We start from the raw sequence: 144,179 nt of genomic DNA, 5'->3' as shown, positions 1-144,179 counted from the left end.
TAATGCATTCAGCTAAATATTCCAGTGCTTCATCTGGGAGCTGTTTGAGAACGATAGCTTGTATGCCGTCATTCCCAGGTGCTTTTCGTGGCTTCATTTTCCTAATAGCTTGCTTGATTTCCTGTGCCTGAGTTAATAGAGGCTCATAAATAGTGGGCTGGCGCAATTTTTCGCGTAATTCGCGGTAAATTTGCGCTGTGTATTGCCTATCGCAAGGCACCATGTTTGGTTGAAAGGCTGTTTCCAGCGTATTTGCGAATGCTTTGCTTTGTCGAGGGGTTTGAAGGCTAGGCTATTATTGGTTTGAAGGGGCGGAATTTTTTCAGATTTATTTAAAAATCGCTTCGTCATTGTCCAGGCACTCCGGTCCTGAATATTTAAACGAGCGATTTTTGCTTCCCACTGGCTGCTTCGCCACAGTGAAATTTCGTCTGAAATAATTATTTGTAATTTATTTATTCTTTTTTTTTTGTTTGGATAGTGCATCGTCGTGTGTATTCACGATGCAGTCTGTTTTTGCGCGATATCAAGTCGCGTATGTATACTGGCAGCTCGTCGTGTACTAACTTAACCTCCTTTTCTGGGATGCACTGGCTTATACCATCCTGGATTTCCGCAGTAAATTTAGTTATTGCGGTGTCTAGGCTTTCACTATTATTTATGTCCGCGATGTCTGACAAATTTTGCATGACTTGAGTTTTAAATCCTTCCCAGTCGGCGTGTTTGTAGTCCCGAATTTTACGTGGCGGGTTGGTTTCCGTGTTCGCATTGTCGAAATGTAAGTGAACAGGAAAATGGTCGGACGACATGTCGTGCACGACCTCGAATTCGAATCCCGAGGTGACACGCTTGTTAAGCACGATGTCTAGGATGTCTGGCAACTGGTTCAGTCTGCCTGAATCAAATGTGGGCTCAGTAGGAGCATGAACCTGATAGTTTTTATCAAGCTGATACGCATAGAGAAGCCCGCCATTTGCCATCGCACGCCTGCAATTCCACTCCAGGTGTTTCGCATTAATGTCACCTACAGCGAGGAAGTTCGGAACGGCCCTGTACAGGGCATCCAGATCCGCCACACTGAGGGACCTACCTGGTGGAGCATACATTGAAATGAGTTTAAAGTTTTGTTGGTTAATGTTTAAGCTTATTCCAACAGCTTCTAAATTTTGAAAAATGGGTAGTTGGCATACAGTATGTTTAATGCTACGGTGAACTACTAGAGCTACACCTCCCCATCTATTTGTCTCTCTATCGTGCCTATAAACTGTATAGTTTAGTATTGTCAGTCGGTCGGTCGGCTGCAAGTGTGTTTCGTTAATCGCAGCTATTTTGATTTTATATTTTTCCAGGTGGTGGATGAATTCCGGTAATTTATGTTTAATTCCACGTGCATTCCAGAAGAGGAGGGAGTGTAAGCTTAACCTATCGGCCGGGGTTGATACGCAACTCGGGGCCTGTCTAGTGGCTGCCATTGAGCTTGGCAGCCAGTGACTGGACGAAGCCCATCATCGCATGGACTTTTTCTGTTAGGGCAACAGATGGGTCGCACCATATAACCATAAGCTGGCACATGGGGACAATTGTGGCCGCCAGATTTGCATCCGTGTTGAAAGTGCGCGACTGTTCGAGGACTTTCTGGAAGTCTGCCAAGCCCAGTTTCGAGGCTGACTGCTGTTGGGGCGTGGGCGGTGCAGTTGGCAGCACTGGAGCTGCATCTACTGCCATGCTAGTCTCAGGTGCGGGGGCTACCTGCGGCCTGGAGAGCGTGGTCGCCGGAGCTGGCGCAGCCTTGGCTGCCACGAGCTTCTCCTGGGCAGGCTGTCGCGGCCTGTCCGGTCCAGGCTGTGGGGGCCTGTCCTGGGTGGGTCGCTGGGGCTTGCCTTGGCCATTTTTATGGCCCGTCGGATGCTTCTTATACCCCTTCCACTGCCAGGGGTTATTTGCCAGCACTGGGTAGTCCAGCTCGTTGTAGCCGGGCTCGCAGTGCTGCTCCAGGGGTGCAAATCGGTTGCCACCTGCCTGCTGCAGGTAGTCGCCGAAGCTCTGGGGAGGAGGGTACCTCGGTGTACCCCAGGAGTTTTGCCTCGGGGGGCCGAAGTAGCCCGGAGGGGGCCTTGGCATCGGTTGCGGCAGGGGCTGCATCGCAGCCCTCCTATTGTCGCGCAAGTCGCGGCGAGACTGTTGCTCGCGCTGCTTGCACACCTGGGGCAGGAGGTGTCTGCGGGTCTCTTTTTTGTAGACCTAACAGCCCTTGTAATTAGCGCAGTGTGCCTCCTTGCAGTGCGCGCACTTCTTATAATCTAGGTTGCCCCCATTAGGGCAGTCGGGAGCGCTGTGTGGCCCGCTGCACCACCGGCACACAGGGGCCGCATGGCAGGCCTTGCCAACGTGGTTGTAGCGCTGGCAGACACTACATTGAGAGGGGCCTGAGGGGCGACGGTAGCCGTCGACACGCACAAGCATGCCGGCGAACTCCTTGAGGCCGTAGATGCACTCAGAATCGCAGCTCTGAGGCACCTCTATCACGAGTGCATCGCACTTCTCGCTTCGCTGCCGGTTCTCCAGGAACCAGTGGTTCTGGACCGGCAGATTCAGGGCACTGAATTCCTCCTGGAGGAATTCGGATGGCGTGTGGCGGTGCACCCCGCGCAACACGAACTTCTTAGGTACTTCGTCCCTCTGAAGGAGGACGGAGTGTTGGGCACCGATGGCCTGCAGTGCTTTGACTGTTCTGTGGTAGTCGGGGACTGAGGCCACGTTTACCTGGATTTCATCACGGCCGCGGTTTTGGCACGTGAATTTTTCTGCCACTGCCTGTTTCAGGGCAGTGTACACCCGCGGGTACTGGTGTCCCTGATCCAGGAACACAAACAGGGGCTTTATGCGCGGCGCCCTCTTGGCGGCCTCGGTCGTGGTTGGTTGCTGAGGGCGGGGGGAGGGGCCCGCCTCGTCGTCACTGCCTGCACTGGACACCTCCATGTGAAGGCGCTTGGCGCGCTTGCCGGTGGCCATTGTCCACCCACTTGTATCGTCAGAGCTCGGCCCTGAAGGGGCCTCGCTCACTGCCATGTCGACAGTTTCGCTGGTCATTGTCCTGTTCTCTTGTCACCTATCGCTTGGGTACACCCACTGACCATCCCCCGGGGCTAGTTAGCCGGGTTCGGGCTAGGCTACGGGGGATCTAATGCCCCGGGTGTTTCCAAGGTCGTCGGTCGTCAAGTTTCACTTACACACTGGAACCTTTACCACCTGTGCGCATTTAGCACACAGGCACCTTTCTTTATTGCTGGGTAGCACTAAAAAGTGCTAACCACAGCTTGGGCAGTGAGCGCTGGGCCGTACTAGGTGCTAGCCACAGCTGAAGCGAAGATCTGGAGCCCTATTCTTGACGCTGCTGGAAGAATTCCACTAGCGGAATTACTTGATTCCACCAGAAATTTGCTAAACCCTATTCTTGAACACTCGTTAGCGGAATTTTGTATCGGAATTACGTCACAATCTACCGGATTAATTCCGCCACCTCGTGAGCTGGCGGAATCACTATTCCGGTAGAGATTTGAGCGTTTTTTGTTCTTTGAAACCATGATTTGTCCAAAATGGAGTCTCTGTTATGGTTCTGAAAAATATTTAAATCGTTTGTATGTTTGGTTAGTTTAGGTTAGCTACATATCTCGTTTAATAATTCGTGTGTTTATATACTTATATTAGATTACTTCATTTAAACCAGAAATAACTTATTCGCCTCATTATGTTATGTGATTATTCAGATAAAAATACGCCATGTGATGCTTTCAACCTTAAAATTCCTGTGTGCGTGGCGAGAAAACTTTTGTAACAATTTAACTAATATTTAATTTTTTAAGTATTATTACATTTGTTTGTGTGATTTGCAATGACAGGTATTTAAATATTACGTTACGAAAGTTATATTTAACATCTTCCATTAAGTACTTAAGGGCGCCGTCTGGACGATGGAAGGAAGCCACTGTAGACATTTACCTCTATATCTCTCCTTTAGAAAGTACTTGAGATTTTCAATTTTTGTTTGGGCAGGAAAGGAGTAAAAAGAACACTCGACGTCGGTCTGGTGGATTTAAGTTGTCTCATACCCACCTTGACACTTTTGCGACCCCGCCAATATCACGAAAATGGCTCTTTTCAACCTATGTTTTTGTGCAGTAAAAATCGTCAGAATTTAAGGAACTCACCAGTCAGACGCGCACTAGACCTTCTTGCATTGATTCCTGCATTTAAACAGGCATGTCACCGCGGAAAATTCTTAATGGCAATACTAGAGGTAAACGTATGCACGGGCGAAACTGCTAGCCACCTCGTGGCGCCCTCTGTAGCTGTACCGGCAGCCGGCTGCTATCTCTCCCGCCGCGGTGGCGCGGCGTGTAGCAGGGGGGTGGGGAGGTGGGTGCGGGCCGAGGCCTTGCCTGCTCAAGGCGATAGTGGCCCTTCTCCTCCTCTTCCCCCTGTCGATCATAAAATATTTACTTGATTATAGTTTTAATAAAAATACGCATTTACATTCTTGGTTCGAACCTGGTGAGGGCAAAAATAAATTGCGAAAAACCACTAGAAGACTTTCATACTCTGTTAGTTTACTTTTGAAGAATAGCTTACATGTTAGTTTTCTCTATTGTTCTTTCAGTTATTCCTTCATCAATTTAATTGTGATTAGAAAAAAATATCGTTGGTTTTATTACAAATGTGACTCTTGCGATTTTTCAAACGAGAGAAATTTTACACAGAATTTTTTCCATGTTTTTACATTTTGTTAAATTCTATAAGTACAAATGATCAGAGAAAACTGGTTGTTTATGAGGTAAAATTAAACACATTAGTACGATATTATTATACTGTAAGTTAGGACCATTAAAATATAAGGTAAAGCTTTGATCCGTGTGTAGTCGAGTGACCTTCAGAATATGCTTCTACTAAGTGATTACTGAGCTTGCCCGCAAGTGTTTACCATAAAACCTTAGGCCTATGTGTATCATCAAGTAGATTTGTAAAATTAAAAACAGTATTTTTTTTGTCAGAAAATCATTCGAGAATTACTGATGAAAGGTGCTGTTATTTGGCCTAAATTTCTTAAAGTTAATTTAAGAATGCAAAATATTTTTTAAAGGATAGAGCATGCAATTTCAATTCCAAGTTGAATTTTTAGAATTGACATAGTTGGTCTTATTTTCAGGACACAATTTGTACCACCTGAAATATATTTTACTCACACTACTACAGCAAACCTCTCTGAAACAAGGTAGGCCTGCGTTTTTGTGATTCATAGACATGTGTATAAAAATAATAAATAAATACACTGAACAATTAATTTTATTTCAGAACTAGAAATGGTAATGAATCAGAAGCTGAAAGTAATCGAGGAACATTCTAGAGAGAAGCAAACTATGGTTCTGTAGTTGTTCCAGTTTCAAGAGATCTTGTTGAAGGGTGAGAAACTAAATCAACACTACAGCTTAAAATAATTTTCAATATTTTCTTAATTATACTTATATTGGCATGTAGAACTGTGAACACACCGCATTTTAGGAAAACTCAGTCTTATGTCAGAAGTTGGCAAGAGGTAGCAAGAAATTTCGTTTAGGATATCTGGGCGAGTTGGTATTTTATCAATCAATTCAACAAGTGTGTAACATTATTTAGTTCAATATAAATATATGTATTTTATTCCATACGTCGTAATAAATATAACAAAATGGAAGTCATTTTATATGAAACTGTACATAATTCATTTTTCAAGTGTTAGCATATGGTATTTAAAGAAGAGACATTCTTAACAAACTTAATAGTATTGTATTACTTTTCTAAACGTAATTATGTATTTAAATGTTACTTTTGGAAATAATTTAATGGCATACATATCTTAGCCTTTTAATTAAGTTATTAATTTTATTTTCAGAGAAAACTTAGTTTCTCTTACAATTCTTCAACCAGTACTACCTGACAACAAAATTCCTCCAGAGAGTTCGTCAACACACCACCCAGACATAGGCCTATCACCCAATAGGTATGACGATCTTGTAATTTAGCTCGTTAAATTACTGCACAATTTTCTTACTAGTAATTTAATGAGGTATTATTGTACTCTTAAACAGGTCTTTCATTTACTTTTCAGAGTTACAGTCATTTCTGATCAAAGTGACTGTCACAAAAAATTTAAACAAGATAATATTATCATACAAACACAAGCAAGTTCATCGTGGAAGAACAGTTAATGAAATACCCTCAAGAAATCTCTCTGAGCTCTATGGCTGTGATTATTATGATGTAAGTGGTATTGAACCTCTTGACCAAATTTCTGTTGAAAATTATAAATTACAAATGAATTATGATTATTTTCCCAGTTCTTTTGTAAAAGAACATTCTCTGACTGGGTGAAGAATATTTGATGTCAACCATTTATTTAATGAAATAAGAAGAATGAGCAGGCATAACAAGGCATTATATTGTTCGTTTGAAAATATTAAATTGATTAACGAACAAAGAAAAGGTATGGAGAGTGTGTATCATTTCCAGTCCTCCATGTGTGGTGTGAAAGATAAATTAGTCTCGGACAATCCAAACAAGAAGTGTATGGGCATTAACAATGCTTGGGTCAGTAGTATGCTACTAACATGTCAATCTTTTACCCAAATGAAAGAAATTACATCATCGCTAGACATGCCTTGCTGTTCTAAAGATAAATATTACAAATGTGAAAGGCAACTACAGTCTGTTATACATGACGTAGCATGGCTTCAAATGGAAGAAGCAGCGAAAGAAGAAGCTCGCCTAGCAGTGGCTGCAGGCTCCGTAGATGCAGAAGGGATTCCCCTTATTTCTGTAATAACTGATGGAGCTTGGTGTAAACGATCATATGGAAATTACAATGCAATGTCGGGAGTGGTAAGTCTTTTGCATTATCAATCATTTATACTGTTTGCATATCATCAATAGTCAATCCACTAAATATTTGACTGTGTATATATTTTTTTCCAGGCTTGCATCATTGGTGCTCTAACAAACAAAGTAATTTTCATTAGTGTTAGAAATTCATACTGCTGCATCTGTACCCGTGCGGAGTCAAAGGATATACCTGTCAGTGATCATGTTTGCTATAAAAACTGGAACAAATCTGCTACAGCAATGGAATCAGATATAATTGTTGAGGGGTTTAAGTGTAGTGTTGCAATGCATGGCGTTAAATATCACCAGCTGATCGGTAAGAACCTACAAGAAACACTTCTTGATTATTTTTTGCTAACACATTTTCCTTTCAGATATTTTATTTTAAATTTGTGTGTGTGTTTAACTATTGCCACTACATACATCTTTAAAAGTAGATAACAAAAACAATTTTTTGGTAGTTATTGAAAGAGTTATAATACATAATGTATTTGTATTATAGAAGATGGTGATAGCAGCGTAATGCGCCAGCTGGAGAAAGCGAAACCTTACGAACATACGTTCGTAATACAAAAAATAGAGTGTGTAAATCACATTACCTCAGATGATTACGCGATATTGCTACGAAGACTAAAAATACATGTGGAAATGTTCCCATAGTGATTAGGAAAGCATTGTGAAACAGGCTACTACCGTACTACGTCTTCGTTATGCCATCACGTGTGCAATTAAATACAGAAAAGGTGAGAGAGGAATAACTGAACAAGAACGTGTAAAGGAATTACGGAGTGATATTCACAATGGACCATTTCATGTATTCGGGGACCATTCAAAGTGCAGTGAACGAGAATACTATTGTGATGGTTCTAGATACACAGAAGAGAATATAGTTACAAGCATGAAAAGTATGGACATGTGGGGTGAAATAATGTCAGCAAATAATCTGGTAGTTCATCATGCAGAAAGTCTCTTGAAAACATGACAACAAATAAAGCTGAGTCTTTTAATAATACAGTTGCAAAGTTTGTTATTGGTAAAAGAGTCAACTTTTCTCTCCGTGGTGGATACCTTACCAGAAGTGAACTTTCCGTGATTTCGTGCAATGCAGATGGTAACGAACAAGCCAAAATTCACAAAAAATTCACAAATCACAGTCCTTGTGAATATTCAAAAAAATATTTAAAAGCAAAAAAAAATTCTGCTGAAAAAAAAAGAGGCGATTGGAAAACCCCACAAAGAAGACTAAAAAGGAAATTAACTTTTCAGAAGACTCACATTATGGCAATGTTTCTCAGATACCAGACATGAATCCTGAAGAATACGAAAAGAAAAAAGAATAATTTTTGAGAGGACTTCAGTGTGACAGCAAAAAAATTCAGAATATCCAGTCCTGGACAAAGGCACTGTATCTTGTGAAAATGTGAAAGATCAAAGAGTTTGACGGCTTCAAATTTCGGAAAAAATATGTCGAATGAGAGAGACAACACCGCGCTCTAAAACAGTTCAATCTATTTTATAGTCAACCTTCTCTGGAAACAAAGCAACTAAATATGGAATTGAGAACGAACCTCATGCAGTCACTCAGCTGGAACAAGAGCTGGGCTTAGTCATAATTCCTTCAGGACTTTTCATTGACGAAAATATGCAATTTCTAGCAGCATCGCCGGATGGGCTCATTGGTAGTGATGGCATCATTGAAATCAAATTCCCTGCAACTGCCAAGACTATGCTTCCTGAAACGGCAATTCTGGAGAAAAAAAATTAATTTTTGTGAACTGAAGGATGGAAAAATGCATCTCAAGCTCGGTCATATGTACATGTACCAAATTCAGGGACAACTTCATATTGCAGGTCGCAAATTCTACCTTTTTGTCGTTTCGACTCCAAAAGGAATGCTTTTTCAGAAAATCACAAAAGATGACCATTTCTGGAAAAGTTTAATGGAAGAAAAACTTATACAGTTAGTTCTACATGAATCCATTACTGCCAGAGTTGGTGGACCCAAGATTAACCCGCAATCTTCCCATAAGAGAGAACCTAAGTAAATAATGGGTAGCAATTGTGTTCAGTATCGTCTGTGGACTATGTAAGAAGAACAATATTAAAAATTATATTAAAAGTATATTTATAAATAACATATATATATTTAAGAAGGAAACAAAAACAATATGGAATTTCTTTCCATAACGGTGACAGTGAGTTAACACATTCATAATCAGAGGAATTGTAATGGGTTGAAAGGATTTATGATATTTACAAACACGTTTTTGAAGATGTTATCAAGCTCGCTGCTCAATCTTACATTTTATTTGTCAGAACCACACTAACGTGTCATGATGTAGTCCTTCAATGAAGATATTTAGAAAACACGGCGGTTTAATTTCAACTTAAATATTGGGTTTTACAATGTACTTTTTATAGAACTAGTATTTATACAGGTAATATGCCAAGTGTCATTCTGATTGGGAAATGATGTTTAACAAGAAAACCAGTTTAAATGTGCTCGTGCATGTGTGTGTGGTGAGTTTGAGAAAACTGAATGCAGAAGGTGATTTCAAACAGAACATGTAAAATTGGTATCTGCATAAATAAGAAAGTAAAGGTGTGGACATTGTTGAAAAAAAATGTTTATTTTTGGATTGTATGTAAATACATTCAAAAATTTAATTAATCTTTAACACAGTTCTATATTTAAAAACAATTTTATTTTGTGGGTTATCTCTATGCATTATTTTCTTCTTCTATTTTGTTTGGTTTACGGATTCTTAGGTATATTTCGAAGAAAGACTACCTATTGTTATTGAAGCCGTTACCGAAGCCATCGTGAAATCAAACGTTTGTGTGTATATACATATACAATTTATGGACACGATACTGCCTTAATTGTGCACAAATCATTTCCAAACTGATAAATAAAATATAATACAATTTTGGTCGAATTCTTTAGTGGGCATAATCCCACCAAAGGGGTAAAATGGGGAAGGTTTTGATTAACTTAACAATCGCTTTAAATCCCATAGTATGTCAAATATTGCATCGTTTGAACGTATTATAACTCGTAGAAGTAATACCAAAAACCTTTGAATACATTTTTGATACGACCAACCATAAATGCAAGGGTCGGAAAAAACATGAGTTTTAGGACAGAAAAGTTCGTAACTTCCTTAGTAGACACATCATCAAATCTGTTAGTATAGTTTGTAAATGTTATAATTTTTAACCCATTTTTTTGTCTATAACAATTTTTGATAAGCCAAATGATTGCTCAAAGGGTTGTAAATAGCAAGGGTAGAAATATAAAAAACTCAATATATGGTAAAACCCTTAAAAATGAATTATATAACAATGTTAAATGTATATTTTAATTTTTTATCTAAAACTTTGGTCCAAAACAATTTTTGATTAGACCGCAAGAAGTTGAAAAAAAACTCATGTGGAGATAAAAAGAACTAAACAAAACTTCCGTACCAAGTACCTACACTATCAAAGTCATTCATATTTTTACTTAACTTTCTATATATTGTCAATAACGTTTATATGAAGTAAAATATTATGTAACCAGCCATTACTGCAAGCCGTGGGAATAAAAATGGTTTAAAGACAAAAAAATCATAACTTTTTAGTTGATATACATCAAAAATGAAATAATTTATTGAAAAATTCCTAAAAAATTATCCAAAACCTTTGTCTGAAACAATTGTCGATACGACGAACTATTTACAGTTATAATATAGGTTGAAAAAAGTTTTATATTTCCTATAAAATATGTTGAAATTTATTTTTAACTATCTTCATTTTATCATAAACAATGATCCAGAGCAAATTTTTTTGTGACCACTTATTAGTGCAAGGTATGAAAAGTAGTGTTAGAAGGTAATAAATGCGTAGGCGTAATATGAAATACGTTCTATGTTATTCAGTCCTGGATGAATTGAACTAAATATTTTAAAATAGTTTTGGGCCATGGAATAAGACAGTGTTCATTCGATCAATTTTGAATATTGTAGAACGTACAGGATGCTTAAAAAGTTTCAGAAGTTTATAGAAGTTTTTTGAACATTTCATGAAGCGATAGGTACTTCGAAATCTACCTAAACCTGTAGTCTGTGCCGAGAGGGATGGATTTCGATTATTCAATTTATCATACTGTGTAGTGCAGTGCTTATGAAGAAAGTTGAATGACAAACATTTATTTTGCAGCTGCCTTGAAGAAAAGGTTTTTTGCTGTAAGGTATATTTTTATTTTGTTACTTGAAGATTTAATATTATTGAATAAATATTTTTCTTTGGTGATTTAGATTCGTTTCATTTTTATCAAACTTTTTTAAAACTTATCTACTTTTTATTTCATAGTCTACCAAACATTCTTAAACTTAAAAAAAAAAGTCCACTATCAAAACTCAAAATGTAACAGCCGTTAGTAAAAATGTGTGTCTTTTAAATTATTTGTATTTAAAATATCCCTACTACTGATTTTAGTCTGGAAATTTGCCTGTTTGCCTACGTATTTTTGACAGCCTTGTGACTGAATAAAACTGCCGGCGCCCTTGGTGCAGAAATGCTGTTAATTTAGTAACCATCAAAATTAAGAAAAAGTTCAAAAGTTAAACATTTTTGGTATTAAATATATGTAAATTAAAATGCTCATTCACAGCGTGACTGTACTGGTGGCACCATAGAGGTTTTCAAGTAGTTTTGCAAATAACCGGGAAAACATCACATTTTAATCAACCATCAATGTAAAGTAGTGTCCAGACATGTATTTTTAAGTCAGTAATTCAGACAGAATTATTTTTTACTTATGCAGTCACATTTGTCTGTGTGACATACACAATAACTTATTGTTAACACGTTACTATCAACCACTAAAATAAGTATTTTGTTATATCGCTACACAAAACATATATGCAATTGGCACGCCGGCTACGGTAAACTACAGGACGCAGAGTGATACAGACACATGGCCGCTTGATCATCACTGGGGCGCAGCCCCTCAGCGCGGGGGAGGTACAAGCCTGTCAGGGCTCTTGTCCTCCCAAGTGGTCGTCATTATCGGATGGGAGGAAAGAGAGGGATAGCCCCTCCCCTCCCCCCTCGTCTTTGGTTATTGAGTGCTGATTCCCAGCTGAATGTGTGGAGAGGAGGACTGAGAGCCACAGTTTCAGCCCCCCTTCCTTTCCCTTTGGTTTCCCCCTCCTGTCCTGCCTACCAGGGAAGGAGGGGGAGGCAGGGTAAAACATCCCCTGCCCCGATGGTGGCTAATTAAAATTTGGAATACTGTAGGTCTGGCCTATTGGCATGTCTTAATTTTTGCCGAAAGTTTGGTGAGATTCTCGAATTTTCGAATTTACTTCTAATTATGAGGTAGGTGGCGCCAAGGCTGACAGTGAAGCTGCGTTACGTTATTAAGGTGAATTTAACGGTCGGTAATAGTTCATTAATTAATCAATTATAGATTTGTAGATTTAATTATATGATCCGCGCTGCAATGTAGGAGGAGCACGGAGTTTTTGTGTCTATTATATTTAATTAAATTTAATCAGGTGTCATTTTGGGGCGTTTTAAGCGGCGGTTTATATCGGGGTTGTAATCGCCTAGGCGTTTAATTTCTGGGTTAGCATGAAGTGCGAGTTTCTTGAAGAATTTATTATTTCGGAAGAGTAAGTAATCTTTTACAAGAGGAATTTTAAGTCGACTGTGTAAGTCTATTGTCCGTGTGAGTGGGGGCGCATCGCCGATTATCCTGAGAAATTTATTTTGAATTACCTGCAAAATTTGTTTTTGGTAGTTGGTAACATTGCCCCAGACTTCGTTACCGTACATAAACGCGGATCGGACAATAGACACGTAAAGGAGTAATTTTAAGTGGCGGGGTAGTTTATTACTCTTGAGGAGAGGGTACAGTAGGGATAGTTTGGCCATCGCTGCCCCCCGCACTTTGTGAATGTGTGTGGTCCAACGAAGTTTACTGTCTATAATTAAACCTAAATACGTGGCAGTTTCAGTAAAAGGAATTATTATATTATTTAGAGTTACGTTTTTAGAGGGTTTTAGTCTGCGAGAGGTGAGATTTAGAGCTTGAGACTTGGCTGGGTTAGTTTTAATTTTCCATTTAGTGAACCAGTGTTCTAAATCATTTAATTGGAGTTGAGTGCGGAGAACAGCGTAGGGAAGGTTAGGGTCGTGTGTGAAAATTACTGTGTCATCGGCGTACATTTGAATGGTGGAGTGAGTAACTGGGATGTCTGCAGTATATATATTGTACAGGAATGGCGAAATTGCCGAGCCCTGCGGTACACCTGCGGTGATTGGCCGGATAGAAGACTGACCTTTGTCTATTGATACGTAAAATTTTCTATCTTGAAAATAGCTGCTTAGTAAATGGATGTAGCAGTCCGGGAAATTAAATGATATTAACTTTTGTAGGAGCCCCGGGATCCAGACCTTGTCAAATGCTTTGGCAACATCTAAAAATACTGCGATGGTGAATTCTTTTTTCTGCATGGCAGCCATGGTTTCTGTAGTAAATTTAGTAAGTGCATGAACTGTGGAGTGAGCTGAGCGGAAACCAAATTGCGTATCCGGGATAATTTTGTGCATTGCCGCATGAGTTTGGAGCCTGGTTAAAAATAGTTTTTCAAAGATTTTACTGAGAGAGCTGAGCAGTGAAATAGGGCGTCTGTTTTCGGGCATTTTAGGATTTTTACCTGGTTTTGGTATAGTAATAATTTTAGCAGTCTTCCAGGAGCTGGGGAAGTGTTGAAACGTGAGTATAGCATTGGAAATATCTGTTATGGCGGATAGAGCATTAAATGGCAAATTTTTAAGAAGTTGATAAGAGTAGGTGTATTTGGTATGTATGGGGACACCGGTGGGTGGTGGGGGATCCGGGGATCAGCAGCGGCCATCTTGGATTATGTCACATCCGGTCGCCATCTTGGATTACGTCACTTCCGGCGGCCATCTTGGATTACGTCACTTCCGGCGGCCATCTTGGATTACGTCACTTCCGGCGGCCATCTTGGATTACGTCACTTCCGGCCGCCATCTTGAATTTGACTTTAACCTTTGACCCCGACGACCATTTTGTTTTCTAGAACATCCCGACATTTCGAGTTTCATCCGCCATCTTGAAAATCCTTATTTATTATCCGATTTTAATTTAAAAAAAATAAAAAATAAATAATTTAATTTTAATTAAATGTTACAATTATCTAGCACCACACTCCTATACATTACGTTTACATCATAGAGCGCCCCACTCTTCTACATTACGATTACATCATCGAACATCCCACTCATCCCTGTCGCAATTTTTCGTAACACCACCATCTTTAAAATAAATTTATTATAAAAACAATAATCTAACCCATTATCGTCTGCTGGAGGCAGCCATCCTGGATTCCGCCATATTGATTTCATCCGATGATGTCATCACCATCCTAAAGCACCTTAGTGTATGTAAGGCCGACTTTCTATCCCGTACCAATGTTGTTATGATCCTTATAGACCATAAAATCCTCAGTCATTTTGTTGTTGTGACAACCATTTATTCTTAAAGGCATAATCATTTACAGGTTTTAACTAACATATATGTTATTATTTCATTGCTGCGGATGCGATAGTTAAAGTAATTATAATTTTAAAAAAATATAAATTTATTACTCCATCTTAGCGGACCAGAAATTTTTCAGAGTCCGTGTTTGCGTACTTGTGTTTAAAAGCTGCACGGAAGCAGATAATTTAAATGTTTGGGTATATATCCATCCCACTCCCCTAAAAGTTTTAATGAAAGCAAAAACACAAGCAGCTTTAATCGTTCATGACAATGTTATGATACAAACAAAAATACCGATTGACATTTGTACAGTATTAGATGTTCCCCTATCTTCACGAGAGAGACCACATCCGTCACATAACATTTTACGTTTCAACTTAATGTCTGATCGCTATAGTGTATATGATGCAATTACAACACTCACCTCAGCCATTACCTACTGTCGCTACGAGCAAAGCTATTACCTACTGCCACTACGAGATGCACTTCATATAAAAATAAAATAGTATTTTTTTTAAGTCGTGTCAAGAAGTCGAAGTAAATAAAATATCAAAAAAAAATATTTAACACTATTAAATAAATAAACACACACTCCTTCACACCATCTTCCCCCCCACCCCCCTTTTGTTAACACAATACCATTCAGAAGGCGTTACCGACCCTCTTCACAACACCCCGCTCCGCAGTACTTTCCATACTAGCATCAAATACTTTGCCCACACAACTATACAAGCATCACGCAGCCCCAAAGCCGATATCCACCCTTCCCTTTACAACAGCGATATCCTCCACAGTCAGAGTGGAGGTGTTCACAGGTACATCTGCGATGTCTTCCCTGGAATCTTCGTCTTCATCCATCGCAAGAGCTTCTTCCTGGCCGCCAGCCTCCTGACAGCATGCGTATAACTCATCCTCAACAATCTTCTCATAGGTGGCCTGACACATCTTACTAGCTCTGTTGATAACTACGAATGATACATCCTAAGGCTGTTATTGTTCAACTGTCCCCACCCCTCTACCCTTTCCATTGCAGTCCTGTTCGTGCGTGCCAAGCACACACGTTACTGACGCACGGCCTTTGACGTCAGCACACCTACCCACTCCCCCCTCACCCTGAACCATCCACACCCCAAATAGCTGCGTCATTTAGACCTGTCGCCACGCGTCCCCAGCCTCTTAATACCATTTTAAGCACCTTCGACGAACATCCCGACCTCTGGTAACTAGTTAAAAGTTTCAAACAGTACATAAATAAATACATTTTTTATTTATTTTAGACTTGCATTTATTAATATAAAAATTTACAACATTTCAAAACATTAAAATTTATATGACATCAGTCGATTTTATTCAACTGATTTTCACATTTATCGAATCCTAGCCACTTCACAAACAAGGGATCATCTTTCTAATACATAAATTTTTCTACTTAATAATCGCTTGGGTACTTGGTAGGCTGAATTTCTTCCCCATAGAATCCGCCACGTATCGCCGAACCTCGTAAATCTTCCAAGTAGTAACATCTCGGATGGTAATTACGTATTTTAACAACACGGAATATTTATATCGACCATTTATAAATACACACAAAATATTCAATTTTAGCTCTAAGTTTTACTACGCCTAGTTTAATTGCATCAAAATAAACAGTTTCCAGGAGTGAGTTATCTTTTACATTAACAGACACCATGCCAGTTTTTCTGTATTTTCTGTAACATATAAATCCACATATAACTCCCTTTTGCTGCGAACTCCCTTCACATGACTTCCTTTAGAGCAGGAATAAATCAATCATCCGCCCATCCTTTATCTCGGTGAACATAGTTGAATTATTTATTTCAAACAAGGCTAGAAGACTTCTTGGCTACAAAGCTACAAGCTACAAGGTTCCAATCGGCTACGAGTCTACAATACTACCAGGCTACAAGACCACGAGGCTACAAGGATACATCAAACACATAGAAAAAAATCTGGGTATAAAAATACCAACTCAGCAAATTTAAAGCCTACTGTAGAGCCGAAACATCCCTGAAATATGTATTTTATGCTTCCTACAAGACCAAGGGGTTTTGAACCATTACATATTCAGCCCTGGCTACAGGCTTGACAACACACATTCAATTAAACGGGCACACATTTGGATAAAACATTCAACTCAGTAGGATACGATACCTAGGATACATTAACTAAAATACTAAAGGAAACGATAGGATCCAGCTCAATCCGGCTACAATGCCTCCAACCACATTTGGCTCCAAATGATTTTAGTTAAAATGTAGCACTTACCCGACACAATTGACGGAAAGACGTTATTATGACTCTCCATTTTGTTAGTCATTTATTACGAATTTTACATCTTTAAGTTAGAAGTTGTTCTACGAGAACCCAACCTTGGCTAGAAATAAGATTACAATAAATAAAACAAACTTTTTTATCCAAAGTATAATTTGGTTTTTCACTTTTATACACATGCAGACAAAACAAGTTATTATTGTATGTAGCATACATTTCTTATTTCACGAAGTATAGAGCATATTTGTTTGGCATTGATTAATTTTTCTTCATTTTTGCGAGGCAAGTAGAAGTCTTAACCTATCTACCAATAGGTTAGAATATTTCCATGTGGCATAATAAATATCTTCGGCTTCTAACATCTTACGTAAATTTTCATTACTAATACTTTTAAGACCCCTAAAGTTCCGTTTTTAATACCAGCCTCAAAGCCATTAAAATTGTAATCACCCCACTGACCATCATAAGCCTAATCTGAATAATTTAGTTTAATAAGTCGTTTCCATCATTTTGGTCTCAACACTTTATCACAGTATTCGATCTTGTGAGCTTCAAGTTCTTAATCATAGACTTAGTTCTTGTAAGCTTCAGGTGAATCATAGCAGTCTTCGACATTTTCAGCTTTAGGCTGTTCTAAAGTGCTCTCAATTTCATGAAGGCGACTAGAAATTGGTGTAAAATTTTTTCAATTACCCATGAAAATGCTACTTTCTTCGTTAACTTTTAAATCCAAATAATTAACAAGACCTGGGATAGTACTATTAGAATCATCATCTTCACATTTCTCGTGATCATTATAGTCGTCTAATATTTTGCTACCATTTCACTTCTTTGCTTTTATAGACACACAATTCTTAACATTAACCAGCCTTGTTTAACCAGACCTCAAGGGGGGAGAGAATCATGTTACAAACGAGTGTTTCTCGGCTGTACTTAGCCTATTTAACGAATGAGTAATGGATATTTTTATTCAAGTACCACCTGATTAAAATGCGGAAATTTCTTATTTGGTGTCAGGAATTGACAATACAAACGGATATCTCTCAATATATTCCAAGACCAATACAAAAAATAAAACTCAATAAAAGATATATGACTCAAGAAAATCTGGAAACACATTCCATTAAATTAATTTATTAACTCAGAATCATTCCTCTAAAAGAATACAGATGTGTTTTTTACTAATGTGAACACACATTTAAACACTAATACTCTAATTTCAAACACAATTAATCATATTTCAAACACATCTCAGCATATTTCAAACAATTATCCACACAATTCACAAAAACTGCATATTTCAAGACCAAGAACAGAAGTTTGAAAGATGTTCTTTTCTCTTCTAGAGCGACTCGTGATGTTACAATCATCTAGTTTTTGTCGATGCTATAGATGTTTATGCAGGCACGAGGATTCTGTTTCTCTAACAGAGGTATCTGGCGAAGTGGATTGGGAAACTCGTTGTTAGTGAAGTTGAACTTCCCCTCCAAGTCATTGTAGCACTGACTAACATGCTCAGATGCTCACCCGCTTTTAACTTGACCAGAATTTCACACTTAAAACATATGTGCTCATCTAAGTATTTACAGATTGACCACCGCATATGTTTCTTTGATGCAGGTAGGTATTTCGATGTAGGAGCTAGCTCGAAGTGGATCAAGCTTGTTAATGTGTAGTTGTAGTCGCCAGACAAAGACCATCCGGACCCCTTTCATAATTAGTATTCTTCCTCTTTACATATCTTAAATATGTATTCAGTAATGACATCCTCCACTTCACGAACTGCAAAGAGTGGAACATTCGTAGTTTTGAAGGCACTCTTGTCTTCACACGTACCCATTGGCTTTTCACAATTGCACTCAAGCACGATGTAATACTTGAGTGTACCATCCTCTACAATTTCCTCTAGAAGTTGGCTTATTAGTTTAACCTTGATAGAGTCCAAGTATGTACATGTGTCCTTGGCAGAACTGGTATTATTTTCTACCACACAAGTCTTCAAGTTACCCCAGATTCCCACTTCTGCAATGATGAAGTCATGGATGTTGGCCAAAACCCGCCTCTGTCATCAGCGATGTTCGGCTGGTGCTTGGCTTAGCTATGACTACAGGCTTAAGCGCGGCCATTCTCTGCTTCTTAGTTGATAGTGGATCAGGACCCTTACACACTTTGGTATGTGCTTTCAACTTACCAGCCCTGGCGAACACTTTAGCATAGTTCCCACACAAATACATTTTATGGCTAGGTTTGAGACCGCAAGCCGTCTTCTCATGATGTGTGACATGGCTGGAGTTTTCGAAGGTTTTGAAGCAGAAGCTACACCAGGTGACTGAAGTCGTGAGGGCAGCACCAGTACATGTTGTAAGATATTACCGCAATTTATCACTGCGAGCAACCATCTTTCCACACAGATGACACTGCTTGAGGTCATGCTGCTGGTTGTCAGCACACTGACGTTTATAACGGTAGCAGTTATTAGCTGATGTATAGGTAGCAGGGCAGAAACGTCATTTCTGCATGGTTGATGTCATCACAACAATCGTTAGTCTGTGCTCAATGCACGGAACACACGAAGGAAGCCCGACGTATGGAGAACTATTACAGAAGTCTTAAGAAAACAATGTAGCTACCCATTACATGAAAATGTTTGCATACATAACTTCAAACCTACAAACTACAACTTCAACAAACCAATCCTTAAGTTAGCAATACCTTACCCCGAAAAAATTCTAAAAATCACTAAAATGTTAAAGTACTGTAACTGACAAGTTACACAGAAGTAGTCAAAAAATATTCAAAGTCCTGGTAACTGGTAACTTTTACAAATTTTTAAGTACAGAGAAGCATTTAGCTGAAAAATATTCAAAGTCCACACAACCCACTCTCCACACAAATGTTTAAGTACAGTGAAGCATTACCTGAAAATATTCAAAGCCCTATATAGTTACATTTTCAAACAAAATATTAAGTACACAGCAGCATTTAGCTCGAAAATATTCAAAGTCCACACAACTCCCTCTCCACACAAATGTTTAAGTACAGAGAATCATTAAACTGAAAAATATTCAAAAGCCCGCACAGCTACATTTTCACACAATAGTTTTAAGTACTACACAGAAGAAGCTAAAAAAAAAAAAAATTTCAAAGTTCTGATAGCTAACAAAATTATTTAAAAGATCATATAGATAGCTATCTAAAAAAGGAAAAAAAAAATGAATACACAGCCTCAAATCCACTCATTTACACGAAATCCAAAAAATTAACCCACAAACTACAACTAATCATACTACCCTTCAATATAACAAAGAAGCCCCTTGCTTGAAACCAACCAAACATAAAAATTGTTACAATTTTAGCACAAAACGTAGCTCATGTGCAGGTTTTCATAACTCCTGAGTTTCGGTAGGTATGTGATATGTGCAGGGGTATGGGGTAAAAACATGTAGCAACCATGCAACAAGTATGATTAACCTGTATAGCTTGGACCAAGTACAACCACTTTTGGCTTTACCAATTAGAGATGAGGTCGCTAGGTACTTTCACAATCATGACTCATCTCTCAACAATGTCTGAGAGCCTGAGCTATCCACAACAGTCTCAAGCAATTCACGCATCGTGGACCCATGAGTCTGTCAGCACACAACCATTATCTACACACACAGTTAAACTTCTACATGTCAATACTTGACATGGTAAATGTTATAGTTGTGAAAGGAAATAGTTAGAAACATTGAAATCCAATACTTTTTTTGGATTCAGAACATACACATACATGTGTGAAACTAAGCATGGGACTTGAGCGAAAACACTAGTTGCTCACGAAACATTTTGTGTAAATAACTTCATACCTACAAACCCACATTAAATCCATAATTCATAGTGATAAATTATCAAACCAACCCACAACACCATCAAATTAATCCGCACATTAGCATATTGCAGCTACCCCCACCACCCTTTGAATTCAATCTAACATAAAAATCACTCAAATACCACCAATGTAAAAATTACAAGTCGAAAAATTATGCATGAGTTCAAGTATGGAGGTGATCTCATCCATATCAGTATAGGCTCCTACACAAAAAGAAACAATTAAATGTCCCACCCCGGCCACCAAATCATTTAGACCATCCCAAGACACATATAATATCTCTTATGCTGCCATTATTCTGAAAATCACAAGATTCTTTGTTTTTAACACCAGCTACATAGTCATTATCCTCATCATCTTCTCTGATATCATCGACACAACCATCATCATGATCAACATACTCATCCAGATTACTGTCATATTTCGTAATCTTAGGCGTCGAAGCTTCTTATTTGTATTGAAACATTCTTTATAAGTGTCCATCAATTCTCCAAGTTCGAAGGCTCCGGAGAAATGGGCTGAAACATATTCTCACTATTCGCAATAATGATACTTCCACCATCTTCGGTCTTCCTTAAACCTTCAACATCCTTAATTTCAAGTTCTTTGTCGAGATCAGAAGAGCTACGAACATTCATCCCAAGGAATAACATTCATCTTTACAAGTCTTACAATGTCTTTTTAAGCTCTCTTAGAACAAAATACCTGTCACACCGATCAAAACTTAACATTTTATATAGTTGGTTTTTGACATCATTCCTTCTCAATGTAAAACCCCTGTCACAATAACAACACCAGTGACCTTTTCATGACGTTAATAGCACCGATCCTGAATCCATATTAGTTTCTACGACAAATGTCAGAAGCAACCTGAAAGTTAAACGCAAACACTAAACTTAAATAGAACATTAAAATAAACTATCAGCGAGAGTTAATTCCGAATTTTAAATAATAAATGGTTAAGTAGTTCCGCTTATCACCAACCTATTTTGCAACATGCCAATTTAAAGTAACTAATTATTTATTTCTAATGAAGTAAACCTTATACAAAGTACATAATATTAGTTAAGTAAACATAAATGTTACCCACATATGACTACAAATGTAGTCAATTCGGCAGCAAATGTAACCAATTTTCTCCATCTGTCTACAAATGTAACCCTGCAGCCTATGTATTCCGATCTTCAACCCACTTCGTTTCAGAGTATGATGAGTGCATTCATACTGTTTATAAAGCTATGTTATTATGTAGCATGCAGGATGTATACTTGGTGTTCGCAAGAGAAGTAAGGATTCGATAGGTCTCAAGGGAAAGAATATCAAATTTGTGTTGTCCTCCTAACAAGCTACCTTTTGCTTATATGTAACAAAATAGTGAATTTTAATCAAGTGTCATCGTTATTTTCATTTGTTTAAACTAACTGAAATTCTCAGCACATAACCAGTCACATGTAGAAATAATCTGACTATGGTGGATTATTACCATAGAATTCACTGAAAAATGCTATGTGGGAATCAATTTTATTTCTAAATAAGGTCACATTCGCCAGTTCTAAGAGTGAACATTATGGAGGATGTATACTTGGTGTTCGCAAGAGAAGTAAGGATTCGATAGGTATCAAGAGAAAATCATCAAATTCTTGTCAGGTAAAAAAGCATAAGCACACGAAAAAAAAATTCTGACACAGTAAAGTTGAAGCAAACTTAGAAATACATCGAAATTTCACGTGAAAAAATAGGAGCACTCAGAGAAAACCATCAGGGAGAAGATGTCGTTTATAAACATCATATATTATCAATTTTTTTTAAAAAGTTCAAATTTAATCCTGCTTAAGCAAAGAGTTCTGTCACAAGATGACTTGTGCCAGAACTCTCATGTTGCTTAAGCAAAGAGTTCACAAGCTGACTTGTGCTAGAACTCTCATGTTGCTTAAACAAAGAGTTCACAAGCTGACTTGTGCTAGAACTCTCATGTTGCTTAAACAAAGAGTTCACAAGCTGACTTGTGCTAGAACTCTCATGTTGCTTAAACAAAGAGTTCACAAGCTGACTTGTGCTAGAACTCTCATGTTGCTTAAACAAAGAGTTCACAAGCTGACTTGTGCTAGAACTCTCATGTTGCTTAAACAAAGAGTTCACAAGCTGACTTGTGCCAGAACTCTCATGTTGCTTAAGCAAAGAGTTCACAAGTTGACTTGTGCTAGAACTCTTTGCTTAAGCAGGATTAAATTTGAACTTTTTAAAAAAATTGATAATATATGATGTTTATAAACGACATCTTCTCCCTGATGGTTTTCTCTGAGTGCTCCTATTTTTTCACGTGAAATTTCGATGTATTTCTAAGTTTGCTTCAACTTTACTGTGTCAGAATTTTTTTTTCGTGTGCTTATGCTTTTTTACCTGACAAGAATTTGATGATTTTCTCTTGATACCTATCGAATCCTTACTTCTCTTGCGAACACCAAGTATACATCCTCCATAATGTTCACTCTTAGAACTGGCGAATGTGACCTTATTTAGAAATAAAATTGATTCCCACATAGCATTTTTCAGTGAATTCTATGGTAATAATCCACCATAGTCAGATTATTTCTACATGTGACTGGTTATGTGCTGAGAATTTCAGTTAGTTTAAACAAATGAAAATAACGATGACACTTGATTAAAATTCACTATTTTGTTACATATAAGCAAAAGGTAGCTTGTTAGGAGGACAACACAAATTTGATATTCTTTCCCTTGAGACCTATCGAATCCTTACTTCTCTTGCGAACACCAAGTATACATCCTGCATGCTACATAATAACATAGCTTTATAAACAGTATGAATGCACTCATCATACTCTGAAACGAAGTGGGTTGAAGATCGGAATACATAGGCTGCAGGGTTACATTTGTAGACAGATGGAGAAAATTGGTTACATTTGCTGCCGAATTGACTACATTTGTAGTCATATGTGGGTAACATTTATGTTTACTTAACTAATATTATGTACTTTGTATAAGGTTTACTTCATTAGAAATAAATAATTAGTTACTTTAAATTGGCATGTTGCAAAATAGGTTGGTGATAAGCGGAACTACTTAACCATTTATTATTTAAAATTCGGAATTAACTCTCGCTGATAGTTTATTTTAATGTTCTATTTAAGTTTAGTGTTTGCGTTTAACTTTCAGGTTGCTTCTGACATTTGTCGTAGAAACTAATATGGATTCAGGATCGGTGCTATTAACGTCATGAAAAGGTCACTGGTGTTGTTATTGTGACAGGGGTTTTACATTGAGAAGGAATGATGTCAAAAACCAACTATATAAAATGTTAAGTTTTGATCGGTGTGACAGGTATTTTGTTCTAAGAGAGCTTAAAAAGACATTGTAAGACTTGTAAAGATGAATGTTATTCCTTGGGATGAATGTTCGTAGCTCTTCTGATCTCGACAAAGAACTTGAAATTAAGGATGTTGAAGGTTTAAGGAAGACCGAAGATGGTGGAAGTATCATTATTGCGAATAGTGAGAATATGTTTCAGCCCATTTCTCCGGAGCCTTCGAACTTGGAGAATTGATGGACACTTATAAAGAATGTTTCAATACAAATAAGAAGCTTCGACGCCTAAGATTACGAAATATGACAGTAATCTGGATGAGTATGTTGATCATGATGATGGTTGTGTCGATGATATCAGAGAAGATGATGAGGATAATGACTATGTAGCTGGTGTTAAAAACAAAGAATCTTGTGATTTTCAGAATAATGGCAGCATAAGAGATATTATATGTGTCTTGGGATGGTCTAAATGATTTGGTGGCCGGGGTGGGACATTTAATTGTTTCTTTTTGTGTAGGAGCCTATACTGATATGGATGAGATCACCTCCATACTTGAACTCATGCATAATTTTTCGACTTGTAATTTTTACATTGGTGGTATTTGAGTGATTTTTATGTTAGATTGAATTCAAAGGGTGGTGGGGGTAGCTGCAATATGCTAATGTGCGGATTAATTTGATGGTGTTGTGGGTTGGTTTGATAATTTATCACTATGAATTATGGATTTAATGTGGGTTTGTAGGTATGAAGTTATTTACACAAAATGTTTCGTGAGCAACTAGTGTTTTCGCTCAAGTCCCATGCTTAGTTTCACACATGTATGTGTATGTTCTGAATCCAAAAAAAGTATTGGATTTCAATGTTTCTAACTATTTCCTTTCACAACTATAACATTTACCATGTCAAGTATTGACATGTAGAAGTTTAACTGTGTGTGTAGATAATGGTTGTGTGCTGACAGACTCATGGGTCCACGATGCGTGAATTGCTTGAGACTGTTGTGGATAGCTCAGGCTCTCAGACATTGTTGAGAGATGAGTCATGATTGTGAAAGTACCTAGCGACCTCATCTCTAATTGGTAAAGCCAAAAGTGGTTGTACTTGGTCCAAGCTATACAGGTTAATCATACTTGTTGCATGGTTGCTACATGTTTTTACCCCATACCCCTGCACATATCACATACCTACCGAAACTCAGGAGTTATGAAAACCTGCACATGAGCTACGTTTTGTGCTAAAATTGTAACAATTTTTATGTTTGGTTGGTTTCAAGCAAGGGGCTTCTTTGTTATATTGAAGGGTAGTATGATTAGTTGTAGTTTGTGGGTTAATTTTTTGGATTTCGTGTAAATGAGTGGATTTGAGGCTGTGTATTCATTTTTTTTTCCTTTTTTAGATAGCTATCTATATGATCTTTTAAATAATTTTGTTAGCTATCAGAACTTTGAAATTTTTTTTTTTTTTAGCTTCTTCTGTGTAGTACTTAAAACTATTGTGTGAAAATGTAGCTGTGCGGGCTTTTGAATATTTTTCAGTTTAATGATTCTCTGTACTTAAACATTTGTGTGGAGAGGGAGTTGTGTGGACTTTGAATATTTTCGAGCTAAATGCTGCTGTGTACTTAATATTTTGTTTGAAAATGTAACTATATAGGGCTTTGAATATTTTCAGGTAATGCTTCACTGTACTTAAACATTTGTGTGGAGAGTGGGTTGTGTGGACTTTGAATATTTTTCAGCTAAATGCTTCTCTGTACTTAAAAATTTGTAAAAGTTACCAGTTACCAGGACTTTGAATATTTTTTGACTACTTCTGTGTAACTTGTCAGTTACAGTACTTTAACATTTTAGTGATTTTTAGAATTTTTTCGGGGTAAGGTATTGCTAACTTAAGGATTGGTTTGTTGAAGTTGTAGTTTGTAGGTTTGAAGTTATGTATGCAAACATTTTCATGTAATGGGTAGCTACATTGTTTTCTTAAGACTTCTGTAATAGTTCTCCATACGTCGGGCTTCCTTCGTGTGTTCCGTGCATTGAGCACAGACTAACGATTGTTGTGATGACATCAACCATGCAGAAATGACGTTTCTGCCCTGCTACCTATACATCAGCTAATAACTGCTACCGTTATAAACGTCAGTGTGCTGACAACCAGCAGCATGACCTCAAGCAGTGTCATCTGTGTGGAAAGATGGTTGCTCGCAGTGATAAATTGCGGTAATATCTTACAACATGTACTGGTGCTGCCCTCACGACTTCAGTCACCTGGTGTAGCTTCTGCTTCAAAACCTTCGAAAACTCCAGCCATGTCACACATCATGAGAAGACGGCTTGCGGTCTCAAACCTAGCCATAAAATGTATTTGTGTGGGAACTATGCTAAAGTGTTCGCCAGGGCTGGTAAGTTGAAAGCACATACCAAAGTGTGTAAGGGTCCTGATCCACTATCAACTAAGAAGCAGAGAATGGCCGCGCTTAAGCCTGTAGTCATAGCTAAGCCAAGCACCAGCCGAACATCGCTGATGACAGAGGCGGGTTTTGGCCAACATCCATGACTTCATCATTGCAGAAGTGGGAATCTGGGGTAACTTGAAGACTTGTGTGGTAGAAAATAATACCAGTTCTGCCAAGGACACATGTACATACTTGGACTCTATCAAGGTTAAACTAATAAGCCAACTTCTAGAGGAAATTGTAGAGGATGGTACACTCAAGTATTACATCGTGCTTGAGTGCAATTGTGAAAAGCCAATGGGTACGTGTGAAGACAAGAGTGCCTTCAAAACTACGAATGTTCCACTCTTTGCAGTTCGTGAAGTGGAGGATGTCATTACTGAATACATATTTAAGATATGTAAAGAGGAAGAATACTAATTATGAAAGGGGTCCGGATGGTCTTTGTCTGGCGACTACAACTACACATTAACAAGCTTGATCCACTTCGAGCTAGCTCCTACATCGAAATACCTACCTGCATCAAAGAAACATATGCGGTGGTCAATCTGTAAATACTTAGATGAGCACATATGTTTTAAGTGTGAAATTCTGGTCAAGTTAAAAGCGGGTGAGCATCTGAGCATGTTAGTCAGTGCTACAATGACTTGGAGGGGAAGTTCAACTTCACTAACAACGAGTTTCCCAATCCACTTCGCCAGATACCTCTGTTAGAGAAACAGAATCCTCGTGCCTGCATAAACATCTATAGCATCGACAAAAACTAGATGATTGTAACATCACGAGTCGCTCTAGAAGAGAAAAGAACATCTTTCAAACTTCTGTTCTTGGTCTTGAAATATGCAGTTTTTGTGAATTGTGTGGATAATTGTTTGAAATATGCTGAGATGTGTTTGAAATATGATTAATTGTGTTTGAAATTAGAGTATTAGTGTTTAAATGTGTGTTCACATTAGTAAAAAACACATCTGTATTCTTTTAGAGGAATGATTCTGAGTTAATAAATTAATTTAATGGAATGTGTTTCCAGATTTTCTTGAGTCATATATCTTTTATTGAGTTTTATTTTTTGTATTGGTCTTGGAATATATTGAGAGATATCCGTTTGTATTGTCAATTCCTGACACCAAATAAGAAATTTCCGCATTTTAATCAGGTGGTACTTGAATAAAAATATCCATTACTCATTCGTTAAATAGGCTAAGTACAGCCGAGAAACACTCGTTTGTAACATGATTCTCTCCCCCCTTGAGGTCTGGTTAAACAAGGCTGGTTAATGTTAAGAATTGTGTGTCTATAAAAGCAAAGAAGTGAAATGGTAGCAAAATATTAGACGACTATAATGATCACGAGAAATGTGAAGATGATGATTCTAATAGTACTATCCCAGGTCTTGTTAATTATTTGGATTTAAAAGTTAACGAAGAAAGTAGCATTTTCATGGGTAATTGAAAAAATTTTACACCAATTTCTAGTCGCCTTCATGAAATTGAGAGCACTTTAGAACAGCCTAAAGCTGAAAATGTCGAAGACTGCTATGATTCACCTGAAGCTTACAAGAACTAAGTCTATGATTAAGAACTTGAAGCTCACAAGATCGAATACTGTGATAAAGTGTTGAGACCAAAATGATGGAAACGACTTATTAAACTAAATTATTCAGATTAGGCTTATGATGGTCAGTGGGGTGATTACAATTTTAATGGCTTTGAGGCTGGTATTAAAAACGGAACTTTAGGGGTCTTAAAAGTATTAGTAATGAAAATTTACGTAAGATGTTAGAAGCCGAAGATATTTATTATGCCACATGGAAATATTCTAACCTATTGGTAGATAGGTTAAGACTTCTACTTGCCTCGCAAAAATGAAGAAAAATTAATCAATGCCAAACAAATATGCTCTATACTTCGTGAAATAAGAAATGTATGCTACATACAATAATAACTTGTTTTGTCTGCATGTGTATAAAAGTGAAAAACCAAATTATACTTTGGATAAAAAAGTTTGTTTTATTTATTGTAATCTTATTTCTAGCCAAGGTTGGGTTCTCGTAGAACAACTTCTAACTTAAAGATGTAAAATTCGTAATAAATGACTAACAAAATGGAGAGTCATAATAACGTCTTTCCGTCAATTGTGTCGGGTAAGTGCTACATTTTAACTAAAATCATTTGGAGCCAAATGTGGTTGGAGGCATTGTAGCCGGATTGAGCTGGATCCTATCGTTTCCTTTAGTATTTTAGTTAATGTATCCTAGGTATCGTATCCTACTGAGTTGAATGTTTTATCCAAATGTGTGCCCGTTTAATTGAATGTGTGTTGTCAAGCCTGTAGCCAGGGCTGAATATGTAATGGTTCAAAACCCCTTGGTCTTGTAGGAAGCATAAAATACATATTTCAGGGATGTTTCGGCTCTACAGTAGGCTTTAAATTTGCTGAGTTGGTATTTTTATACCCAGATTTTTTTCTATGTGTTTGATGTATCCTTGTAGCCTCGTGGTCTTGTAGCCTGGTAGTATTGTAGACTCGTAGCCGATTGGAACCTTGTAGCTTGTAGCTTTGTAGCCAAGAAGTCTTCTAGCCTTGTTTGAAATAAATAATTCAACTATGTTCACCGAGATAAAGGATGGGCGGATGATTGATTTATTCCTGCTCTAAAGGAAGTCATGTGAAGGGAGTTCGCAGCAAAAGGGAGTTATATGTGGATTTATATGTTACAGAAAATACAGAAAAACTGGCATGGTGTCTGTTAATGTAAAAGATAACTCACTCCTGGAAACTGTTTATTTTGATGCAATTAAACTAGGCGTAGTAAAACTTAGAGCTAAAATTGAATATTTTGTGTGTATTTATAAATGGTCGATATAAATATTCCGTGTTGTTAAAATACGTAATTACCATCCGAGATGTTACTACTTGGAAGATTTACGAGGTTCGGCGATACGTGGCGGATTCTATGGGGAAGAAATTCAGCCTACCAAGTACCCAAGCGATTATTAAGTAGAAAAATTTATGTATTAGAAAGATGATCCCTTGTTTGTGAAGTGGCTAGGATTCGATAAATGTGAAAATCAGTTGAATAAAATCGACTGATGTCATATAAATTTTAATGTTTTGAAATGTTGTAAATTTTTATATTAATAAATGCAAGTCTAAAATAAATAAAAAATGTATTTATTTATGTACTGTTTGAAACTTTTAACTAGTTACCAGAGGTCGGGATGTTCGTCGAAGGTGCTTAAAATGGTATTAAGAGGCTGGGGACGCGTGGCGACAGGTCTAAATGACGCAGCTATTTGGGGTGTGGATGGTTCAGGGTGAGGGGGGAGTGGGTAGGTGTGCTGACGTCAAAGGCCGTGCGTCAGTAACGTGTGTGCTTGGCACGCACGAACAGGACTGCAATGGAAAGGGTAGAGGGGTGGGGACAGTTGAACAATAACAGCCTTAGGATGTATCATTCGTAGTTATCAACAGAGCTAGTAAGATGTGTCAGGCCACCTATGAGAAGATTGTTGAGGATGAGTTATACGCATGCTGTCAGGAGGCTGGCGGCCAGGAAGAAGCTCTTGCGATGGATGAAGACGAAGATTCCAGGGAAGACATCGCAGATGTACCTGTGAACACCTCCACTCTGACTGTGGAGGATATCGCTGTTGTAAAGGGAAGGGTGGATATCGGCTTTGGGGCTGCGTGATGCTTGTATAGTTGTGTGGGCAAAGTATTTGATGCTAGTATGGAAAGTACTGCGGAGCGGGGTGTTGTGAAGAGGGTCGGTAACGCCTTCTGAATGGTATTGTGTTAACAAAAGGGGGGTGGGGGGGAAGATGGTGTGAAGGAGTGTGTGTTTATTTATTTAATAGTGTTAAATATTTTTTTTTGATATTTTATTTACTTCGACTTCTTGACACGACTTAAAAAAAATACTATTTTATTTTTATATGAAGTGCATCTCGTAGTGGCAATAGGTAATAGCTTTGCTCGTAGCGACAGTAGGTAATGGCTGAGGTGAGTGTTGTAATTGCATCATATACACTATAGCGATCAGACATTAATTTGAAACGAAAAATGTTATGTGACGGATGTGGTCTCTCTCGTGAAGATAGGGGAACATCTAATACTGTACAAATGTCAATCGGTATTTTTGTTTGTATCATAACATTGTCATGAACGATTAAAGCTGCTTGTGTTTTTGCTTTCATTAAAACTTTTAGGGGAGTGGGATGGATATATACCCAAACATTTAAATTATCTGCTTCCGTGCAGCTTTTAAACACAAGTACGCAAACACGGACTCTGAAAAATTTCTGGTCCGCTAAGATGGAGTAATAAATTTATATTTTTTTAAAATTATAATTACTTTAACTATCGCATCCGCAGCAATGAAATAATAACATATATGTTAGTTAAAACCTGTAAATGATTATGCCTTTAAGAATAAATGGTTGTCACAACAACAAAATGACTGAGGATTTTATGGTCTATAAGGATCATAACAACATTGGTACGGGATAGAAAGTCGGCCTTACATACACTAAGGTGCTTTAGGATGGTGATGACATCATCGGATGAAATCAATATGGCGGAATCCAGGATGGCTGCCTCCAGCAGACGATAATGGGTTAGATTATTGTTTTTATAATAAATTTATTTTAAAGATGGTGGTGTTACGAAAAATTGCGACAGGGATGAGTGGGATGTTCGATGATGTAATCGTAATGTAGAAGAGTGGGGCGCTCTATGATGTAAACGTAATGTATAGGAGTGTGGTGCTAGATAATTGTAACATTTAATTAAAATTAAATTATTTATTTTTTATTTTTTTTTAATTAAAATCGGATAATAAATAAGGATTTTCAAGATGGCGGATGAAACTCGAAATGTCGGGATGTTCTAGAAAACAAAATGGTCGTCGGGGTCAAAGGTTAAAGTCAAATTCAAGATGGCGGCCGGAAGTGACGTAATCCAAGATGGCCGCCGGAAGTGACGTAATCCAAGATGGCCGCCGGAAGTGACGTAATCCAAGATGGCGACCGGATGTGACATAATCCAAGATGGCCGCTGCTGATCCCCGGATCCCCCACCACCCACCGGTGTCCCCATACATACCAAATACACCTACTGATAAGTAATTTTTATCCTCACCCGGGGCTTTATTTAGTTTTACGTGTTTGATAATGCTGATTACTTCCGGGAGAGTGACTGGATCTGGAATGGAAGTGGGAGGGGAGTGATTGAAATTATTTATATTTTCTAAGAGCTCCTGCGTAAAAATCGGGTCTCCGATGTCGTTATTCGGTGTAAATTGCTGTTCGTAGCAATCGGCAATTGCGTTAGCTTTATCAGATGGTTCGTAAAGAAGTGTACCTGTCGGGGATTGAACCGGGTTAGAGTTTGTATTTTTAGTCGTGTTTCTTAATACTTTAGCTATTTTCCAGAATTTATTCATGCTATCAGAGAGTTCAGCTACAAAGTGTTCCCAGTTATGTATTTTTAATTTGAGAAGTTCGTGCCTAAGTTGATTTTTAAGTGCGTAATATTTATTTTTATTTTCAATTGTGCGGAATTTTTGGTATTTATGGCGTGCTTGTCTTTTATTTATTAGGAGGAGGTCGGCATCCGGAAATGCATGTTTTAAAAATTCGCGCCTATTTAAAAATGTGGTGTGCTTTTTAACTATGTTTAAAAACGTATTTTGAATTATTTCGGCCGCTGGGTCTATTTGTTCTTTAGAAGTTATTATTATATTATTATTTTCAAATATTTCCTCTAATTCTATTTTAAATGTCTCCCAGTTGATGACCGGGGTTCTACAAAGTACTGGATTTGGATGTGTTAGAACATGTGTTTCAATAACACAGTGTACCGGCAGATGGTCAGAATCAAGTTCTGGCAGAACTTTTAGTTGAATATTTATATTAGGAATATTAGTGAGAATTATATCTAAAACGTCTGGCTGATGGCTGACATTAGCATGGTAATGCGTGGGAGTGATCGGCGCATGGATTAAATATTTATTTTGTAGTGAGTGTTCGCTTAACACTGCACCTTTGCGATTATTATATCTACTGTTCCACTGTTTATGTTTTGCATTTAGATCACCAGCTATAATGAATGGGTGCGGTTGGTTTATTATTTCGTTGAGGTCTTTATTTAGCAGAGGTTTATTTGGCGAGCAGTAGGCTGCGACTAAAGTTATGTGGCCGGTATTTGTGCGAATATTTATAGACGTATTTTCTATGTGGCTGGTTTCTGAAGGTTTATTTATGTGGTGTTGAAGTCGGTTATGGACTAGAATTAGAGTTCCCCCTCCGGCAGTTACTCTGTCTGTGCGGTAAGTTATGTAATTTTTAATAGTGCAACGTTTTGTAGGTTTTAAAAATGTTTCGTTAATTAAGGCCACTTCCACTCCGTACTCCTCCAGAACTCTCTCAAGTTCGTAGAGTTGTGTAGTTATCCCATTGGCATTCCAGTACAGGATGGAAAGGGTACCTGGGTTCGGGGCAGGAAGATGTGTACCCATTAAACGGCCCCGGAGAAGGTTGTCAGGGCCTGCACCAGCAGGAGGGTCTTCATTGAAGGATCGGTGGCTGTGTTGGCAAGGAGCATGTAGGGCTTCATGTGTGCCATGAATGCGGCGAAGTTGGCATCACGCAGGAAATTCATCAGGTCCCGGAGGTCGGACATGGCGGATTGGATGCCAGCACAGTCGCCGAGGGAGCTTGGAGTTGCAGTAGGAGCTTGGGAGTGGGGGGGTGGGTGTTGGGAGGGGGTGGGGGGAGGAGGGGGGGTGGGAGCTGGTGTGTGTTGCGGTACGATGATGCGTTGTGTGTTGTTCGCCGCCTGTGCGAACGAGAAAGTTGGCACCACTGGCCTCGTGGGTGCGGGGGGTGGTAGCAGTGGGTAGTTCGTTGGTGTTGGCTGTGGCGCAAGAGGCTGCGCGAGTTCTGCGCGCGAAGACGCCTGATCCTGACGGAATTGCACATACTTCAGGTATTCGGGGCAAAGTTTGGAGTTCCCCTCGTGCATGCCATTGCCCTTGCAGTTCGCACAGTTGGGATTTTTGTTGAGGTTGGGACAGGCGGCGTATGTGTGTGGCCCGGCGCAGTGCTTGCATTTGGTGGCGAAGTTGCGAGTGTGCAAAAACTTCCAACAGTTCTGACACTGCGCAACGTCTCCGACACGTTTTCGGTATTGTGTCACTTCAACACGGGTCATGTTGATAGTTGTGAGTGACGTGAGGCGAGGGAGGGTATCATTCTTAGCGGCCGTGACGCTAAAGAGTGGCAGTGGCTCCTCCCAGGTGTTGGTGGGATCGGCAGGGTCCGCGCATTTTTTGTGAAATTGGTACACGTCCAGGATGGTGTACCCACGTGCCTCCAAGTCTTCTCTGATGGATTCGATGGGTGTGGCGCGCGGCATGCGGACAACAACTTTCTGAGGCAACTCAGAGGATGTACAGAAAGTGTAGTACGGAATGGGCACTGAATCAAGGTACTGTTTGAGAGAGTGGTACGCCTGCAAGTGTTCGCACGCAATCTGTAGGCCCTCGCGCACGAGAGAAATCTGCGCGGCCCCTGGGGCGAGAGATCGCATGCGAGCCACTAGCTGGCTGTAGAGAGACTGGTCTGGAACGACCAGCCTGAGCGCGTGTTTGCGCGGTCCTGAGACACGCGGGGTGCGGGTGGAGGGGGCGGCTGCGCCCTGATTGGCCGGAGCTGGAGCGGGTGGAGAGGGGGCGCTGGAGGGCCCTGCCGTGGGTCGGGACGCGTCTGCCTCCGCGAGCGTGGCGAAGCGATTTGTAATCGCGATTTCAGGTGGCCTGACTGCTGGCGCTGTTGTTCGCTGCCGTTTTCGCTGCGTGGTCCATTCAGCTTGTCGCTCCTGTTCCTCCTCTCGCTGCTCTGCCGCATTCTTTTCTTTTTCCTGGAAATGCAGCCAGGCCCTGAATTTCGCCATGTCGCTCGCGGGGACCATGAGCGGCGCGGAGTCGGTAGGAGGGACAGAGGTGGTCGTGTCCATGTTCGTGGGTTCCTGGGGGGGTGCGGTGTCTGAGATGGTGTGGTCAGGTACCTGTACCTGAAAAGTACCTCCCTCGTAGGAAATTAGGGCTGCGCCAGGCGGTAGGTTGTCCGGGATTGACAGGGACGGGATGTCCTGCTCCTGCATGCCACTGGCCCCTTCCCCAGCCGGCCCCAGGGCGCGGGTGTAGGAGGGGGGGGGGAGGTTGCTGGAATGCCTGTCTGATGCTTTAAGAGCGTGTGGTCTGACAAAAACGTATCCCTAATCGCTGTGAGGGGGCTCGCCGCTGACCCGAGCGGGCTAGGCTCGAGATGACCTGTCGAGTTGTCAAAAATTAACTCGCAGGTCGGCTGCCACCCTCGTGTCCACGAGCTATCGAAGCGGTGCGAAGCGAAGAAGGAGGCAGGGCCGCACTCCGACGATCCGAACAGCTCCGAGGTCGCGATGAATCTCGCAGACACATGGCGAGGCGGCAGGGCGGCTCTTATCTGGCCAGCAGTGTCGGCGGGGGAGGAGGGTGGGTACTAGTGGGGTGGGGCAGTGAGGAGGAGATGAGAGTAGTTTCGAATGTCGCCACTCAGCTCCGAGCAAGAACGACATGCTATGTACGCGGTCACGCGTTTACTCTCTAGCCAGACGGCGCCCTTAATATGGTACCTACTTAGTATTAAAAACATTGAAATTTTTGCTGTGTATAAATTTGTGGCTTATTTGACGTATATTGTGATAAATACAATACCGGTAACATAGTTTCCATATTACGTAATTCGTTTTTGACATCAAATATTGCAATCGTGTGTCATGTTTTGATGGAACAAAACTATAGTGGTAGTTAAATTATGCACATGTATTCGTTAAAAGTACACCCATCCCGGAATTGAAAAGTACTCGAAATGAGTCCATTTATATATGAATTTCCCACAATGATAAGTGATTGTGAAAATAAAGGTTATTCTATGTACCCTTCCCTATCTTGCAAACAGAGCCAACATTCCTACCCCGCAAATAATATGATTGAAAACAACACACACCGATGAAAACCCACACAAGTATTATTAAATAAACGATGAAAGAAGATATAGTTGAAAGATTTTGTTGATATATCCATAAGATTGTTTTAAAGAAGCCCCTACACCAAAAAATAACAAACTTTGGTAAACGTTCTGTAATGCTTATCCAGGTGTATCCAGATATACCTTTGATTCTAATGGCATAATCCTGTACACCTAATCCTGTTATATGATGCTTATTTTTTTTTTATCAGTGGGAAGGCGTGTAGCCCCGACTTGTTTCGCGCGACAGCGCGAAACCTGATGTAAAAAATAAATTACATATATGATAAATAACTTCACATTTCGCGCTGTCGCGCGAAATGCGTCGGCGCTACGCGCCTGCCCACTGCTAAAAAAATAAGCATCATGTACCACAGGATCAGGTGTACAGGATCACAGGTTAACTTGGATACGCAATACGGAACATTTACCCATTTCCCCCCGAACCATGAGATAATTGCCAGATGATGTTCATAAAATTTAATAATTTTGTATTGACTTGCAGTTATAAAAATCTTAATGTGCACATTCAGAATTGTTTGCTGAGTCAAGAAACACCGCATAAAATTTATTTTCACCTCAAATTTTACACTAACATAAAAAGTTGCGGCAAAGTAAGCAGAAACAAACTAAGAAACGATTACTTTTAAGTGATAAGAATTTTAAATTCTATCAAGTAAGCAGATACAATAAACTAAAAAACGAGTACTTTTAAGGGATAAGAATTGTAAATTTTAATTTAAAAAAAAACACATGAATTTGTAAATATTTTCGCAAATATTTGTATGTTTGTAGTACCTACTTTTTCTTACATTAAATAAAGTTGTTCATTTCATCACACAATATATTTCCCCGATTTTTTTTCCATATACCATTCATTTATAATTAATAGTTTTGTATTTATTATACATATTACATGTCCATCAACTAGAGAAAAAATACGAGTATACTGAAAACATTTAACTTTTAATAATAAATGGACCTTCCCTCGATGTGATTGAGCTTCTACCAGTGACGTCAAGGTCCACCGTTTCCTCATATGCTCGGCGGAGAGCATGTGACAGCGAAACCAGGAACTATTATGTACCCATAACTCGCTTAGATGGGTGACGTCAAGGTTATTTTTTTTTTCATAGCCTAAGTTAATCTAAGTGTGTAGGGGAGGGTCCAGGTTAGGGGAGGACCTAAGTGTGTCTCAGGCCGAAGCCTATACACTCTACCATGCGGGTTTTTAACCATGCAGGACAAGGGCGCGTGCATCGTGTGCTATTGGGGTTTACTGGCCAGCCATGGCTGCAATTGGCGCCATGACTGACGCCCCAATGGTCGCCTAGCTTAAAAGCTAGCTAATGTGACCCAGGTAAAACCTGCATAGACACAGGGAAATCCCTGCGGGGATCAAATAACATGCATTAAGCAAGCAGGTAACTACTGGACAAGAGGTAAGAAGGGTCCAGGTAAGAAGAGTTGGAGGGGCTGAAAAATCAACCATGCTGGAGCTGGGTGCTTGGGCCTTGCGGCCCGCATTTAAAGTTGGGAGCTCCTGGGTTATTATTAACCAGGGGCCCATGCGCCCCCAGGGGCGGGCGACTTCACGCGTCAGCCCAGCCACAGCTGCCCAGGCAGCCACAGTTAAAACAGAAGTGGGCAGACGAGCCAGTAAACCGGCTCGAACTGCTGGCTCTCGGATCGAAATGCAGTCTGACATTGTGCCATCTTCATCTTCCTTCTTCCAGTCAACAGCCAACGACCTTTCAAGCCAGGGTGGGGGTAAGTCGTTCAGGCGAAGGAAGTATCTTACGAGTCGGACCCTCTTGCCCTCCAAATTCCCGGGTCGGTTGAAGGTCGTGCCGCCCAGGCTACCACTGGCTCCAACAGGGCCCCAACTTGAAGGCGCCGCCATCTCTTCCTTCAGAATTCCGATGCTGTTCAGTTCCGTTGCGCGCGCGGCCGTCCACAGCTCCGCAAGTTCCAGCCCGCAGTTCGTCTACACTTCGCATCCAGGGCACATCGAGCTCCCCTGCGGTGCCTTCGCCGACAGAACTGCTTTCTGCCGCGGGCCGAGCTACATTCAGGCTACTTTTCTCCCCGACAGCCGTGATAACGACTCCACAGGCCAGCCATTAGTCCGCGGACTGCTATTGGTTATTCACAGCCACCCCAGCGAGATTGCAACTCTCGAGCTGGGCTCCCGTATCCGCCACCTGCGGGCCGCCCCTAGTATGCACACAAATCCCACATGCACCGTCAGCCTTCAGTTACCTAATAGGGCGCGGGGAACTCCCAGCCAACAGCCCGCGAGAGAGGTGCGCACGCCCCGAGAGACAACCACCGACTGATGTAAAGGTCGCCGTTTCCTGATATGCTCGGCTGGGAGCGTGTGACAGCGATACCGGGAACAAAGTTTATACATAGATTAAATGCAACTCCTCCATACAATGGTTACTGATACAAGCGATACACATTATAAAACAGGTCATCATTTGTCCCCCCAATAACCCGCAATTAAGAACACTATTTAGTTATTACGTTCACATAGCACTGAAAAGCATCTTACATTGTACATTAATTATAAAATACATACGTACTGTAATAAATGTCAAAAATGCTTCTTGCCATCTAGGTTTGGGTTGCGGTACCACTCATCGCCTATAACCCAAGGCTTGCGTAGAGAAGCCTGTGGGATACTGCTTTCTTTGGGAGGCAGCACGTTGGTTTCAGAGGGGAGTATGCCATACTCGCACAAGGGGCCGAGGCCAATTGCAGGACACAACAGGGCCTTAAGAATCATAACTCATCTAACCTTCTGAGTATAGTTATGTCTGTGCGCCTGGCTGGTTATCATAATCTGCTTGGCTCAGATAGCAGAAATTCAAGTCGACTAACTGTATTCTGACTGTTAAGTGATGACAATTTTGTCTAAAATAGAAAGCACTGTTAAATAAACTTTTTTTATATGATATTTATAACAACCTGGTATTATGACTGCTCAAAAAAGCTATTACAAGCAATGTGATTATTAACCTTAAAATGGTAAGTGTGGTGAATTTTTTGTTGTTACTTTCCTTGTTATTTTTAGTTCACATGTTTTTTTTAATTTCTAAAATTTTTATTGGTGTACGTGAAAAATCAATTGTACACTTCTACTTAACGATTGACACTTTCAGGTGTAGATTATTTTCATGCTACCCTATTTTATTTTATCTTTTCCATTTGCTCTTGTGTATACACATACCCACGCAGCAATTACTGATTACTCTGACTCCAGATGTCATGATTTATTTCACGAACGAATCGAAGGAACGAATCATACTGGCCACATTGCCGGTTCTCGTGCTTTCGCAATTTCGTTCTCCTGACTTACCTAGTTAAGCGTTTCTAAATAGCCCATTTTTAAATGTTCAAACAGCCTATAGGTTGAATACATTTTCTGTACTGTCTGCAATGGATTTCTGTGTAGGTAGTTAAAAAAAACTACAACACAATTCATATTCTACTCTCTGTTTCAGATAAACTGCTACCTTCACTCTGTGGGAAAACCAACGACATTCTATTGGCTCACTCCAAGATCTATAGATCTTGAGCAAAATCGAATCCTAAAGATTATTTTTACATGAAAAAAATTCATGAGGTTGCCGGAATGATGATTCGGAAATTGCTCCTGCAGCTAGAGTAGTAGCAGACTCGAACAATGGACTGAAGTCATGAAAACTGAATTTTGGTTAAATGCCATAGTGATTTGGATTTGAGGTTACGTTGGAAGAGTAGAACTCATCATCAATTTATTTAACATAGTGATTTGATTGGAATATTTGATTTCTATGACTATTGTTGTGTGCGAAACTCCAAAATTGTTGTTTTCTAATCTTAACTAAGGAGTGATTGTTTAATGGGAAACGTTTGTTTTTCCGTTTTGCGCTTCGTTGCATTTGACGGCGAATATAGCTTATATTATCTGGCTCAAATACATAGTAAATTCATATTACATCAGTGTTTTCTTTGAATTTTTGTAAAATTTTGCGCTGACTGAGAAATCATGAAACGGTTAGTCAATTTATTTTCTATTGGGTGAGCAAGCCGTACTATGGCAAATGACAGAGAAGTTTTGCGAGAAATTTGGGAAGGCCGACTCCCAGTATGTTTTCAACTGGACTCTGAAGAAGTGTACGACCTTCAGGCTCCAAACCCATCTTATTTAATGGTTCCACGCTTGAGTTATTTTCCCCTTGTTACTGATAAAGTAAGTATTCAAGGACCTCAATCACGTTCTAAAATATCCATTTGTGTTAATTGCGGATTTAAAGATCATTTTAGTGAACTTAAATATGAATAAAATTACAATAATGGTGTTTTATTTTGCATCATGGTTAATTCTCTCATAAGTGGGTTTTTAAATACATTGCCCCTCCTGTTGTATAAAATGAATTATTACTTTTCATACACACAATAATTTCTTTTATACATCAGGTTACGTTCTATCGCATGTAACAAAACAGCACTTCACATCTCCATACTGCTAAATAAAATCCCGGTCAAGGGTTGATGATTGGGTTTGGATGTACAGTAGGGAAACATACATTTTTTTATAATACGTTTCAATGCATCACAATATACAATTGCTAATTGCAGAGTATACATTTTATTATTACTTAACCTGCAATTGGGCTTTCACCCGGTGGCAAGAACTCCCACTCACTCCCCTCTCCCCCCCCCCCTCCATCAGCTTTCTCCTCAGCTCCCTCCCATCCCTGACCTCCACCATTTCCTCCCCCAGCCCATTCCACTCCCTCCCCGTCCTCACCAGGAAGGTGTTCCGCCCTCTCTCTGTCCGCCTCCACACCCTCTGGAGCTTACATCTGTGGTCTCTTCGTCCTCTGTACTCCCCTCTATGTACTTTGCTTCCCAATTGCCCCCATCCCCCTTCCCCCTTCAGCACCTTGAACATCCTGACCAACCTTTCCACTCTTCTTCTCCTCTGTAACGTTTCCCACCCCAACTCCTTAATCATTTCCGTTGGGCTATGCAGTTTCCCATCCTGCCCCTCCCTCCTTCTCCACATTCCCATCACCCACCTAGCCGCTCTGCGCTGCACCCCTTCCAGCTCCTTCACCTCAGTCACCAGGTAGGGGTCCCAGACCGCCGCCGCATACTCCAACATTGGCCTGACCAATGTGGAGTATGCCTTCTCCTTTGTCCTCCTCCCAGCTCCCTGCAGGGTCCTACCAAGCAACCCCAGCGCCTGCCTTCCCCTCCTGACCACCCCCTCTATGTGCTCCGCCCATCCTAGGTCATTTTTCAGTGTCACCCCCAGGTACTTATATCCTGCTGCCTCTCTTATCTCCTGCCCCTTCCAGTAATATACATTTCGTGTGACTTTCCTCCTCTTTGTAAATCTGACAACTTTTGTCTTACCAACATTCAAGGACATTCCATTTTTCTCCGTCCATTGCTCCAACCTTATCAAGTCCTCTGTTAAACATCCCCCTTCCCCCACAACCTCATACACTACACAGTCATCTGCAAATAGCCTCCATCTGGCTTTCATGCCCTCCCCCAGATCGTTTATCATAATTGTGAACAACAGAGGCCCCAGCACACTCCCCTGTGGCACCCCCGACGTCACTTCCCCCTCCTCGGAGCTTTCCTCACCCACTCTCACTCTTTGTCTTCTATTCCTCAGGAAATCACCCACCCAGTTTACCACCCTTCCATCCCTCACCAGCAACTCAACCTTTTCCATTAACCTCCTATGGGGGACCTTATCAAACGCCTTTTCAAAATCATATGCAAAACCACAGGATTAATAATGTAATTAAGGCACAACATGGTGATAGCCGCTTCACTGCATAGGCTGTGTGTTGTGATCTGCAAACGGTTAATTTCTCAGAAACCAGTAGGAATTTATTATTGCTGTTTATAGGGTAAATAGAGGACCACTTTAAGCGTTCAAAAAATATATTTTCAAAATTTTATTATTGTATTTACGGAAAAGCCGCGATGCAAGAAAATTATTTGGTAAATATGTAGAGTTGCTGTATATGCTAAAAAAATGCTAAAAATCCGAAAATACTTTTATTATGTGCTCTTTCACTTCCTCTTTTCAAATCAACCGGCGGAGATAAGAAATTCCAAATACTTAAGGAGATATCGTATTTTTTAATTTTCATCACAATACCTGTGTATTCATGCAGTGATAACAATTGTTTCTTGTTTACGAGTATCTATTATGTTTCTTATTGGACAATTTTGTCACGTGACAGTTCCATGATTGGCCAGTATTCAAATGAACCAATACGTGATTATTTATTCATTTATTGTTCAATACAATGTTTAATTACAACAGTCAACTTCTGCCATTTGATCATTAGATGTTGTAGTCGTTCTGAAAGTCTTATTTTTTATTTGGATATTGTTGCGCAAGTAATAAATAACAAATAAATTTTACGTGAGTTGTTAATGTTCATCATTTGTCCGGGTTTGTTAGGTCAGGTCAGTTACATTATAAATACGTACTTTAAAACTAAAGAACCATTGAAATTAATTCATATTATTTTTAATGTACGCTTAGTTTGAAAGTACCTATTCATAATGTAACTGACCTGACCTAATCGACCATTTTAGTTCCTACTGTTCATCCTTTGTCCCGGTTTGTTTGGTCAGGTCAGTTACATTATAAATATTTTAAAACTAAACAGCCATTAAAATTAATTCACATTATTTTTTATGTCCGCTTAGTTTGAAAGTATTAATAATGTAACTAACATGACCTAATCGACCATTTTATTTATTACGTATTCACGAACACACGGCAAAATAACAAAAATGGCGACGGTCAAATGGTTGTACAGGTGTTGTATTGCAAAATTAAAAAATTCAATATCTCCTAAAGTATTTGGAATTTCTTACCTCCGCCGGTTGATTTGAAAAGAGGAATTGAAAGAGCATAGAATAAAAGTATTTTCGGATTTTTAGAATTTTTTTTCGCATATACCACTACTCTACATATTTACCAATTACTTTATTACTTATATTCCTTACAGTTTTGTAAATATTTTCAGTATTAAATATATTTTGGTAACTATACAGATTGGCATAACAAACATATCCAATTACTTTATTTTAATATTTTATATTAAAATACAACTGGATACTAAATAAGGAACAATTTCTATAATTAAAATTGAGCAGGTGAATGAGTGTTTCCTCTTGTTTGCACTCTTGAAAGTAATGTAAATTTAAAACGGTGGGTGAATGACGGTAAGGAAAGGTCTAAGAGAAGAAAGTGATATAAAGGGTATCACATTACTTATGGAACACATCCTGTACATTAGTGATAGCTTTTACGGGATAGTTAAATGTTAGCAATGTTGCAATTGTCCAAATGTAATTTTTTTTTGTTTTTTCTATAAAGCTTCAAACTCCATCACTGGAATATTTAAGAACTGGCTAGGTTTGCAACATGTAACTTTTCTTTAATGCCCAAAGTACATTTGATAATAGTTAATGGGTGTGTGATCTTCTTCAGATACGGAAACATTTTGTGCGTCACATTCACCCAGATAAACAAGAAGCAGAGATGTGGCTAGACTACAATGGACAGGCCCTAAAATGGTAAGACTGCATGAAATCCCTGCTCTATACTACCGAAGTAGTGATTTTATATAACAACTTTGATTGAGGCCATTTATTTGATAATTGTCTAATGGATTCTCAAATACTCCTGGAATTGTTTGGAAAAGATTGAGAGGAAAGACTAGTGATAGTTCTTAGATTCAATACTTTTCATTTGACTACGAGATGTTTGGCAGAATTATTGAAAACATCTGATAGCCAAAAGATTACGTTATAGTAAAAACAATTTAGAGAATTGAAGCATGTGTGTTTTGAAAATAATTACAGAATTAATTTTTAAGCATGGATATAAAAGTATTCAAAAAAGTTATCATCCATAGAGTGTTACTTAATTGAGCAGGAGAGAGTTGTATAGTATTAGGTTGTATTGTTCAAGCCATCTTGTCTCCCATGTTTTTTTTTTAAATTTATATAATTAATTATTGTATGAGTTAATATTTATTATAAAAAAAATTAATTCACAACACCAGACATTATTGTTTCATCATCTTGCATTCAAGGAGTGGACTAGTTTTTCTCCACCGCCGGGCTTCCACTCAGTACCAGGCTGTGGAACATTTCCGATCAGTATAAATATTGTATATATATTTTTACATGTATTTTGAAGCATGTTCTGGGTTTGTAGACTGCTACCAAATTTACTGACACCAAACAATATTTATTGTGATTAGTATTTAAATAAATGTTAACTACTTTGTCCTTTTTTTATCCATTTTTTATTACATTTAAGGTAGTAGGTCTTAGAAAAATATATTGAGTCAGGTAGGTTGTGGGGTTATCAAATTTGGGACCCACTGAGTTAGTTTAACCTTCATACTGGTTCAAACAGAGCTGCAAAGAGAATATTGCTATGTCTGATATAAATCTTGTGTATGTGTTGCTCGTGATTTACAGGCACTATCCAATCGGAGTTCTTTTTGACACGTATGTGCAGTCGAATGCACAGTTGCCATGGAATATCACCGTGCATTTCGACAAGTTCCCTGAAACTGAACTCCTGCACTGTCACAACAGGTGGGTCTTGAGCAGCAGTCCATTTTGTGTCAGAGTGTCATCTTTCCTGCTCTGTAAGCAGTCTCTGGTTTGTAGAGAGGCCGTGGAGTCCCACTACATGGCGTGTGTGAAGGAAGCAGACGTGTTGAAGCACCGCAGCCAGGTGGTGTCGACGATGCAGAAGAAGGATCACAATCAGCTGTGGCTTGGGCTGCAAAACGGTAAGACAGTTTTTGCGCAAGCAGTCTTAAATACAGTTAACCTAATCCTATTACATTTTTTTAAACAATATTTTTCTGGCTAACTGTGCTACCACAACATTCGGCTTATTTTTTCTGGCATGTAAGACAGTATAAAAGTTTTTTCCGGTAAATATGTACAGTCGCGGTATATGCCAAAAAAAATGCTAAAAATCTGAAAATACTTTTATTCTGTGCCCTTTCACTTCCTCTTTTCAAATCAACCGGCGGAGGTAAGAAATTCCAAATACTTTAGGAGATATCGAATTTTTAAATTTCATCATATGTAGAGTTGCGGTAGATGCCAAAAAAAATGCTAAAAATCTGAAAATACTTTTATTCTGTGCTCTTTCACTTCCTCTTTTCAAATCAACCGGCGGAGGTAAGAAATTCCAAATACTTTAGGAGATATCAAATTTTTTAATTTTCATCACAATACCTGCGTAGTATGCGGCGATCACCGTTGTTTCTTGTCATAGATAATAAGGTTTCTTGTTTACGAGTATCATGTTTCTGATTGGCCAGTATTCAAATGAACCAATATGTGATTATTTATTCCGTGATTGGTCAGTATTCAAATGAACCAATACGTGATTATTTATTCATTTATTGTTCAATACAATGTTTAATTAATCGGTCAACTTCTGCCGTGAACGACTACATCATTTCCTTATAGTGACAAAGGAAATGTACCCACCTCCAACTTAGGTGAGTTTTTAACGTTTCTAATTTTAAAGTATTATTTTTTTATTTGGATATTGTTGCGCAAGTAATAAGTAAAAAAAAAAAAAAAAATTACGTGAGTTGTTAATGTTCATCATTTGTCCGGGTTTTGTTAGGTCAGGTCAGTTACATTATAAATAATTTAAAACTAAAGAACCATTAAATTAAATTCACATTATTTTTAATGTTCGCTTAGTTTGAAAGTATTTATAATGTAACTGACCTGACATAATCGACCATTTTATTTATTACGCATTCACTAACACACGTCAAAATAAAAAAATGGCGACGTTCGAAGGGTTAAACGGGCGTTGTACTGCTAAATTAAAAAATTCGATATCTCATAAAGTATTTGGAATTTCTTATCTCCGCCGGTTGATTTGAAAAGAGGAAGTGAAAGAGCATAGAATAACAGTATTTTCGGATTGTTAGCATTTTTTGCCGCATGATTACGCAGGTATTGTGATGAAAATTAAAAAATTCGATATCTCCGAAAGTAGTTGGAATTTCTTATCTCCGCCGGTTGATTTGAAAAGAGGAAGTGAAAGAGCACAGAATAAAAGTGTTTTCGGATTTTTAGCATTTTTTTTGGCATCTACCGCGACTGTACATATTAACCTTTTTTCCTATAAAATAACCCACCTGGATTATTTACAGACAAATTTGATCAGTTCTGGGCTGTTAATCGCAAACTAATGGAAGCCAGTCAGGATGAGGCATTCAAGTACATTCCTTTCCGCTGCTACCGTGGAGATGACACGTTTGTGCAGAGACTGGTGCGCCCAGTGTCGGAAGAAGGACAGCGCAAAACATTGCAGGATCTCGTAGCTGAAATATTTCCCAACGAAACAGGCAAGTGAAGACTGCGATTCTGTACATTTCATTCTTGTAATTTCCTGCACCCTCATATTTACTTGAGATGTTTGTTTCTTTGTGCACCGTCTAGTAAATAAGTTTTTATGCTTGGGTTATTTATAATCAGCCTTAAATATTATAGATTTCTAACTCTATGATTGTCCTCTTACAGTGGACAGAGTATAGTGTTAAGACGTACCCAGGTATATGTTCATTGAGACCATGGATATGCCTACCATTTAAGCATGTAAACCATACGCCCAATTGGTGGAATGTGTGTTGCACTGCTGTTGGCCGGAATTGTCGCCAGAGTTACTAGTCATCCAGCACCAGAGACAGGGGAGAGCCATGAGCTACGTGTGTGTGCACGGAGGTACCAGGTTTAGTTCTCAATAGTTAGGAGCCTGCTGTGACATGTCATAGTAGTATGGGTGTAAGCAGTCGGTAATAAACAAAACGGGAACAAATCTGGAGTCTCTTACAACGGTAGTTCGGGTCCAGTTATTAGCCTCCCGAGATGATCGCAGGTGACAAAGGTGGAATCAGTCCATTAGCTCCAAAGTACTGACACTTATGTACCAATGGTTACAGTTGTTTGGTTCTTGAATTGCAGTTTTTTTCCATCTTATCTGTTTTACAATGGGTGCAGTGTAATACAGTTCATATTAAAAATAAAATTTCTAAACTACTCTTTGTGGCTCTAGATAATATCTTGCAAAATGCATGAAGAAGAAATTACATCCTTAAGCTAATTAGTATTACATTGGGCAATAAAAAATTTATAAAATGTAATTTTACTGAATGCCATTGCCTACTTTTAAAACTTGACTCAGTGAATTGTGTCAGGGAAGAGGCTGTAACTGTTTTTAAGAACAAGTCACAAATCTTGAAGATGCTTAAGTCATACCTTTCATTAGAAAAATATGAAATTATCTGACCAGAATAGTGTAACAAAAGAAATGTTCTGGCATCCTCTAGTTATTACCAGGAAGACTTGTGTACTCTTGTGGATTGGTACACCTAGTTCATTTGCTGAATATTCTCAATTATTTCACAGTGTAAACAAATTGTTTAACAAATGTTGTACTAAGAGCACTGATTACAGGGGCTGTTACCATTTATGCTGAATCAGGAGATGGGTTATTTAATCTAATTGAATACACAGTTTCATAGTTGGGCAATTATTCTGTATCACTAGAGACCCTATTTTGTGGTAAATAAGAATGACAGATTTCGGTATAAAAATTGTACTGTTTCGGTATATTAAGGCGGTGAATTTTATTATATTTCGTTGCAAAAGCGATGAAAAAAAATTGGCCTATATACGTATTATTTATTGAAAAATTTTTGGTTAAAAAAGTGGCTCAATGCAGCAGTCTTGTAAACAAAACCATATTTTACACAAACAAAAATGCACAAGAGTAAAAGTGGGCTATATTATATAAGAACTTCTAAAAGTTACTCACCAACAGTACAAAACACAAAGGGCAGAAAAATATGAAAAGTACAATAACAACATAATGCTAATTAAAATATGTTAACATGATTTCCATGTTGGATGGTGTCAAGTTGCATCTTTTGTCTGTTAATACATTTCCATAAGCTGAAAAAGCACGTTCAGTCAACATTGGTCACTGGCATCCACAAAACATTTGCTGCCAATGTTGCAAAAACTGGATGCTCCTCCTTCAGTCCTAAGAAAACATCAAGAATGCTTCCAGAGTCTTGCTTCTTTATTGGTTCTTGAAATGCTTTGCAGCCTTTCAGGAAGTCTAATTTACTGTTTTCTTTGAGGAGTGGTACTTTTTGTGTGAAAGCAAGAAGTTTATCATCAGCAATATTACTGATAATATTGCACAAGTCAAACAAAATACCCAAGCTCTGAAAACACGAGCTGGATCTTGCAAGACTAACTCATTCAATTTGCACCTAGGCTTCTTAACTGAGCTTTCACCTCACCTGACCGAACAGACGGAAGTGTTTTGATGATTGTCGTGGTCTTGTCACCCATGATGCCATCTGCCAGCAACTCAAAACTGTTCTTGAGATCACCAAGTTTGCCGCACAATTTATGCACCAGTGGTTTCTTGCCAAATTCCAGTTCCACTATGTAATTTGAGAGTTGCTCGAAATGCTCAATTACAAAAGTGGCTTGGCAACTGATAACATTAATAGCAGACTGTGACAAACTCTTGAAGTAATCAACTGCTGGAACTGACAGATCTAATGTGGATACAACATATTCCATTACATCAACAAGATAATCAACAATGTACTTAACTGCAAAAAACCATGAATTCCATCTAGTCAGTAATCAGTATGGGTGATGGAAACAGATTGCTGGCTTTATCCTCCTCAGGATACTTTTCTTTCAGGAAGGTGACATAGTTGTGTTTCCTTTTGTGAGTATTTTGAAACAGCTGCTTAGTCTTCGCAATGCATTCATTCAATTCCGGCAGTGCTTTTGACCATAAAGACTGAATAATACTGAGTTTGTGGTCCCAGCATTGCACATGCAACAGGTCTTCTGATATAAGAACTTTCATTGAGTTAATGCACTTTGTTATTTAGCGTGCACTATCACTCACAATGCAGACAATGTCATCATACTTCACTTCAAATTTTCTGAAACAGTCTAGAAGTGCCCTTGAGCATTCAGTCGCTGTAGATGATTTCAAGACAGAAACAGATCCAATGAAAAGGTCTTGCTCTGAAGAATCTGCCATTGTTTTTAAAAGTACTATGAATACACACCGTCCATTTCTGTCAGTCGTTTCGTCGCAGAACACTGCGATTTTCTTTCCTCGAAGGCACTCTTTAATATGATATTCTTGTTGCTCTTGTACCAGTGGAACATAATTCTGCCGTAGTGATTCTGCTTTGGGTAAACCACCTGATCCTTGAATGTATGTAGTAAACCACTTCCTTAGAGATGGATGATCCAATTTCTCTAGCGGAACATTCGCACTCATGAAAGCTTTCGTCGTTGCACAAATAAATTCTTTCTTGTCAAGTCTTGCAGTCTTAGTTGCCGAAGTAGAAGCACACTCGAGCACAGACAACTGCCGTTTAATTCCTGACCCACTACTTAAAGCAGCCGTCCTTTTTTCTTTGTGTGTTACAGTTCGGGCAGTGTTTCATGCAGGTGTCTCTCCGTTGCCATTCAGTTCTTTGGTTACAGTATTTGCACATTGGGATACGTTTGGCTTTATCGAATACTTAAAAACCTTCACTTTCAAATTCTTGCGCACGCTGAAACACAGACAATTTTTGGCATGATTACGATTACTCTACTTAATTGTCTGCCGTATCCATGCGGTCAATGTTGTTTGTTTTTACAATATATAGCCCATAGATACAATATTGACGAAGGTGATGCACAATGGTCTGCACATCTTAAGCCATCTACCTTCAGATCTATCTAGCGGCGCAAATGGAACCACCATTATTTAATCCACATTCAGATCCATCTAGTGGTGCTAATGAAACTACATACAATAGATGTTTGCTTACTTTTTTTACATACATCTTTATCCAAGGAACGGAACTTTAATATTATTGTTGACGTGCCACAGACGACCGTCCAGCTCCAGCACATAATAAACTTGTTTTTGGGAGTTATATGTGTTATTAGTGCGTAGTTAATATTACGTTTAAGAAGCGTTTTCCACAGGATTTCGTCTAAAAATCGTTCAATTTCGCGAAAATTTGGAATTAATGAATTATTTCGTATTTTCCTTTGAAATAAGTGAATTTCACGGTTAATTTCGCGTTGCGAAAAAATAGGGTCTCTATGTATCACGTATCCCAAGTTCTATCCTTTGTTCTTGGACAGCAAAAACTCTAATATGACGATACAAACAAATTATGTCAGGTCATGTGGAAATTTTTTTCTTTCTTATGCATTTTACAATCGGTTCATTGTTATATTACAAGTTTTTGTTATATCCAGGATCTTTAGACATACTAAATTAAAGCAGGAAGCAACAAGTAGCACATGATCTCACCATCAGGATCAAGGGATGTACTTGGATACGTGATATGGAACTTTTACCATTTTTAAAAGTTTACAAAAGTTTATTGAATGGAAAATGTGTTTGAGACTATGGGTTGCATTTTAGTTTCTCATGTGTTTAGTTTATATTGTGTGCATGTATAAAAGTACAAAAAGAAATTATCTACATACTATCTAAATATTTTCTCCTCTTAGCTTTGATGGGACAAATCCACTATTAATCATAAAGAAATAATGTCACATTAGACTTATTAATGAATGTTCATTTGTAACATATTACTTTATCATTATGTATATCATGTTTAAAATAGTAAGTTAACATTTGATGTTTCTTTATGTAGTGAGAGTGATAACACATGGCATTGAGCCTCCTTGCGAGACTCCATTGCAGTGGATGAGCGAGCACCTCAGCTACCCGGACAACTTCCTGCATCTCTGCATACAGACATGAAAGAGCTCTGCTTTTTTGTAAATAAGCTATGTTTGTCATGAAGGCTGAAAAAGTGTGCTTGCATATCTGCATGAGCTGTCAGTGTTGTCAAAGATTTAGTGCGACCGACCTATCTTTCAGTGTTGCAGCTCCCATGCTGCTATCAACCAGCATATTTGTCAGAATTTGGAATGAATTACTTATGTGTAGTTTGTAAGTGCTATGCATATGGTTAAATATAACTATAACTATAATGCATTGTATTAAGATATTGGAGATACCTGAGCCTTTGCAGTTTATTTGTGGTATATAAGAGTATTGCTATACAATTAATTATCATTCTAGAAATTGTAGCTGTATTAAAAAAGTCTTTACAGCCAGATTGTATTAAATATTTTTAATTCACATACTCGACAACATATTTCAAATTTTTTTTTTAATATTTGTAATCTATACATTTGTGTATTAGACAGTGGAAATTGTTAATAGTTCCACATAGCCTGTATGTGCAATCAGTGAACAGGATGGCATAAAATGAACATAAGATAAAGGTAAATTGGTCACATACTTTTTTTGTGCTGTTTTTATTTTTAAAAATCTATAAACTCTGTAGAGAGCATCTTACAATGTTGGGGCATGAAAAAAAATAATTGTGAATCCTGTTTTCAAGCCCCATACTATCAAATTTTCTAAGTGTGAATAAATGCTGATATTAGTAAGAAAATAACTTTCTAGTGATAAAAAACAGCCTGCAGTTCCCTGTTTTATAACGACTGGGAATTTTTCAATTCTTATGGCTCTGACTATTCTGTCTTATATGTCGGACATCCACTGCACCTATTCATATTTCAAACAGTTCTAGATATTTATTGTAACCCACTCTTTTTTGATGTCCCATTATCACAGTTTCATTATAGCATTTGTTCATTCTGTTCAATCAAGGGGGTAGTAACCTAAATTATTTTGCTTATATTTTTCTGTGTTTTGGACATGATTTTGAATCAATTCATAATAAGCTCACTGGACAAAAAGTTGGTCACTCTGGAGAAATCATTAGAAGCATCATTTAATACCATGTAACTACACCTCTGGACTAGATAACCGCCTGGATTCGGCTAGGAAGGGAGTCCACAAGGTTGTGCAGGTACGTCGCATCCCGGTTAAGCCACTCGCTGAGGATTTGATCACACAATTCCACAAAATTGCGAGGATGCTGATGTCTGTTATTTACCGCTGTTCCAACATGTCCCACAGATTTTCAATGGGGTTCAAGTCAAGTGATTTTGCAGGCCAATCGAGATGTAATATGGTGGGGGAGTGTTCATAAAACCAGTCACATATGCATCCAGCCTGATGAATGTTGCTGTTGTCTTCTTAAAAAATCAGGGTATCAATAGCATACTCATAGGCAACACCTGATCATCCAAAATGTTTAAATAAACATGTTGGTTCATATTTAGTGGTCATTACAGTGAGCGGGCCCAATCCATGATACAAAAAGCATCAACAAAACACCACAGGCCCACCTCCGGCTTGAACCTAATGTTGCACACATCCAGGATGAAATATGCTTCATTTGGCCTTCGGTGCACTTGATGACGTGTGTCATTGGAATACAGGCAAAAATATGATTCACCAGACCACATTATGTCCCGCCAGTTGCTACTGTCCACGTTCAATGATTTCTAGCCCAATGAAGATGCACAGCTTTATGTGCCTGTGTAAGCAATGGATTCTTGCCAGATGATGACTCCAAATGTTCATTGCTTGCAGTTCCCATTGCAATATTCTATTGCTAACAGGTTGGGATGGACCTTCATTCACTGACTGCAGCAATTCCTGTTGGGTTTGGAGGCAATTTTGATTCACAAGCCGTGAAACGCATCTCCAGTCCCTTTCAGTCAGGATATTTTTTCCGACCACAATTCTGATGTATTTCGTGGGCATATGTAGTTCACCACTGCTTGTTGACACGCTGAACAGTCTGCTGCCAAACACCAACAAATCCAGCAACTTCACGCACCGTATGGCCATGGGCATGGTCAAACACAATTGCCTCTTTTTGTCACTCTTGTCACATCCTTACAGCTACCCATGTTGACGTACACTGTCCGCTTGAAACATCAATGTCTCACTGATCTTACTGCCTTATGCCACGTAGAGGCAGTGCACGTGCGGGACAGGCTTAATGATCCATATGTGCGTTCGCACTAGGATGAACAATTTTTGTCGTGAGCTTATAAACATAATTAATTGTTTATCAAAGGTTATTTTCTATTAAACAAGTCCTTATTTAATGATATGTTTAATGTGTTCGTGAGTCGCGGCCGATGTTCATTGCAGACGTGTTTTTACGCGCGAGCTGTGGTTATACATGATCTTCTAGTATTTATCATGTCACTAAGGATCTCAGTCATCATAACTCATCACTATCTGACCAACCGGAATTTTTGGGTTCTTAATACCCCATGACAATAATGAAATTACTTCAAGCTATCCTGCAGGATGCACTATGAATTTCTTCAAATGATTACGTAAAAGGATGTGACTCAAAGAAACGAGAAACCTACAGGATATCAATAAAGTAGATGGTCTATTTCAAATGATAAAAAACCTTAAGCACATAAATATACGAAAGAAACAAATATCAGGTTCTCAAGATGATAATCAATTCTAGATCTGGAACATCAGAAGTAAATAAAACATAATTAAGCTTTAACAAATCTGTGCATGAAAAATTAATTTGAAAAATATGATGAATCATGCAGTCAAGTTCTCATACAATCTTCTAGTAAAAAAAATTAAACGTCAGGCGACAGAAGCCTGACCAGTGACCCACTTGTGACGCAGCGGGAATAGTGTGACATCAACAGATGTCAATCCAATCAGTGTCTCTGAGCAAGGCTACACATTGGTGCAACATACGCATAAGTCAAAACCCAACATTAACCAAGATCCTTCAACAACCAAGAATGAACGTAAGAAAACCGCTATGAAAGTAGGTATCCAGAATATTTTTATATTAAAAACAGTCACCAAACCTGTGATCAGAGAAACAAAAGACCTCTTTGTAGTACAGTTTTAACCATCTGTCCAAAAGCAAGAGATTGTAAACTATATCACAAGTGAACTGAAACTTTCTCATATTAGGTGGTCAAACTACGTACCAAACACAATACAGCATGCATCGTTTCACATTTCAGCATTAAAAGGCTACTTCAACAGAATAAACAACACTGTCTTCTGACCTAGCAGTTGTTTAATTAGCCCCTCTGTTAATACCACCACCGTGACATTACGTAACAAGGTGTCCTGAAGAGCCCCGCAAGATTAACATGCATGCCTAAACCCCTTGAGTGAGAAATATGTTACTAAAATGAGAGTTATGAACTAAATCTACAGAATATTTTGAAAATACTGTCTACATGTAATATGGCATTATGTTTTACTGAAACATGGTAGAATGATTTCAGCATAAATTCTCTCTACTTCATGAATAAATATTTCATTTAGATCAAGTAGAAACTTCACATTCACAATGTTGGAAAGAGAAGGTGGCGATTTTATTGCGCTTAATAAACAAAAATGTCCATTTTTTTATCGGATACAAACCTAAGCTCAACCTGAAATTTAAGTGCCCCGGATCAGAATTAAAAATTAATGATCTAATAGTTGGCAACATTTTTATTCCCCCACAAGAACCTCCAAATACACATGTAATGTATCTTGAAGCATTAGAAGATTATCTCACTAACTCCCAAGATGATTTGTTAATTCTTGGTGACTTCAATGTGCCTGGTGTTGATTGGACTAAAAACATACTTGTAATTCATCACATTCATACATAAAAGCTAAGGTACAATACTAGTTTAATTTTACTTCTACTAGTTTGGACTACTTCAGTGTAATAATATTAATTCTTTGTGCTTTACAAATCTACCACATTGTGAAGTAACAAAATCAGTTGAAGCACATGTGAAAAAAGTCTTACCACATCCTGCTTGGATATTAAAATTACAATGGATATTCAGTTAACAAACAGTATCATCTTCACCTATCGAAATTGCAAAAATGGTTATTATTTAGGTATACTCGATGCCCAGGACTGGATCAACATTTTTTATGAATTCTGAAGGTAGTGCCCTTGATCAATAAACTATCATCTTATGTGATAAAATTAATGCTTTTATCCCAAAAAATTCAAAAAGTCTCTCTAAATACATATATTAGTTTACCAAAGACCTAATAGAAGGTCTGAAATAAAAATAAAAAAAAACATTTCCATAAGCTCTTTAAAAGAAATAAACACCCTCAGTATTGTATGTATTATTCCTATTACCGTAAAGTGGTAAAAAAAACATTAAAAAAGATACAATAAAATGTACTCAAAATGTTAACAGCAAGAAAACTCCTATAACAGTTCTGGCACTATGTAAAAATCAGGGTTGGGAAAAAGCCACTATTTTTAAATAAAGTCCAGGCCAGTGGTCAAAACTGGTTTTAACCGGTCAAAATTTGTTGTAAACCGGTCTAAACTGGCCAATACCGAACCTTTTATTTTTATGCAGTTTTTTTTATCTTTGAGGGTGTGTTGTATGCAGAATCTATAATGGTTACTAGTCAGCACTAACCTTTTATACACAAAATTACAAAATCATTTCCTAAAAGTTACTTTTCTTAAACAGAAAAATTTAAAAACTATTAAAAATACAATTGGATTATTTCAATGATTATTTCAAAACATTTCCTAGCATTTTCTTCACTAATAGCATTCCCTGACACTTAGGTTTCCTTTATTTTACAGAAAGTGGACACACTGCTTTATTTTAAGGTTAATTTGTCAGAAAAAAGGAAAGTTGTAAGAAGGAAATAAAGGCAGCAGATTGGAAAATATGGTGGTAGTATAATTAGGGAAATACGGCTGCAGAAAGAGAAATACGGCTGCAGAAAGGGAAATATGGCAGCAGAAAGAGAAATATGGTTGCAGACAGGGAGAGCTATTGCTAATGCTGTTTGTCTCTCAGTCAACAAGTTAGATAACCTGTCGTGACTAGGGAAGTAAGGGAACGAACAATTTAATTGTCGGAGTGGGCGCCACCACGTGATGTGGGCACGTGGACCCGGCGGAGACTCCCTTCAGGGCGTGACGTGACCCGTGTAGGGCTAGGCCCGGTTCCCTTAGCACGCGATATCGTTACAGTGGGCTCTTACGGCGTCCCACACGCCTCGAGGTTCAGGAGCAGGGACACGTGGTCACTCCACTAAAAATCACACGTTCGCCGTACTCCTTTTATTTCAGCAACGTTACAACACGTCTCCGACCGGTGGTCAAAATCTTGCCAACCCTGGTAAAAATCATGAAAGATGGTTGTCAGCAACAGTCATCTATTAATGTGAAATGGGAGGGCTTTCAGTGACCATAATGTGATATCTATTATTTTGCTCAATAATTTTCAAGTGTCATCAAACCACCTTCACCAATCTCAAATACCAAAATAATACCACATATGATTCAATCTCTTTTTCCACCATCTCTGAGAGCTTATAATCGGGGAATTAAATCCTTAAAAATCTAGAATGTCAACTGGACCAGATGGAGTTACAAATTTTATTTACAAAATCTGCTCTCAATTACTGGTGTCCCTGTTGCAATATATTGAACAACAGTATTAATCTCCCAGGGTTTTTCCAAAACAAAATGGAAAATAGCTGAAGACATCCCTAACCACAAAAATGGCAAATTAAATATCACAAACTATAGACCTAGGTATATCATTACTGAAAGGTTTTGCAAAAAAAAATATTGGAAAAATTGTATTTAAACAAATAAATTTCCACCTAATACATAGGCTGTCTGATAGCATGGATTCAGAATTAAAATGACCACTACAACGAATCTACTTACCTTTTTTAAATCCAATTTATAATGATGTAACAAACGGGTCAAGTGACTGCTTGCTGTTTTGATTTACCTAAAGCATTTCACTCTGAAACTCTATATTATTAGAAAACCTTTCAAATTCCGGTATATGTGATAAATAAATAAATTGGTTCACCAGTTATCTAAGCTAGAGATGCTTTTTGTAACCATAAACAATACTCTTCATTACGCCAAGTCTGGAGTTCTGCAAGGAGGTAAGCAATCACTCTACTTTTAATGCTCTTAATGATATTACTCAGGTTCTACATCATTCTACTTTTATTTGCAGATGACTTGAAAATCTTAGAAAAATTACTTCCATGTACGATTGTTTCCTACTGTTAGAAGATAGTTAAGTAATAATTAACTGGTGTAAAACAAATCTTGTTGAACTTAACAAAGAAAAAAAATTAAAATCATTATGTTTACAATGAAACTACACTCTGTTAGGTACAGTCATAAGTTAGACAACTCTGACATTTCAGAAACTCCTATTTATCACAGAAGTTGGCATCATATTACATTAAAAATTATACTATCAACTTGTCAACTCTTTAGTTTCTTTAGAACCCTATATTTCATGCCACTATAATTAATTCCATTCTTGAATTTATATAGCCTTAGTAAGATCAAAATTGTAATATGTTCAAGTGATTTGGAATTACATTAATAAATCAAACACTGACAGAATTGAAAATATTCAAAACAAATTACTCAAAACTATGAGAAAAAAAAATACTCATCCTAACCTAGTTTCGTTGTCAGAATGCAGAGTGCACTTAGATTAATTTTTTTTAAATATCTGTTATGTGCCGGAAATTAGGTATTTCGGCACTTTTTTTAAAAATTGTTATTATAATTTTAAATTATTTTTGGAAATTTTATTTTCTATATAATTTGGTGACAAAAGGGTCATTTACACTTTGTTAGGCTGGTGTACTCTACGTAGTTAAACTTTGCGCCAGTGGACCGAGGCACCTTTTCTCAGGGACCTATCTGATATTTTGCTAGTCTAATGAAGACGTTAGCAGTCCGTTTGACATTTCTCCCGCTTACAGTCACGCTCCCGGCCTGTAACATTATTTCCCTGCATGACCAAAACTGCTTACAACAGCTCTGGATGAGTTGTTACCATTTCTCAGAGACTACAAAAGTAGACAAAAAGGCCACAGAAGATTACACTAAAGCACTACATGTTGGTACGAAAGAAAATATGTCATTATCTCGGAACTACGTCTCCTGTTCCTTTCAAAGTACTTCCAATTAAAAATAAACACACAAGAAGCTTAGGTCAGACCTTCCGTGAGTTTGGTGAGAGACTGCATGGAGGGTAGTTAGTCGGTCCTAGAGCTGAGAAGAAGGAAGAGCCTGAAGAAGTTCGTAAGAAGATTTGTAGATGTTGCGTGCAATGTGACATAGATGCATGGGGGCCTGACTTTAGTTGCCAAAGAAGCCGCGTACAAGGCGTTAAAGCAAGCATAGAGAGCACAGCAGCAGTGTGGGGCCACGCAGGCTATTGAAGGTATCTTAGGGGAAAGGGGGGAGGGGGTAAACACAGTACTTATATTGACCAACAGGAGTTGCGGTGCTGCAGAAAGGCGGGAGAGAGCCCAGTCCAATACAATTAAAACAGATAGAGAAGGAGGGGTGGGGGGTTGATTTCCTACTACAACAGTTTGAGGAAGAGCAAGGAAAAAAAAATTGTAAGTGGGGGTGAGAAAAGGCTGGCGAAGGGCTACGTAGGCAGTGCGCTGTATTGAAATGCAATGTCGGTGTCTTGCCGGATGTGACAAATCATGCCGGCGGAAAGGCATGGAGCTGTGTCTGAAGGCGCAGCCCATGCACGGACGCTTGAGACCATAGGTGCAGGCAGGTGAGGAAAATGTTAAGTGGGGCTAACTCAGCGTGGGACACGGGACTGAGTGGCACACGGCCACCTAATGCTGGAAAATTAGCAGCGGTCAAGCCACCTGCGGAAAGTTAAAATGGGAAGGACCACACTGAAAACAATAATCAAACAGTTAAAAATTATGAACCCTTGACAGCATAACCAGATTATTTTTACAAAGTACTTGATAAAAAAATAAAGTTTTAATTGTGCCAAGAAAATAACTAATTTGCGGCACAATTCATTACTGTGATGTTTTGTCTTTGACTTAGTGTCTTTTTTGTATTGTTATTAGGTGGTGCCTGTCATTTGGGTGGTGTCTGATTGTATGCAGTGCCTACCTCATGTAGGGCATGGTTTATTTTTTTTTAGTCCTGTCAGTTTTATGTTTTGTGCATAGTGTATCTGTATTTGTGTTGTGCATGTCTCTAAAGTGAACTAGCCTTAACTGATGACAGGCTTGGTACAAATAAAAATAAATAAATTTTTTGTCAGGCTTAACATGTATTTAAAGAATCAAATCATATTGTATACAGTTTTGGATTAACCTTTTGAATGTAGCCTTCATTATAAAAACTCTTTATTTTTGTTATATCATACATAAATACATAAATCAATTAAAATTATTTTTTCCAAAACAATAGAAACTTGAGTTTTTCAGGATTTTTTTAAAACCTAATATTAATTGATTTATGAATGGTGTACTAAACATAAGAGTTTTTACGACGAAAGCTACACACGAACGGCTAATCCAAAACTGCATACATGATTTAATGCTATCAGTACAAGCTAGGACTGACAAATATTTTGCTTTAAGTTCATAAAAGGGTCATTATCAAAAAAACTTACAAAACACTGTCCACACATTATTATGAACATAATTTAACATATAAAACTTAGTTTATGGTATTAAAATAATATTATAACTTATAGAATATAATGTAAGATTATCATAATGTGTAAAAAAAAGTAATGAATATTTTTAAAAATTCTACATAGAAGTAAATGTCACGTCCGTGGCATGTCACAACCTGCAGTTTTACCATTTTGTCTTTATGTAATGTCATGTTTCAGCATTTAATGGCAATTGATACCATTAGTGTAGAAATATAAAAATATTTAGAATACACATACAGGATTACATTTGTCTTTATCAAATTATTATTTATTGTATGACTTATTTAATATGCGTTCCAAGGTTTAGAGTCCTGTCCGTGGACATGAATGAAACTTTTTAAAAAAGCCACTAGAATGCGCCATTGTTCAATGGTTATTGAATGTAGTACAAAAGAGCAGCCATCTTGTGCACAGGAACAAATTTATGTTATGTCTTGTTGTTACAATATGGTATATTCTACATTTGTTCACAAATTTTGAGCAGTGTTTAGATCAACTTGTCACGTCTGTGGCATTAAACAAACTAATATAAAAAGGTATTTAGGCAATGTTATCCTAAATATGATTGCTGTTACTCATGAAAAGGTTTCTATTGTCCACATTGTATTCTTAATCTCAAATATCTTCTCTGTACTGCAAAATATTGACAAATTCATCCTGTCCGTGGACATCACATCCGTGGACATTGCATGTCCACAGACATGACCATTTGTCCACAGACATGATTATATTATTATTTGCTTTGTAGTTTCTAGCATATTTAGCTTACATAAATTATTTTTCGATATCATAAGCTCAGTGACACACTAAATAGTCTGGTTAAGTTATATTTTCCAACTGACGTAAAGTGTTATGAAACTGATTTATAACATTGAGCCACTGATTGAAAGCATTTGCATGTTAAGTACAGTAAACTATCGCAAATATCCGAGGGTGTCGTTTATGACTTTCAGATTTTTGAATATTCTTTATTTAAATGTACCAAAAAATGTATAGTTCTAAAAATGAGGTCTGTAAAGTTTGTGAAAATGTAGAACACCTTAACATCATAATAAACAAGTCACTTGAGAAATTAACACCTCAAATGGCAGATAGGGCTGCTGCACAATGAGAGCTAGAATTTTTGTTTTTCTTTAAAATGACAAAACATTCCACTGTTTCTAAACCACAAATCGTGTTAAGCGTGACAATACAACTTGCAACACATCAAGACAATAACAATCAAGCAACTTCGGAAATACCCTGATTTTTGAGTATTTCAGATTCTCGAACCACAGACTGGCGGGAGTTTACTGTATTTTACTAACAAAAACAATAGAAGCCTAAGTCACTCAGTGCATTATTTCCCCCTTGTTTGATAAGGCATTATTCATTATTGCTGCAACTTTAAAAACACTGTTTTCTTATTTTCAGTGAATTGTGAAATTGGGAAAAATTGTAAAAAAAGAAACTATCAAACAAGCAACTAGATAAACGAAGAGAGACAAAGAAACTAAGCATGCGACGTGCTAGAGAAAAGTTAAAGAATGACCCAGAAAAGCATTGCGAGTTAAAGAAAAAAGATGCTGAAAGGAAAAGAGCTACAAGAAAAAAATTACAGACATGAATGATAGGGAGAAAAGAAAGATGCGGAAGGAATGGCGTGAAAGGGCCAAAAAATGTAGAGAGAAAAAAATAATGGAACCAGAGTTGATTACAGTACGTATACCTCACATCCCACAAAAACCACATACACCAGAGCTTGTACCTTCCTCTTCAAAGGTACAAGCTGGCAAAATAAGGATGAGAAACAATATGAAAATACTCAAAGAACAAATGACAAAACTTAAAAAAGAAAATGAAGCATTGAAGAAAAAAGCAAGTAACTTAAGTATAGAAAAAAGTATTACAGACTTGCAGACACTAGAAAGGAAGATACACCGAAGAAAGAAGTACGGAAATTACTTAAAGAACATAGAGTGGGTCCGAAAGTTAGAAGAACCATTGAGTTTTGCTCTGTGTTAAGTAAACAACTACGAAAAAATTTTAAACAAATACACTCGGTAGCCAAGAAAAACATGTTAGTAAGAATGATTACAGGAAAAATAATCAAGAAATACAGATTCCTTCACTGTATTGGTTCACTGACCTCTCAAAGGATAGTGAAAAATACACTAGCAATGCATGATAAGGCAAATAAAATGAAGCAAGCAGAAAATGATGTTGTTGCCAGTTTCTTGGAAAGAGATGAAAACAGCAGGATGTGCAGTGGAAAGAAAGAGACAATTACAAGACACAAACAGAAGAAGCAAAAGCGGCTGCTCTGCGATTCATTAAAAAATCTTCATAAAAAGTATAAAGCAAGTAACCCAGAACGGAAACATGTAAGTTAGACTACGTTTTGTCGCTCACGTCCATTCTGGATTATAGCGCCAGATTGCACGAGCAAACAAACTTGCCTGTGTAAACTTCATGCAAACTTTGAACTCATGGTAAAAAAATTAAATACTCTTCGGATGATTGCAGAAAAATCATCCAATGAAATTCTTGCAAAGATTACATGTGAAGAAAAACTGGAGGAAAAATGTTTGGAAAAAACATGTTCTACCTGCAAAGACTATAATGTACAGTGGAATGCATTTGATGATGAAGAAGTAACATATTATCAGTGGGTCACCAAAAAAGTAGAAGTTGTCACAAAAGCTAAAATTTGCCAGTGCCAGAAAACTGTAAAAGAAGAGGTTATCAGTACTAAAAGGAAAATGGTGTCAGATTTTGAGAATCTGCTTGACAAGTTTAGGCAGCATACAGCTAACATAAACCACCAGCACAGAATCACAAGTGACATAAATAATTCTTTGTCTGCTGATGAAGTCCTCTTGCATGTAGACTTTTCAGAAAATTACAACTGTAAATATTCTACAGAAGTTCAGTCGGTTCACTTTGGTGGCTCTCGAAATCAAGTGACACTTCACACAGTGGTAATGTACTTTAAATCACAAACAGATAGCTGTGTACAAATTCCTTTAAATAGGCATTTAATTCAATCATATCCTTTTGTCATGTCTGTATCATGTTGTCATGACTGTGTGTCATGTTGTCATGACTGTGTGTCATGTTGTCATGACTGTGTGTCATGTTGTCATGCCCATGTACAGTGTTTTAATGTCCGTGTACCATGTTGTCATGTCCGTGTACCATATTGTCACATCCGTGGACAAGGAATTTTTTCAAATATTAAAAAAAATGGATACAGAACTATATGATCTTGACCAATATTATAAATCAATTACTAAATGTAATATCTCTTCTACAACTATTTATGAAAAGGTTTAAAAGAAATTTTTCAGAAATATTTTTATGCTATGAAATTGTACGTTTTTTTGATAATGACCCAAAAAGCATTAAATAAGGACTTGTTTAGAACAAAACATTTTTTATAAACAATTAAGTATGGTTATATGAAAATTTTACTTAAAATGATCAGCAAAAACACAAAATATTATAAGCAAAATAAATTAGGATCCTACCCCTTAAAGAGCATATCCAACTTGCTATGCCATTTATTTCCATATATATACATACATACACATACATGTGTGTGTGTGTGTGTGTGTGTGTGTATATATCTTTACTGGTTAGGTAGTTGCCTTACACAATACTGGTAATTAACAAACATGAGAGGGTCTTAGGGAGGGTAAGTACCTCTTGATTCAGACAAAGATATTTTAATGTTCTCGAAAATTCTGCAAGAAAAAGACTTTCCAAATGCTATTTATAAAACAATATATTTTAACATAGTTATTCAGTCTTCAAACTTTGACAGACAATGGATACTTTTACCATCTTTTTCTGAAAGACACTTTCGATGAAATAAGTAAAAATTTTATGCTTCATAACATCAGACTTAAAGATTTGCTAGATTTCACTTACACTACATTTATAACATATTTTTGGGAAAAGATGTTTCAAGTTTAAATACTATAAAATGCAATAATCACAGTCTATGTAATACATTATATTGATAGTAAATAAAAACATACATCTTAAATTGTGTGACCACATTTTTGCTAGAAAATCTTTTTCTATGTGAAAAATTTCAGTTAACAACCAACCATTGACTAGTTCAATATAGTTAATTCTTACATCCTTTGAAATTTGACTTGACAGTCTCACAAGAGATTAATATCCTGTGGTGTGTTTCATTACAAGTTGTGACCATTGTCAAACAACACATTGCTTTTCTTCATATCACCGTACAAACCTACAATGATGGAAGAAGGTCTTTACTTCAGGCATGTCCTCTAAATTGCCCTGAGATCTCACACGGATGTCTCTTTCACCACGAACTGGAAAAGAACAAAACATAGTCAACATACAATTTGAAGACACTTTTTAAAAATATAATAAATGAAAATCCACCATACTTTCACTCAATGTAGCAAACCTTGTAATGTGTGTAACATGCCTTGTGAACATATGCAAACATCTCATAAAATAATAAACACACACATCAGAAAAACATAGTACTAAGACCTTCACACAAAAGGGTGAACCTTTGGATTATATTTTGTAAATAAATTTTTTTAACAATTCAGTACATATCCAAATTACAATTTGGTACTTTTTGTATCCTAGATATTAAATTAAAAAAACAAAACAAAAAAAAACCTTCATATTAATTAAATCTGTTTTTATTATTAAAGGTTGACACTGACAGCTGACACTGCTATTTGGAATGGGCAATGTACATAGTATGTGATGAGTTTGGCTGAAACTGATAAAAAAACTTTTTGATTCTTGTTTGAAAGCAGACATGCATTGTTTATTGCTGAAAATCTGTGTTAACAAAGTTATTTACAATGAATAATTATGTATTTATGCTGCTATTATCTTGTGACTGCAGAACACTCACTCCCTGTACATGGCTACTACAGTCGAAATAAAATTTACCGGATTGACACACATAAGTGAGGGAGAAGGAAATAAACCTGATAATAATACTAGTACATAAATAAAGATAACAAATTATTTCAATTACAGTGACATTGAGCTGAAATGAAAGGAATCGGATTACAAAAATGGTGGTATGTAACTCAAGCCTTTTTTTCACACTCGTAAAATTAATTTAAACTGACTGAAACAAGTACTTGTTATTAAATTATTTAAATTTTTAACATACCCACCAAAAGTCATAAGACTTTAATGGTGGGCACGACACATAAAGACAAATATTAGTAATCGATGCAAAGGTATGGACTTGGACCACCATCAGCACCACAGCAGGCAGAACAAAAAAGGACACAAAAACACAAAAATTGCTTATTCATAATTGCTAATAATAATAGGCATGAACTAGATTCAAAACTTAATAGTTAATACTAAACACGATATACAAAATTAAATAACTATAATACTATGAATTAAAGTGATTAAAGAAAGACATTAAGGGCATAATTGAGAATGACTCATTGCAAAAAGTGACGTCAGCCGGGGCTTCGCCCCACGAGCCTGCTCATCCTCCGTTCCCTTTCCCAATACCTTCCCTACCCGGCATTTGTGTCGTAACGTACGTAGCCGTGTGCGATTCAAACTGCGCGCCACGAACTACAGCAAGAGGGCGCTTAGACGCAGTGCGCCGCACCCCTAAATATATTAATTCACATTGTAACCCTTTTTCTTTTATTCTTTTGCCCCAGTGTCTTGTTGCAGTTGAATCATGGGTTTCTCCAATTTAAACATTACAATTAAATATAAAACTATAGACGTTGCCCGGGCGGACCCGAACAGGCACGGACTTGAACGAGGGTAGAAATGTTTTAGTATAATTCTTAATAACTACGTAAACATTAATGTATTTTAAATTACCAGTAATTTCTATATAATTATTAATGTAATTTACTATTTACTTAACTTTCGCCGGGGCACGGAATCGCAGAGTGTGTAACGGTCATTGTGTTCGGCGCGAAGGGGCGCCATGTTGCCACCTGCAAACCATGATCTCATCCCAGTCTCCTTCTACAGCCGGCCGAGAGCGGACGTCTCTGCCGACACCCCGAGGACATCACCGTTGAGTCACTGAGTCTTAATTCCATAGTTTAATTTATTCAAATCTCTTTCTTTCATCCTCGGGGCCTCTCTCGGTCGGAGAGACTGTTTGAATAATTAATAGTAACTCCTCGGAGTTTTTAATATCACCATCGTAATACGCAACGACTTGGGGCGGCCACGTGCGTGGTCCGCCTCTTCATCTAAACCGATTCGTGCCCCGGGCATTTTACCTGTTGTACCAGTGAAAGAACGTGTACGGAAATAAATCGTGAGTACATAAACTAATTAACTGTGTTACGTGTCTTTGTGTTCGGGGGACCAAGTGGGACTCCAACCTGGTCGGCGGCATGTGGGACGCCCTGAGAGCCCACTGCGTGTTAGAAGCGTGCCCGACGCTGAGAGCGGGCTTAGGCAGGGTCGAGAGCGGCGCGTTTAATATCCAGAGGGCCAAATATCTCGCCGCACACGGGCCACGTAACGCCCTGAGTAAGAGTATCAAGCCGGGTCCACGTGCCCACTCACGTGGTGGCGCCCACTATTTAATATCGATAAATTCACCACAACACCGTACGCCCTCAAATGGCGCCCAAGAGCGTGTGGCGGGATATTCGTGTCGTGAATACCAGGTCCACACGAGTTAGCGCGAGTTAGGCGGTTGTGCACCGGAGCGCGAGAGACAACGGGACCGAGCGGCCACGTGACCAGCCGAGCGAACGCGCTTCTGAGAATTCGCAGCGAGCAGCCAGGTGGCTGTATTCCTGGCAACAACAACAACTCAGGCAGTGTGTGTGTGTACCGCCAACCGCGCCGCGTCGCGTAGCGAGGAGAAGAGAGACAATCGACCGGGTCTCACCACCACACAGCCATGTCGGACAACCACGGACTTAACAACAATCCGGGCGCGATTCAGGCAAGTGAGTTGTTTAAAAAGAATAACTTGTATTGTGTTATGTGCGCGCGACCGCGCCAGATGAGCGGGACGGCGGGAACCTCCTGGATGGACACGTGCGTGTGCTTAGGGCAGTATGACGTACCACGGTACCACGAGCAGGCGGTACGGGCGGAGCATTACGGGCCGGAACACGGGAAGTGCACGAGCGCGGAGTGCGGCGGAGACGTGCGGGGAGGAGGATGGTGCCGGAACTGTCGCGCGTTCAAGCACACGGCATGCTTCGCGAAAACCGAAATCACCTCGTTTCAAGACGGGTGGTACACGTGCCAATGGTGTCACCACGCGAGGCGAGCGAGTGTGCCGAGTCACAGCCCGGTGAGGGACGTCGCCGACACACCACGTGGCAGGATACCCCTTGCAGGCCACGTCGAGCTGCCGGAGTTCGCCGGGAGGACCAGCGACGACCCGCGAAAATTCGTGCGCGCGTGTTAAGAACGTCTGAACCGCTACGGAGTCCCGGAGTGCGAGTGGGCAGACAGGGTCGGCAGCACGCTTAAGGGCGACGCCAAGACGTGGTGGCAGATCACCCACGAGTACGACATGCCGTGGGCGGAGTTTGCAAGGCAGTTCGAGACAAGATTTGCTGACGTTAAGGCGGAAATGAGAGTGCGGGCGGAGCTGTACTGCCTCGAGCAAGGGGCGACGGAGACGGCGGAGGCGTTCGTCATCAAGAAAATACGTCTACACAAGCGGCTGTGCCCCGACGGAGGTCCTGGAGCGGGTGGTGGAGCTGATGCGCCCGGAACTTAGGCCACATCTGCGCCTGCTGACGTGATGCTCGGCCGAGGAGTTCGTCCAGCATGCCCGCGCCATAGAGCAAGACCTGCGGGGCGCGAGGCCGACCAGGGACATCACACCCTCCAGAGGCAAGCAGGAGGACGTGGCGCCCGCCGACACCAAGGCGCTGGTGCCCTACGTCATACCCACTCGGAGCGACACCCGGCGCGACGAGTCCGGGTCAGGCGGCCCTCTCCAGCCGGCATGGCGGAGGCGTACTCCTGACGGCAGCCAACCACCGCAATGCCACACGTGCCCGCCCGGCACGCGATACTGGCACGAGGACTGCCCGGTGCGGAACAAGTTCCGGCCCGACATCATGAACAGACGGCCGTCGGGAAACGGGCGGCAGGGGGCGGCGAACTGAAACGGCTCACCTCCCCCGCCACGCTCAACAACAACGGACCAACAACGGCGGGACCTCTCCTGGGTCACGTGGGAGCAGCGGAAGCAGACCTGTTGCGGATCCCGGTGGTTGTCAACGGGCGCGCAGTCCACGCACTTGTTGACACCGCCGCCAGCCATAACTGCGTGGCCGCGCGCGTGATCGGCCGCGCCGACGTCGAGTCGCGCCCAGGCCAACTCCACCTGGCCACTACGGGAGACGTTTGCCACACCCGGGGCGTCGCGACGCTGGAGGTAGACGTGCAGGACCACCGATCCACCACGACGGCACTGGTCGTGGAGCGACTGCGCGACGACGTCATCCTGGGGCTGCCCTGGCTCTACTGGCAGCACGCCGCCATCGACGTCCGGGCCGGATGCGTGCACGTCGGCACCCAGGGACGGCGCACCATCCACGGGCTGGGTAGGCCGACTCCACCAGCAGTAAACAAGGTCAGTCTCGACGAGTTTCAGCACGGGGTGCCCCCCGAGTTCCATGCCATCATCCAGCAGGTCCTCGATCACCAGTGTAATGTGTTTGCATCCACGGATCCGCTAAAACGTACCACCATAGCTGAACATGCCATCCCCACCCATCCTCACGAGCCCATGTTTATCCCGCCCGGTAGCTACGGCCACGCCGGTAAACAGACCATCCTAGATCAGGTCCAGGACATGTTACAGGACGGGATAATTGAGCCTAGCGAGAGCCCATACAATTTTCAGGTCGTGCTGGCGGAGAAAAAGGACGGCAAATTACGTTTTTGTGTCAACTTTAAGCCTATTAACAGAGTAACAATTAACGCACCGCCCCCTCTGTTGAACATAGCCGACACGCTCACGGGACTGGGAAACGCCAAAATATTCTCTTCCCTTGACTTAAAATCAGGGTATTGGCAAGTGCCCATACGGCAGGCAGACCGGCCCAAGACAGCATTCACGGCCCCAGACGGGCGTAGGTTTCAATTTTGCGCGATGCCATTCGGCCTCCAAGACGCCCCAGCCACGTTCCAGGGGATGATGACACGCGTTCTAGATAATTATTCGGGCAAGTTTGCAGCCGCATACCTAGACATAATTATATGGTCACAGACGTGGGAAGAGCACGCACATCACCTAGCGCTAGTCTTAGAACGCCTGGAGAGCCACGGCCTCACGTGTAATCGCGAGAAATGTCACTTGGGGACCACGGAACTGGACTTCCTGGGTTTGGTAGTCAACGCAGAGGGAAACCGGCCCACGGAAAAACAACTTAACGTCATTGTCAACAAAGAGCCCCCACGCACGCGTAAACAGCTGCAGAGATTCCTGGGATTAGCCAACTGGCTGCGAGCCTTCATTCCGGAATTCTCAGTAATAGCCGCGCCGATGACGGAACAGCTGTCACCCAAGCGACCGTTTCGGTGGACAGCGCAGGCTCAGAACGCTTTCGACGAGTTAAAGAACAGATTTCGGCAGTGTCATTTGCTCGCGCGGCTGGACCCGACCAAGCCATTGATTGTACAAACGGACGCGAGCGAGAAGGGGATAGGGGCCATACTCCTACAACTCGGCGATGACGGCGAACCCCGGGTGATCGAATACGCGAGCGCCAAGTTCGGGGACGTCGAGCGGCGGTACAGCGTTAATGAGAGGGAGTGTCTCGGCGTGGTTTGGGCCCTGAGGCGCTACCGCCCACACTTGGAGGGGCAGTCCTTCGTGTTGCGGACGGACAGCCAATGTCTGAAGTGGCTGGCCACCATGCAGGGGCGGCGTTCAAAACTGACTCGGTGGGCCATGCTCCTACAGGCCCTAGATTTCAAGGTCGAACACGTGCCGGGGAAGCATAACGAACTAGCGGACGAGCTGTCACGCAACCCGGACGTCACGATAACAGCACACGACGATGCCGAGTGGGAAGAACTACTACCGCCGTCCAGTGGGCGCACACCCCGAACATCTCACACCTCGACACCGAACGCCGCACTTTGCGCGATCGCCCCGAACACCACACCGACACTACCCCCAGGCGCGGAGCTCGACGACCTGGACGCGTACGTGCGGGCGGTCCAGCTGACGGACCCAAACACACAAGGACTCATACGTCACTGCGGAGAGGCGGAATGCGAGGGGTACCGGGTGGTGGACGGGCTACTCCAGGCACGACCGAAGGGGACGGACGACCCATGGCGGACATTCGCACCGTCAACTACGAGGCGGGAGGTTTTCGACATGTTCCACGTGAACCGACTAGCAGGACATCCCGGCGCAGACCAGACGCGTCACGACGTACGGGGGCGGTTCTACTGGCCAGGGGTGAACCAGTTTGTACGAGAGTGTGTACGGAGGTGCCGGCACTGTCAGCGGCACAAGGCACGCCGTACAGACGGGACAGCTCAGCAGATACCTAGGCGACCCACCGAGCCCTTTCACACGGTCGCCCTTGACCTCATGGGGCCGTATCCACGATCGCCGCGAGGGAAACGATTTTTGCTGGTCGTGACAGATTGTTATACGCGCTGGGTAGAGGCGTACCCCCTCACGAACGCCCGGGCCAGCACCATTGCGCGCAGTCTAGAGACAGAGTTTTTCCCTAGGTGGGGCTACCCACGTGTCCTGCTGACAGACAACGCCACTCAGTTTGCCGGGCGCCGGTGGGCGCAGCTGGGGAGGAAGTGGCGGGTCATATATCACCCACGCGCAAACCCCACGGAGCGACGTAATCAGGAGGTAAAAGTGCAGCTGCGGTTGAGACTCTCGGACGACCACGCCCAGTGGGATGCCCACATCCCCGACATACTGTACTGCATCCGACGACGGGTGAATGCTGCAACCGGCAAAACACCGGCCACAATGGTCCAGGGGCGGAACCTCACTCTCCCCGGGGAATACCACGTGCGCCAACAACAACAGATCGAGGCGGATGTAGAGAGCCCCGAGATGCGCTTGAGGCGGTTGGCCGAGACGCATGACGCCGCGCGACGCAACCAGGAGGCGTACCAGGCACTGCGAACACCCGGGACAACTCGCCCACCACCTGACTTGAGCCCCGGCCAGCTGGTATACACCCGACTTCACCCACTCTCTTCCGGCCGTCGCAACTTCTGCGCCGGATTAGCGCCGAAGTGGCTCGGCCCGGTGACGGTAATTAAAGCGGGACCCACGGCGGTGGTGATAAAACTACCCTCCGGCCGGGCCGCAAAATACCACCGGGACGACATCAGGGTAGCGGGGCGAGAAGACGGGGAGACGGAGAATGTGACGGACGACGGGGAGACGGAGAACGTGGCGGACGACGGAGCGGCGGAGCGGCGGGAAGAGACGGAGAACGTGATGGACGACGGAGCGGCGGAGCGGCGGGAAGAGGCGGAGAACGTGACGGACGACGGGGAGACGGAGAACGTGGCGGACGACGGAGCGGCGGAGCGGCGGGAAGAGGCGGAGAACGTGACGGACGACGGGGAGACGGAGAACGTGGCGGACGACGGAGCGGCGGGAAGAGACGGAGAACGTGACGGGCGGCGGAGAGGCAGCACAACCGGTCACGTCCATACCAACGGACGCGGATGGGGACGGGTTCAGGGGCTTCCCGGAGGTAGAGGCGGGACAGGGGACACCCGCGACAACGACGACTACCCGACCAAGGCGGCTGTTTGAGTATTCGGGAGACGGGGCCTCACCCTTCAGGGGATTCCTCAGTGACACGGCCGGAACATCAGACCAACCAGAGCCCCAACCACTCGTATGGGAGCCAGAGGGAGAGGAGGTTAGACCGGCATCACCAGACGAGCCGCTGTGGCCGCTACACTTCTCTCTGGCGGACGCTACGTTTAGTGTGACAGTGGAGGAGCCGCCGGAGGACGAGATGGCGCAGGGGGCGGCGGGAGATCCCGCGTCGGAGACACCGATCCCGGCGCCACGGTACCAGCTGCGAGCCCGCGTGCCCGCGCGAGAACCCAGATGCTGTGCGATAGGGACGTGGGAAGACAGCGCGCACACCAGGAGCGAGCACGCCCACCGGGCACGAAAGGAAACGTCGGCATGACAGGCTATTCGAGAGGGGGGCAATTGACGTCAGCCGGGGCTTTGCCCCACGAGCCTGCTCATCCTCCGTTCCCTTTCCCAATACCTTCCCTACCCGGCATTTGTGTCGTAACGTACGTAGCCGTGTGCGATTCAAACTGCGCGCCACGAACTACAGCAAGAGGGCGCTTAGACGCAGTGCGCCGCACCCCTAAATATATTAATTCACATTGTAACCCTTTTTCTTTTATTCTTTTGCCCCAGTGTCTTGTTGCAGTTGAATCATGTGTTTCTCCAATTTAAACATTACAATTAAATATAAAACTATAGACGTTGCCCGGGCGGACCTGAACAGGCACGGACTTGAACGAGGGTAGAAATGTTTTAGTATAATTCTTAATAACTACGTAAACATTAATGTATTTTAAATTACCAGTAATTTCTATATAATTATTAATGTAATTTACTATTTACTTAACTTTCGCCGGGGCACGGAATCGCAGAGTGTGTAACGGTCATTGTGTTCGGCGCGAAGGGGCGCCATGTTGCCACCTGCAAACCATGATCTCATCCCAGTCTCCTTCTACAGCCGGCCGAGAGCGGACGTCTCTGCCGACACCCCGAGGACATCACCGTTGAGTCACTGAGTCTTAATTCCATAGTTTAATTTATTCGAATCTCTTTCTTTCATCCTCGGGGCCTCTCTCGGTCGGAGAGACTGTTTGAATAATTAATAGTAACTCCTCGGAGTTTTTAATATCACCATCGTAATACGCAACGACTTGGGGCGGCCACGTGCGTGGTCCGCCTCTTCATCTAAACCGATTCGTGCCCCGGGCATTTTACCTGTTGTACCAGTGAAAGAACGTGTACGGAAATAAATCGTGAGTACATAAACTAATTAACTGTGTTACGTGTCTTTGTGTTCGGGGGACCAAGTGGGACTCCAACCTGGTCGGCGGCGTGTGGGACGCCCTGAGAGCCCACTGCGTGTTAGAAGCGTGCCCGACGCTGAGAGCGGGCTTAGTCAGGGTCGAGAGCGGCGCGTTTAATATCCAGAGGGCCAAATATCTCGCCGCACACGGGCCACGTAACGCCCTGAGTAAGAGTATCAAGCCGGGTCCACGTGCCCACTCACGTGGTGGCGCCCACTATTTAATATCGATAAATTCACCACAACACCGTACGCCCTCAAAAGGTTATTAAAAGTATGTTAAAATGAAATGTCAAATTTGTTAAAATTAGAAATTAATCTATAAATTATATCGTTATTGTACGTGCATAAAGTATTTGTCAAACGACTATGGAATTGTGGAACTCTCCAATTTGTAATCAAATATATCCATGCGTGATTCAGTAAAAGTGGTAAAATCTGAAACTGATTTGCCAGTTCAAGAGAAAAGTCACATTCTTACCTACGCAGCTACTTAAATACACAGATTCACAAACAATAGAGGCATAGAACTCTTGTCTTACCACATGGCTATCTCAATAGTGTTTATACTAGACTTGTGCTAATACCATTAAAAATTTATAAAAAAAAATTTTTTAATGTATTTATTTAGTGGAAACACTTATGACAAATAGCTAATTTTATGCTGTAAAAAGGATTTGTGTGACAATGATGTTAAAACTTTTTCATGATATATTTTAATATAGTAAATACAATCAAATGTGAAGTTTTATTTTTCATATTCAAAAATGTGACCTTGTTGAAAACACTTATTTTTTTTACACTTATGAGCAATACAGGTCTCAACGCACATCATCTTTTAAATAATACTCTCATGAACTTTGTAAATATTATTCTAACATAAAATGTATTTATACCCAGAGAACAGTAGCCCAGCTTTTGTCTGGATGGCAAGCCAATTAAAATACTCTTGTAATGCATAAACCTTAATTTCACTTAAGAACATATGATTGAAAAATGTTTTGTGTGGCTTTTGCATGGTTTATATGTTCTGTTAATAATTAAATATTTTAAAATAAAGTACTTCTGGTGATGCCCTGATCTAATTAAATATGGTTCTTAAATGACCTAAATATACATACAGGATTATATCATTGCTTGTGAAATTTTGTCTGTATATGCATTAAGTGATTATTCGTTTAAAAGCAAATAATTATATTCTGTAATAATGAATTGTAAAAATGTGAGTAAAGTTTTTAATCAAATCACATTAAGTGTTATCACATTGGAAATATTGGCCATATTATTGCATCAACGAATCTATGTTTAATGTAAATTTTACCTAAATTAGGAAGCAAAATTCAATCTTTTGAAGAATTAAGTTAGCAGCATTATCTTTCAAGATTAAAATGACTGATCACAGTGAATTTTTTCACGTTTGGTGCACCTACTTCTAGAAACTCAACTGTAGATACTGGTGCCCATTGTAGAAACTCAAATAATAGATACTGATAGGTGCCCACCCTAGAAACACATATATAGGTACTGATAGGTACCCATCCTAGATACGCAGATATAGGGACTGATTGATGCATAAGCACGTGAAAACTGTCCTTAGTAATGAAACAGCATAAATAAATAATAGCATGTGTGGCATGATTCGAGATAAGAAAACTAGTGGACAAGCTGCATGCATCATGAGAGACTGTTACATCAGTGCATGTCTGTAATTTGTAACTCAAATTATGCAATTTACATTTATATTAATTATAATAATAATTGCATTATTTGGTGAGGTATATATAACCAAGTTGAAGTTGGTACCAAACACACATGCTGGACCAATAGCTGCAAACTATCTAACCTACTACAAAAAAAATTGAAACCACTATCTTTCTTGTAAAAGGAAAAGTGAAAAATATTTTTGTGTACAGAATCATGGGGAGCCCAAAAAATTTGCTATCTAATTTTAATTCAAGCAATAGATTTTTTAGTAGTATTAGTTTGATTGCACTGAGCATCTGTTCAAGCATGTGTTAGGTTCAAAAGAAATTAAGAGCTTTGCTTGTAACAGCTAAATTAACTGTTAATAAATTTTGAATCAATTATGTCATTCAATCAGTTTATTGGCTTTACAAGAAAAAATTCCCTTTTTACGTTACACTTAATTAGTTATATAACATTGTTTAACTTGAAATATTTAATTTTCTTTTAAATGTTCTTAGTTTGTTTAAATTCTCAATGAGCAAATTAGTAATTATTTGGATATTTTCCCTGAAGTATTATTACTGCTTTAACTGACTGATATTTACAGGGGGGGGGGGGGGGGGATCTTCAATCCTTTGGGTTAAATTTAACCAGAAAACTTTTTTCTGTAACTCAAAACTTTAAATATTATTATTATGAATGCTGCAAAATTTTGGGAAAATTCTTATAGGAATAGTGGGGGAAAAAAATTGCATAAATGATCATCTTGTAAAAAAAAAGACAACATATATCAGTATGCAGAACTTATATTTGTTAAAAAAATTTATTATTAGTTGATTACTGTTAGTACTAAAGTTAACCCATTTGCATCCACTCACTTTAATGTTAGACATACCATGGAATCCATAAACTTTTTTATATATTACTATTATTACAGTTATTTTCTATTTTCATTATATTTTTATTCTTTAAATAAATTTTTAAAAATAGTTTAAGTTTCATGATAATATACCTTTGTTATAACAATAATAGCTACTCTGAGGGGTTATTTTCATTCTAAAGGGATTTTTTCAAGTTTTTCGGGCAGATTAGCCATTTTGCGTACCAGTACGCCTATGGTGTTATCGGCCAGAAAAACAGCTGCGTACTAGTACGCTTGTAGATGCAAATGGGTTAATAACACCATCTTGGAAATAATTAAAGCACAACCAAATTAACTTACATGAAGTAATGGAAATTAAAGCAGATGCATGCATTTGCTACAAAGTCTAAGTAATGGCAAGGCCCAGACACCCAAACAGCAGTCACTTAGCAAAAGAAAAGAAAGCTGAAACAAACTGTCTTGTGTTTACAATAGGAAAACATGCAATACCCAAGTCATAAAAACACCAAAAATAATTACTAGGATGAGCCACTTACCACAGTTCCCAATCACAACGCCACATTTCATATCCAGCAAACTTCGAGAGCTGAGAAACTAGAAGAAGCATTTCGAGCATGCTTCATTTCTGCGTGATCTGACCCAACACACAGTCCCACAAGTTTCGTAGAAAGTGCACCATTAAAATGCTCCGCCACAGGAAAGGTTTTGCTGCAAGGCTAGCGGAAATATATTTGTACAGCCCCAAGGTGATCAAGCAGTAGTCATGACAGCAGGCATACTTGGGCGTCCTGCAGTTTGTGAGCACTGGGCTGGGAGTGTCGGACAAGAACCGGGGTGTTGCCGTAGTTGGCGTACTCGTAGCTGCGTCGGTTGCTGCCCAGGGTCAGGAAGCTACTCCTAGCTTCTGGTTCGTGTGCCACCGTTGTCTGCTGCTGATCCTGTGGTCACACGCCACAAACAGCTTCCATGACTAACTCGTTCCATTCATTAATGCTTCTGTACCTACCTTTATTGATTTCATCATTACATATTTCTTACTTTGAATGTTAATCATATTCTTTTAGAGATATTCCATCTGCAGGTTCGGAGCTTTTAAGTTATAACTAATGCTAATGAATTTCACCACTAAGCTTGTGTGTAAAGAAAACTACTATTTATTGTTCTATGATAACAACTTATTAATAAATTAAAGGCACTTGGTTAAAGATTGCGTGATAATTTGCTTTGTCATTAAAAAAAGTGCTGCTGAAAATTGGTCTCAGTCTTCCCAGTAGAAGCATCCTAACCACTATTTCCCTACATTTTATCGCTTATGCTTCCAAATTTTAGTGTGACGTGACCAGCAAGAAACTTTTCGTGGTGAAAAATAAAGGGAAGGAGAGGTATTAATGTAACAACCAACTTTCTGGGATCCAATGTGGTCACCTGTTTGACTAAACAATTCACAGTGAATAAAAGATAGGATCTCCAATCTCCAAGCCCCTGTTACATAGAAAATTGTGAAAATACTAAATTACTTTGTCCACCTCAGCCAGTAGGGGAGACCAAATATTGCTGAAACCCATGCTATATATTTTACATTTGTATTCTTTGTATGTGTGTATTTACAATTACTATATATCCTATAAAATCATGTTATGATTATGGATCAACATCTTGTGGTGCATTGATAATAAAGTACCTGCTCCCATAAAACTCACAAAAATTATTCTCATTTCAAATTAACCTCATGAAATATGTAGCTTGCTTGTTTACTGAAACTAGTAAGATACCACAGTAACTATATGACCAAAACAAGTTTATTGTAAGTGTTCTCACTTGCCAACTTTCTTTATTCCATTTAACAATATAGCTAACCTTCCTAGAAATAAAGTCAGGCAATTGGCATGCAGCTATATAGATAGCTGACGGCACTATAAAATTTTATATTACTAAGAGTAATATCAGAGGATTAAAATTAAATCATTTTTAGAAACTATGGTTAGGGCAGATTTTCTCAAAACAATAAAAAAATCAGAAAATATATGCATATTTAAAAAACCTACCAATAACAGGAATAAAAAAAAAATCCCTTTTGGCACAGCCTACAGGCATAGTTAGATTTTGAAGTACCTATTTCTTCTGGAAATATTTTGGAAACTTCTATAAACTCTTGGAACATTTTAAGAACTTAATGCAGCCTACATAACATACTATGTATATGTTAGCCAATATTCAAAAAAGATCAATTTTACATTTTGTCCTATTTCATGCAGTGAAAATATTTTGAATGTAGTAATTCAATTATTTTTGATCTTCAAACACTATTTTTCATCCCTTTCACTAACACGTAATCATATAAATTTTTTTTGGACAAAGTTTTACTGGAAACATTAAGATGGTTATTAGTAAATTTCCACAAATTTGATTTAAAATTTCAGCCCCTGTTTTCACGGTAATACATAATTTTTTAATCAAAAATTGTTTCAGCCAAGGGTTTTAGATAAAGTTTAGGCATTCTAAAATAAATTATAATGGATTTGATAGTATATCTATTAAAAAAAAGGTAACAACATTTTGTCTTTCTACCCTTGTTATTTCCACCCCTTGCAGTAATGGTTTGTATTATCAAAAATTGTTTCAGACAAAAGTTTTAGGTAAAATTATAAGATTTACAAAACAATTTGAATGGATTTGATAGTGTACCTACTAAGAGAGTTACGATTTCTTTAAAATTCTACCACCTATTTTTTCAACCCCATGCAGCAATGGTTCGTCTAATCAAAAAATTTTTCAGGCCAAATTTTTAGATAAAATTATAGATTTACAAAATATCCGAACGAATTTGATGTTGTACCTACGAAGGGAGGTAGTGTTTTTTTATGTCTTACAGCCCTTGTCTATTCTACACGTTGCAGTAATTGTTGGTTGTATAAAAAATTATTCCAGACAACAGTTTTAGATAAAAATTTAAGGTTTTACAATAAAACCGAATGGATTTAACAAATTACATGGTACATAAATTATGATATTTTTAAATTATACCCCTTAATTTTTTAACCCCCAGCAACATTTGTTTATATTATCAAAAATTGTTTCACACAAAAGATTTAGATAAAAGTTATAAGATTTATAAACAATCTGATCCGATTGGTAGTGTACCTACTTTAGGGAGTTATGATTTTTTTTTAAATTCTACCCCTTAATTGTTTTAACCCCTTGCAGCAGTGGTTCGTCTAATCAAAATTTGTTTCAGACAAAAGTTTTATTTAGATAAAAATTCTAATATAAATACACAATATGTACAAATTCAATATTGTGCCTACGAAGTGAGTTATGAGTTTTTTTTGTCTTCCAACCCTTGATTTAACCCCTTGCAACTATGGTTGGTCATATCAAAAACTTATTCAGACAAAAGATTTTGGTATTACTCCTATGAGTTATAATACGTTCAATCGGATGTGATATTTTCCATATTATAGGAGTTACAGCAATTTTTTTTTTTTTTAAACAATTTTCCCCATTTCTACTCCTTTGGTCGGATATTGCCCCTTAACGAACTCGGCCTAGAATTTTTGTATCAGTTTGAAAGTGATTTGTGAGAAATTATGACAGTTATAGTGTCCACAAAATTGTGATATGTAAATATATATACACATATATGTATGTATGTATGTATGTATATATGTATTGACGTCGTCCGGGCCTGCGGCCCCTTTGAGCCCGATATGACACCGCCCAACCACCGTCTCATTTCAAACCTCCCGCTCGTGCGTGCGTGTGTGCGTGTGTTTCCAGCCCAGCAAGAGGGCGCTTAGATGCAGTGCGCCGCACCCCTAAATATATTAATTCACATTGTAACCCTTTTTCTTTTATTCTTTTGCCCCAGTGTCTTGTTGTAGTTGAATCATGTGTTTCTCCAATTTAAATATTACAATTAAATATAAAACTATAGACGTTGCCCGGGCGGACCCGAACAGGCATGGACTTGAACGAGGGTAGAAATGTTTTAGCATAATTCTTAATAACTACGTAATAATTAATGTATTTTAAATTACCAGTAATTTCTATATAATTATTAAATGTAATCTACTATTTACTTAACTTTCGCCGGGGCACGGAATCGCAGAGTGTGTAACGGTCATTGTGTTCGGCGCGAAGGGGCGCCATGTTGCCACCTGCAAACTATGATCTCACCCCAGTCGTTCTCTCCCGCCAGCCGAGGGCGGTCGTGTCGCTGCCTTGAGGCGACCACGTGTGTGGTCAGCCTCTTCATCTAAGCCCATTCGTGCCCCGGGCATTTTTTACCAGTTGTACCAGTGAAGGAACGTGTACGGAAATAAATCGTGAGTACGTAAACTAATTAACTATGTTACGTGTCTTTGTGTTCGGGGGGGACCACGTGGGACCCTAACCTGGTCGGCGGTGTGTGGGACGCCCTGAGAGCCCACTGCGTGTTAGAAGCGTGCCCGACGCTGAGAGCGGGCTTAGGCAGGGTCGAGAGCGGCGCGTTTAATATCCAGAGGGCCAAATATCTCGCCGCACACGGGCCACGTAACGTCCTGAGTAAGAGTATCAAGCCGGGTCCACGTGCCCACTCACGTGGTGGCGCCCACTATTTAATATCGATAAATTCACAGCAACACCGTACGCCCTCTGTATGTGTGTGTGTATGTATGTAGTATGTGTGTATACACACACACACTTTTGTGTTGACGTAGGTTTTGAGGTCTATGGACCATGAAACAAAAAAATATATAAAAAATAAACAGTCCAACGTAAAAATCACTTTAAAAAAGGGGTTGTCAGTAAAGTTGGTTTACAGACGATAATTTTACGTGATAACATTATAAGAAAACATTGATGAAAAATTGCATACTTTTTAATTTTAAAATATTATTTACAGTTTTTGCAAATTTAATTTAAATAATTTGTTTAAATATAATCACGAACAATTAGTTATAGAAATAAACTTAAATCAAATCAATGTCAATATATTGTTAATTTTAAATGACAAAATTGAACAAATAAATCAAATTTTTTAAATGGCTGCTTTTAAAAAGCCCGCCTTAACCTGTTTGATATTATAGAAGATTTTCTCGCACGGTGGTTGGCCGGTTCAACTTGTCATTTTAGACACATTGTTATGACATGTGTGAGGTTAAACATTAATTTTTAATCTTACATTAATAGCTACGTACAATCATTTTTTTCATTGAACACTAAATAAAAGCAATTGACTTTTTGTACTATCATTTATATGAGATAATAATTTTTTAGTCAAAATTGTAACATAACCTATTATTACTGCACTCGCCGACCTATGCTACTTTTTTTTAATAATCAAAGAACAAATATATGAGATTATATCGCAATCAAATTCTTAAAATGCAAGAATTAATTACCTTTCTTGCCGTAATTGTTGTAATAAATAATGGAAACCACATCAACTTTTCACTTCACTTTATAAACATTGACAAAACAGTTAGGCCGATCGTGCCTCTCTATCGCTTGTTCCGCGCTCTCGCTTGCACGCTCGGCTCAGGCGGAACGGGACAATGAGTCATGCTTTTTCGTGCGTGCAGCCGGCGTTCATATATTTAGAAGATGTTATCACGTCAAATTTTTCCTAAAGTTGCACCATGGATACGGCTACAATAGGTAGTATTTCTCTGAAAGCTACGTAAAAGTAGTTAGGAAGGGATATATAGTTACACAAATGTAAAATTAATTTTTCCAAACCTTTTGGTCGAAAAATTTTAGGCAAACTTCATGCTAAAACACAATTTAATTTTGTATATTGAAATATTTTATTTTGTTGTCTGAGTAAAGATCTGTTTAAATGCTGCTTGATTTCATATATATTTTGGTACTATATGGTGTTTGAACTTTCATTTTGGTTTTATATGATATTAGAAAATGAATTTAGTGTTATTTCTGTTTCATCACAATTCACCAGAAAATATAGTCCCTAGCTGTAAGTTTCTCTGACAGGGTATCTACAAAAATGTGGTTTATTTGGACCTTTTAATGTATACAACCTTAAAAATTAATATAATAAAGAAAATGGAATAATATATTTACTACTGCTAAATAGCAACAATACAAATTCAGCTGTATTACTAAAAAAGTAAATAATTATACACAAATTTGATGCAAATACAATGTTATTGTACAACTTTACGTAGTAATAAAAACTATTCACCCTGAAGATGACAAAAGCTGTGTCTTGGTAACGTTTCTTGATGCTATCGGAACTGTAACTGCCTGCTGATTGGCTGGAGCTACTCTGCATGGAGTTGAAACTTCCAAACCTTCAACAAAGTAATTAGCAACACATAAGTAAGTACTCTCTTTGACTTGTATTTTGTAATAACGACAAAATAAACTACACCAAATTTATACAGGCTCTTGTAAGGCACTTTCGAAAACCTTACCAGGTTAACTCAATCCAAAGGCAGACCTAGGTTGTAATTTTTTGGGATGGAGGAGAGGGAGGCAGGGGTTGGAGGGTTTTGGAAGTATTGAAATTTAAAAAATAATAGCATTTAAAATCTATTTTAACACATTTCTGACATCTTTAAAAGTCATTATGAAAACTATGGTTTTAACTGATTTTTTTTATAGTGGCTCTAGAGTAAAAAAAAAAAAATGTAGTGCAGGAACACTAAAAAATATAAAATAATACATTTTTATATAAAAAATTGAACCAATTTCAAAGGTTATGTGCAGCCTGGAGTAGATCATTTTTTGCTATCCTTTAAAAAAAAAAAAAAAAAAAAAAGTTTTAGGTGGTTATAAGGAAGCAAGAAGTTTTTTAGGTGGAAGGGGAGCAATTGCTCCTGACTCATTCGGAGTAAATGTTGGCTCTACCTGTTCAGAAAACATAACCTCAAGCAAGTAGTTACCCACATTAAAAATCTGGTTAAAAATATCAATCAGCTCAGGTGTAACCCTGCTTGATTGTAAGGTAAGTTGAGTTAAGGGTGTAAGCTACTTAAAATTTTTTTTGGCGGATGTTAATAAAATTTTGTACAGAGTTTTATTAAGTCATTTTAGTTGCCTGTATGAAATTTTGTACTTTTTCACTTTCATATAATTGAGATATTTGAGATTTAATTGGGATAATGTAAGGCTTTTTAATAAAGAACCCAGGGGAGACACAAGTCTGAGCTTCTAACTATGCATGTACACAACCTTATTTTGCACCACGATATTGTCACAAGTGCAATAATTCTAACATAAAATAATTAAACTGTAACCCCCTGTTTAACACCAATGTGCAGTCTTATATGGAAATACTCAATGCTTTAAAAAAGATGCTAATTTACCATTTTGACCATGATACACACAAATCATCATGGAATAATTGAATTTTTAATATTTATTTCTGTGATATTTGAGAATGCTCAACAATTTGAAGTTAATTGTAACCAATTTTCAATTCAAACAAGTGCAGTGTTTTGGAATATTGCTCCTTTCGCAGCACACATATTTGTTACACGAAGGCTAATACAAATGAGAAACAGATGAAGCTGTGAAGAATTGTTTGATACCAATCAAACATCTGTGCAATGTCTGGAACAACTCTAAAAAGAACTGAGAGAAAAAAGTCAAATTTCAAGTTTTTCGGACTCCGCATAAACATTCACAGAAAAAAGCAAGCTGAAGAGTGCTGCCAAAGCGACAACTTTGTCACCACACTCGCCCCTCGCAAGAAGCAGCAGGGGAGTGAGGAGGGGAGGGGGAGACCCAGTGCTTATCTCCTCCATCTTGCATTACTGTTGGGTCACCTAGGCAGGGGTAAAGGTCCTGTGGGCCAGGTACTCCCTATCAAACTGCAAAGGGTCCCTAGGTGGCACTCAATAGAGTTGCATGCTCAGGGACTCAAACAAATAAACAAAAAAGAAAGAAAGAAAAAACTGTCACTTCTTGAGGGAGGATTTCCACACCAATCTCCAGGCTGTCAGGTTTAGTGAGCGCTGGTGTGGATCAAGATTTTTGCTCGGGGAGGTTGTGAAAGGGGAAGGGGCATTTTATTGAAGTGAAACTTCTTTGGGCACGATGGGAGTAAAATTTCAAGGCCAAATTTTAATAAACGTTTTCATTAAACATCGTTGTGAAACTATTTCTGACACTCGGACAGAGAATAAATAAGTTGCGGACGGTGCAGAGAACTTGTCAGGCTCTGTTCCCTTGAACGGGGTCTACGTGGTGGCGTGCGGCTCGGGTTAAACCCTGCCATGCTGCAGAGATAAGCAGGTCGCGGCGATAGGGACCCGCCTGCGGCTCACGCCATTCCGCCTTGCTGGCATCTAGTAAGGAAGTATTTGGGCAGAGGGCCACACCACAGGGTTTGAGCATATTGTTGTGCACCTTGCCACGGGCCATACTTGCAAAAAAAAAATTGTGTTCTTTTGAGTACACATTATTTTAATTACTTGTGTAAACCAGTATTGTTAAACAGTGTTATATGAGTAAATTTTAGCTGGATAACTAAATATTTTTTTGCTGGTATTATGCTTTTCACGCTTTAGTTTGACGGGGTCATTATTTGATTAACTAAATCACAACCCGTATTATAATTATGAGCCTACGAGCATTTAAATATCTTAAGTTCAACTAATAATATGCTACTTTAAAAATATTGTTTTTATTTTCACTTTGTGGCAATATGGTTATAACTTAAAAAATTACTGTGTTGTAGGTCTGTGCCATTTAGTTTTTGCGTTGTGGAGTGGCGGACATGTTGTCGTTCATTCATTCAACAGAAGAACATTATCCATGCCTATGAATAGTACATTGCAATATGTCTGTATAGACTATTGGCAAAGTCTGTTGCACTATAATAACTCAATGATAAGATAAGGTGATATTTGCAAAACTACAAAATCAGTCTAGAACAATGCTCGATTACATCTAACCTATACATAATATAAAATTAAAGTAAGAACTAATTTAGTATAATCAATCCTAGCTTTGATATTTACTAAACAAATTTTCTTTATAGCATGAGTATTTCAACAGTGAGTAATATTTATTGTTTATTGTTAATTGATCAATTAATATTGTTATCCGTAACTGTTATTTTGGACTAATAATTTTAATTCATTTTTATTAATTAATTTATATTTTAATCTAATTTTTAATAAATACAAAAGGTTAGGATTCTTAAATACTTGAAAAAGAAACAAAAGCCAAAAAACCACATGGTGTTATATATTGTTATGAAATTGTATAAATGGTTTTTCTGAGTAATACTAAGTAATATGATAAATGTGTTGAGAGTAAAATTTATCCAAGTTGATTTACTTTTTAAAACGTGTATAATTTGTAGTTAGAATTGTTTCCATTCTATAGTTGAGGTACTACTGAAAATCTTAATACATCATTTTATGGTGTTATTATCTCCACAGTGAGTAATATTTATGTTAATTAATCATTATTCATTGATCAATTGATATCCTTAGCAGTTCTGAAGTGAGTAATAATTTTGTTAATTCAAGTTTATTTAGAAAATTGTCTCCTTGTACTCTTTTTTTTTTTTTTTTAGAAAATATCAAGAAAATGGACACCGTTACATATTTACTTACCTATTTGATACTGTAATAATTCACTAAAGTGATGGTCATATCAGACATTATAGATGACTAAATGTAACATTTTTCTATGAATTTGGAAACAATTCACTGTATTCCAAACACTCTTTATTATTATGTAACAGATAATTATCATTTAAAAAAAACAACTTAATTTATTACTATATTGATATATTCAGTAATTTAACTTCCTTAGCATTTAATCCTTATTTGGAAACCTAACCCGTATTGTTGTTTTCACTTAGACAGCTGTGGTTCCCGGAAGGAAATATGCAATGTGGTGGTTACACATAGTGCAGCGCACAAATTTTCATGTTATAGTACTCACACACCTAACAGGTGACATTTTGTGTAAATTGTACAGGAAGTTTAAGATGCTTGGATAACAAAGACAGTGTTGTGCCGATTGTCTGTGGCAGGCAGGCCCATGCACATCATCTCAAAATGGATAGGTGGGTTAGGAGAAGGGTGGTTCCCATTTCTATGTTCAAATAAAAATTATTTAACCTTACACATTACTTATAATTATATTAACTTGTAACAAAGAAGCTTAAAAACTAATATAATATTTTGTTATATTGTCTGAATCGTTTCTTTTGCAATGGGTTAGGTTTCCGCACCTGGCAGCAGGTTTCCCATTGGGAATGATTGCGTTCTTTTGGGATAAGTTCATCCTCATAAACATAAATTTATAGTTGCTTATGTCCACTAATAATGATTTATTTTCAAAACAGTTAAGTTCAGGTGGAAATATACTTTTATAATTCACTTGTCCATTAATGTAGTTTTCTTCAATTTCATTGGCACCCATTAAATATTATTATAAAAAAAAAGGGTTGAACTACCCGTGACAGGACTTTACCAGTGGCAGATGTTGGCAAGACATGCTTTTTTTGAGATAACCTTGCAGCTAGCCAAATAAAAGTATGTCAAGATTGTGGTTGGGAGGTAAACTATATGTGCACAGTTTTATCTCTTGCAGGTCAAGTCGAAATAACAATAGTCCATCACCTCCGTCTGTCAATCATGTGATCTGCAGCCAATCATACGGCCCGAAAAAATCTGTCCGTTTGTGAAAAACTTGGTACTTTCATACTTTTGACAGATGAACAGATGAAAATATAATCACCAAATGTCTGCAAGGGTGTTGCTTATGAAATTTTATTATATTAGAAGTTTTTAAAGTTAGTTTAATTCTTATGATGCTTACATAATTATTTTTTAAATTATGTTCAAACACATTTTAAAGGCTGTGTTTAGTAATAACAATTTTCCGATTCACATAAATGTAATTAATTATGTATAATAACTAAGAAAATGTTGAAATAAACACCAGTGTAAAATTATTATGTCTAATTATATATATATATCTAAGTGCATAGCTTTCATGACTGTCAAACTAATCTAATTATACATAAGAAATTTTCCCCAAAATTAGAGTTTTCTCAAGAGTTGGCAGCAAGTATTATGAAAAATATTATGACAGTTGAACAGTGTTGTAAATCGCTTGGCAGCTGATGGACGTATGGATGATGGATGGGCGACGGATGAACAATATGGGCTATATTGTAATTCCGGCTTCACACAAGATGATTGGTGGCTGTTTCAGGCACAGTGGCGAAAGGTACTCCTCTATGATTGAAAGTTACGACAATGCGCTCTGTGAGAATTTTGTGGAACTACTTGAAGAGATTTTACATGGCCTTTTAAATTGCTTGCAGGCATCTGACTAGCACTTACTCTTACGCAGACAAGAAGCATAAAAATGAGAGGATAAATAAAAAATTCTAAAAATAACTGAACTAAGAAGCAATTTATTGTTTGATAAGATAATTGAAAATATTGACATAATAATATCTAACAGAATGGTGTTCCATTTATGATGAAAATTGGTCAGTTATGAATATAAAATGTAGTAATTATATTTGCTGATAACCATCTTACAACTCAACCGTATTGTATATTTTAACAAATTTATTCCCCCCCTTTTTTTAACTTCCACAGTTTAAAATTCAGCAAAAAAGTAAACTTGTTTGGAAACTAAATACATGGTTATTCCACTATGATAAAGAAAATGTTGTTATGTGACAGTGTTAACCAAATTAACCCAACAGGTTAAGTTTTAAAAAGTACCTGCAATGATTCAAGTGTCTAGTTACACATGATTTACAAATAAAAACTAAATTTCAATAAGCTTGAATTCAAAAATTCCTGTGAACATATAATATTATACAGTTTCAAGATTAATGTCTTGCCTGGAGTGAGATTATTAGAGAAGAAAATCACACAATTAATCTTTTAACTGACACAATGCAAGAAATGAAAACCATTTTCATGTGCCATTTGTAAAATTAACTTAGAAAAAAAAGTCTTATTATTCAGCAATAACAAACGGCCATGAATTTTATGAAAAATAGTTTTCAAACAGATGGCTCTTTAAAGAACAAATAAAATGTTCTTAACTGGCCTTTGTTTTCAATTGTCAATAAATATTTATGTTCAAATCAATAAAAAAATACACAAATGTAATTGTAAATTGTGTGTAATCCAATTTTTTTTTCACATGTAAAGACTGCTGATCAGCTATACTTGCTGCATAACCTGCGACAGGTTACTGAGAATGAAGGATAAGATATATTTTTTTATTTGCTTATTTAATTTGTCTTCATTGTAATATTGTATGTTTGTATAAAACGAATTGTGCAATATAGTTGTCTAAACTCGTATGCACAAAAATAATCTCATGGATGCAATAAACTAAGTGGATGACCACATCTGGGAAAATTGGGGAAGAATTTGGCCACGACCTTCAATAATTAACCATTCCAATTTGCCTGGAGTTAACATTATATTGTCTTACTACTTATAATTTTTCTTACATTTGGGGTTGTCTTACAAGAATTTCCACATGTAAAGGAAAAAAAAAATTTCTTGGCATAATTACTAGCTACTCACTTGTGAACACACACCTGGCTGCCAATCTCACTCCATGTAATCATGCTGATTAGTTTACTAGCTGATTATTAGTAGCTGCATGTTTTCAAAAATAAATGAAGAACTAGACTATAAACATAAATAGTCCTGCAACTCTTATGAGCATGTGGGCCAGTATATTAGCTCTTGTGTGAACGACTCTCTCTAGGCTGTTGGTGAAACGCCCACGAACGCACGACTAACTCGCTGTCGAGTAGCAGCAACATTGTTCGGCCAACTTCCACGATTTCTTGTTTAGTCATTCCACAGGGCAATCAACTTTTGTCTTTTAAAACATCAACTAGTCTGACCAACTCGGAAGTGTTATCAAACTTCTAGCCAATCACTGTGGACGTTACTAATTCGTGTAGTTTTAGTAATTTATCATATAGAATTTAAATGCACATTAACAAACTGATTTAAACCTCTAAAATTTACATACATGAACTTAATCACATACTTTGAAAAGTTTACCACTTGAAATACTACTGAAATAAAGAAATTATAAACTTTTTATTTAAATACTAATACTTTTATATAAATACAATACTTTTCATTGGCAGTTGAAAATATTACATACTTACGGCATAAATTTAATAATACTTGTCGAAAGTATTACGCATGGAGAATAAAATTACTTGGGTGAGAATAAATCATTTCATGGGAAAAAAAAAAATCATTTAGCTGCAAATGTTACTTCTATGAAGGTGTTCATATACCCTTCATAATGTTTATTGTTAAAATGCTTTAATATTTTTGCAACTCATCATGTTTTTTCTCCATAGGTACCTATGTTAACACTACCATTCGATTCCTAAATGGCAACTGTCAATCATTAATGTTCTGTTTTCGGGAACAAGACAGATAATCTGTGTAATAATGAACATGTACTGGAACAGAGTTAGTCACCAACTAACTGACTTGACTGGTTATTTAAGTGCACACCAACACTGGAATGTAAGTTCACACTTAGTGTATGGTGATGTAAACTACAAAATGAACTGCTACTAGGTAGTAAAACATGACTAAGCAACAGTTTTGTACATCATCAGCAAACCTTCTCTAAATGTATTAAAAATTCCAGAGAACATATGTCATATTTTCACTTATTTTATTTATAACTGCTAATGAACATTTTAAAGTATAGTTATTCTTCTTTAAATTTTACACAAAAAAATATCACTTTGCATTATTGGTAAAAACTTGTTACTATAAAAATATAATTTTTTTGTTAAACATTAGAGGTGTAGTATAAAGAATCTATGATAAGTAGGTATCTTTTAAAAGAAACTTCTTGCAAGTAGCCTATCTGAATTGATTTAGGACAGTTCCCAAGAAATAAATTAATAAATTTGTTAATAACTCTCAATCTTTATATAAACAAATATGAAAAAAAAAAAAAACATAAGTCTCATATATTTTTTTTTATTAAACCAATTAATGTATGCAAATAATAAAAAAATTACAATACAACTTTAAATATTTTAATAATTACATTCAGGCTATGTACAATATAAAAATCATTAATGATCAATACACAAAATTGCTTGGATGGCTTTCAACAAAGTGCTTGTTATAGGCTCATACAAAATATTTTCAAAATATAAAGTCTCTCATTATTTTACACTATGGTTGAGCAAATGTCTCAGTTTATACAATTTGGCATCTGAAACAGTACAACTGATATTAAGCTAGCAAATACTATACAAAAGTTATCTATTATTTAAGAGCTCCTTTATTCAACATTTAAATATTCTAGAAAAAATACAATCAACATGTACATACAACAAGAAAATTTAGGATCCACTAAAAATATCAACATGTTAATAATGAGTTTCCCTAAGTTTAGCCTCAATTACAATGCAATTTAAGACATGTCAGGCACTGTTTTAGCACCACATTAAGTGGATTCCATGTAAAAGGCACATTAGTTAGAATTTTAATGTCAACATTACATTAATTCTTCTTATTGAGCACCACACAGAGTACAATACAACTGTCATATATAGTATACACTCAAAAATTATGGTTTATATCTTTAAAAGAAACTGTACATGAAAACTACGACATGTGACCTAGGAGCAGCTATACTTTAAGCACTTATCAAACTTGTAATGCACTTATAACACAGAATAAATCAAAGAAGCCTTGCAATGTAAATTTTAAGTTATTTTGAACTTTAATTTTGTGGGCCCAGATACATGCTGCCTACACAGAACTACAAACATTTTGGTTTTCAAACCTAACCAGTGTCATCTCTGCTAAAATAAACCCACGATACTGCCCTGACTCTTGCTAAAACATGAGGTTCGTTACCAAACAGACTGGACCAGGTGATTCAGCTTATGTCAGTTAAACTTTAATGACAATGTACATTTTTACCAACAAATTAACTAAAAATACACTTGAGTAAAATGTATCTAAAGTACTGTTGACGTGAGTCATGAATAACATTCACCACAGCTACAAAATCTAAATAATAATGTTTTCTAAAAAACATTTATGGCAACAAATGTAAACAATTACGTGAAACCTGATCAATTTCCAATCACGGCCAATGGAAATTCTTCAGTAAAGCTACTTTTGGTATGAAAAAAAAAACTGTTTTATTTGTGAATTAAATATGAGCAACATTCACAGCACACATCACACTAGGCATACTAAAATATGTTTCAAATAAACAAACAGTACACGTGTTGTGTACTATGCATTTACACTTAAAGGTTAAGATATCTAAAACACTAATTCACTATCTCCATTGCCACAAATCCAAACCAATAAATACAATAAATAGGCATAGAAGCCTACGAGCATGCACATTCACTGTGCTATTGTACTACACAATGTTAAAGGAACAAGAGAATTACTTCACACAATGAGACCTGAAGTACAAAAAAATAAAATAACACAGTTCAAGTACTTTTTATCGAAAGAAGTTACAAATTTACTGCACACAATTAGCACTGTCCATTGTTCTTAAATGTTCCATTCTCTACTCAATGTTTTTCCCCCTCACCTCTTCCAATTTTACAACCAGAGAAAAGTAATTCTGAAACCAATAAACTCTGCTGCTCAGTCTTTTTAAGCACAGTTTTTTAAGAGTGCATTTCTCCCGCAAATAGCACAGTTGTCCTAAGCGCAGCGTTACAATTTTTAAAATCATATTATAACATGTTTTGATGTTTTAATATGCTTTACTACTCAGGGTGATTTTTAAACAAAAATCAACAAATTATTTCACATTTAAAACTAAAATATGTTTTTTTCTGAATATACATCAGCATTAAGCTTGTCATGTTGTTATCCCCAAATCATATCTCAGGGAAAAAATTCCTGCAGCATGTAAAATAAGCCAGTCATGGAAGATTTGATGAAAAATAAAAGTACAAATATTGCAATAAGAACATTAGTTAGGCTTGTTCTTGCTCCACTCACCAACAGGCATAAAATATAACAGTGGAATGATAAAACAAACCCAGTGGATATAATTAAATAAGACCTCAAATAACATAGGGCCTAGTTAAGCTTCAAATGATTATGGAGAAATAAAAATAAATCCTTATCTTTTCCTCTGTAATAAAATCATGAATTTTAAATATTTATCATAGCATACATAACAGTGCTTGTAAAATAAATTTTCCCCGAAATTATAAAAATCAACTTGAACCATTTACGAGTAGCTATAGATTCTTTAGTTGAATTATTGCAATAATATTTATCACATCCGGCAAAGCAATTATTAATATATATATATTATATATACACACACATAAAATTACACATTACACAGAATGTAATCAACACTTAGGTTAATTTTTTGTAAAAATATGTAGACTGCTAAAAATCTGAATTCTGGATTCAAAAGTTGCAAGCATAAAACTTTTCTCTCATTAAGACAAGATTTTGATCCAACCACAATAAAGCAAGAATGATAAATTATTTTGGAAAGGTAATGGTTAATTAATAAAGCCAATATTTTAAATTTAAGGCACATGTAACATACACACCAAAAGTAAATTTTCTTATAATATGTGAAAAAACTTGGTATGCTCTGGCACAGTACTAGTTTGTGTCGCTAGGTTAGCAACTAATTTACATTAAATTCCACATGTCATTGCTACCAGTCCGATAACATGTAGATCAACCTGACTATGAAAAATTTTTTGTACTCTCTTTCACTGCTGAATAATTTACAATCTATTTAACAAAGGCAATAAATTAAACCTAGCAAGCATATTGCTTGATCATGCACTTATTTGTCAAATGTAGCAACATAATTTGTTATGTTACAGTTTGACTACTTTCAAAACACACATGAAATAGAGCTGTATTTTATTTGCTAGCATGCAAGCCATGAGCCTTCATATGCTCATCACTGTCATACAGTAAAAACCTAATCACTGTATTAAATGTGGCATTTCCTATAAACACTTCCAAGAAATGAAACTTGCACCAATAACAAACCACATACTGTAAAGGTGGGATAAAATGTAATCTATCTGACAATCAAACAACCATAGATGCATAAATCACAAACATTTTCACAGAAAAAAAAACTTTGAACCCAAGGAAAATACTATTTAATGTTGCTTCAAGAATAGCCTCTTAAGAGCGCACATAAAATTATTAATTTACTAACCAACCAAAGAACACACAGCACTATGAAAATACCACGTTTCTTGCTAATTTCCTAACCAACATACTAACCTTCCCTCCAAAATCAAAGCTGCAAATAAACATTGGAATTGTGATGATTAAAAGTTTTAAGCACCAAATCATTAATTTTTATTCTAAGCTGCCAGAAATTTTCTAGCATTTCAAAGGCTACAAGCAAGTGATGTGATGCGATGCTATTTAACAATGCAGTTTCTGCAAATTTATTAATGCGTGCAGAAGCTGCCAAAATAATAACATTAAAATGTGTGTCTGAAAACAAGGAATATAGGCTTACTAAAAATTGACTTTTGAAATTCACAATAAGAGACTTATAAGACACTGTCTAAAACATAAGAAAAGTTAACAACTTTGTAATCTACTAGCAATCATATCTGGCACAATATACTCCCTGAATAAAAAAGCTTGGTTGTGATACATAATATCATATAGTTCATACTCTAAAAACTAAATATCTTACACAAAATATTACTGGTCCCACCCATGTTAGACCTAAGATGGAACACTGGGTGCTAAAAATGGCAGGCTACAAACCACCTACGCCTTCATCGACCAAACACATCTGGTCAAAATCGAGGTACGAAAACAATATGGATCAGTCTGATGTTAAAAAATGTATACATATGATCACACAATGACTGGCATTGCATCATGTTAAGTATCAAAATATTTGTAAGAGGCACGTGCAACCTATCTGTATGTTAGGGGTGTGGTGGGGTAGTGCTCGACAGGAAACCACTTGGGGTAATGAGGTTGGTGGTGGGGGTAGTGGTAATCGTACATGTCCAGTTTGAAGTCAACAGGATAGGACCGAGGCTGGCATTTGCACTCCCGGAGCACGCCCACCCCGTGGTACAGACTGTACACGTGGCACAAGTCCAGAGGTGACGCCACGCAACAGCTAGGAACGTGATGGTGGGGCAGCACCAGAGGGTCCCGGTACGCTGGGTAGAACGTGGGGTCCTCGCCGTACTTGCAGCCCACTACGTCCACCGTGCTGCTCACCTCAGGCACGCTCGGAACATCCTCCTTCACCAGGCACAAGGCTGCCTCCTGGGACATGGACGAGCTCACCTCCTCCACCTCGACTCGTATCGCGGGGCACACCTCCGGCTCCAGCCTCGGCCTCTTGGTGGCGATGGGCTCCAGGTCTAAGTCCGGCTTCCTCCTGATGGACAGGTCCCAGCCCTGCTCCTCGGAGGAGCAGGTTCTGAGCTCGGACCCAGTGTGGGCCGGGGCGGGGTCGGGCAGTTGCGCACTCTCCGGTGGCTCGGGGTCCTCACAGTCGCCCCCTCGGCCCAGCCGCTGGCGATACAGGCCGCCCCTGAAGGCAGCCTCCTCGCGCAGCTCCGGCTCCTGCCCCAGCCACTTCTGCACTTGTCGCCGGTTGATGCCGAACCTCCTCGCCGTCGCCCGCTGGTTGCCGCGCCACGCCGCGCCGTCGTGGAACGCGTCCAGCACCTCCAGCTTGAACTGCAGCGAGAAGGACCGCCGCTTGTTGAGCGCCGCGCACGTGAAGTCCAACGGATGGTCCATCCCGTCGTGCAAGTCATCGTCCAGGTCGTCGTCGTCCGAGAAATCGGACACGTCCTCGTGCCGCTCCGTCACTTCTATCTTGACGGTGGGGAACAGACTGACGCGCACCTCTTTGTGCGCGGGTCGGCGCTCCGGCTCGGGCTCGCCGTCCGCTTGTTGGCACGCGGCCCTCGCCGCTCCGCTGCCGTCGAGCTGTCTAGCGGCGCACAGGTTCAAGGCCGAATGCTCGGGGCTGGCCGGACTCTGAGGCCGAGAATCCTCCACCGTCGTACGAAGCGATGCTTCCACCTGCAACCACTTCTGGATCTGACGCCTATGAATGCCGTACTTCCTGGCGGTGGCCCTCTGGTTGCCCCTGCAGTCCGCATCCCTGCGATACGAATCCAAAACTTGTAACTTGAACTGCGGAGCGAAAATTCTTCTCGATCCCACCGCCTTCCCATCGCCCTTGTGTCGAACCGATCCACCGACTAGCGTTGGTTTCTTGTCGTCGGGTTCCTTAGGCGGTGGCTGATCCGTGCACTCGACACCAAGTTCCGGAGACATTGTTCAAACTTTACAGATTTTAAACACGGGGACACACCTCGAATGAACTAATCCCTCGCGCGCCCGCACTGATTCTTACGTTTCTCATTCTTGGCTCGGAGAGTAACTTCCCCTCTTTCCCCTCCGAACGAGCGGGCTCAAGTATTTTAAAAAAAAACTTTGGACGCCATCTTTGACCGCGCACGTATGAGAAATTCTACTGTCTGTTTCCATAACCTCACGACCGTATCTTACACGTGCCGGAAAAATAACAGCCACGTAGCTACATATAAAATATATCCCAACAATTTATTTACAAACAACACACAAAAATACTTCAAAAGTAAATGCAACTTAAACAAACATTACACTAACTAATCCTACCACAACAGAAGAATTTCTCATACCCGCACTGCTGGCCGGAGCGCCGCTCGGCCGACTGGTGGATAAAGAGTGGGGAGAGATGTAAAAGAAACAAGTTTTGTGTGCGGCGTTGCCAGCATCACGCGCCAAGCAACAGGCTTTATTAAACAAATATTTAAAAATTGATTACAGTTTGAAATACGCATTCTCAGCTTTAAAGAGCGATAAATCACATACTACGACATTTTTAACTTACGAAGTGCAGTTCATCGTGTCAAAGTAGTGGGTGTTCGCCGTGTCCTTGACGACTTGGCAACAGCCGGACGGACATGTGGCAATGATACGTCCCACTCACCGTCCGACCGTGCCAGACAGGGTGACGCCAAGCCCAAAGACACCCGCGGCAGAATGGAGTGGGGGGAACGAAAGAGACAAGAGAGCAAAGGAGCGAGAGAGAACACGCATCACGCCAGATAAAACATGGCCGAACCACAAACGCGGATATAAAAACATTGCGCGGCGAGGAAACTTCGGAACATTCATGTTGACGAATATTGTTTAAACGCGTGTGAGAAAATGGAAAATCGTTTAAATAATTCATTTTAAATATGCATGTATAAATATCGCTCCAACAACATAAACATATTAACATGATTTCATAGAAACAAATTACTTATATTAATTTTAAATTGATACATTTAATATTAATTAGAACAGATACATCATATTATGTGTTTGTTTTGAGATAGTTTATATTAATAATATGGTTTAAAATTGTTGAGGCAATTGGTTGGCTCACCTTTTTATTTATAAATTTAATGGCTAGGTATCAATATTACAGAATTCTCATACTAACCCAAACCAAAACATTTTTAATTTTGTTTGTAAGTATATTCTAGCATTTCACGAAAACTACTGTACTGTGAATAAGAATTATTAAGAGTTACGGCGTGGTTGTCATCGATGAATACCTATTGAAAACGCCAGAAGTATTTAAAATACAAAATAACTAAAACACGCATTTGAAAAAAAGAAGAACAATTCTAGATTCATAATAGCTGAAAATTTGAAAATTGATATACGTATTCGACAACGTAATTAAATACACAAGTGTAATTGTGTTTTTACTTCAAAACCTTTTCCTCCGTAAGGGAGTGAGGATTTTTTCTTACAGAAATAGGCGCATTTTTTAATCCACTAAACCTGGAGCTATATTTTAATCATTTTTGACTGAATGGTTTAAAAAGAATGTTAAAAATCGAGCTCGAAAGGTACCTATGTATGCTATTTAATTTAGTACGTGACCACATTGAATAAGTAATAAAAAACCAAGAGACATTTAAAAACGAAACTGTTTTTACCTCTACCCTATAAAACAGTATTTGCGCTGTCGCTGTAATTAATATATATATATATATATATATATATATATATATATATATATTCTTAATATATATAAATCTCGTGTCACAATGTTTGTCCTCAATGGACTCCTAAACCACTTAACCGATTTCGATGAAAATTGGCATTTAGGTGTAATATTTTCCAACTTGAGAGATAGGATAGTTTTTATTTCGATTAATGGTCTTAATCTTATAATTTTAGAGTTTTCTAATGTGATGTATGTATGAGTTGGCAGAAAATCACCACGGCAACGGCTGTAGCATTGTTGATGCTTCATTCGTCTCCATGGCAACGACTATTTCATTGTTAGTGCAGTCCTCATCACCGTTGAAATTTTGCGGGTACTTTAAATATCAAAAATTGCCATTTTTTTCAAGTATATATATTTTACAGACTTGAAACTTCACAGTAATGTTCCTTATGTTACGCAGGATGACATTTTCCGAAAATTAGATCCCATGGGTGGTTAAAACCAGGCAACAGTGAGTACTTTGTCTGCATGAGAACAGGATTTTGCATTTTTCATGCCTTTTGCGTCTACATGGCAACGGGCATCGCGCGGCAGTGGCGTACCCACAAGGAGGGGCATTTATGTGTAATTTTTTCCAATTTGAGAGATAGGGTAGTTTTTATTTCGATCAATGGTCTTAAAAATTTATTATTAATAATAAACTGATCATCAATGTTGATTGGTGTTTAAGCCCGGGAAACAGTGGGCACTTCGTCTCCATGACAACGTTGCGTGCTCGAGAGTCGGGAAACCATCGGTGCTATTCGTTTTTTCTTCGGTACATTACAAAGCGTTGTATTAAGTTTTTGTCAAAATTAATTAATTTTCATTTTATTTCATTTATTATAACTGTAAATAAGAGATTTGGTCTCTTTTCCCCCTCCCCCCCCCCCCCCAATTAATACAACCGTGCGAAGCCGGATCGGGCAGCTAGTATATATGTATGTATATATATATATATATATATATATATATATATATATAATGAGTGCAACACCGCGCCTATTGAGGTAATTGACGGTTTTATTATGTACTGAATTTAAAACAAAATATATTATTATTTTGATATTGACACGGTTCCTGATTCGCAAAGAAAAAAAAATTATTAAGCTAAAGTTTATTATAATGTCGAACCCTTCACATAATATACAATTATTATTATTTTTTTACATATAATACTAACTCCAAAATTTTCCACGTAATAGTTACACGAAAATAAATTATGCTTATTAAACATACCACAAAAATTCGCAATTTTATATCTCTTGTTGTGTCCGTATTGCTCTACCAGGGTCTACATTCAACATTAAACAGTTAACAGCACAGCTTTACACCTTAACACGACAATAATATTAAAAAAATTAATGCTTCATTTTCGCATTATTCACAAAGGTGTGATAATACTAATTATCTCAGAACACTGAAACTTTAGTTTAACTATTTTTCAGTGTTTATTTATATGTCTTTCAAGTGTAATTATCTTTAGGGTTTATTTATTTCTCTATGTTTAATGTTGTGCAAAGATATGTGACTAAGAGAAGGTGATTTTGTCTATGGATCGGCGGATCTTTTAAAAAATGGAAAGGAGTGTGGATTGTTAACGATATAAGTTTGAGAGAATAAAATGAAGAAGGAAGTTTTAGTGGCTGGTATCAGCTATATTATCAGCTGATAGTTCACTGAATAAGTGAACTGTTGTGCCCCTGAGCCAGGGCGAATGCTATGGTAATATTTAATTACCGGGGCTACTTTTATCCGCTGAAATATAAGGTACCAAAAGTCTAATGTATTCAGTACTGAAGTTTTGTGTTCGGTGAGCCCCTCCTATTAACTGTTTCGGCATAGTATTTTATTTATCTGGTTTTCATTATGGCACAACATAATTATTTTGAATTACGCCTAGTGGTCCCGATTTAAAGACTCTTGTGCACTCCGAAGTAACTGAGCTAGTTAATTTTTTTATTCACTTTAAATACTATTATTTATCACAAATGAACTTTTGATTTTGGTTGTGCCCAACATAACTTTATAGATAAATTATATTTTATTTGATTTCTAATGAGTCATGGATAAGCAACCTAGTTTCTCAGTGTCGAAATAGGTAACCTTGGGCATAAGCCGCAATGGAAAATTACTTATAGCATAGTAAACATTTATGATTAATATAGTAATGTTAAAGTGTGGCGCCCATATAAACTTAATATAGTAACTATAATTCCTATCATATAAGTAAATACAATTATAGAGTGACAACTCAAGGGGTTTCATTTTGCTTCGAAACACATAAGAGGTTACCCTATAATATTAGTATAAATTACAAAGGAGAGCTTGCATTTATTAGCAAAGTAGGTTTTCGTTTCGTACATACGGGAGCCAACTGTGTGTGTGTGTATATATATATAGGTGTGTGTATGTGTGTACATACATATACACATAATGTGTTGATAAGCGAATAATTTGTATCCAGCATACATAAGACGAACGACGTTTAAATATTTCTTTTTGAACTAGTTTTGTTTTGGAAGTTTTTAGCAATTATTTGGAATGTCTTATTGTATGTACATTAAAACGGAGATTTTAAGCAAGAGAAATCGTTTCAGTATTAAACGTTCATAGTAGGGCAATAAGGATGGTATTCGAATTTTAGTATATATTTATCTCTTTTTTTATAAAATGAAACAATAAATAATAAGGGAACGTTTCTTTGTGGAGGCGCGATGGTTTAGTGGTCTGTGAGTTTGCTCGGAATACTCCCGTTTCACCCACTAATCTATTCCGTCGGTGCACCACACCCATCTCACCTCACCTCACGTATTCTCCAGGCTGGCCGCAACGACAGGTCTATCCCCGGGTAGGGCAGCCGGCTTCTACGTCAGTCCCGTAACTACATGTCGAATTTAACTCCTTGTACTTGTTTAATGCTTCATTCTGCACAATGCAGAGTCTGTTTCATTTCCTGCCTCGCTGAGTTCCTGCCAACACGTCACTTCTGCATCCTGGGCAAGGCCTACTCATTGTGTCGGTTAGAGTCACCAGCCAACACACCACACTGTCTTTACTATACGACTTCACAAGTAACTTTTGCATTTCATTTTGTTAAAAAATATACATAATCTACAGTAGCATCAGTAACATGACCAATCACTATGCAGTGCTCTTCTCCATCGTATATATGTATATGTATATATGTATATGTATATATGTATATATATATGTATATATATACATATATATATATATATATATATATATATATATACACACACACAAGTTAGCAAAAGGCTGCAGAAAATTGAAGTTTCGTAGACTTCCAGTACTGTTACGGTTTATTTTTCTCGAAATAAAGAAAACACATTTTAAAAACCCGTGTTGGTTCCGCGGATAGAAGCAAACTAATACGGCCCATCTACTACTGTAAGTAAGTTTTTGTCCGAATTCACATGGTGTGTGTACTTGTCCCGGAAGAGTCATCACGAGGCTGTCCGAACTGGAAGGAAAGTATTCGAGTAAACGAATACGTGTACTTATCGCGTACTTTTACGTCAAGAAACGCAGCAATTTCGAAAAAAGTTTTGTAGGTTATATTTAATTGAACACTAAGTAATCAAAAAACTCATAAGATTATTAACTCAACATTTTGCCTGGAATACCACAGTAAATAAAAAAAAATTCAAATGATTTTTATAACAAAGTTTCAACTAATGCATGCACTTAATAAAGTATGTAACTTACGAAGTAAAGGTAGAAAACCTTTCGCTCTTAAAACATTAATTTATTTCACATAATATTACATTTATTTAATAAATAAAAAATCTAACAACCTGTTTAACTGGGTAATGCTGTTTACAAAGAACAAAAATTATACCGGATGTCTACAAATACCTCGTGAACCAATTTAAAGGCTTTTTCAGGAACTCTTAATAAATTTTTTTTACAACTTTATAATATCACAAAATAATTTTTATTTACAATAAGCATATTTAGACAAAATTCGAAATATATGTATTATTCGCAGAAACGTGCCTATTTTTATGTCAGAAAGCTGAAACCTTATCAGAGATAATTCCCACATGATTTAAGTGGACAGTATTATTTAATACTCGACTCTAAACTGAAAAGAGACGCCAACAACCAAAATGAAAGTTAGCAAAATACTGCAGAAAATTGAAGTTTCGTTAACTTCCAGTACTGTTTTTTTCCGTGACTTTAATGACCTACAGACACCCTGTTATATCCGCCCTACATGCTCCAGTACACCAAAAGCAAGTGACGTATGTAGGGTCGCAAGTACATGGCGTTTAAATATCACCGATTCAAAGCTATTAATGGACGCGTGTTTTCAAAACAAATTTTAAGCATGAAACATCCGGTAGAGATTCTTTAAATCATTCAAGGGACTTTAATTACGCTTTTATCTTTATTTCTCCGCAAAATAATTTCATGGTTACCACTTAAATGCCATAGTTACTGTAAGAACGACGAGAAAACTGCGCGCAAATTCAGACCCTTGCGCTTAGAGGCGATACCGCGCTAAAAGCACCAGCGAGCGTCGCACTTATCCTCCCGCCTCACTAACAGTAACACACCTCTTACTAGGTGCAGGATTCTGCGACAAAGCCATCCAATCACACACGCGGGCATCCTAGCACGGCGCGAACAGCTAGTTGGGAGCGTGCATTTATCACTATCTCGCACGGGGCGCTAGGGTCAGAGATAACACTATCGCCCGGAGATGTGGAATACCAATTAATACACATCGTTTTCTACCGCCAGTTAGTGAAACCCACTTAAAGCAGGCGCATACAATAAAAGCAACGGCAGTAAACGCGTAAGCCCTAACTAGACATGCCGCTGGCCTGCACAGAAGAAAATCAAAAGTTTGTTTATATAGTGCCAAATAAATATATTGTCGAAATAACCAAATAAATTATCTTAACTAAACCTGAACAAAAAAACAATTATTTTATATGAAGAAAAATAAAATAATTTAGAGCTGAGCCGACTGAATAATTTTTGTCCAAATAAATTTGGTTTCGAAAAAAAAAATTGTTATCAAGACATCCATTCGTAATTTGTTTGGCACTTACGTCAACGCCTTTTCCCTTAGTGTAGTTTGAGTAGCATCTTAGAAGGTGTGTAATTGGGGCATTAATGTTATGATAGGTACCCACTGCCCCAACGAACCTTCAAAGGGAATTATATTAATTTTATTTTCTGTCAAAGGAGATTTTCTAAGGGTCCTAGTTTTAGGATAAATTAAGAAAAAAAATGCATACATTAATGCAGATATAGTGGTGACCTTACTGTCAATGACTAAAATCACGATTATTTCACGTGTTCTTTACACTCCAGACTAGCCTCGATTGTCACATACACTGAAGTCACTGAATTACGTCCATTGGTTGAGACCAAGAATAACAGTCGCTCGTGATTCTGACGCAATGCTTCTCCCAGATTATCGTGTAAAAAAATTGTCACGTGAAGGATACGCATACGTGCTTCAAGTATATTTTCCCGGGTTGATTGTATAGTAGGTATTCAATACAATTTTTTTTTGGGGCAAAGGACCCGTCTAATCACTAATCAGTGGTGTATTTGTGTTAGTGAGGCGGAATGATAAGTGCGACGCTCGCTGGTGGTTTTAGTATGTCTCTGGACTTTCGCGTAGTCTTCTTGTCGTGCATACGGCAACTAATAATGAAGATACAGTTGTGATGCAAGTCCCTTGAGTGTTTTCACGAATCTCTACCGGGAGTTTCATGCCTAAAGTTGTACTTAAATACGCGTTTTAGCCTTTTACAGTATTATAAAAATACAGTTTAGAAACAAAAACACTGAAACAGAACTATGCATCCCACTCGGTGTATTCGGATATCTCGAGCAGCTTACAAATGGCGTGGTTTCTTATGAAGCTTTGCACGCCGTATGTGAGCCTGTGTATGCGGAGGCCTATCACCTTTTTGACAGCGAAGTCATTAGAGTCGGTTGCACACGACAAACACATAGATATCGGGGAAGGGATTAACCATGACATTTTGCAGGAGATATTTTGGGAAATCAGAATGGTTGGCCCGGGATTCGAGCCACTGGTCCTTCGAGGTGCGGGGTGCGGTGTGCTGCCCCTAAGGAGACCCTCTACTTTTTACATAACCCCCACGCATCTTAAGAAACAACCAGAAAGATCAAATAGAACCTACTACAGGCCACACATCACCTTCGGCGTTGGTTAATTTCTTAAGATTTTAAGGTACTCATATGTAATAACGGTAAACATTTTTACGTTAATTGTTTTAAGTATTTTCCTTTGCAGAAATTTTTATTATTTCTCTGTGATGTGTTTTTTTTTTTAATTTGTCTTCTAACATTCAGATGAACCCATAGTTTGGTTTACGACTTTTTAAAACGTCAAAGAAGGCAATTTCGAACTCCGTAGCATCAAAAGTTAGTAAATACTATATTTTTTGGTTGTCAACATTACGAATCTGAAAATTTTTCCCCAAGAAGAAACTACAGCAATTGTGCGTATATTTTTAAAAATTAAATTTCATATATCAAAATATAAAATAAAAAATCATCAAATGTCCAAATTCGGGTCAATTTTGTACTGTCTGGGAGAATGAAAGAATGTAAAACTATAGACAGAAAGATATTTTTCTTTCTTAAGAAATTGATGTGTTAAAAACTTATAGTCATCGCTTAAAACTCCGAGCTTTCTTTTCCGCCGTTTCCGTAAATATTGTTAGTTCTCCAGCCGTCTCGTGCTGCAGCTCGGCGGAGCCAGTCCGGAGCCCGCCTCCCAGGAGGGGGGGGGGGGGGGCAGTGGTGACTGAAATAAATGCTCAATGATCGCTGTCGCTATGCCTATCCACAGCACCACGTGCTTGTTGGGGAACCAGTCTGACACGGTACTGCTCGCTACCGTCACGCCACATTCATGGCGGCTGCGCGCGCACCATGCCAACAACACGGCTGACACGCGCACAAACTAACAACACAGCATTGCGTGCGCGCACAGCTGTACCTAATATGAACATGGGAAAAAAATTAATATATTTCTGAGTTTGTAATAAAATATTTGATCATCCAGCCATGGTATAGCAAGTCTTTTCCTTGTGTATTTTCATAAAAATAATGTTACAAACTAATTTTTAATATCAGTAATTATGGACAATATGTCATTTATTACAAGATTATTAACCATTTAAAATTAGCTGTATATACAATCGTAATGTTCAATAAAGATTATGTATACTTTCAGAGACTTATTCCTACAACTCTATTAAGTAATAAAAGGCATGAAATAAGTTTGTTTAACAGCAAAGTATGCAATAAAAAGTTGACAATTTTATTAACTAAAATTGATTTATTCAAAAACCAAAATTAAATCATGATTGCCAATACATCCCAACATGCAAGAAATAACCTTGCAAATAATTTCAATTAAGTACATTATTTTGCGTTCAACTTATTGATTTTTAATACTTCATTTACTTATTATAATGCTTGCATATTTGATGTATGGTCCGCTACTTCCGATTAAAGGGCCTGTATAAGTTAAACGCTGTTGTGATCAAGTTTCTCGACTGTTGTTGTAGCTGCAAGACGGAACGGTATGAAATAAATGATTTTGCACTCAACTCGTGACATTGTAAATGTATGAGTTAAAACGAGATACCAGTATTCTGGGTAACCTAGAAATATGCCCCGAGCTCGACGTCCCGATGCCAAGAGTCAGCTCATGGAAGATCAGCAGCGAGGATAGCTCAGTGCGACGAGGAGACCGTTTACGAAATGTTGGATGGATTATCAGGAAAGTCAACAACTTGTTCAGATACTTTGAGGCCCTCTTCAAAATTAATTATAAATTTGCTACCGTTAATACCTGGAGGTTACTTATCTTCCGTGTTCTACCGAGCGCAGCAAACTCTAAATTAATTGCGAACCGGGGTATGATATTTTAACGTAAAATCCTAGAGCGAATTTGGTTTCTTTCCTCAAGCTAGGTTTTACACAATTTTCCAAAAGTTAATTAAATTAATAAAAATCGTGTCTTTTTGCCGCTGTCTTCCCGAATGCAATTAACTTGGCGAATATGGACGATTTTTAAGTTAGCAAGAAATATTATAGGATTTGTATTACATTCACTTCACGTAATGAATGATCTAAATGTAATGTCATTAATGCCGTTCATTCGTTTCGTATTTCTGTGATCCGGGGGGTCTGTGGTTAAAACTGAATACATTTGCCCTTCCTCTTTGCTAACTAATGTGGCTTAATTGAAACGAAAGCATAGTTCACGTTGATCTGAACATATGAAATACCCCATGAGTAAAAATTTAAGACTTTACTTATTTAAATTTCTGTTAGTGATGTACTAACATTAAAAATATTAAGCATCATTCCTTAGATTTATGTCTGTTGAAATTTTCTCGCGTGTAGCGTAGTTATGAACAACATATTATAAACAAATCATAAATTAAGTGTATTATTTCCAGTAAGCGTGTTACTGTAGTAAAATTATGTTATCACAAGTGAAATTTCATTTGAAATGTTGGCGTTCAAATATTCCTGAAAAGGTATTGTGATATTATAAAGCGCTATTTAACTTTTTAGAAAATTGTTTGTTCAATTTTTGCAGGTTTTTTTTAAAATAATATAAATTTAATTAATTCAAAAATCTGAACTTCTGTGAGCAACAAAAAACTTTATCCAGTTTTGGATGTTAAAAATATCCACTGTATTCTACCTTGCTTATTCTCTATTCTAAAAAAATTCTAATATTTTTTACCGATGTATGGCTAATGTTTTAACACTGACCTGAATGCCGTAAATAAATACACAAAACATACAACTTTTTCGTATGATACAAGACCAGCTAGTGGCAGTGACAAAACATTTTTTTTTTTTGGTAGTTTGTATAGAAAATCCAAGAAAAGCAATGGTAACATAATATCCATTGTTATAAATTTGTAATATAACTTTAATGCTAGCTAATGTATATATTTTACATATATTAGAAATAGGTATTGTATATAATCATAACCTACATGTATTTCATAAATTTTGTAACCATGTTGACAAGCCCTATATTCAGAGAGCCACTGCTCATCAACTGAGTCTGTTGGGTGCTAAGAAAATAAATAAATAAATAAATAAATAAATATCTAGGGGTGTCGCTGGAGATTTTTTTTTCAAACAAAAAAGTAGTTCCCATCAAACATCAATGCAGCCATCTTTTGTAATTTCTTTGACAACCTAAATACCGCACCAATCAATACCGCATATAAACAGTCTCTATAAAAGCTCGGAACGGGATCCCAGTTCGTTCATGGTCAAATATTAATCATGTTATGCATCATTAAAGTGGTTTGAAATAAATAAATACATTGAAAAAACAAATGGTAAACTTGTAATAAGTGCTAGAAAATAGTAATATGTCGTGTCCTTAAATTATATTGCGTAACTAAACACGATCTGAGACCTAGAATACAAAGTAGACAATGTGTCGTCGGTGCGCGCATTTCCTTGCCGGCATTATTTTGTTATTTACAGAATTGGTGAGTTTGGCTTGCAAATTTTTTTCAGGAAATAGGTTAAAAATTTGTTTCTAGTTTAGTTATTGCAATTTTATAATTTGTGTTTTTTATGTCTCCGAGTAAAAAAAAATAATTTTTCAATTTAATTATGATACCCAGTTTTAAAAAACAAAACGACGTGATTTTTCGTCGCGGTCCGGAAGATTTTTATAAATTTGTGACTGTACGTGAAAAACCATTCATCAGTTAAATATTATTTCGAAAGTAAAAAGTTGGAGAATTTTTGTGATTTAATAAACTTTATTAAGTAGCCTTCGACGTTTTGAAACCATGAGCTATGAGTTTATTTGTTTGACATATTTTTTTAATGAATGCAGTATGTGAATTTTAAAAAAAACACACTTTTATACACGAATTAAAGTTGTTTTAAATTCATGGATACAGTCTGGAGCGCAACACTAATCTCATTTTTCAAGTTAATAAACACTGTCGACAAGCAAGCAAGGCAATTCGAGATTCTGATCCTGTTGGTGTATGTAGCGGTAGGTCTTGTGACCTTGTTCGCAGATAACGCAGCAACTGGACTCCAGCAGATACTATGACAAAAGAGCCTTTCCCTTGAACCCTCCAATACTGGCTCCCATTGCTTCTTCCCCTTCCCCCCAATTAACTCAGATATTTCGCTCCGCCCATGCACTGGCTGCAGCACGTGGCCAGTAGCCCAGCGGGCTGAACATTTCTACCAGGGAGGCCCCTTAACTGGGAGATATTCCATACTGTCCAAAACCCTCCGGTCATCCGCCCCTCCCAGAACTCGAAGCTGGGCAAGTCACTGCACCTCGCTCCTTCTGACAGAAGGTGTTCGACCAGTCGTCGATACGTTATCAACTGCGGCACGCCTTCAGCCAGATGTACGTGGCATCGTGCGGTAGCAGTGAAGTCACCGGCCACGTGGGGTCCTCGCGACTCTCTGCTGCTGGTCTACTCTACGAGTGAATATATCTGCGCGACGGAAATGCTTCGTCGTGGACGCCCCGCAACGTTGGAAGTGAGACTTCACAATTCAATAATTCATTTAGACGATCCAACAACAATGAAGTACACAATGGAGGTTCAAGATGGATTTTTAGAACTCTACAAACATGGCGACAAAAAACCTCAAGTCTTCCAGTTATCCCCCCTCTCCATCCATCGAGGCCCCACCTCTGAGCGTAGCACTCTTAGTTACGCTCCAACACACTGAAAAGATTGTTTAAACTTGATACAATAGATATTTTTTGTAATGAGATTGCACTTGTATTGTGGGAAGAAATCTATAACACTTGCAATCCCAATAAGGCATATAACTTGTTTATAAATACATTTTTACTTTATTTTAATCAATACTTTCCCTATTTATGGATAAGCATTAACAATAAGTCCTCTCCTTGGATTAATAGTGATCTTGCCTCTGGATTTGAAATTTTAAATCATTATAAGGAGAAGCTTCTCCGCAACAAAAATTCATACATTCGAGATGATTATAAAAAATTTAAAAAACAATTTAATAAATCTGTTATAGATGCTAAAAAATTTTATATTGAATGTAAACTGTTATCTTCCACCAATAAAAGTAAAACAATGTGGCAAATAATTAATAATGATATGAAATGTTTCAATAATAAACATAACATTTCTTTAATTGATGATGATAATAATACAATCACTGACAGTTTCCAAATTGCTAATAAGTTTAATGCCTATTTTACGGAAATTGCATCCTCTTTAATAAAAAACAATTCAACCATTATAAATACAGGAATATCACCTAGAATACTTGATATTCATTTGCATTTGCATTCAATGTACCTAACACCAGTAGATGAAAATGAAATTACTCAAATAATAAGAGGTATGAAAAATAAAAATTCTGTTGGTCTTGATGATGTTCCTATTTCTGTAATAAAATCATGTGCAGAACACATTAAAAAGCCCCTTGTCTATATATTTAATAAATGTTTAGAAAATGGCATATTTCCTGATAGGCTCAAAATAGCGAAAATTATTCCACTACATAAAAAGGGTGATACTACCTGCATTAATAATTATAGACCAATTGCTTTATTACCAAATTTTTCAAAAATTCTTGAAAAGATTATATTAAAACGGTTGCTTTCATTCTTAAATTGTTATAATATAATTACCAGTAATCAGTATGGTTTTGTTAAAGGCAAGTCAACGGAACAAGCATTGTTCACTCTACTCAATAGTATTTATTCTCATTTAGATAATAAAGTCTTGACAGCTTGCATACTTGTAGATTTAACCAAAGCATTTGATTGTGTAAGCCATGATATTTTATTAGAAAAATTAAGTAAATATGGTATAAGAGGTGTTGCAAACAATATTATAAAATCTTACTTATCAAATCGTTCACAAATTACTAGTATTAATGTGACTTATAATAATATTACCACTACTTCTAGGTCAAAAATTTTGAAAATTGGTATTGGTGTTCCCCAAGGTTCAATTCTCGGTCCACTTTTGTTTTTGCTTTTTATTAATGATTTACCTTTGTTTCTAGATTATGGCCAGACTATCATGTTTGCAGATGATACCTCCATTATAGTAACAGGCCAGACTTTACAGGAACTACAAAAAAGAATTTCCATAACCCTCAACCAAATGCAAACTTGGTTTACTGATAATAGACTGATTCTAAATATTCAAAAATCTTCTATTATATATTTTAACTCTCAAATAAATAGATTAAATAATATTGAAGTGACTATTGGCAATAATATTCTTAATACTGTAAAAACAGCAAAATTACTGGGACTGAATCTTGATGAGAATCTAAATTGGACTAATCATATATCTTTTCTGTGTCGTAGACTTAGTTCTCTTTGTTTTGCCATAAAAACTATTAATACTGTAACTTCACATAAAGCAGTAATTGCTATGTATTATGCAAACATATATTCAATAATGAGATATGGTGTTATTTTTTGGGGAAATTCCTTAAATTGGCTAAAGATATTTAAGCTTCAAAAACGGGTTATTAGAATTATTTATAATCTTAGTAAGACAGATTCTTGTAGGCCTATTTTCCTGAATAACAAACTCTTAACATTTCCAGCCATTTATATATATTCGGTTGTCATTTATGTAATTCAAAATATTAAGTATGTAAAGAATAATGAAATACATAATCACTTTACCAGATCCATTTATAAGAATCACATTCCTTTTCATTCAACAAAAAAATACGAATTGAACCCTTTTTACATGGGCCTTAAACTAATAAATGTTCTACCGATATCCCTGTTAAATACAGCATCCCAATCACATACCATATTTAAACGACATCTCAAAGATTACCTACTACGAATAGCTCCATACTCTGTTAATGAATTCCTCAGTGCATCTACATAAATTGCTGCATTGTTTTTTATTATCATTTTTTATTGTAACATATATTATTGTGTTATAATGTATTTTTTTTATATTGTTTTGTTAGTGTATTATGATGTTGTATTTTATTTATAATGTTACTGACAAAACCTGGACATATGTACTGTCAAATATAGGACGCTAATAAATGAAATGAAATGAAAAAATGAAACAAGTCACCGCCTACACTTTATCCTAAAATTCAGGGTTGTTGCAGTTTACTAAATACGTATTTTATAGTCAATAATGAACACTGAAACACTTGAAGCAGCTGGTTCAATCCCCATTACCACTACTTCAAAATGGTTACATCAGAAAGCTAGCTAATCTCGACGTCCCAAACAATCCGAGCAAAAAGACGGCCTGCGAGTTCCAGGCATTGTTCTGCCGGAGGCTGTCGCCATTCATAATACACTGTCGGCAGTCGGTTTAAGCTCACGTTCCCAGTTCGTGCAGCCTTGGCTGTGGTCTCGTTTATAATAGTGTGACAAGTTTCCCAAAAAAAAAAAATACATTTTTTCCGTTCTTTTTACATTGCAAACCATTGTACTACCAAAATACTTATTTGGTCTCAATACAAGCTTCGTTTAGTGCAGTAAATCTTCAGTTAAAAACTGACATTGACAAATAAATAAAGAAATAAATATGTGTGAATGTGAAGCGATTCTCAGCAAACTATCTGGTTGGTTGATGACTATCAACTTTTGGCAGTCAGAGATAAACAGCCGACTGCTCGATTACCCCAGCCGCTTTGTGTGTGAAATAGACCTAAACTGTATCACTGATTGCTGACAACTTTAGAGGTCAACTCCCTCAGTGTCTAATCCCGCGAGGGCATAAACCGAAAAGAAGATAAGTGGATCGTTTACATGTCCAAATTTGGAAAATCAAATATTGGGCATGGGTTCCTAGAATTTCTGACAGTGTGCAGAACTTCACAACAAATATTAGTTCACTGGCCATATTTCCACAACCTTTCGTAGACTATAGAACTTCCACTCGCTGATTAAGTAAAATCTTTACCACTGGATATCTATCCAGCCTTTCATTATAGAACATACCCCACACAACGTTCTGTGAAATTATTTGTAATGACGTCAAACGGTTTATGTTCAAATGACGACTTCAAAACTTTTTGATAAATGAACTGTAGGGCATACTTGTTTCTCCTCCTCCACATCTTATTTGATATTTGAATTTATACTATCGTTCGCAGCCAGTAACACACTGGCTATAGAATAAACCGTTAATATAGTCCTTTCAAAATATACAATACAACTTCAATACACGGACGTTCAATTTACAGACCAGACGAAATAGATAACAAGAAATTATAAAGAAAGACCACGTACTTCGAGAGAGTACATAACCACACGATGTCGACATACCTCAAAATATGAGACGATTTCAAACCTCAAAACTGCCACAAAAAAAATTATGCAGTGATTATGAAAATCAGGATGCTCTACTAGGCGTGCGAACACGTAAAATTGCAGTTGAGAAAGCCCAATAGGGAGAGAAAAATGAAGATGGAAAAAAGCTAGTAAGATCAGCAGTCAAGCACGCATCCCAACCAATACAAAAAAAATCCTAGACACAAAAACACTCGTTTAATCAGGATCGATACGTCACGATTTGAAAGTCTTAACTGTAACAAACTGCAACGCAAGTGCTCCATCTAGCAATGTTATAGCTATTTCTTGTTAACTTTTAAACCATTATGAGAGCTTCAACGTTTTGTGTGATTTTAATTTTAGTATCCATTGGTTTACTAACGCCATATATATGTGCTTGCAAGTTAGTTGGGGTCAATAAGGAGGGAGGGGGGAGTTTGACAGACACAGGCGAATACTCTAATCCTATACAGGAGTTCTAAAAATAATTTTGGCAATGTTCTTAAACATGTAATAGAAATGACTAATGCATCGAATGGTAAATTTACCACATACATATGGTTAATTTCCTAAACAACTACATGAGATACAATGTGCTCGTAGTTCATTACAACATCCATACGCGGTACGGTAAATTCCCGAACAATTTCTTATAGTGTGCTATGTTTCCTCAAATCTATAAGAAGAATTGCGACGACGACAATGAATCGGCGGGCTTGTATTTCCTAAATGAATCACACTCTCTGCCATGAGGCTATCTTATCGCGCATTGTTGACCCCGCTGAGGGAGGGAAGGCTCGGCATCCGGACTCAGCGGCGTCTTGGCAAGAAGGAGCGGACTGCGCTGCCCATGTAGTCCCCCGGTGCTTCCCCCTCCCCAGATCCTTCCTCCCGGCACACGTGCACACGACGCCCGCTCTTGGCTCCCCCCCCCCCTCCTTGTACTGGTGAACGGTCATTACCGCGCGGGGCTGGAGCCGCCGAGAGAACACGCCCACCACCGAACCACATTCCGAGACCTTCAGGGGTTGTGGTGTTGCGCGCGAGGAAAGGCCGGAATGCCTGAATTTCTGCACAGCATAAAATAAAGGTCAAGTAGATAAACAAAAAAAAATAGACAACTCTTTCCACCACCAAATTTATTAAATATTAAAATTAGCAGCAGTGGTGAGTTTTGCAATACATATGAGAAGAGAGAGAGAAAAGAAGGGGGGGGGGGAAGTGTGTGTGTGTGAGAGAGAGAGAGAGAGCTACACAAGTACTAGCACCGAATTTCCCGTTTTTTGTTTCTGATATGCAGCTGCTTCGCCAGTTAACATTGGGCTTTTACACATTAAAACAGCAACCGCTGAACTGAAGGGAATTTTTTTACAGGAAACGACGGAGACTTGCTGATTATATGGCAAGTTCTTAAATGGTACGGTCAAAGTATGACGTGGAGGGGGAAAAAAAGCTAACCTAGCGAAACACGTGATCTGGGCCAAGGGTGTGGTGGGACAAGAAAACACACACACACACACACCAAACCGGTTTTCCAGCAACCGCGTTCCGACAAAGCCTCCCATCATCTCCAGGATCAATGAGGTTTGTCCAACTTGGACACGGCGGCCCTATGGAAACATAAAACGTCTTCATTCGGGGGAACTCGGCGTGGGTGGACATATACAAACCATAAGCGCCAATCACTAAATGTGACGAGATAAAAAGAAGCGGCGATCACAAAAAAGAAGTGCGTGTGGAATGGAAAGTTTCCAGGCGAGCCCGCGGCGCCTAGAGCTTCCCGCGCCGCCTGCGAGACGGCAGAGATACCACCTCGCTCGACACGAGGGTGGGCGACAGGCTGGCTGGGACGGACGGCGCTGGTCCCTAGATCCTCTCCCCGTAGTGCGCGCGGCTCGGGGATCTAAGACTTGGCCGTGCACGAACAAGCCGCGCCGCGACCTGCCGCCTGCGTCTGTTGCCACGCGAGCTGTCCGACACGCGCGTCAGTCAGTCTGTTTGAGAAATTCACTTGAAAAGTAGACGGTGGTTATAGTCAGTTAATATTCCGTATGAGTAAATAATGGTTTCAAATGTTGCATACAAACTTCCTCAGTCTATTTTCACAAGTAAAATTACACAGATTATTAAATGAATTTATGCACACATTGTCAAAAGTGTTGCAGATAAATTATAATTCACGTAAAATTGTAATCGAGTAATACAATACTGGCAAAAAGTAGTCTTACAAATATTTCATACTCATTGTATTTGCCACTTTACTTCTAAGACAGGGTTGGAAAAAAAACCAGGCTTTTCTATTGTGTTAATTATTTTGGCTCTCACCACACTCAAACTATGCATATGTGTGTGCGTGTGTGTTTTATTAAATCAATTTATCCACTGATTCTAATACCTACCAAAGAGTTTGCACAAATATATTGTTAAAATACTAAAAGAAAAGAAAAACTGTGACAGTACTACAGTGTGTATAACAGAATAAACTTGCCAAACCTAAATGTCATTAATAAATGCTTAAAGAAAACACACACACTCTTTTCCCTTTGGTCTTGTGGTTTATCAGTTTAAAAAAATTAAGCTTGTTCTTTCCTGTTTGTATTGGTCATATCACATCACTGTAGATTGTTTTTGTTGAATGCTTTAAACAGAAATACAAATTTGGATGCTATCTCTAGAGGTGATTTTTCATTCTAATAACTTGACCCTCAAGTTCGTTGCCATGTTTTTTACATTTGGCCCTCACACCCTTTCTTGACTCCTTAACTTCTTCAAATAAAAGCCATACAATATCCTGCTTTCTGCCACTCATGTTGTACCAGTGAAGTTATAGCATCAAAGAATTGAAGTCCAGCAACTCTGCACATCTGAATGGCTGATTTAAACTACAGTGGTTTAAATAATGGTTTAAATTAAGTGGTTTATGTAAAAAAAAAAATTAAACTTTTTAAATAAATTTTTTAAAGAATGACTTAACTTTTTTTAATGAAAGGTCTAATTTCTCTTTAATAACAACAAATGTTTGTGGTGGAGAAGTCAGAGGAATGACATTGAGAAATTTAATGATTTAGTTTTTCTTTCTGTTGAACAGTTACTTACAGCACAAGTTTCTTCAGCAAGTGTAGAGAGAGTATTCTCATCATTTGGATTTGTGCATTCTAAAGTACATGATAAGTTAGGCATAGAAAAAGCATCCAAATTTGTATTTCTGTTTAAAGCATTTAACAAATACAACCATGATGTGATGTGACCTGCAATACAAAAAGGAAAGAACTAGCTTCATTTTTTTAACTAGTTAATCTTGATGTTTTTATTTTACTAACTGATAATCCACAAGTCTGAAGAGTAGAGTAGAGTAGAGTAGAGAGAGAGAGAGTGTGTTTTTTTTAAGCATTTATGACATTTAGGTTAGGTGAGTTTATTATGTTGTACACACTGTAGTACTGTCACAACATTAGTTATCTTTTGGTACTTTAGTAACATATTTGTGCAAACTCTTTGGTATTAGAATCCAGGGTTCATACACAAATTGAAAAAAAAATTTCAAGGACAATTCCACGGCATTTCACAGATTTTCAAACATAACAATTGTTATTTGATACTATGTTGTAATCGATAAAATGGCAAGCACTTAATTCAAAGATAAACACTAATAATAATAATAAAAATGCTGTTTTTCAATATTTTTCCAGGATTCTAAACTACAACAAAACAATTATTACCTTTTTAAACAGTTTTTTGACAGTTTTTCAATCTCTTCACTTAACTTTGTGACTTCGGCTGCCGATTCACATGATTTTTTCCTGTAGGCGTTGGACTTTGAAAGAAGAGTGAAATCATTTCTTTTCTCAGCAAGTAATGCCATTGAATCAGCTTCTTTATTCATTGAATCAATTGACTTCTAAATCTGCAGCTTCTTCTTCATTTCTTGGACAGTTTCTAACATGTGTGACCTCTTTCTACTACTTTCCTCTGTAGATGTTTGTTTCTTCTGTTCATCCAAGAAGTGCTGATAGTGCATTCTTGATGATCTAGCATTTGTCAACAATTCTTTACTGAAAATAACATCACTTACGTTTTAATTTTTAAATTCATCGTACACAATCCTCATTGTTACTAGAGTTTTTTCTGTTAAATTTTCCACAAGCATTTCTCTGTTGACAGAGAAACCACTTTCTACAGATGCTTGGCCATGAGACAGAGTCAAAATAAGTTTAAATACTTTCCACAAATCTGCATACTGTTTGTTGTCCAGGAAATATTTACAAAAAAAAAGAATCTAACCTTTGAGTATTTCTATCAAAGTTTGTAAACTGTGAAGGATCTGGTGACACTTCTCTGCGGCACAACTTGAATTGTAGTAAAGTTGCATCACACACACCTGTACTGATCAGTTTTCTATTTTCAATCTGCTGAAACAACTTTTTAAATGTTTCAGTGGTTTCAGTTTCATTGCATAGTAGAGTTCTTGGATCAAGACACCTGGAAAATCTCACTACTGGATATTTCAATGGATTTTTATCTTGAATTTTTTTAACCAATACTTTCAATAACTGTAGACATTCAGATTTGAACACTAAAACATCCTTGCCTGTGACTTTCTTTTGTGTACCACACATAATCAGTTGTTTTCTTGTTGCAAAACCAGTTTCGATACTCTTCGTAAACACTGTGTTATCCTTGCTATTAGGATCAAGTGCACACAAATCTACATCATTGTTTGCCTTATCCAAAATTTCCTTCTTTATGAATAATGACATTAGTCCATATAACAATTCTAATGTTTCAGAAGCTTGGAAAGGAATCATGGGAGAATCAGTCTGGTAGCACTTGAGGTATGGTTGTATCTGACTTCCAATAAAGGAACAGAAAGACAATTTGGCAACCATCAGTGGATCTTTAGTAGCCTTCTGAACAGTCTGAAAAGACTTGGTACACCGAGCAGATTTGGGTTTACCTTTGTAAGAATCGATAAAAGCTGTAACTTGTGGCCAAATAGCAATAGCCCGTTCTGAAACAACATCCTCCACCCAAAGGAAAATATAAACTTGAAAGCTTTGCAGCTGTAAAAATATTTTTATGATTTGTGACAAGAAGGAAACTGTGATTTTTTTTGCGAAGAGTATTACGTATTGACAAATTAATATAAAAGTTAGAATTATGTACAGATCTGACTATAAGTAAATAATAATTTCCTCATTTTAATGGCTTTAAAAATGTTTTTACTAGTATCTCTGTATTAATACCTATATAATGTTCATATTAATTTTGATCATTAACTTTGGGAATCCACAAAAAAAAATCACTGAAATAAAAAAAAAACATTTTTAAAGTGCAAGTTCGTGTATTACGCCTTTTTAGTTTATAGATGAACGTCTACTTCACGACATGTTATCTATGAATTTATGTTTGTTTACAACACATGCTGCACGGACGGAGGAATTACATCAGTTAAAGGAAACTTAAGATACTTAATCAAGTGTTTTACTGTAACACAGAGTGTGCTAAATAAAATTTCAAGGATACCGATAAAATTGCCAGGACAATTTACAATTATTTGCAAATTCCAGGTTTTCCAGGACGTGTATGAATCCTGAGAATCAGTGTACAAAATACTTAATAATGGGGCAGTTGTCGGATGTTCTTAAAGATAAATTTAAATATACATACTGTATTGTAGCTGATATCAGTAATTGTGTCAAAAATTATTAATTGATCTGAATTCATATATACACACATAGTTTGAACGTGGTGAGAACAATTAAAAAATAACCTGGTTTAAACCTAAAAAACTTGGTTTTTTAGCAAAAATATTAAGATTTTAAGGAATGGAGTGGGTTATCGCTTTGTATCACTTTATTCGTTCAGTAATCAACATTTCGTCACCTTACGCCATTGATGGTTATTCTACCAGTGAGGAAGAAAGAAACGAAAATGAAAAAAAACAAAATAACAAAACAATTGCATAGTGAATAGTGTTGCCACAGGGCATAACATAAGGGTCAAACAATCGATATATAATAATAGTAATAATAATATAGAGTGCAAGAGTTCAATGTCTCAATACTCTCCCTCATTGAAGAGTGCACTTTAGTCGTCATCACTTTAGTCCAATTCCATCCATGTGGTTTGATAGCTTCGGTCTGTGAAGTGGTTTTGTTAACATGTCCGCTAATTGGTTGTCCGTTGATATAGGTTGAATGTCAATTAGTCCTTCCTGTACGACTTCTCTGACGAAAAAGTGCCGGATCCGTATGTGTTTTGTTCGTCGGTGCATTTCCGGGTTCTTGGCTAGTTTGATAGCGGATTCATTATCGACGTAGAGGCTCGGAGTCTCACGAAGGCTGCCGAGCTCTGTTAGAAGTCCTCTAAGCCAGACCAATTCCCTTGCGGCCTCACTAGCGGCCACGAGCTCTGCCTCAGTAGTGGATATTGCAACGCTGGTCTGTCTCTGACTGCACCATGAAATTGCTCCTCCAGCATACTTGGATATTATCCCTGATGTGGACCGTCCGGTGCTGGGGTCTCCACCAAGATCCGCATCACTGTAGCATTCGAGGAAACTTGGGTCCTTTCCTGATTGGTATACGATTCCAAGTTCCTCAGTTCCTTTCAGGTATCGGAATATTCTTTTGACACGAACTATGTCTTCAGCAGTTGGTTTTTCCAGTGCACGCGAGGCAACGCCTACAGCGAACGCGATGTCCGGTCTTGTTGCTACCATGATATGGGTAGTTTTCGATTTCTCTCCCTGATTCAGAATTCCCTTGTGGATTACTTACAATGGGTGTCGACACGCTCCTACAGTTTTCCATGCCGAATCTCTTCAAAATCTTCCTAGTGTAGTTCCTTTAATCTACTTTGATAGTACCATCGTCTTGATGGGTTACTTCCAGTCCGAGGAAGTAGGACAGCTTCTTATGGCTGACTTTGAACTCAGATTTCAGCGCTTCCAAAAAATTGTCCAACTCCCTTTTGCTGGTTGATGCAATTAGCCCATCGTCAACGTACAGTGCTAGGATGAGTTGATCTTCACCTATTTTTCTTGTAAATAGACAGGGGTCAGCGCTACAAGTAGTGAAATCTAGGGTTTTCAGAAAATCAACGAATCTCTTGTGCCAACATCGTGCTGCTTGTTTCAGTCCGTACAAGCTCTTTTTGAGTCTGCAGACTTGATTTGTGCCGTCATTGTATCCTTCGGGTTGCTGTATGTAAATTTCTTCGCTATCATAGAGCTCACCATAGAGAAAGGCAGTGGACACATCAAATTGGGCGAGTGACATCTTCTTGCTTGCTGCGATGCTTAGGATGGTTCTTATAGTACTCATCTTCGCAACAGGACTAAATGTTTCATTGTAATCTACCCCTTTCTCTTGTGAGAACCCTTTGACGACTAATCTGGCCTTGTATCTTTCAATGTTTCCATCTGGGTTTTCCTTGATCTTGTATGTCCACTTGCAAGCCAGTGCCTTCTTGTCTTTGGGTAAGCTCTGAAGCGTCCACGTTTCGTTTTCTGTCAATGCCTTCATTTCTGTGTTCATAGCTTGTCGCCAGCTCTCGGAGTTTTTCGAATTTATTGCTTCCTGGTAAGTACCTGGGGTGTCGGGATTTTCTGTCTTAATGAGTGAAACGTATTCTTCGTATCGCTGGGGGGGTCTTATTTTGTCCCTGTCTCTCAGTGCCATTTTCTGGTTTTTGACATTCTCTGGGTCGCTGAATTCTAGGAAATCTTTCAGATCACTTGATTCTTCTTGACATTTTTCGGGAGTATTTTGGCTATTGAACTGTTTTTCGTCCTCTGATTCGATTTCCTTTTCTTGACCCTCTTGTGACTGAGATTCCTCACACTTTTTGGGAAGGGAAATTGCCATTTTCGTTGTCAATGGTTTTTCGTTGAAGACTACGTCTCTGGATCTTATAATCTGTCTTCCGTTGTTCCATATTCTGTATCCGCAGAAGTCGTATCCAACTAGGATACCTTTGATGGCTTTTTTGTCCAGTTTACCCCTTCTTTGCTTTGGTATGTGAGCGTAGCATTCGCTTCCTATTATCTTAAGGTGCTTGAGGCTTTCTTTCTTCCCAAACCAAAGTTCAAATGGAGTCTTGTCTTCTATTGTGGTTGGACCAGTTCTATTTAGAATGTAGACAGCTGTATTGGTCAATTCAGCCCACAATGCTTGAGGTAGGTTGTCATGAGCGTGTAACATAGCTCGAGCAGCTTCCACGACCACTCGGTTGTCTCTTTCTATGTATCCGTTCATCTCGCTGCAGTAGGGCATCGTGAGAATCTGTTGGATACCTTGGTCATCTAATAATCTCTTCATTTTGGAGTTGTCAAATTCTCCGCCGTTATCACTCAGAAATGACTGTGCCTTGTGACCAGCACGTTCACATTCTTTCAGCACTAGGAGTAATTTTTCATAGACCTCAGATTTTTCCTTTATGAAATATATGAATCGAAATCTCGTGAAATCGTCTTTGAATAATACATAATAACGGGAACCTGAACATGATGGTTCGAATGGGCCGCATACATCGGCGTGGATGATTTCACCGGGTGCTGTGGCTCTTTTCCTTCTGCCAAACTTGAGTCTGTGTGCTTTGCCATAAACACAGCCTTCGCAAACTTCAGAATCTATCTTGACAGTTATGCCTAGTTCTCGTTCGATGAATGCCTTTACATGCTTCTTATTTTGATGTGCTAAGCGTTCATGATAGAGCTGCAGAAGATCTTCGTCGCTGGATACAGAGTTTACATGATTAGCACTGGATAGATGCAGTTGATACAGTCCACCATTCCGCATTCGGGAGCCGGTCAAGATGTTCTTGTTATTGACTTGGAAACAGCATTTCTCGGCTGTAGAAACGAACTTGCTGCCAGGGTTTTTGTCCTGAGCAGACAAGACAGAAAATAGGTTTTTGCTCATTTCTGGCACGTACCAAACATTAGAAAATGTTAATTCTCTCTGTGTACCGTCAATGTAGGTGTGCACAACAATATTGCCTGTACCGATGGCTGGCACACTAATGCCATTTGCTGTTGTCACCTTATGGGGAGAACTGAATTCTTTAACAGACATAAAAAGAGACTTGTTGTTGCAAACATGGTTTGTGGCGCCATTATCTACAAATCAATTTTCATTATCACAGTTGGCGGAAAATACATCATTGTTGGTAGCATATAACACCATGTTGCTGTCAGAAAGGTCTTGAGATTTATTTTTAGGTGGCCTACCATCCCTTTTCCATTTTATGCAATTCTTAATAACGTGACCTTCTTTATGGCAGTAGTAACAGGTTACTTTGGACTTGAAATTATGTTTGAATGCAACAAGTGCCTCTTGTGAGTCTAAACATTTGGCCTGAGAGCCTTTGATTGCTAATTCTCTTTCGTGGGTACAGAGCTGACTGGTTAAATTCTCAACCGTCCTTTCACTTTTAGGCATTAGAAGCCAGCTGGATTTGAAAGAGAAATACTCAGGGGGCAGAGTCTCCAGAACCTTACAAACGAGTAACATATCTGGCAGAGTTTTAATTTCCATGCTTTCAGACAACTGTATGTTGAGGTTATTCCAAATATTTTTAATCTTTGACAGGTGACTAGCCATGTCGTCATTGGAATCTGACTTGTACGTGAAAAATTGCATACATAGACAGAAAGCTTTATCTTCAGTGACACCTTCATATAATCTATGTAACTCTTGCCAGACTTCCTTTGAAGTGTTGTACCTCATTACTTGTGTTAAAGTTTCTTCTGTCATGTTACTTGTCAGAATCAATAAAGCTTTCGTGTCCGCATTTTGGTAGAAGTCTAATTTGGTATCATGAGCTGTTACCTGTTGAGCAGAAGCCGTTGGATCGGGTGGGACAGGCTTGGTCAACTTGCCGATGACAACGTCCTCACCCCCGGGAATACTTCTGAGTAGGATAAGTACCTTGTACTTCCATGTAGCCCAGTTGTTCTTTCCTTCGAGATTGCCAATGTTTACCTTCAGATCCATTTCAAAAAACTTCGACCGACTAATGGATCAAGAACTTGAAACGGGTTAACACACGCGCAACGAAAAGATAAAGTCGATAAAAACAGTCCTGCGATCCTGGGCCCATAACCTATTAAGATTTTAAGGAATGGAGTGGGTTATCGCTTTGTATCACTTTATTCGTTCAGTAATCAACATTTCGCCACCTTACGCCATTGATGGTTATTCTACCAGTGAGGAAGAAAGAAACGAAAACGAAAAAAAAAAAATAACAAAACAATTGCATAGTGAATAGTGTTGCCACAGGGCATAACATAAGGGTCAAACAATCGATATATAATAATAGTAATAATAATATAGAGTGCAAGAGTTCAATGTCTCAATAAAAAAAACCTGTTTTTTTTTTCCAACCCTGTCTGAATATGACTTGACCACAGAAAGGGGTATTTCCTCACAGTAGGAAGATTCTACATACGTAGAAAAAGTGTTCCCCATAGAATAGGGGATATGAAGTTCAGTCAGGGATTTACTACGGAATAAGAATGAACTATTTAAATGTTTTTAATTTTTAAAAGTAGGTACGTATTTAGCAGGGTATGATCTATAACTTATTCAGATAATTTTAACTATAAGATTTAGGATTAATAGCTATATAATGTTTTATTTCTATAAATCACAAGAAACATTGATGATCAAACATTTTGCTGTTATTAGAGAGGAATTAGACCTTTCATTAAAAAAAGTAAGATATTCTTTAAAAAAAATATATTTAAAAAAACCTTGGTTGTTTTTTTTTTTTTTAAACCACTTGGTTTAAACCATGATTTAAACCATCGTGGTTTAAATCAGCCAACCCTGTATCTAAGATAACTAAAATCCTCTTTGTTTGGTGAATACTCTTCCAGTTCTCTTCCACATGTACAGTACACAATCATCAATGTTGGGAAAAGTACTGGAAAATGGTAACTAGGCTCAGTTACTAGTTCTATTGTAATTTTGCAATTGATTACATGTGCTAATTACTAATATTTATAGTTAATTAATGACCATTATCACAATAATATTACATTTAATTAGTTATGACTGAAATAACCTTTTAATACAGTGTTGGTTAAAACATTAAATTAATAGTACTTTGTTCATCTTAAGTGTGAAATACCAGTTGGTTGCTAAATGTACAAAGAATATGTTTTCATATCTTACTTTTTGTACCTTACTGTACATTAAAAATAATGAAGTAATTTTTGACAACAAAAATTCAAGGTGAAAACATCTGAATTCACTTATAATTTCCCACACTTTTATGTGCGCTTAATAGAATTCTAGATCTGAATCTGATTATTTCCTTTTAGAGTTGGGAAACTATATTAAGACAGCGACATCATTCAGCATCTAATTATGATATAATTGTGTTTTGATCAGTGTAGTCCTAATGCAACTCAAAAGTATTTTATTCTCTAGCACTATTTTCATTCCTTCCATTTCTTTTCTATGATCAATCTCCAAACATATTTTATTCTCAATTATACATGCTGATGATTACCCCGTAAGGAAACACTTTGCTCTTGAAACAAATGTGAAATCACAGAACTCAAATAAAAATACCTTAGATGTATGCAGATGTGCACATACATGTTATCAAACCATGGCAAGAGAGACTGTTACACTATGAGAATAATGTGTAATGAAAAACTAACTAAAAAAATTGGTTGTCTGTAAAGTCGGTTCACGGACGATAGTTTAACGTGACGTCATAACAAAACATTGATGAAATGATTGCATACTTTTATGAATAAAATTTAATCATTTTTATTGAATTATCACTATTTTGTATAGATACAAAGAAGGAGTGAAATGAAATCTAAAATTTAATTTATAAATTTACTTTTATTTGCACTCATTAATTCAAATATGTTTATTACTTTAACGAAGAGATTATTTTATCTATAACTTTTATACATGTTTGCTATTTAACTTCTTCCAATCCGTGTTATTCTGTTAAGGATAGGACGATGATAGGAAAAGTAGGAAACGAATGGGAGTGTTTCAAGTTTAATGTGCCTCGAAAAAGTCAAATCGATGGTTGTTCCAATCAAGTGGAAAAGAGATATTTGCGCCACGGACTCTGCAGCAATGCTAGGAGGAACGGGTTAGCAAAGAGCAATGAAAATGTTACATTGAAATGCATGAAAACAGAATTACACCATGGACTCGGTCGCAATGCTAGGAGGTTCAGGTTAGCAAAGAGCAATATAAAATGAGCGTAACGGGACACAGCAAAACGGGACAATGTGCGTAACGGCACACTTTTTCGTGCGTGCAGCCGGCGTTCATCAATTTATTAGATGTCACGTCAAAAATAATTAAAAGTTTTAGAAATGTAACAATGTATGAAATTCTTCAATTATATGAAAAGTAATTGTAACAACTAATTGAATTACTTGTAATTAATCACTTTCCAACAAAGTAAAGCCTCAATCCACAATTCATACTTTCCACTAGGTCACCTGTAATACCCTTGAACCATATAGGTCTAACACACCATACACAAGCGATAACATTTATAGATTGACAACTTCTACTTTGACTGTGGCTGTGTTACAGAAAAGCCAACGTCTACATCACCACCGCTCTCACTGCTCATTGCGGAAATGCAAGGAATGACAGCGTGCTTCAAAATACCCATTTACATCTCAGCTTCTGTTACACACTTCCTGGAGATATTAGCATAAAACTACTGTAGCCCAACCATTTCTTCTAGAAAAACTTTTATGTCTTAATTTTTCCTGAACAGGTTTACAATAGCACAATAAATCTCGTTTTATGCATTTTCAAAGCCTATTAAAAATAGATCTACAATCACTTCTCCTAACAGATAAAAAAAAACAGTGCAATGATGCAGATATTAAATACACAGACTAGCAGCAGCCTGATCACAAAACTGCCAGGAATTTATCTGCCCTCAGCTCCAAACAATTGCATTAAAAATATTTATTCAGCAAAACCTGATACCAAAAATCTAATAATGGATATTAAAAACACCGTAAATAAGAACTAACAAACACATAGGCATTAGTGATATTATTACAAGCCCCAAGTAAAGCTAAGTTTTTTATTAATATGAGATATAAATATATGGGTAAAGAACCTCACAAAAATAAGTTGCCTCCATGATTAGAACAACAAAAACACACTATTTATTTCCTTTGTTTCTGTTCTCATAATCCAAGTTTCTGTAAATGAAAGCTTAGCACTTTTCTTTAAATGAAAGGAATAACCTTTAAGGCCTCAGTCAGAATGATAAGTGATGGGTCAATTGCCAGCAATAAAAAAAAGAAAGAAAAAACCCTGATATTTATGAGTGGCCTAACTAGCATAGAGTGCTCGTTTATGAAACAAATAGTCTGTTCAGTACTGCTTGTGCTTTTGTATCAAATGCTTTCATGTGCGCTCTTGTCCCTCATAATACACTAAGCAATGTGCACGTTTCACAGCGGCAACCGTTTCTCACGGTCGCACTGGCGCTTTTATAGTGTCTCTCATTCTTAGTTTGCAGGCATTTTCTCTCTATTTATAATACACAATTTCTGCCATTAGTGCTATATCCTTGATTCTGTTTGCTCTGTTGCCAGATGTACACCATAAAGCATAAATGTTTTAGTCACTACTTTATAATAAAATTTATTAAAATACATCCGAAACATTGTATTATCTAAGGGAAAATTTGGAACAAGAATTTTGGAAATGCATTTACAATCAAGTATTTCATCAAGAGCATAATCTGATAATATTCAATTTTTACTTCTAAAGAGACGTAACTGAAAGACACCATCTTAGTTTTAACAATTTTTGTCAACAAATATTTTAACACAATTTAATACTAGAAATATTGGGTCTGTTTGAGCATTGCAGAAGATTTAATGGAATGCCTTGTTATTAATAGTGACAGACTGATACAAATTGTTTCTCTGTGAAATAATAATTAGTGTTTAGATTAGAATTTTTTTTTCAGAATGACTACAAAAGTAATAATCTGTCAATACAATTTCATGGTCTTGAAATATTTATTAACAAATACTAAAATTAAAAAAAATCTTATACTTATTACAATTAATGATAGTACACAATATAAGATTTTTAATGCTAACAAGCCAGATAGTATTCATCTGGCAACTGTAGGCACCATTTTCTCGGTACTGCAAACTAAGCACGAGACACACTATAGCTGGACTACGCGGCTAAAGTGGACTAACACAGTTCCTCACATTTGTGTTGAACCATGAAATACAAGGCTAAATCAAACTGAGCCCCTCCAAAAAATAACGTACTGTTGCATTGCCTTAGTTCATGTTTAGGAATTTAGATAAATGTAAAAATACATTTATTTAAATGGTGTTTGTAGGTCCTGGAAATGTTCTTCAATTCTTCTAGAAATATGTTTCTTCAGAATTTATCTACATTTAAAAAAAAATTCAATTGTTTGAAAAGAGATAGAATGTTTTTAATTTTTTAAGTCTTATGCCTTGCAGATTTCCTAATAATTTTCAACATTCTTACCATTTACCCATTTGTTAGAATGCAGTAGGAATTCATAATGACAGTTCCAGGGGTTATAACTATAAAATTTGAACTATAAAAAAATTACAAAAATTAAATTAAATGTTTTTGTTGTACTAATTTTGGTTGATTATAATGCAATTAAATGTTTTTGATTCTGACCAGATTATTCGTGCCTTTCTTTAGTTACTAATTCGTGTCACTCAACTTTCCTTAGCGTGAGTGGATCAAGTGTTGAGGAAACGCCCATATAACTGCACCTTTTTATACGCTTTTAAAAAGTAATTTATTAAACAATACAATACTTGAGGAGCATAGGGGATTTTGTAAAGCAAACAAATTCAGTCAACACAAACCTTGTCATTTGCATCTAGAACAATTAATATATTTTATTAAATCATTGTGGTAGTTGCAATGTTATCAGTAGTTTCTTATTCACTGATGTTATAAAATCTTGCAAATGTAGTAGTGATCATTACTTCTTGCAATGTTTTCTACAATTAAGAATCCACTGGACACCAGCAAAGAGTCTGAACAGGGTGTCACCATATAAATTTATTTTCTCTATCATACACTAATGCCTCTTGCAAGAGCAGGTTACCCCTTACAAGCACAAGCTCCCCTCCACTGACCACATTAGAATCCATCCCTCTCTCCCTAGGAGCTGCTTGAGTTTGGATCCTTAGTCAATTGTTATAACCCTATTGACCTTGTTCAATCTTAGACTCTTCTGTACGCTCGCCAAAACACCAGTCCTTCGAGCAGTACTTGTCATTTTACGACTGCTTAAGATAATAACATTGCATAACAATATTTGTTGTGTTTTATTTAACGCTAATCTTTTCACCTCATTTAAAGTTACTTTTACAATCTTCAACTGACATTGTTGATGGAGATTTAAATATGATTATCAAATTTGAATAAAGGTAGTGTTTGTTTAAATTATTGACTTAGGATATAAATTATTAACAACCGTAATTTTACACATTCCACTGTCTACATCCCTCTATTAAAATATCAAATTTATTAATTGTGAGTATGTACATAAATCCCGGGTCCCCCCCTAGAATCAAAAAGCTCCTCTCTTAGGGGGCTCACTTGTGCTTGCATAATTGTAACTGTAAAACGGAAATGATAAACGTTATACCACGACCCCTCTGAGAATCCAGATTTGCGCCAAAACTTGTGAGCAAAATTATTATCACCTATCAATCACCAATAAAATCATAACTGATAATACTATGAAATAATAAAACTAAAAGGACACTAACAATTTCTGGTTCTCAAAATTTAAATAGATTGAGAATTAAGTCATTTAAAAAAATATAATATTTGGGATACAACACATAAATAAAGTAAATTTTTTAAAGTAAATAAAAACATAAAATAAGGCAGCAAAAATGCCAAGGGTTTCTACTGTCATAAAACCATCAAAAAACGACTACATACACATGCATGCACGCACGCATATGCACATACACAAAACCACACACACATAAAATTCAATCATCCAATTAAATATACAGTCAAATGATCTTAACTAAAAATGATAACATTCTTAAGTTCCTGTTTTTGCATTTTCACCTCTAAAAATGAGAGGAAAAAAAATAATTAAAATAAAATAGTATTTTTTTTAAGAGTGTGTAAATTTTAGTGTGTGTCACTGCTATTTTATAAACTCTTTTTGATTTTATTGTGGAAAATAATATACTGCAGTTTATTAAAACACGCTTTTCAATACATTTTTACCAAATACTTTTTTAGAACACGCTTCATGTTTTGTGGGTATGAAAATTATTCACATAGGAAAAAAAATAGAAAACATATTTTACAAAAAAATTTACATCAAATCCACAGATTACACCATTCAACATAAACGATTCAGTTACATGAAAAAATTAATTAGTAGCATTTTTTTTACAAAACTAATTCAACATTATCACAATACTGTCCAAATAAAAAAAACACAATTTAATAACTATGAAACTATAAAATTTGGCTCAAAACACTTTGGAAGTATTAGGTAAGTAAAACACCTGCAGTCTTCTTCGTACTGTGCTTCACATTGTTTTTAAAGGGTAAGGAAATGAATGTAAACATTTTTCTTTGGTCACTGCCTGTAATCAAGAGAAGTGTCCTAAAAATTAAATAGGGGTAGGTTGATAACTGGGCTATAGGAAGTTCCATGGAGTATCCATTGCCAGGTCTTAGCTAATTACAGTAAAATTAATTTATTGTTATGAGTGAGGAAAATGGGTTCGTAAGGATAGCTCAATTAATTTTATAAAGTTTTATTTTCTACTAATAGTTACATTCCTAATTAAACTCCAACACTTAATGACTTTTCACGAGTCACTAAGTCCACAGTTTGCACTCCTCACCGGAGCTAGGCTCAACAGTGGTTCGCCCCTTACCCGGCATCTGTCCACACACACAGTCTCGCGCCACTCATGCACAGTCCTGTCGCTCCACGTCTGCGCTGCTCGCCGAACTCGCCCTTCACTCAACTTGCTTGTTGGAATTCACACGGTCAGTGTCGTCGCTTTCATACCTGTTGCTGTCTTTCTGGAATGAACTGGAGTGGTTGTGACAAGTCGCGTCAACCCAGCCAAACCGGCACTCGAAGCATCCAGAACAGTGGCAAGTTTTTCACACCACTCCACGCTGCGGCCTCCGTAAGCCCGTGGAATTCCCAGGCCACTAAGGGCTAGATGGCAGTGCCGAGGAAGAAGGCGCCGGGGCGGAGGGGCGGAGGGGCCAGGCCGCCCTAATCCTCGAAGGTATGTGCGCATGATGTCAGTGGCCGGGCGGGGCCGCCAGGGCGCTCACGTATTTGGCACGCTTCGCGACCTTGCCTCCCACGTTCATAATAATATGAATGATGGAGGTTTTTAACAGTAATTATTAACTTTTTTAAATTATTACTATATTGGACTTAATTTAAATACAAGCTGAAAATTGGAGTGCCCCTCATAAGTTAATCTGATTTATTCAAGATTTCATGAACTGTGTATCAACTCTGTGCTCTGAGGCACATAAACCAGTGTGCCAGGCAGCGAGCATAGCGGTGGGATATCATTGAAGTCGCTAGTGGCAGGGACTAAAGACTAATTGATGAGTTCATTGACAGCCGCGGTAGAGAGCAAATGCTGACCGGCCATGTGCGCTCAAATTCAACGGAGTTGTACAAAGTTTCAGGGCATATTATGTGGATACACCATGCCCGTTTCTTTGTGTCGCGTGATGCCTGAGATAGAGGCTGAGCAAGCGTACCAGTGGTTGAGCGTGTCGGCATGCACACTTGGAGGCAGTGCGCAGACACGCTTCAACCGCGACCATGTTTAACTCCAATACACACAGCAAGGGCTGAAGGGGCGGAAGACCCCTTTCTAAAAGTTACCTGCTTCCGTAACGTGGCTCCAAGCCAACAGTGAGCAAACTTTACGACAGAGATCCTTGTTGCCCCTTGGAAAGAATAGCTCATTTGTTTTGAAAATAGCAAAATGTGCCATTATGATCACTGTACTCGAGGAATGACTCTACCTGATGGATATGTTAATTAATTGTGAAGCAAAGTAACTTTTTTCGTAAAAACAAAAATTTTGTACTTCAATGTTTTACTTCCTGATATATTTTACAAATCAATCTGTACGAGAGCATTGCAATACTTAAAATGGTTTGCCAGTAGTTTACAGTTTTAACAAGTGGATAGGTTAGCAACAACTGTTAATTAAGGCCGCTGACCTAACCTAAACAATCTTTCACACCATTTTATCATATTTTTAATATATAGCAAACATAATATAACTAATGATTTTCACAATTTTACATTATGTATTATGTACATAGCTTAACATACACACACCATTAAAATGGTAAAGTACTGGTTAACTATTTTAAGTATCGCAATGCGCCTGAAGGCCCGGACACAATCAAGAAGCATTTCACAACACATTATTATACATGACAGTTAAACTTCAAGTAATTAAATCTGTCTAGTTAAAAAAATACATTGGAATCCACATTTATACAAGGCCAGTATTAGTATTCAGAACAGTTTAATCTAGGTTTAACTCTTGTTATTGCTATACTATGCTATTGCTAAAAATGTAATATGTTTTTGGCCAATTAGAAGCTCTGAATGTCCTACAACTTTGTCATTTGAGAGCTTTATTAAAAAATAATTTAAAAAATTATGTACTAAGTAGTATGTGCTAAATATAATTTTATTTTGTTTATTATGTTTGCACGATGGAGATATGCTATAAACATTGCTGTAAAGATTTTGTGTATAATATTGGCACAGTTAAGTTACGCTATAAACACTTACCAAAGAAGAAATTTATTTCTGCATTGAATTTTGAAATCATTGTGCTATTAGGATTTTATTCTGTAAATACACTTTTATTGTTCAATATCATTAAGTTTCCTGATAGGACATGGTGTTATATTTCACGATACCGCCGTTAGTTGTATAGTCTACAGACATCATTTACGTGATAAATACAATATTGGTTTCTCAAAATAGACTAAAGCATAGAGGATTATAGTCTAGTTTAAGATACTGGAAAAAAAATTTAAAAAATGAAATACGTGAGGAACAGTGTTTTTATAGTTTCTTGCCTATGTATGGATAGTAATGATCTCAGAGACTACATCTTGGTGACGGCAACAATATTGTTATAGAATCTGGATATAAACTACTCCCCTTACTATAATAAATAATAAGAAACAAATCTCTATGCACTTTGCGTCATCTAAATATACAATTGGCATAAGGAAAAATACTTTTAAAAAAAATGTGAACCTTCTTATAAGGAAAAAAAACTGTGTTAAAAAGCTAAAATAAAATAAAACAAATATGTAAAAACTTACACCTCATAAAACTGGATATTGAAAACACAAATCACGTGCACTCTAACCTCAAGTTTGTTATTGTTTTTTTTATAACCATAGACAACAAGGAAACAGTTCGTGGAATAAACATTACTCCACAGTCAAATAAAGCCAAGAGCACAAGAGCACTAGCGCTCAAAGTGACCAGTTAATAAAATAAGTAATAACACACCATCTTTAATATAAAATTTTACAAAGTTTAATTCCACTAGTATAATTATTAAGCTTAACAATGGCCACGACTTGAATAAAGATATATTTAAGTTTATGACTCGAAAATCCACACGAACTGACTTTGAACGACAATACGATTTGGATCTGCTGGAGTTAACATTTATAGTTCTAGTATAAATATTACTTCCACTGAAGCAGTTTATGCGAAATAAAAGTGTGTATTCCTCCAGATGGTTAGATTGTATAATGATTTAAAAAATGCAATTAAACTTCCATCAGGTGGCCAGGAACTGTCCTGCTTCAATCTCCCTTAGCCTAAAATTTTGACTTGTCCCGGGCTTCTGCGGGGGACCCTGGAGTGGTTCAGGTGGGGGTAAAAACCCCCGATGGATGACGCGATCAGGCGTCTGGGCCGAAGAGCTCTTGCAGTCGGGCAGCAAGTCTGCCCGAGATGGGTTGCGGCCGCGGGTCCCGAGGGCTGTCACCGGCCGTGTAGGGCTTCGGGGGGCGGCGGTCGGGAAGAGGAGGAACTTCGATGGTGATGAGGGGAGGAGCGGGAGAGCTGGGGGGTGAGACTGGGGTAGGGGGATGAGGGAACAGGAATTGAGCAGAGGGCGAGTGCTCTGGGGAGTAGGGAACAGGGGAGTACTGCCCAAGGGACTCGGGATGGTAGGTAGGGCTGGGTTCCGTCGGCCCCGTGAAATAGCCCCGCTGGTACGGCTTCAACAGCTCCTCCGAGGTCTCCTTCCGGGGTCGTCCCTGCTGGCGAGAGCGCTTGTGGCTGGCCCTTTTTGGCATGGAGGGGCAGAGGGGAGGAGCGTGAGCGGTCCCCGAGCAGGGGACGCTGCCCAAGAGCAGGTGGGAGGTCGGGCAGAGGGGGGGGGGGGGAGTGGGAGCGGTCCCCGAGCAGGGGTCGCTGCCCAAGAGCAGGGAGAGATAGGAAGGAGGAGCGGTCCTCCAGAGAGGTTGCTGCCTGAATAATACTTCTCAAGTTTTTTTTTTTTTTTTACAAAGGGGACTCCCACTGAAGGGAGTCACCCACCAAAAAATCCATCATTTAATAAAAAAAGGGGGGGTACAAGGTACAATAAAAGATTGGTACATGGGCACAAGGCCTGTAAGGCTACAAAAGTCTTTATTCAACAAAGCAGAGCTGCCCCGACGAGGTCGTCCTTGATGCTCAGCTACTTCTTGATGGGCGAGTTCTTCATGGCTGCTGGCGAGAGATGAGTTGGGAATGCGGAACGGAGTCGAATGCACGGGCCAGGTCCAAGAGCACCATGCCCGTGTGTTGCCTCCTGGTGAACCCCTGCACCACCAGGAGCTCCACACGAGCAATGGCGTGGGTAGTGGAATGAAGGGGGCGGAAACCGAACTGGTGATGGGGGAGCAGGTGAAGGGTGTTGACCTGAAGAAGAAGGCGCCGGTGGATGACTCTCCCTGCGATCTTGGAGAGGATGGGGAGAAGAGAGATAGGACGGTAGGAGGAAGGCAAGGAAGCAGGCTTGCCTGGCTTGGGGATGGGCGAGACTATGGCGAGTTTCCAAGGAGACGGAAAATGACAGAGGATGAACATGGCATTAATTATGCGAGTGAGAAAAACAGTGGCTTTACGGGGAAGATGGCGTAGAACGGAGGTGGGTATGGAGTCGGAGCCGGGGGCCGAACGGAACTTGAGACGGGAGAGCAGAGAGGTGACTTCAGAAGGTGTGGCAAACGGGAAGGGCAGGGCATCAGGGAGGAGAGGGAGAGTGACATGATGGGACAAGGGAGAAGGAGCATCATCATCGTCCGAGGACCCCGACGACAAGGTGGGGTGGGGGTCGGAGGCGAAGGTGGTGGCGACGTAGGCGGCGACCGCCTCGGATCGCTCCGAAGCCGCCTCCACCACCCCGACAGGAAGAGTGAGGGGAGGGATAGAGGAGGGGATGGAACGAAGGCGACGGATGTAAGACCACAGAGAGCCAGAGGTAGCGGTGAGGGAGCCGAGGTGCCGCGCCTCCAGTCGGGCCCTCCACTCCGCGATCAACCGGCGGCACCACCCCCGGAGCACCAGGTAAACCCTGCGATGCAGCGGGGAGCGGCTCACCTGCCAGCGACCACGGAAGCGGTTGCGCAAGGAGACGGCGTCACGGAGATACGGCGGGAAAGGGATGATGAGAGGGCGCGGAGGCGTGAGCGGAATGTGAGAAGAAGCGGCCGAAGAGATGGCGTCGGAAAAGTAGAGGACTCGGTCGTCGAGCTGAGCAGGAGTGGCGAAGGGAAGCGTGAGGTCCAGAGCATCGGAGAGTGAATCCTGGAAGCCATACCAGTCGGCGTGGAGGAAGTTGTACCGGGGGAGGTGGGGGTTGGAGTAAGGAAAGAAGTGGAGCGAGCCGAGGACAGGCAAGTGGTCGGATATACCGGTGGTGATGGTGCGAAGGTGAGAAAGGATGGGAAGGGGTGATGAGAGGGCGAGGTCGATGACACTGGGGCGACGATGGTGCTGGGCCGGATAGAAGGTCGGAGTGGGTGGTGCGTGAAGAGAAAGGTGAGTACGCCGGAGGAATTGACGGAGGGAGCTGCCCCGCCGGCTCGTGGCAGCGCAGCCCCAAAAAGGATGGGTCGCATTGTAGTCCCCGGCCAGCACGACGTGGGCGTCGAGCCGCCCGAGGGCCACAATGTCGTCGGTAGGGAAGGGGAATTGGGGCGGGAGATAGAGGGAGACCAAAGTCAGGGAGTACGGAAAACCGTGCAAACGCACGGCGACCGCCTCGGTCGCGGGGGAAAATGGAACGAGGCGACGATGGTGGGACAAGGTAGCGCGGACGAGTAACGCCACCCCTCCGCCCCGACCATCACGATCGGCGCGGTGAACGGCGTACCCTGGAACATGGAGAGGTGTGGGGGGGGGGGGGTCGAGCTAGGTCTCGGCGAGGAACACGACATCGGGAGAATGCACCCGGAGAAGGTGGAGAAGATCGTGGAGTTTGGGAGGAAGGGAGAAGGTGTTCCAGATAAGGATACTAAGGGGCGGGGCGGGATTCATCGAAGAAATTTAGGAGGGCTTGGAGGAGCACCTCAAATTTCTCCGATGGGGTCTGGGCATGGGAAAGCGCCGTCAGGACCTGGCGGATGAGTGGCAGGTAGTGGCAGATGAGCGTGATGAGTTCCCTCAGCATGGATGTCAGTGAAGTGACGTCTGAGTCGGCGTCGGCGGGGCGAGTGGAAGTGGATGACGTGGTGGGAGGGAGCAGCGAAGAAGATGAGGTGAGGTGATCATGAGGTGGTGCCTGGGAAGAGGAGGAAGGTGGGTCGCGGCCCTGCCAAGCAGGAGTCCGCAGAGCCGGAAAAGTCCGAACGTCAGAAGGGAGCGGAGCAGACGGGCGTGGAGTGTCGGATGTCATCGTCGGGACAGCAGGTCGCGGCGGGTGTCGTCGGATGTACGCCTGTATGACACGGCAGTCCGTCGAGGTAGCAAAGTGCGGCCCGTCGCAATTGACGCACTTTTTAGTCGTGGAAGTGCAGTCTCGCGACCAGTGGTGCCCAGCGCATCTAAAACACCTGGGGTCCCACTCGCAGCGTGTCGACGGATGTCCGGTGGACTGGCACCAATAGCACTGGGGCACCCTCCCAGAGCCCCGGTAGCGCTCTACAGGCACCACCCAGCAGCCGAGCGTCTTCAGTTTGAGGAACTGCGTCGCCTCCCCTAGTCCGTTGGTGCAGACGAGGAAGGGCCGGGTCGTCGAGTCGGCGGAGGTGCGGAGCGGCACGACGGTGCCCACTGGGAGGCCGAGGTCCAGGAGAGCCTCCTTGACCTCGTCCGCGGTGGTGGAGGAGGGCAGCCGCTTGACCACTACACGGTCGGTGCGTTCGTCGGGACGCAGGTAGGTGTAGGGCTGGTAACCATGTCTCTTGAGGTGGTCGAAGAGGAACTGATGGTCGTGAGGATTAGCGGTGTAGAAAGACGTACGGTCGTTAATGGAGGTGGCGGTGAGTGGACCGGTGAGCAAGGACTGCAGGTGTTTGACGTGGAGGAAAGGTTGAGCGGTCGGCGAGGAGCGAATGCCAATGGGTGGCATGCGAGGCGGCTTAGGTGCAGACGGAGCAGAGGCGGCAGGCCGCTGAGACGTGGATGGCTGAGGTTGCGGAGGGGAGACAGACGTAGAAGGTTGAGGCTGGGACGGCGTGGCAATAGTCTTATATCTCTTCGGGTGTTGGGTACGACGAGGCTTGGCGGTGAGAGGAGGAGCGGATGAGGCAGCAGCGTCGTGGTCAGAGTCCGGCAAGTAGGATAAGGAGCTGTAGCGGTTGTCCACTGGGACGGCGTCGTCCGAAGAAAGCACGTCGCGGAGAGGCCTCTTGGTGGTCTTCCTAGGCTTCACGAAGCCAAAGTCATCGTCCGAAGTAGCTGGAGCGGCAGTGTCCATGGGGTCCACAGGCGTGTCAACGACGAGAACGGGCAAGGAGGGAGCAGCGGTCACCATGGGCGAGGTGATAGAGGCAGTGGTGGTTGAAGTGGTGTAGATGGACAGAGTAGGAGTCGAGGTAGCAGTCGGAATGGAGGACAGGTCGATGCCGGCGAGGTGTTTGGAGTCGCTGACCTTGATGTTGGCGCTCTGGGGGCGAACCCCCACCGGTGCCGAGGGCGAAGGCAGAGCCCCCCCCCCCCCCCCCCCCCCCCTCCCTCCGACACAGAAGAGGCCACCACACCAGGCGTGGTCAGCGTCGTCGTAGATCGTTGCGAAGATGCAGTCGCTTTCGTCGGCGTTGGTCAGTCGGTTAACATGGTGGCTTCGGCCGAAGGCCTCGGACCGAGATCGCCTCCGCCCAGGTTCGGCGTCGTCGGGTGGGGATCCATTCCAGACACCCCCCCCCCCCCCCTCGACTACCCTATAGGCTACGATTCGGTAGCACACACACTTGGCAAGAGGATCTAGTACTAGTCTCGAGATCTACAACAAGAGCACTCCTGGTGGCGATTGCAGGAACTAGCAGCAGCAGGTGTCGATGGCTCTCCAAAATCGCTAAAAAGAAATCAGTTAGTAAATGGCCAAGAGTCCTCGGATTTGCTTCAAATGCTTCCGAAAAATTCCCCTTAATGAATCAATGCTTCTGAAGGGAAACCAGAGCACTCCTTCTACCCAGAAATTACTGGGAAGAGCTTTCTGCCTGGCTTAGCTCAGCCAGAGTAAATATACAATGTATGTACATATTCATTAGGGAGGGCACATCTGTACCCTTCCTGTGCATACATATTCGAATTACAATACTATTTACATTCACTTGTATAATTTAAAGGCTGCTTGATACAACACTGGGTATTTACATATTTGTCCTGAATTAGGCTGGGCAGGTAGACAAAGTTTCCTTAATTTACATTCCCCTTTGTCTGCCATCTAGGGGCGGGTGGCGAACTAACTTTCCTCCCCATAGATTGTGTAGGATGGGTGGCGCACTTGGGGCTTGTGCTATCATACCAGCCGAGGCCAAACTGGTGGACATGACAATTTGTAGTTCCTATTTGCTGTTCACCTCCACACCCTTTGTATTTCTACTCATTATCTCATTTCCCCCCACCTACCCGCGAAACAGCCTTACCATTCTTTCTACCCACTACCTCCCCTATAACATTATTATCATTAGAGATCCTTGGTCATCACAGATGGCCTATGTATATCACTCTCACTTTCTTCTCTATATTCCCATTACCCAACCCACTGCTCTTGCACTATACCTCTGACGCGAACCACGCTACCTCTATGTGAATTTAAGTGACTTAAGTATTGTTCGGAATCTCAGGGTAGGTTCGGCCTTGTGGCTAGAGGCAGTGGTTCGACACAGTAGGGCCACCCAAGCTGTTTCGGCCACTCGAGACGCCTGAAAAGAACAAGAAGATACCAGCTGATTTCTTATTAATTTATTCCGGCACAGCTCTATACATAGTGCTGCCCGTCCTGGCCGAAACGGTAGTCCCGAATCGAATCGTCACACGCGTAACCACTCACTCAGTAGCGACTAACGATTTTACTACCCGGTAAGGTCATTCACTTTGGACACAATGCGATGATTACAAAAACAAACCCTAACATAACACACTAGAATCCTGAGCAAAATTACACTTTACAATTATAATTACGTAGCACACTGGGCTAAGAACGCATAGGCCCGTAACTTTGGCGACGCTACATGAATCTTAGGACTGTCCCAGAAATTGTCGCGTTAGTAAGATTGATTGTTATGTGTTGCCTACTGGCTGCCCCATGCGGGCTGAAACTAATTAGCCGATTGGCTAGGATATCGCGCAAAGTGCCGATGTACCATCTCGCAGTTCGCACATAGTACTTACATATCACATCAAACGCTCGTCTTGGAGCACTGAATAATTAGGTTACATACCACTTGGTAAGTCGCGGCCGACCACGGAACTGAAAGAAAAGGTTTACGGAATTATACAACTATTGAAAACTACATATCAGTGAAAATAAGAAATGCTGGTCCAGTGTCGCGCGGAGGCTGCCTACCTCTGTGAGCTCCGGAAGGATACTGCCGTTCTCACCGCGCGCGACCCCTCCTCCCCGCAAGCCCTCCCGTGGAAAACGTGTGATTTTCGCGGGAAACTGAACCGGCCAGGTTCGGGACAAGGCGCACGGTGAAACATAATTTTGGAGAAAATAAAGTATTAAATAATGAATATAAAGTCTAATAAGTTCCTGTTGTAGTTCGGCGGAGGGATATGCCACACCCGGCCGGATCCTTCCGCCGACATGGCACTTGTTACATGGCGTTCGCCCCGTTGCACTTTCTACACTCCGGTGCGCGCCCGAGCGTGTTCGGTGCACTCGCCTTCATGAGACGTTGATGAGGCATAGAGGTCTATGCGACATAGAGGAGCATTGGCGGTCGGCGTCACCTCCAGCAGGTATTGGTTCCAAACCACTGCTACACACACTATCATTGGCCTGACCAAAGTACAGTAGCCTCTGCTATCTGTATGTACATCATGCACCTACCAAAGATCAACAGTGCCGGCCATAAACTTTGTAGGGTCTTAATATCTTACCTGGAGGGGCCTGGGAGGGAATAAAGAATAGTTCTCAGAGAAAAGGGCATTCGGACGCTCCACCCCGGAAAATGCCAAAATTTAACTCTTGGGAAACATTTTAATACCAGCTGTAACTGGATTTGCTAATTTGGATGCTATCGATCAAACTCTGTCAAAATAGCATCATTAAATAAGGTGATCAAATCTTTGAAAGTTTTTTATAATATGCAATCATGAAAACCCAACTGAATTCTAAATGTATTGACCAGCACTTTAAATGACATGCTAGTTACAATGATGTTATTCCTTTCCTAATTTATTTCAATTATTTTTCACAGAAAACAAAGCAAAAAACAAATAAAAATAGAAGCGACAGTGTGTGGCCTTGGGCAATGGCTCAGCCCTGGAACTGCCAATGGTGATCAACTTCTTTTAATGCCTTCTGTTGCCTTTTTTACAATTACCTCACACCATTAGTGACTGACCAGCACTCCAGGTCAAGATCACCTTCTATGTGTCACACTTTCTGCATGGTTTCATTAACCACACACTCAACTGCGAACATTCTCAGCTCACTTTCTGTTCTCTAACCTATGTCTTTCATAATTTAATCATAATGGTGAACAGTAGGGGACTCAGAACAGTTTTCTGTTACACCCATGATGTTTGTACGCCTGTTAATCTTCCATTTCAACTCCTACCTTGTCCCCCAATCAGTTCATGACCTTACTGACAATTAGAAATGTCTCAACCTTTTCCAGTTGCCACCTGTGTTGTACCTTATCAAATGTCTTCTCAAAATATACACAAATGGCATCCACCTGGGCGAAAGCATTCTAAAATTACATATCTAACATGATCATTAATACCATAGTACAATAAAAGCATAAAAATGCTCTTGTCTTAATCTACCACCTCCAGTTAAATTATATTTGACAGATCATAGTTAGATAAAGCAAAATTCATTTGGCAGTTCTAATTATATGTTAATTTTTTAACACAGGTTGCCGTCGCCCGGGTTCTCGTGTTCGAGACTCGACGGTGTTCCTAGCGGGAAGGCTGTTCTGTTGCGGGGAAACGTGTCCGGGAGGGCGCCAGGCTAACGTGGGGGTTAGCCACGAGGTGGGTCGTGAGGTTCGAAGGACCCTGCGTGGCCCACTAGGAACTGCGGCGGTGGTGATGATGCTAGGGATCCCTAATGCCTGTTGCCCTACTGGCCCTACACAGCATAGGACGCTGATCCCTAACTGGATTGGTGAGGTTTAGAAATAATATACACGGTTTGCACTGTCGTTTGCACGTCGCGCACGGAGTGTGCGGAGTGGATTTTTAATTACATTGGCAAATTACACGGCACTTACAATCACACGAATTCCCTAACATAAAGTACATTGTCAATTACACACGAGGTGCTCTGATGCGCCGTCACTAACGTTATGCCCTCACGCCAGTTGCAGTTGAGGGAGAGTGTTCGATTAGATTCGGCTAATCCCGTAATTGGTAAGCTGCGACGCACGGGCCCACCTGTGTGGACCGCGGCTCGCTATTAAATTAGGAACACGTCTACTATTGAATGTAGGTAGTGCCTGTGCACTAGGCAATTAAGTAAAGTTCTGTGGTGGCGGGAGTCGGCCCGTTCCGTATATTGCACGGCCCCACGTAATGCGTTGTGTGGGGCATGTTAAATTGACGCGGCTGGGTTAGGCCCTACACCGGAAAAGGACCGGGCGCACACGGGGAGTATTTAAAAAAGGTTTCGGTTGTGACTATAATTACCAGATTGAAGTTCGATGAATGCAAGAGATGATGGCTCCCCATGGGACGTGCGTCCGTCCCGGTCCGCAAGTCGCGCTGTACTGGCGTCTGGCCCTGGCACGAGGGGAGGGGTGAGCTCCCTGTCGCGCCAGAGTTTTTAAAGTTCCGTTATTCGTAAAAATCTATATAATTAACTAAATTTAAGTGGCTCTAAATTCACATAATAAAACATAATGATTAATTTAATATCTATGTATGTTTTAGAAATGACATTTACTAAGTTTGTCTAAAATAAGTTTGAATATTAGAGTCAAGCTGGAGACTGTCTGTTTCTTGATAACTACTCCAGTGGCGAATGATAATGCTAATTTGGGACGGTTTGAGTTACGTCACATATTTCACTACTGAATTTAGGCTGAAGATCGCAAGGGTTGCACTCACAGCTGTTTTAGTAGAAAGCTACACATGAGTGACCCGGGCACTCCTACGTCGCACTTGTGTTTCATGGTGTTACTAATTCAATGTGGCGGGTTTGTTAAAGTTTGGTGAATTTACTGTATAACTGGCTTGGTTTGTCTTGCCAATTAATGAAGGGCGTTGAAATACCTAAGTACCGCGGCGCTCGCCTGACTCGGGTGGGCCATGGCTAGGGGCGCATTCCGTTAGCGGGGTTGGATACTGGCGGTTGCAGGTCGGGCTTTACGGTGGTCTTCGGCCGGACGACATCAAGGTATAACTGAAAGTGGTAAAATGTCTCATAGAAAGTTATAATTTATGACTTGACATAACAATTATAAGAATCTAGGAACATTTCAAAGTAGGGATTATACCAAAATGTTGTTAAATCAATGTGGTCAAATATGGTTCCCCTTAAATTTGCAATATGATTGTAAACTGATTACAATGTGACATTTATTCACCATAGTTTGATTAATAAATATTAAATTGTCATACACATATATAATTATACATATGTAATATATACTGACGCCAACCACCGGTGCTCCCTATGGTTCGCACAGGCCGTTATGTCACAACAACACTTACTCTTAAGTGCATCGAACACGCCCGAGCGTGATGTCTGCCGAGTGAGTGTAAGTGCGCCGCGACGAACATCAAGGCGACTACAGCGCCCGGCCAGGTGTGGCAATGGGCTAAATTAAATCATTAATACTTATTTTTAAAACAACCAAATTAATAAAAATTAAAAGATAATTAATTCAAGTAAAAATTATGTACAATTGTTAATTAATCATGTATTATTAAATCTATCATTTAAGTCCAAAACTGGTCGGAGCATCAAACTGCAAAGGTCTCGGGGGTGCCACTCAATACATGGGTGGTTCTCTTGAGGCCCAGGCAAACATTAAAAAAAGAGTGGGGGCCTTCTTCTACTGGTTTGTTTAGTCAAGCTCGGTTGTCAGCGGTAGCTGATCTGTTGTATTGCTACTAGCATGTAGTCCGTTAGGTTCAGTTGGAACTGCGTGCGCGTGCGACCTCAGGGGAAAAATGTAAGTTGGTTTGAGTCGTCAGTGAGGCGGTGGCCCTTACCCTAATGTAGAGTCATTTATTTCTTAAATTTGTTCTGTCTAAATTCCTTTTCGGCCGCCACACAGTGGGGCCAAATCCGAATTTCCTGACCAAAAGTCAAAAATGATTGACAGTTGGCGCGAATTATCGTACTCGGGGATTTTAGGGGTTGCTGAGTTCAAATCCATTGTTGTTACATCGAAATTCGAAATATTTACTTCGAAATTACTTCGAAAATGGCGAAAATGTGCCTTTGACGCAGAAAACTGTGTATTTGCTGGGTTTCTGAGGTCCCTAATTGTACATCTTTAATTGTTACGTCAAAATTTAATAACATTACTTCGAATTTTAATCAAAATTACTTCCAAAATACCACAACATTGATAGTAGCGTTAAATAATTGTCCCCTGAATGATTTCGAGGTCGCTGAATTCAATTTGTTTATTTTTACATAAAATTCGAACTAGTTACTTCGAAACTACTTTGAAACAGCCAAAAAGAAGCGTTTGACGCAGATAACGGGATTTGGTTGGGTTCCCAACAAAACTGATAGCAAAGCTGTTAATGTTGCTTTCAAAATTCGAGATGACTTCTTCGCAATTTTTTCGGAATAACTACGGAAGTGTCAAAACATTATTTGCACGTAAAAAGTAGAGCCTCGGGGTTTTTGAGGCTGCTTAATTCAAATATCATAAAACTTATTTTAAGCTCGCAGTTTTTACCTTTAAATGTGAAGTGGTCATTTGGAAATTGATTTGAAATATTGAAAAGTATAAGACTGACGAACAAAAACCGGATGTGATTAGGCTGAAGGCAGTGATTGCAAATCGTTTGCTTAGGTTTGTATTTGACACGCACATCAAAAATAATTTTGTAAACTTTTTTAATACCATAAAAATTAAAAATTAAATCGAAGCTAACAAGTAGACAAATAAACAAAACCGTACGCGCGAAAATCCGAAGTACAACTAGCGCCAGGCAGCGCAGGGCGTGCTTGGTAAATCGTGCATTAAGTGTACACATGTCGTCTGCTAATACAATTGTAAGAAAATACATGCTTAACAGATTTAAATATATTGCAGATTAATGGTGATATGTTATAATGATTTATAACAATTATTGTTTTCAAATAGTCACGGTAAAAATATTTATAAACGGCACATAACAAGTGACTATTTCTTACGTACGACTACTGTGCGTGGAGATCGGCAGCCACTCACAATGTTTGTTTACAGTCGGCTTTGTTTATTTCAGAACTCAGCTAAGAGTGAACAAAGAATAATAAAAAACGATGATTCATCTTTGTTTACCACCTCCGAAACTTTCCAGTCAAAACACGAGAACCAACAAAAAACACGCGTGGCGGTCACTGTCGCTCGCAGCCAGTTGAAATTCTGCAGCTGAATATACTCCACGGGCAAATTAAAAATTATGTATCTTTCAAACGAGCAAGTTTGAGCAAATGCCGTTTTCAGGGCTATATATGGTACATATTAGGGTACCTAAAAACACAAAAATCTGGTTGGGGGAAATCGGGGGAAATTTTGTAGCTCAAAGAAGTTAGGTTTACTTAAATTTTACCGTTATTTTATTAAAATACGTTAATTTGCAAGGTAGTTGTAGCTTTACCGATACTAAATATGTACCCTAAGAATCAGAAAAGAATGTAGATTAAGCTAGTACCTATGAGAATTCTAAAATGTTGAACCAAAAGTAAGTGCATCAATCAATAAAAACGTTTTTTTACCTAATTTTTTTCTGAAAGTTGAGTTTTTTGTCTTCTCTCAATTACTGTGCAAAAACTATTCGTCATAACGAAGTGATTTGTGCAATTCTTGATGCCCTGGACACTTATATTTCAAAATATAACTACAGGATTCGCGAAAAAAAAAAATAATAATTTTAAGACTTTTGGCCAGGGAATTCGGATTTGGCCCCACTGTGCGCCACCTAGAAAAATAAGTTTGGATTTTTGCTGTAAATTAACTTCATCTTCGCTTCCGTTTTTGTTTGTAATTGTCTCCCCCTGAAACGTCGTCGCACGTATTTGTTTATTAAAGAATAATGTAAATTCTTTCCTTTTTTTGTACCTGCACTTTGCAGTAGTTTTGTAATTCTACTTAATGTGAATTTAACTTCATACTTGGCAATGGTTTTATTTCGAGTTAACTGGGCATTGCCCCCTTTGAGAGTCAGTTGTTTGGGTCGTTTACGGTGTAGCCGGCATACCTCACAAATTTATTATTGTTTTGTCAAAAAAGATGACGTGTCCCGGTAACAGCGTCCAGTGCTGGGGTGGCTTGAGGTGAGGTGTGACGTCCTCAGTCATCACTTGAACAGCTCCTGTAGTCGGCAATCCACCGTGCAGAGAGGGGCTGGTCCTCTTGCTGGGCAGGGATCAAGGAAGAGGAGGAAGGGAAAAGTCCTACAGCGATATCCTCGAAAGGCCGCTCCAGGGGAAGAGGGATGCTAGAGCGAAATCCCGAAGGCCGCTCCAGCGAAGGATTCCAGAGCGTAATCCCGAAGGCTGCTCCGGAGGAAGGAGAGGGGAGTAGAGAAGAGCAGAAAGTAATAAACATAATTCTATATTCCTGCTGTATTTCCCCAGATTTCTCTGGGGTAAGGATTAGTGATGGGTTGTTCGTGAACGATTCGTTCTAAAAGAACGAATCTTTGAGAGAATGTAATCTTGCGATTCGTTCGCGATGAAAAGAACCGGATCTTTGAGAGCCGGTACTTTGAAAGATTCGGAAGAACGAAAACGCGGAGAGAACGAGAGAACGAGATGAGAGAACCAGCCACGCGCCCGGTCTGATTCGTACGTGAAATGATTCATGACGTCAGGAGTCTGAAGAATTAGTAATCACAGCGTGCGCATGTTCACAAGAGCAAATGATAACTGATAAAATAAAATAGGGTAACATGAAAAGTATCTATACCTGAAAATGTCAACTGTTAAGTAGTGGTTTAAAATTGCTTTTTCCCATTCACATAAACAAATTTGGAAATAAAAAAGAACTAAAAAAAAACGTATGAATTAAAAATAACAGGGAAAGTAACTACAAATGTTCACACTTAGCATTTTTGGGTTAAATAATGTACTTCATTTGTCTCTCTTCATACTGAATCGCATTAGTAGTATTAATTTTTTTCTCTAAATGTGTTGGTCTACATGTAAACACTTTACTGTCACTAGAGTGTAAATAGCCTGTATATTAATATTTGTAACTTGAAAAGTGGTGCAGATATGTTCGGACACGATTATATAGGAATAATCATCAATACAATCATATTTGCATATGCTTCCGTATTATAGAGAATCACTGCAGGAAGCATTTGCAGCGATCAACAGTCAACATTTTTGTAACAATCAGTATACAACTAGACGTATGAAATTTCATTTACCCATGCAGAGTAGATAAAGATAACCACCCACGCGAAAACGAGGGGAGGCTGGAAGTAGAGGTGGGTTGAAAAGTATCAAACTGATACTTTGTAACTGATAAACGCCTGTATCAGGTACTGCAAACGTATACACTATTCAAGTATCAAGTACTTGAGTATCAGTATAGAATTCGCCTGGAACAACACCACGGCCAATGTGCGCGTGCGCAGAACCCGATCGCAGATGACGGTCACTTGGACGGAGCTTGTGAAATGGGAGGGAGCGGCACGACGAATAAGGGATAAAGAAGGGAAAGAATGTAGGGGAGGAAGCGCAGGGGAAGGCGTTGAAGGAGAGGCGCAGAGCGAAATTGTTACGAGTCGTTTTGTTTATTGTTCCACATCAAAGTACGCTCAGTGCGCAGTGCGTGCACCGTCTCGTTCAATAATAAAACTAATGAAATTTTAATATTAAAAAGTACATTAATACAAGATATAATATTTATATTTGTGCACCTAATAGCTATGAAAATGCAAATAAATTCTCAGTTGACACTAATAACAGATGTAATCAACATATGGACTTTCTTTTTTTGAAAACAATTAGTAACTATAGTCCAGTCATTTAGTATTTTTACTTGGAAAGTTTTCCGGGAGTTTTGAAAATTAGTAATTTTATAGATTTTGATATGCTCTTTCCAAATTTCAACTTTTCCACCTCGTATGTTTGCCG

At 38.9% G+C, this 144,179-nt stretch overlaps 1 protein-coding gene across 2 annotated transcripts; it reads left to right on the top strand.

The window, feature by feature from the left end:
* The first annotated feature begins 38,836 nt into the window (after positions 1-38,836).
* On the top strand, positions 38,837-86,044 carry LOC134545085 (autophagy protein 5). Of its 2 annotated transcripts, none has more exons than XM_063388550.1 (7): positions 38,837-38,900; positions 38,994-39,724; positions 43,010-43,095; positions 44,011-44,130; positions 44,206-44,330; positions 45,729-45,923; positions 85,912-86,044. In XM_063388550.1, exons 2-7 carry the CDS (start codon positions 39,569-39,571, stop codon positions 85,938-85,940), a joined length of 711 nt encoding a protein of 236 aa, XP_063244620.1. In that variant the 5' UTR covers positions 38,837-38,900; positions 38,994-39,568; the 3' UTR covers positions 85,941-86,044. The 2 variants fall into 2 exon arrangements, with proteins under 2 accessions (XP_063244620.1, XP_063244616.1); XM_063388546.1 differs by lacking the exon at positions 85,912-86,044 and adding an exon at positions 50,283-50,938 and having other exon boundaries at positions 38,880-38,900.
* Positions 86,045-144,179: the final 58,135 nt, after the last annotated feature.

This window comes from Bacillus rossius, chromosome 1 (assembly GCF_032445375.1).
Source record: "Bacillus rossius redtenbacheri isolate Brsri chromosome 1, Brsri_v3, whole genome shotgun sequence".
In the NCBI taxonomy this organism is placed as follows: domain Eukaryota; kingdom Metazoa; phylum Arthropoda; class Insecta; order Phasmatodea; family Bacillidae; genus Bacillus; species Bacillus rossius.
The sequence above is the reverse complement of the archived record's forward strand: the minus strand, read 5'-3'. Positions and strand labels throughout refer to the sequence as shown.

What these genes read in the sequence shown, in the direction of transcription:
- LOC134545085 (XM_063388546.1), top strand. Translation starts at nt 39,569, where the DNA reads ATGGCAAATGACAGAGAAGTTTTGCGAGAAATTTGGGAAGGCCGACTC. An exon ending in AATGGACAGGCCCTAAAATG is followed by an intron (nt 43,096 to 44,010) that starts GTAAGACTGCAT and finishes CGTGATTTACAG; the next exon opens with GCACTATCCAATCGGAGTTC. An exon ending in AATATTTCCCAACGAAACAG is followed by an intron (nt 45,924 to 50,282) that starts GCAAGTGAAGAC and finishes TTCTTTATGTAG; the next exon opens with TGAGAGTGATAACACATGGC.